The 134,836-nt window shown below is 39.9% G+C and overlaps 5 protein-coding genes across 21 annotated transcripts; 2 read left to right on the top strand and 3 right to left on the bottom strand.

Moving 5' to 3' along the window:
- Window positions 1–13,457: 13,457 nt before the first annotated feature.
- CIB2 (calcium and integrin binding family member 2) lies at window positions 13,458–54,320 on the bottom strand. Of its 12 annotated transcripts, none has more exons than XM_042021846.1 (7): window positions 54,033–54,051; window positions 49,770–50,406; window positions 37,770–37,804; window positions 28,381–28,492; window positions 20,488–20,635; window positions 20,194–20,389; window positions 13,458–14,562 (listed from the first exon to the last, which is right to left on the bottom strand). In XM_042021846.1, exons 4-7 carry the CDS (start codon window positions 28,468–28,470, stop codon window positions 14,541–14,543), a joined length of 456 nt encoding a protein of 151 aa, XP_041877780.1. In that variant the 5' UTR covers window positions 28,471–28,492; window positions 37,770–37,804; window positions 49,770–50,406; window positions 54,033–54,051; the 3' UTR covers window positions 13,458–14,540. The 12 variants fall into 12 exon arrangements, with proteins under 12 accessions (XP_041877780.1, XP_041877778.1, XP_041877781.1 ...); XM_042021844.1 differs by having other exon boundaries at window positions 49,770–50,442; window positions 54,033–54,050; XM_042021847.1 differs by lacking the exon at window positions 54,033–54,051 and adding an exon at window positions 37,126–37,356 and having other exon boundaries at window positions 49,770–53,660.
- Window positions 54,321–54,541: 221 nt separating this feature from the next.
- On the top strand, window positions 54,542–68,177 carry IDH3A (isocitrate dehydrogenase (NAD(+)) 3 catalytic subunit alpha). The gene is made up of 11 exons (XM_042021836.1): window positions 54,542–54,655; window positions 56,726–56,788; window positions 58,477–58,560; window positions 59,714–59,828; window positions 60,369–60,556; window positions 60,771–60,904; window positions 61,505–61,607; window positions 61,687–61,751; window positions 63,898–63,982; window positions 64,486–64,638; window positions 66,519–68,177. The coding sequence occupies exons 1-11, from the start codon at window positions 54,629–54,631 to the stop codon at window positions 66,600–66,602; spliced, it is 1,101 nt and encodes a 366-aa protein (XP_041877770.1). The 5' UTR covers window positions 54,542–54,628; the 3' UTR covers window positions 66,603–68,177.
- Window positions 68,178–68,428: 251 nt separating this feature from the next.
- Window positions 68,429–108,502, bottom strand: ACSBG1 (acyl-CoA synthetase bubblegum family member 1). Of its 4 annotated transcripts, XM_042021832.1 has the most exons (15): window positions 108,341–108,502; window positions 107,392–107,496; window positions 92,641–92,723; window positions 83,957–84,174; window positions 83,237–83,325; window positions 82,345–82,465; window positions 80,448–80,528; window positions 77,871–78,020; window positions 75,441–75,617; window positions 74,773–74,954; window positions 73,925–74,158; window positions 73,139–73,356; window positions 71,247–71,386; window positions 70,002–70,248; window positions 68,429–69,378 (listed from the first exon to the last, which is right to left on the bottom strand). In XM_042021832.1, exons 4-15 carry the CDS (start codon window positions 84,086–84,088, stop codon window positions 69,302–69,304), a joined length of 1,848 nt encoding a protein of 615 aa, XP_041877766.1. In that variant the 5' UTR covers window positions 84,089–84,174; window positions 92,641–92,723; window positions 107,392–107,496; window positions 108,341–108,502; the 3' UTR covers window positions 68,429–69,301. The 4 variants fall into 4 exon arrangements, with proteins under 4 accessions (XP_041877766.1, XP_041877763.1, XP_041877764.1 ...); XM_042021829.1 differs by lacking the exons at window positions 107,392–107,496; window positions 108,341–108,502 and adding an exon at window positions 101,576–101,742; XM_042021830.1 differs by lacking the exons at window positions 107,392–107,496; window positions 108,341–108,502 and adding an exon at window positions 101,576–101,742 and having other exon boundaries at window positions 73,925–74,155.
- A 103-nt stretch (window positions 108,503–108,605) lies between these two features.
- Window positions 108,606–114,360, top strand: DNAJA4 (DnaJ heat shock protein family (Hsp40) member A4). 3 transcript variants are annotated; one of them, XM_042021833.1, is made up of 8 exons: window positions 108,606–108,700; window positions 108,788–108,928; window positions 110,583–110,763; window positions 111,663–111,767; window positions 112,474–112,701; window positions 112,781–113,011; window positions 113,573–113,673; window positions 113,756–114,360. In XM_042021833.1, the coding sequence occupies exons 2-8, from the start codon at window positions 108,797–108,799 to the stop codon at window positions 113,972–113,974; spliced, it is 1,197 nt and encodes a 398-aa protein (XP_041877767.1). In that variant the 5' UTR covers window positions 108,606–108,700; window positions 108,788–108,796; the 3' UTR covers window positions 113,975–114,360. The 3 variants fall into 3 exon arrangements, with proteins under 3 accessions (XP_041877767.1, XP_041877769.1, XP_041877768.1); XM_042021834.1 differs by lacking the exons at window positions 108,606–108,700; window positions 108,788–108,928 and adding an exon at window positions 109,013–109,588; XM_042021835.1 differs by lacking the exons at window positions 108,606–108,700; window positions 110,583–110,763.
- WDR61 (WD repeat domain 61) lies at window positions 113,755–122,660 on the bottom strand. The gene is made up of 10 exons (XM_042021838.1): window positions 122,553–122,660; window positions 122,411–122,438; window positions 121,957–122,062; window positions 120,969–121,141; window positions 119,703–119,851; window positions 119,290–119,383; window positions 118,427–118,520; window positions 117,685–117,777; window positions 116,962–117,040; window positions 113,755–115,522 (listed from the first exon to the last, which is right to left on the bottom strand). Exons 1-10 carry the CDS (start codon window positions 122,562–122,564, stop codon window positions 115,433–115,435), a joined length of 918 nt encoding a protein of 305 aa, XP_041877772.1. The 5' UTR covers window positions 122,565–122,660; the 3' UTR covers window positions 113,755–115,432.
- Window positions 122,661–134,836: the final 12,176 nt, after the last annotated feature.

Raw genomic sequence — 134,836 nt, 5'->3', positions numbered from 1 at the left:
CCCCCCAGACTATCTTTCTGTTAATTGCCCATCATTGTCCTGCCGCCTGACTCAGAGATAACTCCCTCCGGACTATTCTCCTGTTAATGAGCCTAATCAACACTTGGCCTCATGACTCGTTACCCCATTGTGAGATGCTCCGCCCAGAGGGAGGAACCAAGCATCCCATCGTGGATATAATCTGAGGCTGAACACCAGAGACACCGGCTTCCCACTGGATTTCCAGAGGACAGGAGCTACACAGCCACCATTGGACTTCCTGAGGAAGAGCAGACTGTTTTACTACAGGATCACCGCTTCAGAGGACTGCAGCCACCATTCTACCAGACTGCTACCACCACCCTGCCTAACAGGGTGTCAGGTTGTACCTTGACTCTGTCAGTTTGACAGTGTTTTCTTTTACCTTTTTTTTCCCCTTTTCTTTAATTTCCATTAAATTGTTATTCTGACTTAGTGCCTCCCACTGGTTTGTTTTCAAACTAGTACATCCACCTTTCCAGCCAACCCCACAGAGCATTGGCTACCATCCATGAATCAGTGTAGAGGTAGAGCTTTGGCCACTTCTCTCTTTCAGCTATGTCCAGAGCTAATTGGACAGCTTTGAGCTCAGCAAATTGGCTCGATCCACCTTCTCCTTCAGTAGCCTGTGCAATTTGTCGTGTGGGGCTCCATACAGCAGCTTTCCATTTCCGGCTAGCGCCTACAATTCGGCAGGAACCATCAGTGAAGAGGGCGTATTGTCTTTCACTCTCTGGTAGCTCATTATATGGTGGGGCTTCTTCGGCACGTGTCACCTGCTCCTCTTCTTCTTCAAAAGATAACCCAAAAGTCTCACCTTCCGGCCAGTTCGTAATTATTTCCAAGATCCCAGGGCGACTTGGGTTTCCAATACGGGCACGCTGTGTGATGAGGGCAATCCATTTGCTCCAAGTAGCGTCGGTGGCGTGATGCGTGGAGGGAACCTTTCCTTTGAACATCCACCCCAGCACCGGTAGTCGGGGTGCCAGGAGGAGTTGTGCCTCTGTGCCGATTACTTCTGAGGCAGCTTGGACTCCTTCATAAGCTGCCAGGATTTCCTTCTCTGTGGGAGTGTAGTTGGCTTCAGATCCTCTGTAGCTTCGGCTCCAGAATCCCAGTGGTCGGCCCCAAGTCTCACCAGGCACCTTCTGCCAGAGGCTCCAGGACAGACCATTGTTCCCGGCTGCAGAGTAGAGCACGTTCTTCACCTCTGGTCCTGTCCTGACTGGGCCAAGGGCTACGGCATGAGCAATTTCCTGTTTGATCTGGGCGAAGGCTTGCTGCTGTTCAGGGCCCCAGTGGAAATCATTCTTCTTGCGGGTAACCAGGTAGAGAGGACTCAAGATCTGGCTGTACTCAGGAATGTGCATCCTCCAGAAACCTATAGCGCCTAGGAAAGCTTGTGTTTCCCTCTTGTTGGTCGGTGGAGACATTGCTGTGATCTTATTGATGACCTCAGTGGGAATCTGACGTCGTCCATCTTGCCACTTTACTCCCAGGAACTGGATCTCTCGGGCAGGTCCCTTGACCTTGCTCTTCTTGATGGCAAAACCAGCTTGCAGGAGAATTTGAATTATTCTCTCTCCTTTCTCAAACACTTCGGTTGCAGTGTTCCCCCACACAATGATGTCATCAATGTACTGCAGATGTTCTGGAGCCTCACCCTTTTCTAGTGCAGTCTGGATCAGTCCATGACAGATGGTGGGACTGTGCTTCCACCCCTGGGGCAGTCGGTTCCAGGTGTACTGCACACCCCTCCAGGTGAAGGCAAACTGAGGCCTGCACTCTGCTGCCAGAGGAATGGAGAAAAAAGCATTGGCAATGTCAATAGTGGCGTACCACTTCGCTGCTTTGGACTCCAGCTCGTACTGGAGCTCCAACATGTCCGGCACGGCAGCGCTCAGCAGTGGAGTCACTTCATTCAGGGCACGATAGTCCACAGTCAATCTCCATTCCTCGTCAGACTTGCGCACAGGCCAGACGGGGCTGTTGAAGGGTGAGTGGGTCTTGCTGACCACCCCTTGGCTCTCCAGCTCGCGGATCATCTTGTGGATGGGGATCACAGCGTCTCGATTTGTCCAATACTGCCGGCGGTGCACTGTCGAGGTGGCAATTGGCACTCGTTGCTCTTCCACTTTCAGGAGCCCAGCTGCAGAAGGATTCTCTGATAGTCCTGGCAGGGTGTTCAATTGCCTAATGCCCTCTGCTTCCACAGCAGCAATCCCAAATGCCCACCTGAGTCCTTTCGGGTCTTTGTAATAGCCATTCCGGAGGAAGTCTATGCCCAGAATACACAGGGCCTCTGGGCCGGTCACAATCGGATGCTTTTGCCACTCCTTCCCAGTCAGGCTCACCTCAGCTTCCAAAAGGGTCAACTGCTGTGATCCCCCAGTCACCCCAGCAATGGATACAGGTCCTGCCCCCACATGTCCCGATAGCATTAAAGTACACTGTGCCCCAGTATCAACCAATGCATCATATTTTTGTGGCTCTGATGTGCCAGGCCATAGGATCCACACCGTCCAGAAAACTCGGTTCTCCCGTGCCTCTTCCTGGCTAGAGGCAGGGCCCCTCTAGCCCTGGTTATCATTCTTTCCCTGGGTGTACATGCTCGAGGTACCTTCAAGGGGATCCGACATATCATCCTCCCTTCTGTAATACCTGGCAGCTCGGTCACGGGAGGCTGAGGCTACCTTCACCTTAGCGGAACCCCCTCGGTTAGTGCCTCCCTCCTTGAGTTCACGCACCCGAGCTGCCAGGGCAGAGGTGGGTTTCCCATCCCACCTTCTCATGTCTTCCCCATGCTCACACAGGAAAAACCACAGCTCAGCTTGTGGGGTGTACCCTCTCTCTCTAGCAGGGGGACGACGGGCTCTGACTTGGGGGCCTGTGACTCGCACTGGTGCCACACTGACCCTCCTCATCTCCTCCCCTCATCTCCTCCCTCATCTCCTCCCTCATCTCCTTCATCTCCTCTTTGAGAGGACTGCTATAACTGTCACTGCTAAGGTAAATACTGGCACCCTGCTATAGCCTGATTATGTACAGTACTTGCATATTGTATCACAGATTATTGTGAATGCTGAGTGGTTTTGGCCTACTATTATTTATTTGGAGGTGGAGATCTTTCCTAAGCTTTTTCTTTAACCAAAAACCAGGCAAAATATTTTTCCAAATGACAGTTCCTGATGCAGTCTGACATGTCATTTGACGTCCCCCTGCCTCTCAGTCACCACAAGGTCCGTGAAGAACATTATAGTATTACATTTCCAGAATATACTCTTTTATTCTCTGCAAACAAGCCAGCCAAAGAATTACATGGTTTGTTTTAACTGCTAGCAATGTTTCATTCTCCAGCATTATCCTTTAAACACTAGATGGTGCTCCTTTCCTCTTGCACATTCACTATCTTTGTTCCCCTCTCAAAATGGAAAAAAGATACAAGCTGTGAATAAGCAGGGAAGTTTAGCTGCAGTTTCTGATTCAGTAGGAAAGATTTTATTTAACTTCAGTTAACTGGCTCATCTAACACCAGTTGAGTATATGACAACATTAATACATTGGCTTTACTGGTTTTTGCTATTGTTGCACTACATTTTGTCAAGAACTCTTCATTGTGAAAAAGCAACAATTATACAATTCAGTGAATGGCAGCATTGATTTCTAGTTGGACATCTGTGATCTGACTTGTGAAGATATCCAGGCAAGTTGGTAGCCATGTAGAGGAGAAAGGGTCAAACTAGACCCCTTATGAATAGAAAAGCAGGAATTACTTAACTGTGGCAAGGAGCTGAGCAATCCATATGCACATAATCTTTGGCCTGACAGGATTCATGTGGATCCCCACTGGCTGGAGAGCTACTACAGGGCTTGGCAGGAATGCTGAAGAGGAAAAGCAGAATTTCAAGTACTGTTGTAGACATTAAATGATTAATGGATAAGAGATATAACCAAAGATAATGATGGAATTAATAAAACACAATTATTTCAGCTGCTTACTGTGTAGCTTACTTCCATTTATATAGACTTTCTTTATATTATTACATAAATGGATATACTTCCATGTCATACTTCATTCCTTTGAAGAACCAAAATATGTATATATATAATGGGGACTTATAGAAGTGTCCAGTAAAAAGAAAGATTCTGTGATCACCTAGATTTACATCTGATTACAACTGCTAAATAGCAGTTATACAGCCCATTAGTGTCTTAAGTTGTGCTTACTTTCAGTACAGCATTTCAGAGGCCCAGCCAGTTTTCTCACCTGTCAATCACACTGTGGCCTTTTCCCTGACTTTCTAACTCATTTCTTAGTACACTGTAGCCTGGCTGACACCTTTCCATTGTATTAACTGCAACCATGAAATTGTATTTCTTCGGTAGCTCCCGAGCTTCCTTCTTTCCATGTACAGTAGCTGTGAATCACTTTCCTCCCTCGATTTAAGCTGTAATAGAAACCTCTTCAAAGACAGAACAGCTCATAACTGAAGCTTAATGCTGATGTCAGATAATTGCAGTCATGGGCATACTGAGAAACCTTCACTGTCTTGTTCCAGTTTTTTTTCCCAGGAATTGCAGGTAGTTACAAGGCCAGACAATGTGTGTGCCTTGGTGGATGGTTCTGTATTATCTTATAGCTACAGTTTACACACAATGCCCAGTGCCACCAGTACCCACGGCTGTAATTCTTATCCACACATGCTCTTCTTATTTCTTACCATTTAATCTTCACTTTGAATGTCCATCTCACAGAAAGCTCGGATTCCTCTCCCCAGTCTTCAGATACTTACGTGAGGCTTAAAGGTGCAGTGGCAAGTTCAGTATAATCCACAGATGGAAAGTATGTTGTGAGTGAGAAATCCATTCCCTCTAGTTTCCATCTAGCATCAATGGGAAAGCAGCAGATAATGATGGAGAGCAAATCATTGCAGTGTTTGAACTTCAGTGGGATGAGTTCCAGCCTAAATGCTTTGGACAGAAATTTTTCTTTTGGTGTGGACCATGAACTGCTTAACATACTTATAGGTATTAGCTAAAAATTACATCAAACAGTCACACCAGCTCTTTGCAAATAAGCTTTTCTCAAACCTTTTAATTTTTGAATTCTTAACTTTATAACAAGTCCATTCATCACTTTTCAATAATAAATATTCCAGTAAAGGGTAACTGTATTTGTCGAACCTGAATGGGATCAAAAAACCCTAGGGATGGTTAACTGAAAGACACTTACGTAGTTTTAAAAAAAGAAAAAAGCTATAACTAGTATAATCTGAACTAAAAATAGGGAGATTTAGCCAGACTACTTGGTCTAGAATCTAGGCTACATTTGTCACATGAAAATTATTTTGCAGGAAATCTCTATTGCTATTTGTTTCCGCTCAAGACAAACATTACCAGGCAGCTTTTCCTGTGGTTTTCTGTTCTGGAGCTCCTGGCTTTGGCTTTGTAGAATGACAGGAAGGACATGGACAACTGAGGAAATACAGATACAAAAGTAAGTCAAAACATTTAAATCTGGAGCCAAACTAACCCCAAGTCCTGTCCAACTGAGGCAGATACTGAATAGTAGTGTTATTTTAAAAAAGGTAAGGAGAAAATTATCCCCTCATATCTAGACAACTGTTCTCCTGTTTCCAATGTTTCTAGAATTATATATGTCAAATTTGCAATTGTACTTGTCATAAAACGCTGTACATGTGTGATCAGTCTGAGGAGTGCCAGCTTACACCAACAGCACTGCATTCTATTGCCTTCTGGGGTACTCTTCACAAAGTGAGGGAATAGATACCCTACTCAAAGCCATTAACAGCTCTTGAAATCACTTTTGTTTGGAATCTTCTGTAGGCTTCACTGAGTTAACCTCAAACATTTACCAGAACAGCTACCCAGTCACAAGACTGCTGTGTACTGACATAACCCAGTTATTTCCTGCATGCAACATCTACACACAGAAGCAGGGCCTTTGGTGAGAAAAGGAGTATCTCAAGTAATGTATTCTGCAAAGGAAGCAGAAAAGAGAGAGTGCTGACAGAAGGGTGTTGGGAGAAGGCTGATGGAAGAACTGAGAATAAGTAAGGGGCAATGAGGACAATTAAGATGGCTTATTTACTGTCAGTGCATTGAGTGTCAATCCAGGTTCTTCAGTCCCAAATGAGGCACAGTTCCTGAAGGACACGGAAGCAGAACCAGCTCTGGCTGGCTACTTCTGATACAATGTTTTGGCAGGGTAATTGTGTACCTAAATACAGGGTTGTGCTGCTGTGGCTGTACTGCCGGGATTGAGGATACCCTCAGCACCAAGGCTTTCTGGTAGTATTTTACACCACGGTATGGTTTGATAGTTGTTATTTCTCTGTTCAAACATCCTCAAGGTACTGTTAGACATTGCAGTTACTGCTGAATAAACAAGCCTAAGTAAAAAAACAGAAATGAGCCCCCAAAAATACCATTTTTGGGGACAAACTTAATTACAGTAATTACACTTATTTACACTAATCTTAAAGCAGAAAAAATGATAGTACTTAAAGTGGAATAGCTTTTTTAACCAAGAAAAGACTCTTTCTCATAGTATCTGGACACTCTCCTGTGCTTTTTGGCTGACTCTGGATACAAACTATACATCTTGTTCCTAGTTCAGTGATGGACAAAATACAACCCTCCAGAATAAAAACCTCTGCAAACACACACCCATGAAAAAAAATAGTTGGTGACACAGCAGTTTGGGCTCATCTTCCATAATCTATCTAAAATTTTGACCAAAATATCTTGTATCTTCTTGTGAACTTTGGAAAAGCTCTATTGAAAAAATCTACTAGTACTCTGCTTTTGCATTTCAACTGGATTGAAGACACAAATACAAAGAAGAGGAATTTCTATCCTCCAGATCCCAAAGTATTCCAGAAGCACATGTAGCTATTTCCATTCTGTTCATTTGCTTTCACTGACCATGTGCATTCAAAGAAGCATCAGGCCGAAATTCCATTCTCAGTGGTACTAGCATTTGAATACAATTTTTTTTTTGTTTAAACAAATTGTTTTTAGCAGCTCATTATGCTCATAGATAAAAGATGCAAACCAGTCAAATCATAAATCCCTGCTATGCATCACAGACAATTATAAATCAAAGCTGACACAAACCCCCAAACTTCTATTGTGAGCTAACAAAAATCATTAAAGAAAGGATAAAAATTGCTTCATGAGTTAAAAAAAAAAAAAAAAAAAAAATATATATATATATATAAAACAGGCAGCCAGCAACACTACTCCAGTGTCACAGTAGAAACATTGAAAAGAAGGATGGTCTTAAATAGAAACCACATCCCATTCACAAAAATGAGATCACCTATGAATCTTGATTTAAAATTATTGCCATGATTGTCTTTTCCTCCTGTCCCTGTAATGGCCTTCTAAGATAAAAAAGTTTAGAAATTGGCTGCCTCAGCAGTTGTGGAGGTGATTGAAGGTCCTGCTTGGGGGCAGGATAAATCATTAGATGTCCAGGGAAGTGACCTTGAATCACTTTCCTTTGGCATACCCTTCATTTCCCCCTTTTTTAGTGAAATATAAAAAGAAAGAAAGGCCATGAAGAATCACATTTGTATGTTATTGGATCTGACATCAATTAAATAATTCCACCTGCTTTATATCTTAGGTAAATAGGATAAGGAAAGGTAGGAGATTTTGTAGGGTTCCAAATTCAGGGCACTGAATCAAGCTTCCTGGGTTTCATCAGCATTCATAACCCCCTCAGTTTCATTTTACTCAGCCAAGGTTTTTGCTAGGCTCTTCTCAGATAATAGGCTCAAATTTCCCTGCCCTGATATTCTCCAGGTGAATACAACAGAGGAACTGCAGAAACACTGGGTGTTCTATCTGATCTCTGCTGAAGATACAAATAAGAGTAAACCTTCAAAGGACACACTGATATTTTCAGAGGGATATAACAAATCTCAGGTTTCTTCCCAGAAGGAGTTTGAGCAAGTATTTCCTCTGGCTTTACCAGAATTTGTTTTGTCAAATGCTTACTCATAATGCCGAGGGCAGTGGCGTTAGTGGGAAGCCTGCAGCCTCTTTGTGTACACAATGTCCTCATTTCAAGCAAGCAAATAAGAGGGAATGTTAGCTGAGTTCTGTACAGTTCTACAGGAAATAAAAATAGAGTGAGAACTCTGATGCCTGTGTTCTTTATGAGAACTCCAATGTTCTTTGTTTAGTGTAGTAAAGCACAGACTTTCAAACAAAATGTGTCAGGTACAGATGAAATGGCTAAGGAAGTTTTTTTGCATTTTTCAGTAGTCTCAGATTAGCTATTCATGTTTCAATAAGCTCTTCAAAACCAAAGGGACATACCAGAGATAATTACCAGTTCCCAATTCCCCTTCACTTATCTGTCATGCAAAGTTTTAAGGTTTCCTTCCATTTTATGTACAGTCTCATAAAGAATGAGAATTTACCTGCAGTAAATCTGTTTTCCATCTCTGCCTGTGTATTAACATTTCTTCAGAAACAGAATAATTTATTAACTGCAGGTTTTGATTTTTTGTTTATGCATTCCATGCTTGAATAAAGTTAAATATTATTTAAGGACCTGATCTGATCTCAGCCTGCCTACTGAAGTGAGTAGGAGTCTTCCTGTGGAGATCCAGCCCCCATGGATATCTGCCTACTACAGAATTATCACAGTGAGAAAAGAACCTCCTCTAAGCAAATCAGGCCAAGCTTATGGCATTAATAACTCCCTGTTTAACTTGGTGAATTCCTTGGAAAGAAAGTAACTCAAAACACATTACCTTCTCTGGACACCAATTATTCTCTTCGCTTTTTCAGTTAGAGGAGATAACTGGAAATGGAAAAAATACTGAGAATTAGTCACATGAGACTAAGTCAGTCCACTAGGAATATTCGCTAGCAAATTCCACAGAAAACCAAAGTTTGAAGATGTGTAGTAAGAGGGATTTGTGAATGCAAATTCGAATGCTATTGTCATCATGAAGATATGGGAAATTACAATAGAGAATTTTTCTATACTTCCTTATCATATTTGGTTATATCATTAGAAAAACAATAATCACTAAAATCACCATAGAAGAGACGAAAAGTTTTAAACATATGAAAGCCCTCACTGAACTTCCTGGAACTGAATTTATTTCTGTGAATATACACATCAATTAACCTATTTGTTTAGGCAGAACAAAAACAGTCTTTCTGTTTCAAACTTCTAGAGGGAATTGTCTCTGAATCTACAGCTTTTTGTATGAACTTTATATCTGTATGAAGAAAAAGAAAGCATCATCATTTTCAGAAAACCCAAAATACCATTTTGGTTAAATTATCAATAATCATTTTCTTCTCAGGTCCTACTAGTCCACAGTGACAAAGTGGTCACAGTACCAAACCTGACAAACTTGAAGAGTTTGGACAACACTCTCAGGCACCTGGTGTGACTTTTGGGGTGCCCTGTGCAGAGCCAGGAGCTGGACTCGGTGATCCTGATAGGTCCCTTCTAACTCAGCATAATCTGCAATTCTCTGATTCTATAAGCTGATGTCTAAGTAGGAGGTAATTTCCTTTCAGCTGGGATGGGGGGAAATGTGGTGAATATCAATTTATTTCTAAGTGCCATTGAAGTAACCCTGAATGTTAGATTGCTAAAAAAAGGTAACTAATGATCAGCATGAATTCACTATCAGTGCTGCCTCTGGGGTGATGTGAGGCATAGCCCACAATCACTGGGGATGAGAGGCCTATGAAAAAGCTGGATCCAGCTTCTGGACAGATGTATACCTTCCCAGACTGAACTGAAAACCATTTCCATCAAGTAAACAGAGACACCTTGTACCTGCTTTCTCAGAGCTCTACATGAGGGACCCGACCAAAGTCTACCATTTAACCAGCAGCTACCAATTCCCAGAGCTTGTCAGCGTGCAGAGCACAGGGCAAGCTTGATCCCCGTTGAATTGCCCAAGCTGTGATTAAGCCCACAGCAATGAATTGCCTTGCTCCTGGCAGGCTGCCACATCCACTGATTTCAGTGGAGAAAAGTTACAGTTAGAAAAGGAGGAGGCTGGCCTGGTGCCCACAACCCTCTTCAGCAGAGTTAAACCACTCTGCCCTACATTTGCAGGCACATCCGGCCCCAATCTGCCTGTGCAGGAACTGGAGAGCAGGGTACAAATGATGCCTTGTGCTGCAGGGCACGTGAGCTTGCACTCAACAGCCACTGATCCTGTACCTGCAGAATGGATACAACAGGAGTCAGGGATTTATGCAGAGAAACATGTGGCTCTGAGCAGATCCTGACTGAGAAAGAGCAGAGGGAAGGACTCATCTACATTGCAACTGCAAAGCACCCAGGGCTGACACACGTGGGCTCATCACTGCTCTTGCCAATGTGAGACAGTCATAGGGAAAGAGCAGTGGGGAATTTCACTTGGAGTTAAGATCGTAAAATGTCTTGCAGACAAGAATGGCAGAACTTACAGTTAAATAAAGGCACTTTTATCTGAAATGATGATGCTCTTTGAGTTCAACCAAGAACAGACTCCTCTTTTCCCCCGCCAATGAGAATTTGATAGTCACTCGGTGTCACTGACATCTCTATAAGACACCCAAAACTGCAAAATGATACAGAGAAAAGAGGAGAACATCTGTTCACTGTGTCCTGTATTTCTGTCTCAGACACACATCTTCCTAAGGACATGAACAATTACAATTCTATTATCTTTAATGTCTTCCTCATCGAATTTCACTCCATTGTCTGTCCCAGATGAGGTGTAGTGGGCAATAACATTATAAACTCTTCTTAATCCTGATGTTATTTCAGCCCAAATTGATTTACTGGGGATTCTGAGCTGACAAGCGTTAATATTTCCCATCAACAACTAAAACTCTACCTTACTTTATATTCTGTTATTTTAGAATATAATCTTAACCTATCCAAGTGTCTAGAGTATGAGTTTTTACAGTTTCAGCAAGAAAATCCCTTTTTAACTTCTAATGTACATTTCAATTTTCAGGTACTTTATTAAAACATATTTTTATTAATATGCTGTTAAAAAAAAAGCTTTCTCTGTAATTATGTACAGGTTTAAAATCAGTAATTAATCACAGTTTCATATTTTTGTTTGTGGCATCATAGATTCTGTTCAGTATCGTGTATTTCAGGGATACTGAAACAGTTAAATGAAATGATGAAGTCATGACTTGCTATGGTGGTGTGGTGCCACCTTGTGAGGTTTCACCGTAAGTGCCTCTAACATGTAGAAGGAGGTAAGAATTAGCCCTGGGGAGAAAAGGAGACTGTTCCTCTGTGACTGCAAGAAATTGCAAGAGATTCCAACAGTGAGCCTGTTGACAAAGAGGAGCATGTGGTTATTGGTTAAGAAAAGAGCATTCAGCATTTTAAGTTTACATTAAAAGGGCATGAGAGGGCACAAAGAACTGCAGCAAAACCTCAAGTACTTTCCCCAACACAGATCAAATTACAGACATGAGTTAATTCCACTGAAGTCAGCAGTTACTGGAGATTAATGTGGAAGTAATGCAGATCAGATTTTGGCCTGAAGGCTGTTGCAAATCTTGCCTTACAGTATTTCCTTAAAAGAACAATTAAAATAAACAAGTTGTTTCTTACTTTTTGATACTGTTTTAGTTACTTTCACAACTCATTTTGTCCCCGAGATGCTTTAACTGTATATAAAGGAGAGATAACACACAGCTAGAGCTACTTTAATAGAGGCTTTAGGTAATGGTTTTCATTTTTCTTTGTCCATTTTTGAAGGAATATAGTAATGTCTCTTCACATTTAACACTTTTCTGCAATTCAAAATGCTTTTTGGCCAAATCCAAAACTGTTTTAAATCTATATCTCCTTTACTGGTTCAGTTTCTTTTCATGTGGCCGGATAGTTCTTTTAGAGGAAGGCTGGTTGAAGACACACTTGCTAGAGAATCTGTTAGATTGTGCCAGTAATACAATTGCCGAAAGCCAGCTGGTTTGGTACCTCCTGACAGGATTAAATTTGCATCATGCTGAACTACTCATTCAACAGTCTTGCTGTAAGAAAACTTTCAGTCACAAGACATCCAGCTACAGACAACTAAGAAAGTGCAAATACAAAGCTCTTCAGAAATCTATCCCTTACCTTTGCCATCAGCTGCCGTAACTGCTCACCCACCACTAGGCAATGCTGAAGTATTTAGTGCACGGACGGGGACACACAATGTTGCTCTGGTTTTTGTTACAGGACATGAACGTAAGTCAAAAAAATAAAGGCAGTTAGGACAGCTGCACACATTTGTGCCTGCAGTATTCTGCAAGAACTCGTCTCTATGGACAGGAACATTTCTTCACAATGTGCTCCTAATTTCTTTTTCTCTTTGTTTCTCAGCTCAGGTGGATGACTTCGAGGTCAAACATCTGGCTGTGAGCTCAAGTGTCTCTTAACTGCTTTGTGACATTTAGGTCAGGGAGGACACAGGAAAACAACACAGTGAGCACATTCCAAGGCAACTCTTCCTTTTAGAGGGGAGTATGATGCAACCAAGGAATGACACACAGTGCCAGGAAAACAGGAATTTTAACTAATAACAATCTTAAAACACAAAAGAAGGTCGATGTAAAAAAGAACTGACCTATGTCATCAGCACCAGATCCTTTTTGTCTGGATAATCTGATTCAGAATCTTGCAACTTGGTATTTTACAATATATCCTAATCGCATCCTCCTACACACCTCACAATACTTCCAGGATTAAATGTCTCTCTTGAAATAAATTTAATAAAAATTAGGTTGATACTTCAATTAATAGGAAGTTATTTTAACATAATCTCCCTTAATACCAATGTCCTGCAGATAGTTTGAATCAGCCAATATATCTAACAATCTGCTCAAAATGAAAAAGAGGCTTGAATCTCTTTTTACTCAATCAGAAATTAATAGTAGAATTGATTTCTGTTAATTTTAACTTGGGTGAGGGAATTCAGTTTTTAATTCCTTTATCCAAACAGAAATCAGTAGGAGGAAGCATTAAAATGCCATAAACATCACTGAACATGATTGGTCCAAGATACATATTAAAAATAAATGTTATTACTAACATGCAAGTGTCATTTTCACTGTGCTGTATACCTTGAATATCCAAAATTTCCATTGAAACTTTTACTGTACAATCATAGAGCTAGAGAAATATTTCTTCTTTATTCATAGTGTGTAATCTGAACAGCAAACTGCCCTGCAAGCTCACCACACAGAAGAGTTTCCAAGGTAGATAAGCATCTCCATCCCTACAGAAATAATAAAAGGGTTAGGTTCTCTACTTTAACAACTTTCTGTATAACACATTTCATCCTTTGAAAGATTTAACTTTATAGTAATTGGAAAAATGATCAGAAAGGAAATTAGTTTGTGGTCAGCCTAAAAATTCTCAAAGCACAACAGAATGCTTCAAAAGTTTTAATTGTGATGACTTTGATACAGAAGCCATGTAAGTGACAGAGCCCTTCCGTTGACTGTTAGAACAGTAATTAATACACATATGATTGTCTTCAGGCCCCAGTACCTAAACAATACTGGAAGTAAAAAAAAACAAACAAAATGATCTAGCTGATTTCCAGCTGGAGGGAAAAGAGAAACATAGAACTGCATTCATGCATTTTATGGGAGAGATTGCATAGCTTGTTTAGAAAGAAAATGTCTTTTCATGTCCTTAATAGTAGTTCTGTGCTTCTTCAACTTCTTCATGAGTTACAGATGACTCTGTTCCTCCATTCAACATTATCAGCCCATAGAATGGTAAAATGCAGGAGCCTCTTGGAGAATAAGGACACAATTTAAACATTTATCTTGGGAAGAAATGAATCACATATGCAGTTATCATATACAAAAGGCAAATATTTCAAGTTTTATAAGGACACAACAATCCATAAAATATTGGTTGAAGGTAAGCACCAAACCCAGCAGTTGCCATTTCGGTGGCTGAAAGGCAAACCTGGGCTGTGGTTGTCTTCAACACCAGGAGCTTGATCTTGACTGCAGTTCTTTCACCTCAGATATTTTCCATGCAAGATCCCCAGCTGTATGACACAGTGATAGAGGCATCTCATTATTTAAGGCCCATGCTTTCTTTCAAATACTCTTGGAAAACACACCAAAGCTAATCTTTCTCTCAATCTTTTTTTGGTTTTTTTTGCACTTTTAAGAGCAGTATTAAATATTCATAAATATAAAAACTACGTGGAAATACCTTTAATAATATTCTGATTCTCACTGTAAAAAAAAGGGGGGGGGGGGGGAAGAAAAACCACAATCCAACAACCAACCATCTTTGCCAGAGTGCTTGGCCAGCAGTGAAGATAAAAATGTGACTGTTCCAAATATCCATTAGATCACATGATGCTTCTGTCTCTTTGCGGACCAGAATTATTTCAGTACTTTCTGCTAAGTTCTAAGAAGCCCTCATTAGAGGACCAAAGGCCCTGGAGTGCCTGAGATTCAGAAAGGCTGGACTGGCAGAAACATCTTCAGATTCTTATGTGGAAAGTACTGCAAAAGAAAGAAAAATATTAAGACATACAAACACATCTGTCACTATGCACAACATTTTCCTTTAAGTACACAAAGGAAGGTGTTGTGTAAAAAAATTTTACTTTCTTCTTTCACACTTTGAGAAGATTTAAATTTCATGCGAGAAAATTTCATCTTCTGAAAATTTTAGCTCAGGGGCCAAGCTCAATACCGGATTAAATCAGGTGTAAATTGCCCAATTTATTGGATGTCAAGTAAAGCTAAATGTTTCCCAATGGTACTTTTGCTATGGCACAGCTCTTGGGTTCTAAACAAGACAAATTAGGCAGGTAAAGTTTTTTCTCTTGTTGGGACAAAGAGATCCTGATTGTTATCCTCTATTTGCTCTGTGATACAGGCAAGCAGAATGTCTTACATCTGCCACAAGTCTTCAGAAGAGTTCCTGAGCATCTCAGAAGGACAGGGAGAGACAATTTAAAGAGGGTGTGCTGAAACCTCACTGCCTATAGGCAGCAAGCTCTGTTCTCTGTCATGACAGTATCAACTGTAAGTTTCTTTCCTGAGTGACTAAAATGAGAAGAGACTATTATGTATTTTTGTATGTAAATTCTGCAATCTTGTTGCCTACTCTGAAAGAAAACCTTTTTGGAACATTCGAGAGGCTGAAGGGTTCTGGATGCACACTTTTTGGATTTTGTTTTACCAAAAGAATACTCTAACTTAATTACAGCTATTAGATTTGAATCAGAAATTCACTAAAGGACACTTGTGGTGTGTATTTGGAGGACATAAAATTTCATATTCACCATAGGGACCTTTGTCTCCAGGAATTTATTCAATCTGGGTGACAGTAAAAGATATGCTGTATAGCAGCCTGGCACACCAGCCTAAGTACTGTGAGAGAAAGCAGATAGTGATGCAAATAGTTTACTAGCACTAAGGTTTTTTAAATAAAAGAATTATAAATATCTTGTTCACAATTCAAGAAATGTTTAGGGACTATATTAATCCAAGCTCTTAAAAAAATAACACCCATACAGGTAATATCTAGGAGCTAAAAATCCATAACATTGTATGTGAAAATATTTGAGGCATGACTCCTCAAAAAAATCCATCAAAATCCACCTAACTGGAAATCTATTTCTATTTTGAATAGCCAAAATTTCCGTTGAAACTTTTAGTGTACAACCGTACAGATAGAAAAATATTTCTCCTTTATTCATAGTGTCTAATCTGAACAGCAAGCTGTTCAGATTAAAAAATTCTATTTTTTTATCAGAGTGTCACTTTGGCCTTTGAAGATTCAGCTTTTTACTAAGAAGCAGCTGAAATACTCTGTGAAAAATACTGACAAAAATTATTTCCTTCCACTGTTTCATTGCTAAGCATCTCTTGCCAGTTAGTCGCCAGTTCTACTATTAGTCCTTAAGAACTAATTAATCTGTATGTTGGGACAGTCTCATGAGATGCACATTCCCTATAAGGGACCTTCCTTTACTTCAGCATTTGGTAGGATTGGAGTCACAACATGAACTGGTGTATGGGCCAAGGCCCACAAAGGTTTCAGAAATGCTGCATTTCCAATGCCATCATCTTGTTTAATGTGTTGTTTCCCTGTCTAGTTCTGGCAGCTCCCAGGTATTACTGATGCCATATTCCTCTCAAACCCCATTACATACTGTTACAGCATGCTTCACCCTCAGGCATTCAAATAAGCTGAAACTTGGATGATTTATAAAACAATTTCCTGTGCAAAACGTAACCAGTCTTGTAGAACAGAACACTCAGCTAATGCCAGCTCAAACTGCCAGTGCTTCCATTAAACTACAAGCAGCTTCTTAATGATAACAATTTTGAGTGAAATAAAACTACTGGGATCAAATTTTCTGAACTAGTAACTGTCATTATCATTTACAGCTTAGTCCAGCTTCTGGGATAACAGCCAGCTGCATAGATCTTCCCTGGTTAATGATTAACAGTGTTTTCTTCTAGTCTGGAAAAAATTCCTCAACGACAGCAGTGCAAATCAAGCAACAGACTTTACTGCATCTTCATTTGCCTGACAGCAGCACAAAACTGGCAAAGGATGTCTGTAGGAGATTAAACCTACACAGGGTCATTAAGTAAAGGTTTGAGAAAGGAGCGATGAGATAAGAAAAATCAGTCAATGTAGAGTGGATGAATTTCAGCTCATACCAGGTCAAAGTCTGGATCATGGTGCCAAAGTTAACGCCTGCTGTGTATGTTAAGTAGGCATGATAATTTGACAGCTTAAAAGAACCCCAATGTGTGTAAAAAAAAGTGCTTTAAAACCTGAGTACACATTGCTATAAGAATCTGGCCTTCAAAGGTTTTCCACAGAGTAAAGAAGGTATTCCTCCTCAGCAACTTCCAATCTCATGTTAATGATGATGATGATAATTTACAGCTGGATGAAAGCTCTCACTGTTTGTCACAAGCTGGGTGAGCACCGGTCCTATGTAAGGGAGGAGAGAGAACAAAGCATTCTATGGCTTTGTACAGATCACCTGCTCAAGCAATGGCAGAGCCAGGGATAAAACTTAACTGCCTGTAATCCTACATTTCCTCCTTTTACAATATGAAGAGGTGGCTTTGGTGGGGAGAAAAGGGAAAAAACAGAGTAAGAAATCCTTTACTACAGAAAAAAATCATCCAGGGCCTTGTAAGTTATTCAGCATTTTCAAAGGGCTCACATACCAGCTGACAGGAGGGTATTCTGGGATCAGATATTCAGAAATATTGACTGTCCAAGGCTTCACAGCAAAATCCCTGCAAACTGCAATTACTCAGCATCTCCAATTGCTTACTGGCAATCATTTTCAATGTGGCTATTGCTTTGGTTCCTAGGTGTTCTATTTTAACAGCTGCTAAGCGGCTGGAAGTGTAAATCATTAGACTCCTGTGCTTCCTTGAATTTAAATTCTGGAGTGCATTCAACTGAGCACAAAAAGTGGAGATATGCAAAAACAAATGAAATTGTGACTGTTTCTGGACACTGCTGGGTTGGTATTTCTTCCACATGTCTGCTTAAGATTTCAAGTGGACAATTTATTGTAGGTGAAAACATGTTTTTATATATTTTTGCAATAGTAAGAAGCTAGTTCAGTTTACCACTGACATATAGGGTTGGTGACAGGTCTGCTATTAAGACACTTCCTGTGCTTTGCATGCTCTGTATTAGATTACGCAGTGAAGCTGCACAGCCCTGCCTGCCCTTTGGCTGCACACAGCCCTAGACTATCACTTAAGACAACCATTACAGCTGAAGACTCAGAAGAGAAGAACATGAGAGGCCAGGAATAGAGCTGGAGATTAATTCACAAAGATATAAGAAAGCATTGTTTCAGTAACTGAATAGGTAACGTGTCCGAGACTGTTATGGCACAATTGAACTTCATGAACAGGAACTGGGTTTTTTGTAGTGAGAGATCAGCTACAGGAATTGCACTCTTGTCCCATGTCACAAAGTCTGTCACATGCTGGCAGGCACTGGCTATTGCCACAGAGTGCTTGTTTAGGTTCAGTCCCAGTCAGACTTTGGTGTACCTATTGTGGCAATAAACTTCTATGAATCCATTCTAAAAGTCAAATCACTCTCTCTCTTTAGAGTGCAACATTTACACAGTATTTTAAAAATTAGAATAAGTTCCTCAGAACATGAAGTTCAGTACTAACAAATATGTCAGTCTGTGATGCACTGCATACAGGAAAAATAGGACTAAAAATGTCCTAAAAAAATAAAATACCTTTACAGGCAAAATGAACAGTAAACCACAGTAAGGCAGAGGTATCAAATCTTCCATATAGATCGGTTTGGATAAAAGTAGTCTCATGATCCTGTCACTTTCTTTTCCTGCAGCTGTTAACTGTTTAAAACAGAAACCAAACTAGAGAACCTACACGTTCTCTTCTCAACTCTGAGACTTTTTTTCATTACACTCTCATTTTCCAATATAGCTTCAAAGACACATGTTGCTGAACCATGAGAAGCATCAGATTCTTCAGAGATTCTAATATTTTCTTTACATATATTTCCAGCTAAGAAATGGTTTTCTTTGTACTGTTATCCCCATAGAAGCTGCTGTTATATAGAAGCTGCCTGGTCAGAGGCTCTAAACCAGTATTTTGGTTAGGAGGTGGAAGGAGACCCTTTTTTATGTCATTAGGAGCTCTTAGGCCTGAGGACTTCAGAGATGAATTCCATGACCCAGCTAAACTCCTGAACCTGAAAAGAGGGAGAAGATTTCTCTTGAAGCCAGGGATGCAAAACATCTGCCTTAAACATGCACATTGCCATCTCAGACATGCTTCTTGTCACAAGCATGGGTCCAAGTATGTGTGTTTAAACTGAGCAACTGGATGCTCAGTCTTCCAACCCTTGGCAGCCTCATCCTTTGATTTCGTTGGTACTTTCCACTTTCTCTTACCTAATCTATAGTACTTCACATCTCAGTTCATCCCACTTTTTACTCATCATGTTGCCCTGATGAATACCCAGATCAGTGGCTAAATCAGTGGGAAAACACTCATTTTCACTCATTTCCTCATCTTCTCAAAACATCACAAAACTGGAAAAGAAGAAAAATTGTGACAGTCATTCCACTGGCAAACATTCCTCTCTGCAACTTTCTCAGGAAATGACTGGACTGCATAGCATCCTCAGCTTGGAATTCTCAGTCAGCAGTTTGCAAGCCTCTACAACACAGCAGTAAAGTCAGTCATGGCACAGGAAACTTCTGAAATTGCAGCTTCTGCTGAATCTTCAGATCTGCCTTCAATTCTTCACATTTGATCACTGTTCTCTACTGGATTTGTAGGTGCAGCAGAGCCTTTTGATTGATTAAAGGAAACCCTACCTGACCCCAGCAGCTTCTACACAAATAGCAGTATAAAGGAAATGTTTTCTTAGCTGGAAATATCTGTAAACAAAATACTAGAATACCTACTGAGCTGAGCCTCACCATAATGATGATGTGTATCTTGTTCTGAAAGGGTTTCCATTGATACACTTGATTAGTCAAGGAACACCTGAAATGTATAAAAGACTTTCACATTAACTTTGAGCGTCTCCTTTCCAGAAGCTGATGTTTCTCAAGGTTCACAGGAATCATGGGCTCCTGGCTTTGTTGTCAAACCCTTTAACGTCTTTTCTCAGAAACTTAATTCATGAAAGAAATACTATTCTGTGTTCTGCAGGACACTTTAAAGTTCTTCAAAAATCACTCTCACTCTCTCAGATCAAACAGATCAATGTGTTTCCATGTATATTTGTAACATGTATACAATATTTACACACATTCCTATGCAGACAGCTGGGATCCTTGCTATGGGCTTAAGAAAAAAACGAATTTGAGCTGATAACAGATCAAAATATTTTCCTGAACCACAGCAACAGGGATGGAGGGGCAGGGAAGGTGATAACTAAAAGTCATTGAATTCTGAGTCTTAAATTAGGAGAGAACTGGAATATGCCCTATAAAAGTAAACTGAGTTAGGTAAGACGTCATCCCCTAGTCAGATCTCTAGTAAAATACTTATGTCTGACACTTCTTGTATTAGACTGCACAGTGATATCCTAGAAAAATACCTGGAAGTATGCAAGAGACTCGCTTTTTCTTAAAATAATACCTGAGAAAGTCCGGTGCCTTGGAAATCATGTTTTCAAAATCTGCAAATCCTAATTTCCCATCACCATCCATGTCAGCTTCTTCTATCACTTTCTCGCAAACCAGAGTGATTTCCTCTGCTGTCAGCTCTTCCCGGGTCAGCTTATTGAGGGTTTTTTCCAAGTCTGCTTTACAAATGAAGTTATCTGTGTTAAAATCTAAACAACAGAAGAACCAAAGATCACCAAGAGTCCTACTTGTTTTACTCCAAACACAAAAAGCACAAAAAGCACACCAGAGCACCCCCATACAGTACCATAGATCTTAAAGGCATAGATTGCTTTAAGCTCTCGGGGAGCCATTTCACTGAGCACGGAGAACATATCCACAAAGTCATTGAAGCTCAGGCTCCCCTCTCCATCTTCTGAGAAAGACTCCACAATCCTTTCTTTGAAGGGATTCTCCTGTGAAAGACATATATAGATGGGTATTTGGAAGATAAAAAAACCTGCAGACTTCCTGATAATGAATATTTAATTGCATGGTTGGCTCTTTGAAGACAACTTTTTCTTTTTTTTCCCAAAAATGCATCAAAAAATTTACATTTGTATGCTTTGGCAGGAAGTTTCAGCAGTCCTTGCTACTGCATAGTAGCACTTCTGGCCTTTTATTTTCTCTGGTACACGTCAATGTCCAACCTGTGGTTGGACTATTAAAAATCCCAGAGATTTAAATGAAATTTAATCTCCACAGGAGATGATCCTGAGATCATTTCTAGCACCCTAGAATACAACAATATTCTAAAACAACAAACACACAAGCAAGCATAAGAAAAGCTGCTTTATTACGCCGAAAGCCAAACCAAATGTTTTTATAGTAAAAACCCAACATCTTTCTCACAGCTATGTAAAAAGCCTAACACTAATTTGTAACTGTATCTATAAAACTCTGAAAATCAATTCAATTCAGTTGAATAGGAACAGAACACAAACATCACTTGGGCTGTGAGCAGCATCTCATCAAAGCTGTGCTACAGATCTTATCTGAAGCCAAGACACTGATTAACATATTGATCCATAAATATAAGCAGCTGTTGTGGTGCATATCAAGTTCACTATTTTTAATATGCATACAGCATTTTGTTTGGCTTTAAAATGAGAAGTACTGTGAAAGCTCAGAAGTTCAATCATATATCCATTTAATTTCCTTTTTTTTCCTGTAAATTTAATTACCCAACAGGTATTCATAAACCATCCAATTATTTTAAGTGAAATTTCAAAAACCAGCTGTATTTGAGAGACAAATGACCAGAAAATGTTATTTTTCAGTTTACTTGAATTCTTTCTTGATAATTCACACATAGAACAAAAGCATCTATAGAATACATTTTTGGCATAACTGTGGAGACTGAAAAAATAATGGCCAGGAGCAAGACTGTTTTAATGGACAGGTGAAGTAGGGACCACGGAACCGTAGGCTCAAATGACAGCCCATTAAAGTAGTCAATACTAAATACAAATTCTCCTGCAGGGTTTGATGACTGAAGAAATTCCATGATAGGGAACAGGCGTACAGATTTCAAAGGACAGGAGATTAATAAGTTCACTGTTCAGATGAAGACAAAACCAGGCCAGATAAAACAAAAATAGAATAGAAAAGAGGGGTTCCTGAAAATAAAAAGACAGCTGCCTCAAAAACCAGCAGGGGCACATCTCTCCAGAGCCTCAGAATGAAAAACAACACCCCAGAACCAGGCAGATGGCTGAGAGAACCTCACTGTAAAAGGATATGCAGTGATCACTCATGTCTCGTGAATGATGTGTAGGTACAGCAGGTGTGCATCTGTGGGTACTGCTCTGGTTAAAGTATCTCACTTAAATGCCTGGAAATGTGCCTGGAAATGTTTGTGGAATATACATTTACCTGTTTGTAGGATACACGTGTACCTGTTTGTGAGATACACACACAGAGACATGCAGACAAGAACAATTGGTTCTATTGTTTCAAACTGCCAGTTTAAAAATAAGCCAAAGTAAGATTCATTTGGGTTGAAATATATGAAAAGGCCCATTTTCTTCCTAAAAGCACACAGAAATGGTGTGTTATATGTTTAATATTTGAGAATGCCAAATATCAGAATGGACATCAAAACATGTTAGAAATTTATTTTTCATTTCTAAAATGCTGTATAGCTTTCTTTGGAACAAACCCGATCAGAAGGAGGTGGCATGGTAACAGCAGTAAACTGACATCTTAGAGGCAGCATTGGGTAACCAACCAGGTGCACACAGATGCAAATATCCCTATCAGCAGTGAATATCAAGCCCAGGACTTTGTGCATTAGAAAGGCAGGATCTCACTGACTCAATAAGCATATTGCAGTTGCAAAAGATGAGTTACTTATTTGGCATGTCAGAGATCTTGAAAATACAGATGAAAATTAAGAATGAATTAAATGGACCTAAGCATACTTCTTAAGTAACTCTTTGCCAAATGGATCTCTAAAACCAAAATGAAAAATAAAATCTTTCCTCATATTGATTTCTTTCCTTTAACTTTCTCATATTATGTGTCTTCAGGCAGTATATCTGTGGCTTACACAATGGAAAGTATTAGCTTACCTTCACAGATACTTTTCACATCCTTTCTGTAATTTCATTACCTCTACTCTAAAGAGCACAGATTAGGGTTCCATCATATTTAAAGGAAGAGCCATGGGGGAAGGGAGCAAAGGAGAAAATGATATTGTTCTTTCCTAGATTGCTTTCCCATAAGCACTAATTGTTGAAAAAAGAATCCTTTTAAAACTAGAAACTTACACTTGTCTTAGAAATCTTTTACTGTACTTTCATGATAAAAATGAGAGAGGAGACAGAAACAATAAAGAATTGCTGTAGATACAAAAATGCTGCTAGCAAGGATTTTCTTGCTATTTTCTAAGCCCGTGAGAGACTTTTCTCTCTCACAGAAGAGGTAGCAGAGTATGTAAACAACCAAACACCTGCAGCCTTGAAAATTCTTGTTTATGGTACAGTAGAAAAATATTTTGACAATGGATGTTTTAGGATTTTAGCCAATCACCCCAAGGGGTGGCTGATCCTTTGTCCAATTAGACTATGAAGAAAAAAGTCTATAAAAGAGTTTGTAAAATAATTAAATAAATCAATCTTGCTGCACAATTCCTGCCTGCTGGATCTTCTCTCCTCCTCCTACGGCTGTGAGACATGGTGATATACCCTAGGGTTGCAATAATAAATTGCTATAACTGAAAAACAACTCTGCTGTTTTGCAGATTGATGTTGTGCCATCCATCTTTGTAAGGAATACTTCTTTTACTCAGATAGTTGTGTTTCTGTGCATTTTTAAATCTCACACAGCATCTATTCCAACATATAGACTTATAACACCTTACAAGAAAACACAACCATTTGTTTTCTAACAAACTATTACAGAGTTTATTCCTGAGATTGCAGCTAAATCACCTGTTATATTCCCCTGTCCTCTAGTTTCCATCCCAGACTCTAGGAAAGCACTTCAGTGGCCTTTTGCCTTATCTGTTTTGTAGCTTCAGGAAATAATTTCAAGCATCCAGTCCTATTCCCACAAGCTGACTGCATTTTGGAAATAAAAGGTTTCAAGTGAAGTTTGAAGATAGGCCAAAATAATTAGGTTGGAGATATGGAGAGTCATTACAAAATGCTACTTAATTCTCATATCCACAGAAACACAATGATGATACTCTCTTTTGTATTTGAATGTAAGTCCCCACTGACTTTAGAGAACATATCTCAAAGCACAAAGCAGTCTGTTTTGCAGACTACTGAAAGTCTGAATCCTTTTGGATGCTTTAATCAGGACTTTTTCAGCAACAGTAAAAAGCTAACCTTTCTCAAATTTCAGGAGTTATTAAAAAAACCCCAAAACATTAACTGCTATTAGACAAACATTAATATAAAAATGGCTAAATTGTTCATTACCAAAGCTCCATAGGAAAGACTGGTGCTTTAGAAGGGAAGTATAATAAATCCAATAGCAAATTGTTCCTGGAGCAAATAAAAGCAAGTTTCTTTGCAGGGTTTTTTTCTTAATTTTCTTCTTCCTCAAAATCAATAACTTGGGTTTTATGTGTCTGTGATTATATTAACGTCATCAAACTTCTCTGCAGTGCCTGCAGGGTACTGTTTAAGAAACTCCTGCAGAAACTAAGGCTAAGATAGAGCTAAATTGATATGTTAATGTCTTAAGAGCAAAGACCATTTCGTTCTGTCAGAAGACAGAAGCACAAGCTCAGCAGTGACTCTTTACTGAAGTCAAAACAGCCAAATAATGAACGATTCTGGCTGTGTACAGAATTGCTTGAATATTACAGAACTTAACAGTACGTCATGGGACGATAAGGCATTGTGACAAGAACTGATTCCTAACTGTGTCAGGGAACTGCACAGACAATGCTGCAGATTCTCAGGGAGGTGCAGGTCTGGGGTTTGACAGAGAGAAAACAGCCCTCACTTATGACACCTGGAGCACACACAGTTGAGATGCTTGGGTAAAAAGGGACTTCACAGAAGCAAGGAGAGTGGTCTGAAGGGAGTAAAACATCCCATCATAACTAGAAATAGCTAACAGAATGCAGCCAAGGATGTTAAGATGAGCTAGAGGCAAAGATTGGCCAGAGTAGGGCTGGGGCTTGGGAAGAATAGCACCCTGCTCTCTCAGGTGTCATTTCCCATTACATGGAAAGCTTTGAACCTGAAGACTCACTGAAATCACTTCTAAAACCTCATCCTATTAACACTGTAGGAAGTAGTTTTATTTTGAAGCAACTTGCATGCATTCATGTTTAACCTTACTAAAAATAGGGTGCTAACATTAGTTCTGAAATGTGCAATGGAGTCACTGTTCCCTTTGTGTCCTTCCCGTCTCCTGTCTGATTCCTGTGCCTGCTGCCCATCGCATTTCAGCAGTGGATTTATGAACTACCTCCCTCACTCCCCAGCTAATGACAAGGCCTGCGAGGATCAATGAAGTTCCTGTGTGAGCCAAAACCCAGAAAGCAACAGACTGTAAAGGGAGTGAAACAAAAATGGTTCCCCTCCAGGAGCCCTTTGCTGCCCAATTCCTGAGAGAAGGATTGCTCAGCGCTGCAATACCCACAGACAGCCCACACTCTGGGGGAAGAGGCAGACAATTTGAGATGTGGGTATGGACACCCACCCACTGCTACCAGTCACAGGGGTCTCTGGCACCAGGTTATATTGCCACCTGCAGCTCTGTGGAAATGACAGGCATAATGTGACTGAAATCAGTTTTAATTTGAAAAAAATATCACTTTTGCTTTCTCACTGATCCCACACTGAACAGCCAATATCATGGCTACAGTTTTGCAATATTAATTACTGCAATCTCACAGGTGTCCAGATGCCCCAAAGTTAATTTATTAGACTGGTGCCTGTGTAACCAAGATTGTCCAAATTAGAGAACAGAGACTGCAATGAAACTGATGGACTAAAGTAGCTCTGTTAACTTCAGTGTAATGGTAGACCTAATCAACTTAAAGTACCTTTCCCTTCTTTACTTATTTATTTCTTGTCCCGACTTTCAACTTCTAAGAATCAGGAGTTAGTGAATAATTCATTACCAATTAAAGTGAATGACCATCAGCATTTTTTTTCCTTGAAACACAAAAAACCTGGCTCAAAACATTAATGCATGAGGTAAAGACCTTTCTTTATTGTAGCAGAATCTAATTTAGAAAAGTGCATTATTGATTCTATCCGTTTGTCAGAACCTGCAGTGGTATTGAGCTCAACATTGCCAGTAACTAGAAATGTAATGTGTATATGAAAAAAACCAGGTGCATTGAAATTAGCACTAATTTTATTAGAATTCAATAGACATTCAGGTCATTTATTTCTATTTTAAGATGTAAATGTTGGCTTTGTCTTCACCTTGATGAAAATTTACCGAAGAAACGAAACACCATAATGATTTTTTAGGCAGTCTGGTCAAGTTGCAAAGGTTAAATATTTTCTTTTTCTTGGTATATGAGCTGGAGTTAGTACGTAGCTCATATAAAAAAAAAAAAAAACTCTTCCCCCTCACCCCCATCTGCACAGGTGCACACAAGATGCTTCATGACCAAGATGGACCCCAGTTTATAACAAAGATCCCAGGCATTTTAGTATCTTTTAGTGTCAATGCTTTGAAAGAGTTACGGAATAAGACCTAGTCTCCTCTTACTGTGATTTTACTGAGAACAAGCTCAGTAGCTATTGAAAGCCCTTTTCTCTGTGAGCTCCTAGAATTCCTGAAATAAATTGAGTGGTTTGACACCAATATTTCTAAGGTTCTTCTACAGGCTTATGAGACCTGAGAGAGGATCTGTATAAAATTCAACACTAAATTTGTCCTGTTATTTTCATAAAGTCAAGTTCCATTACCCTGGAGACATCTTCTAAAGCAGTGTCAGAAAGGCTCATAGACTTGTGGTGCGAGAAGATAGATTATGATCCACTTCATGTATGGAAGTCTCTTAGGAAGTCTATCATTACCACCTAAATTTGCTAAGCTAGCAAGATATGCTCCTGTATCTCAATCTAAATATGATCCTGTATAAAATTTCTGGTTTGTACATCAGCTTAAGTACCAGACCTTCCATCTCTAAAGTTCTCATAGAATGAACTGTTCCTTAAGTGTTCAGTCCTGTATCACTGAAGCCAGAAAGACTCTGTATGATCATAATTTCTCACTTCCTTTTCTAAGCTTAGCCTTGATTTGTCACAAAGCAAATCTCTGCCATCTGGCAGTTAAACTCCGAGGAATCAAAGAACTGTGCCAAAGGATTTCATATTGTGCTATCAAGATCCCATAGATGATAATGTAAACCCTAAGGAATACCAATGCCATTAGAAAAAGCATATTTTGCTGAAGAAGCCCGTGCTTACTGTGAAAAAGAATTCTAAATTATTTCTCAGCTTCTTCAGAAACATAAGCTGTCCATAGGCATCTGCTGAATCAGAGTTTGAAGAATAACTGAAGGATAAAACTTTTCCAAGGTTTTCTATTGAATTAAATGCTTGTATGTGTTTAATGTTTCCATTTATATGAAATGCTGGTCAAGCACTTTTTAACAAACATAAATCAACAAAATGTGCTTCTTGTTCAATGAATTATGTTGTCCCAGAATCAAACACACAACAAGTGTGGTATTAAAGGAACAAGGAGTTCCGTGAACTTCAACTTGAAATCTAATTTAAATGTTTTTCATTTCATGTTGACTTAGCGTCCTCCACAACTGAATTTCTAAAGCACTGTTTCTGCTTGTAAAATATCAGATATTTGAAAAAAAAATACAACACTAAGGAAGAATGTCTAGATCATTAAAATTATGTGACCTTGTATCAATTGCAAGGTTTTTATCGCATTGTTCTTAAAAAGCTTAATAATTCTTCACGCAGCTATCAGATTGAACACATAGTTGTTTCCACATAATAGTAATTTATAGCTATCAATTGATTAGCATACATAAAAAATAGACTGTGACAAAACACAATTCAATGAACTGTTTAAAAAATAAATGCTAAAAATCCACATTTGTCCTGTTAAAACCATATTAAATTGTTGAATTGAGAATAAAAATAAATATTGTCTCAATTTTTTTTGCACTGATTGCTTTATACCTACTGCTTCTCTCATTTGCAGTTACATGGACTGTTTCTCCACTTCCTATCATGTAATGTCTCCATGAAAATGAAAACTCCTGATAATTAAGAAAAATAATATTAATTGTGCTTAGGTAGCTGAGAAAAAAGGGGAAAACCTTTACTTTTTATTAGCAATATTCTGCATGCTGCTAGCAAATTTCCTATGAACACACTGAGATAAGAACTTCGGATTTCTAACCAGTTCGTCACACAGAGATCCCTGGGGAGGATGTGGCTTCTATGGGGGATATACACAAAGGGCAACGATAGCTAAATTTAATTCTGTTTCCTATTCATTTCCTTTAACATCTACCCCAACTATCTCTGCAAGAAAGACATTCACCTAAATATTTTCCAGTTTCTGGGTTTGGTTTTGCCCTTGAACAGTAGCAGGAAGGGGAAGACCTCAGCATGCCAGAGTGCTTCTGGATATCAATCTTGGCAAAAAGTCTGGCAGACGAGCTACAGAAGTTAATATACCGTTTGTAAGCAGTCAGAAGTGATACCTTTAGCTCAGGCATGTTTATTATAAGCTGCATAGGTAGTTTAACATCTGGGTCCTTTGTATAGTCCATGGGCACAACGTTTGGTGCCATTTCATGGTATCGGCCGTGCAACCTGTAAACAAGCAGAAACAAACAGCCAATAACCAATTTTAAATAACCAATTCCATTCAGACAGTAATCAGATACAAATTTGTCTTGCAGCTCTAATTGTTGTTTTCAGTGCACAAGTATGAGCCCACCAAATTCCCATCTTTTTGAAAAGAAGAGGGCTTTGATGCAGTATCCAGCATAACTGCTACCAACAGCCATGTGTTCCCTGAGGTGTGTAACTGAGCAGTGTTTCACACTATGTGTATGTAACGTTTAGGCACTGCCTAGGCATGTGCACAGAAGGCCTGAACCAAGGCATGTACTATAAAATGCAATTCTTATCATATGTGGAAGCTTAGCCTTACACCTAAATCATAAACTGCTTAGGGCAGAAAGTGGTTCCTTTGTCGTGTCCTATGTATTAACAGAGTGTATTCTGATCTCTCAGTAGGTCACATGTACTACTTGTATATATTAAAAAGATGTATTTTGTGACTTCTTTTCCTTTTAACAAAAAATCCTGCCTGCTCACTAGGCATACTAATGATTAGATATAGAGATTACCATGTTGTGACAGCAGAACATAAAGAAAGCAGTAATACAGAAAGCAATGCCTCAGCAACCCCTTCATTTTCCAGCTTTAGATGCAGCAGCCCCACAGCCAGCCCCACACTCAACTACTTCAGATTCCTGTGTGTAAATAAACTCAAAAGCTATGAGAAAATAATCTACAGGCATCTATTTTCTCATTATTATGGTGTGCCACAAAGAACACATGAAATGAAACACAGAAACACATTTTTTCTGCATCGTAGGAAACTGATGTCTTCTCCCTGCACAGCAATATTTTGTGCCATACCGGAAACTGGATATCCACTGATCTAAGCACATTTCAGCTGCTCACCACAGCTCACCCTGACATTTCATAAATACTGTGTAATTCAAGATGCAATAGCCATTTCCCTCGCTAGCAACTGATTTCTCCATTGTAAGTAACAGCTACAAAGATGCTTCTAAATACAACAGAAAAAGCAGCTTAAAAGCATTTAAAAGAAAGCAAACCTTTCAAGTCAAATATCCATCTAAGGGCTACCTTCTTTTTTAAAATCTAGAATACTGAAATGGTGTTCTAGTCTTCAACAAAATTAAGCACTCATTATTGGCAAAACTTGATCGTTGTGGACAACACTTCGAAATTCAGGAGCTGACAATCCCTGCTTATTTTAACCACCAAGATTTGCTTCTATACTTTATCTAATATTAGATTTGTCTCTTTATAACATGCAATATCAACACAAAGTACACCTGTCACTTCTTGCTGACAGAATTCACTATCTTGTCAATCTGTTTATACTGAAGTTCTGCCATACCCTTCAGCAGCTGAAAGAAGGATACTGTTTCCAACTCTAGACTAGACTCCGCTAGAGTTGTCTGGGAGACAGGCACTGGACACAGAAACGTGAAGGTAATTAACTGCAGATTTGAGGGCAGCTCTCATATCCTGTTTTCCTCCCAGCTAACTCTGCCATTAATTCACCAAATAAGTCAAAGATCTGTAGATGTAAGACCTTTCCACCTGAGTGGATTTCACACTAAAGCATCCAAATGAGTCTGTGGGAAGTGGCTCTGATCTAACTCTTGCAAACTAAATTACAGCAATAAAATACATCTTTCACATGCTTTTATCTGCAAGGATCCAGCAACTCTATTTGTAATAGCCTTATCACATGGCATGATTAACATTTATGACAGTGTAAAGGGCCATAAGATTTCTCTATACCCAACATATAGTATGTTGCACTTGCTCCATCATCCTTTGAAATAAAAAAAAACTCTAACCAACCGAACAACCACAAAATACAGTAACATCTCTTCCCACTGGAAGATCGTTGTGCTGAAAGTTTCTTCAGGGACACTATGTACTGTTTTATAATAAACCGGATTGCCAATATCAAATGCTGGACTTTGTAGAAAAAATAACAGACCTGCTTCAGCCTCTTAAACGGATGCCAAGAAAACCACCCATCACAAGGAACACAGTCCTTTGTGCAGGAATTCCACCAACACTCCCATTTGGTTGAATAACTTATGTTACATTTTGGCAAGGAAACAGTGCATGTCTGATCAATTACTCTGTAAGACAATGTAAAGCTCAGTAGACATTTGGGTTATTTACACCCATAATCCTCCTGCCTGTATGCAATACCTCACTACACCTTGTAGTGTTGTGCACTATGACAAATCCTGTGAGTCAGACTCAGTTACCAGTTCCCAAATGCTGCTCTCATTACTGACTGTTCTCTCACATCTCTCAATAACATTAATTACTAACTGCAAATAGAAAAGAAACAAAGCTCTGGTAAAGGCTCTGATACTTCTCCTGTTTTTGTAGAAGCAGAAGGCTCTTCAGGTGACCTGAACATATCAGAGCTGTTGTGACTTAGAGGAAAGGCTTCTTGTCATTTTACTCAGCATGCCCTTCACAAGAAGGATATCTGAAGACAACCTAAAGCTGCTTTCTCTATCTGTTCTAGACACAGAAACATTTATTTCTTGTCAGTCCTGTCTGAACACACGCAGATTTGGAAAAGTTGCCATTATCATACAGAGACCATCATGTATATTCAGAAGCCCAAGACCAACCTTACTGTCTTTGCAGCAGTAACTACTACAGATCCTGCAGCTGTATTTCCTTTAAAAGATTCTTCTGGATGCATGCAGAAGCATTTTCCCATTCCTGGATGTGCTCTCTTTGTCAGCAGGATTCCTTATTTACTTTGCATGGAAGTAGGAAAGGAAAAATTGGCAGCGTCTTCCCCGCCACAAACGAGAGTGGGAGGGAATGTGGTGATAAATTCAATGGCAAATTTCATTTACTTATGATGCTCTGTCCCCACAGGTGCTGGTATATGTTTATGCATCATGTACAACATTCAAGGATTAAGGCTGTGATTCTGTATCACTTTAATCCAGTCTAAACCCAGACTGCTGATCTGCCCTTGCAGAAATTTGAAACCCACCAGGCACTCATGCCCCTTGTATAAGCACTAACACTTAAGAATGTGCAGTGAAGTTCGGGGATCTGATGTGTTTGAAAATATAGAAGTTTTCACAGTCAGCTCCTTGAGCTTACTGAAGCAGTTGCAACAGCAGTGGAAGAAAATGAGGGTTTAATTTTCTATTAAATTAATCAATAAAGTAAAGGCAGAACAAGACTTACCCCTGTAGAGAGCAGTAGTTTTAAAATCAACTCAGCTGCCCATCAACCAGTGAAAACAAAAAAAGCTGTGTTCAGAAAAAAAATCCTCAAAACAGTTTTCTCCCCACAGCCTACTTTTGATTGATGCTAACTTTCATTCTACCACTTTTTACATGGCAAAAAAGGTGGGTCAGAGTCTGTTCTCACTTCTCAAGGGTGAAGCATCCTGGAGTCAGCGAGGGTGACACTGTGGGTATTTGCTGGACACAGTTTGGGATGTCGCCAAACTTACAACAGAGCCTCCAGCTCTACCTGAATAGATCTGAAAAAAGATATTTCTAAGCTTACACCCTGCAGCAACCATTTAAGTTCACTATTGAGCTTTGGGAAGAAGTCAGACTGTACCCAAGGTCACCAGTGTGTGTGTTAAAACAAAACAGCTCTTCCTTGGCTTGGTGTGCATTCATCTCCACCATTAAATGTAGTGACAACACATTATATAGCTGGCTGGGCTGCCTTTTTAACAGGCACACTGCTGAAAACAAAAGATAAAAGCTTGCAATGGCTCACTGATTAGAAATAAGTAAAGGCTTTAAAGTGGCCTTTAGAAATGAATAAACATCTCCCCAGTTCTGGTCCCACAGCCAACAGTCACTTGATTTATGATGCAAGGGGAAAACATTTTTATTCAGCAATATATATCCTATTTATTCCTAAATAAAAGGGATGTATTCAAAGACTTGTACATTACAATCAAGACCACCTCAAAGAGTAAATTCTAGATTGCTCAGAATTGTTCTGCATGCTCAGAAAAGAAATAAAAAATGGCTTAACTAGAGCAGTGAAACCAGACAGTGAGTGCTGATGGACAGTCGCACTAGGGGTTCACAGCAGCTGTGGTATGATCTGACCACACACAGGACGGAATAACCTGTGCCAGCAGCAGGACCAGAAGTGCCCAGCTGCTGTTCAGCTGCAGTTCAGCTGCACTTTTGGTTATTCACCATAATCAGAGCTATAGGCTCCGGTCCAGATGCCAGAGCTGAACAGAACAGCTGGAGAAGGACTTTCTATAATACACAGAGAAGAATTCACCACTCCAGAGACAAGCAGGAAAACTGACAAGTCAACCCAAAGCCCTGGAAAGAGGCAGGTCTCAACAATCAGCCTGTCCAACCACCTGGAGACTGAGATGGCTAGAAGTAAAAGAAGCAACAACATTGAAGATGGGATTGCATGGAATGCAGGACAGAATGCACAAATGGGAACTGATTTACAATCCTTGCTACAGAGGCTGTAGCACTGTACTGATGCAAATCAGTGAACTGCACATGCTCTCTTGTCCTGCAGTGCTTTAATGGACAGATGGGGAACAGGGCCAGACAGACCAAAATCTACAAGTCTGCCACACAGGGAGAAAAAGCTGCTATAGCTCAAAGAGAAGGAGGTTCTTTAATCTGGGCCTGAAAACCTGAGGAAGGAAGGGCCTTTGGGGCTGTCAGCAACTGATAAAGTACTTTCAGGGTCTCAGATTTATGCCATACTTGCACAAACTGTTTTTGCAAGAACAAATGTAAAATGTTGCACATGATAACTGAGGCATAAATCTCTGTACTGCACCAATTCCTTAGTGAATTATTGCTTTCAAGGATTGCAAGAGGTTAGAATAGTCTATTAGAGAAGGGGGGTCTACCATGTGAAGCAAAATGACAGGAAACATGATACAAGGAAATACAGACAGAAACTGAAACCACAACTCACTAAATCGCCACAGTTCAACAAACAGATAAAGAACAGAGAGCAATGAGAAACACAAGCAGGAAGAGTTGAAAGCTGAAGGAATTCTGTTACTGATATGCCTTGTCCCTTTTATGTTTTCCACTTAAGTTATTTTCATTGTATCAATAAAATACAATAACTGGACACAGAAATCAGATTTATAAAAAGGCAGCATAAGATGAGAAAAAGTGGATAGATGAGTCTTTTGCTAGTTTTTAGTTAGCATGTAAAATATTTATTCATCTTTGCAATTCAAAATGAAGCAGCACAAATTAATTCAAAAATAATTCAAAAGAATACTAGATAAATATCCTCCCAAATCATCTGCAGTAAAATTTAAAAGAAATTGCAATAAATGCTTTTGGCAGACAATTTATAATACATTTATTCTAAGTCTAGTCATAGTTAGGAAACCTCTGACTTTCAGTACATGTACTCTACTGTTCCCAGAATTATGTGATGCATACTAAGTATAGATAAAAACACTTTATAATGTTTTCCCTTCCTTGAAGCAGCACTCAAAGCCCTGCTCACGGGCCTCTTTTCTGCTGGGGATTCAAAGAATCACAGAAGGACTGAGGTTGCAAGGAACTCCTGGAGATGATCGGGTCCAACCTGCTGCCCAGCAAGGGCACCTGGAGCAGGCTGCCACATGCAGATGGGTTTTGAGTATCTCCAAGGCTGGAGACTCCACAACCTCTCTGGGCAGCCTGTTCAGCGCTTGGTCACCCTCACAGTGTTTCCGTATGTTCAAACAGAACTTCCTGTGTTTCTGTCTGTACCCACCACCCCTTTTCCTGGCACAAGCATCTGTCTCCTTTGCACCCTCCTGATCTCAGCTCTCTCAGCCTTTCCTCACATGAGAGAGTCCTCAGTCCTTTATGGCCTCAGTCCTCTCAATGGCCCTTTGCCAGACCCTGGAGCAGCTCCTTATTTCTCCTGTACTGGGGAGCCCAGAACGGGACACAGTACACCAGCACTCCAGACAGATCAACGCTGGCAGGGATCCTGTCCTCTCAGAAGCCTTAGCAAAACAGGTACAATCTGACTAAAATATAATATAGGAAAAGTTTATCAAACAGAAATGCAGGAACTGCCTATAAGTCTTTTTTTTTTTTCATTCACAGAGGATGCAGAAACATTTTTAACAACAAGAATAGTAACATAATTAACAAGATCAATAGTCGCTTCAGGATATACATTCTTCGTGTATGTAGTTTCTTGCCTAAAACTCAGGAAAATTCCCAAGGGTATAGAGTTCCCCTCAACTTCATTCTTTTGGCTGGTGTTTTTTCCCACAAAGCTGACATAGGGCAAGTCCCCGTTTCTGCATACAAAACTTCAAACTCTTTAAAAGAAAAAAAGAGGAGCTGTGTTCTAACTCCTCCTTCCATTTATGTAGCAAGTTGCTCTACAGGCAGCTGCATCCCAAGCAGTTTGCTGCATTTGTGCCCTTATAAGGAAGCTTTGCAGACACTCGAAGGAAACCACTGCTTAATTCTCTGGCAGATTTCAGATTTAAAATCCAGCATTTGGGTGGATTAGCTACAAGGGCTCCTCTCACCTCACCTTTCATCCATCAAGAACAAGCCAAGGAACAGACAGAGAAGAGAAGGCAACAGAAGAATTAATTTTCTTCTACAAAAAGGTTCAAAGGTTTGCTGACATCCCAGCCAGTGTCCAGCTTGATCATTTAGTGCCATACTCCTCTGGCAGTTGTCTAACTAGGTTAAGTCCATTTCAAGTAATACTTTGTGCTTTTTGGCTAGGACAGATATCCAGGAACACCTGCGTTTGAATGCTTGTTTGGGTGCCAAACAGTACCAGTCTACTGAGAGAAGCAGAAACAGATGGGCTGGTGAGCCGATAAGCATTATTGCTGAAGTAAAAGCTTGTCTGCCAGAAAATCAGATTTGTAACACTGAGTAAGAGAAATAATGCCTTATAAGAGACAACCTAGCCATTTACAATCACAAGAGAGGCACATTATACAAACAGATTCATTGCTATGACTAAAGTGGTTTTCCAACTTTTCTTCATGTCATTTTTTTCTTTTTATTCCTGTTCCTCTCTACAGGATGTTTTCCAGGATAACAAATCTTTTTTGAATGGTCATGCCCAAAACTGGACAGTCTACTCCTACTGAGGTCCCAGTACAGCTGACTGGAATTCTCCCATTTTATAAACACTGCTGATGCTAATGCATCATAGAAATTAATTTCCCTTTTTTGCAAGAGCATTGCGGGGGTGGTGTTGTTAAAATTATGCTCACTTTGCTTAGATCACTAACCCCCAGCCCATTTTTTTTAATACATTGCATTCTGCACTTGCAAATTTTTCCTCAGTTCTTAGGACTTGAGTGTGTGAATTTCCTTTTATTCACTTTGACTCTAGTAATTTCTCTAACGTACTGAGTACTGCTGAAAAAGCTAATCTTGATCTTCATAGCATCTGCAACTCTCTTCTCCTCAATACTTCTTACCATTCTCACCAATCTTCTATGTTCAGGAGTACCTTGACCAAGAGGTCAGTGCACTTACACAAGTAGAAAAGGACTAACACAAACTGGAATATGCAAAAGCCTTTACCAAAATAAAGATATGTTGCAGCTGCTTCTTTTTCTGGTTTACAAAAGCAGACACTCACAGGAAGATTTGCTTTTAACAAATCCACAGTGGCTGCCTCTGAGCATGTATTAACTTACAGTCTGATTGTCTACCAGTGTGTTCTGGCATCTTTCCACACAGAAAAGTTGTGTCCTGAAGCTGCACACACTGGTGTCATTTCCACACTCTCCTTAAGAAAACCAGGGCATGTTTTCAAAGGCCTAACACCACCAAAGCAATCAGTAACAGCTCTAAAAATTTGTCAGCTGTCCTATGAGTATTTTAGATAATGTTTTGAGTCAGTGATAACGTAAGTATGTCTACAATAGCCAGCATTCTTGAATATGTTCTTGCCCTGGGCCCATGACTAAATGCTTGCAGCTGTGATCGGCACTTCCCAAAATTAACCATCTTTAATAAATACTTAGGAATGTGTTTAGGTTTTCTGGTGATAAACAGCTATCAAACACCAATAGTGAGCTATGGTTTCTATTTTTCTCTTTTACCAGGCACTCTTGCCTCTGGCGCAGTCTTACTTTATATTTTTTCCTAGATCCATTTTCAGCATTTTGTGAAATTTTTCTCTTCACTTTAAATTAAGAAGTTATATTATTTTCTAATAATTTGCAAATTATCCACACTCAGATTACTAATCAAAAGAATGTGTCCTCAATCCCTCTGACCACAGCCTGCATTTATGTTGACTTAAGCTGATGCTGACACTAAAGCCTTGCACAGTGTGTAAGTCAATCTAAGACCTTACTGGTAGGGAAACGCTAAGTCTTGCTCTCCTCTCCTTTCCTCATTTTCAGTTGCATTTTCTTGCTCTGGCTCTTATGCCAGCTTTGGAACTCATCTGATCCTTCAGAGAGCTGATTCAGCTTATTAAACCAGCAAAAAATAGATTTACTGTTGTTTGGGGTTTTGATGGGCTACTTTCCCTGTAGGGACAGATAAAAACACTTAGCTTATTTCACCTAATTGCAATCTCATGCTGGTTTACATCAGTTTATAGCAATTTAAATTGAAGCTGCCATATTAATCCCTTCATTCCCATCCACACAACAGTACCTCTTCCTCACTAACGGTCATTAACAGTCATGCAAATGGATGGTGAGCCAGACAGGGCTTTCTTTTTTTCTTTTCGTAAGGTTGCTCCTTGCTGGATCATCTCACTGAACTCAGCAGCTGCACAAGAAATTCAGTTGAGCCTAAAAAAGGACTGGACGTGCACTTCTTCCATCTCACCCCTGTGAGTATCTTGCAGTGCATAAATAAGTGCCCAGCAGTACCTGGCTGCCCCTTCAATGAGACAGAGAGATTCTAAATCAGTAAGTGCTAATTAACCAGGGGGTCATAACCCATTTTATTCCTGCTCAGTAAAATTTCACCTCAGATATGTAGAAACACCTCTGGATTCTACACTGACTGTAGGACGTGCCCTCACTGGTATCACTGAGCAGAAAAGCAGCAAATCCCTTTCATACAAGTCACTGGCTCAACCCTAAAAAAGTCTATGATATTCACCTTAAGCTAATCACCACCATCAATCTCCTTATGACAATTACACATTATAAGTGTATCTTAAGTCGAATCCTACTCTCATTGGTTCCTACAGAATAACTGGCTTTATCTGGTTTCCTCACATGCCAGATAAAAAGATTTAGCCTCTTCCACATGGATCACAAATGAGAAGTTTAAAACAATTTACTTACCGAAGGATTTCCTTCCGAGTGAAGAACGTGCAATCCTGTTAAAGAAACAAAATGTGTCATTGTACTGCAGAAATATCAAAAACAATTGCAAAGAATTATTTCTCAAGCTTTTGGAAGGAAACTCAGATCTGACAGAGAAACGTTAAAGATGCCATTTGGGTGCCATCTACTTTTCACTCAGAAAGCAATATACACTATAAAATAACAGAAATATTCCAAGGACAGGCCTATCAGTGAAAAAGAAGATATTGGCAATGTGATAGCTCAGGAGGAAAAAAAAAACAGGTTGCTGAGACACTTCTCCAATGTGGAATAACCAGACCAGAAACAAAATTAAATCCAAAAAATAAGGTATATGCCAAAAGTATTCAATAAATGAATATGGAAAACTATAAACAACAAATAGATGACAAAAACCGTCTTCTAACTTGAAGTATCCCCCTACTAGAGAAAACTGGTTTAATAATAAAATTATGTGGTTATTTTTTAGTTATTAACTCTTTTTGCTAACTATCAGTTTGCACTATGGTCACTTTGGTGAAGGCCGCAAACTCCTCTATATTAGGAGCAGGGATAAACAGACAGCCCCTGCTCTGAACAGCAAAAAACTATACAGCTCTCTCTGTGCTGTCACAGAGTTAGAAATAACTTACTAAAATGCAAAGTAGAGCTTGCTGAACATGAGAGAAGAGCATACAAGCACTTGCATTCTAAATGGCTCTGTGATGTGATTGAATGTACACTGGTTTAATTCACTTCATGAACAGCTGTGTCATACTAGAATTCAAATACTTCACCAAAGAACCAGAACATGAGCAGTGGAAGAGTTTGCATTTCATGCATTTCTACATCAGTCACAAAAAAAGTAATGATTTCAGGGGCTGTGAGGAAACATAATAATCAGTCCTATCCCATTCAAAAATAATCCCCTAACCTCCACTATCTTACCTAGCATGCACTTAATGGAAATTCTGCCCTTCATCCAAGACTAGGAACACTAGTAGTAATGAAATATTTGATAATCAGTTGAGAACATATTCATCAATTTAGAGAATATGCAACTTGATCTCAGAGCCAGCTCGTGAGAGTATATATATAGGGAACAACCACCAACACAGAAAATTCTTCCTGATTATGTGATGTGATGTGGCAAGGCATTTGCCTAACAATTCAGCTCTGTAGTTTTCCTCCTTTAATGTAAAGATACTTAGAATATATCATCTTTGAAAATCAGCTTGTGACAAGATGACAATATCACACTTGGTAAGTCATACTTAAAGGGTACAAACAACTACTTTGACTCTCCCAGTCCTGCTCTTCAAACAGTGAAAAGTATTTATTTCCCAAGCTGAGACTCATTTGGGCTAAATGCCTGCTTCTTCCAAGGAGGGGAGAAGCAAAGGATCCCAGCTGGCTGAAGCAAACAGCCCGTCTCAGGTGTCCAGGAACACTATCAGTCCCACAGGGTATCAATTATTGAGCTGACTTGCTCTCCTCCATCCAAAGTGGCAGGAGCAGCAGCTCTTCCTTCAGTGGATTGTGCAGTTACAGAACCCAGGAGGAAGCACCTTGGGAGCTGCTGACATTGATGTCACATTGTCTGGAACTGCACAAAGTGACACTGGAGCCAGGTGCTCAAGTCTTCCTTAATTCCACACAATCAACACAGTCAAACTGTCACTTAAGGATACTTCATTTACTAAGAAAGGGCAGGTGTAATCTCGCAAATAATTGTAATGCTCTCAGCAGCAACCATGTGTCACTATACAGGCTGGGGAAAACAGCCAGCCACTTAACTAGAAGGGTGACAGGGAAGCGATACACAAATGGAGACAAAGATTAAAAAGAAAAGTTACCCTTTGCCTTGTAGAAGTCCTGCAAAATGCTATGGAAGACAAATTAGGAGGTCAAATAATTAACCATTTTTGCTGACAGTCCACACATTTTTTTATATTTTATTCTGAGTTGCTTCATGACATTGACAACACTGCTGCCTGCCTGTTTTTTAATCAACAAAATTTTTACTACTATAATCTAAACCCCAATAATATTGAAAACCTCTACAGCAGAAGTAGTTGCAACTATCTGCCTGACCACTGTTACTGACAGCACTATTCCAAGCACGCCTGCCAATTGCATGGAATTGTCAGGGATGAGGGACGTCAAAAAAAAATTTAAGAGTGGTCTCACTCTTAAGAGAGATCTTAAAGCTACTCAGGGTCAAAGTACCACAAATTCATTGTGACCTGGCCTCTACTTCTGATCAAGCCAGATGATACCACTTATGAAAGGATTTACCATTAAAAAGCCTGTCTGGTGGCAAATGGCAAATGCAAAAGCCACAGCTCCACGTGACCTCTGATAGGGAAGTCCAGCCATCCCTCTTGCTCCTCCCACCTTCTTATTCCTGCCTTTTCCTTTATGCAGACTTCACCTTGATGAACAGAATAACTGCATCAGAGAACGCTGAAGGAAGGAACTAATGTGTTTGTAAATGAAATAATGGATGTCTTTCCAGCTTGGATCATTTCCTTTTAGTGACTTAGAATATAGTGCTGGCAGTGCTGGTACAAGAGATGAAGGTGAATCAAGTATCGATCAATGGCAGGAAAGAGGGTGCAGAACTGACTTTTTTCCCTTTTTTTTTTTTTTTTTTGGAAAGCACAGCCCTCATTTGGATTAAAATCATGATGGAAAAGAGGTCTAAATAACATAACTACATTTTATAGTTGCTGCAACTTCAGCAATTTAATTCCAATTTAATTAAAGACTTTTGACCAAAGAAACATGGAGGTGAATTGTCGGAAAGGAAAAAAAAGTCTGACAACTCCGGCGAGAGGAGAAATTGCAGTCCAAAACCAATGTGGTTGATAAGAGCAAACTCTGTTTATTAGCAATCCAGAGGCACTTATATAGTATACCAGCTTGTTAACTCTTAAGTGGCTTAAAACTTATCAAAGCACATTTCTACTTCTACATAATTGGACTTACATTGGCAAGCTTCTACAGTTATGTTATGATTAAAAGAATTCAGAGTTCACCTCCCCTTCTCCAGGTCTTATCTACACAGCCGTAAATCTTCAAAACTCCCTTTTTGTTCCCAGCCCTGTTTTTTTCACACAGGGATTTTCTCATGGAGAGATTTTCTCACACACAGGCCTTTTGCTTGCAGGCCTATTGCTTGTATAGTTCTTTTATTGATCCCATAATTCTATCAGTGATCCATGCCCCTGATCCTCTAACCGAATGCCAACAGTGAATCATCCAATTTTCTTCTGGCTACTTCATTCATACAGAAAATACACAACGAAGGACAGTAAATAGTAAATTAACATGTTAAATTCACTCTCTCATAAGGAAAGGTGAAGTGGGCTCTGGAATGCATTTGTCATTTATGCACACAACTTTCATTTTCCTGCAAGCCAGAGGTATCATGGAACATATTTGTTATTTTGTGGACTGTATTTGGGTTTGCTATGAACCCAAAAAGCAACTTGTCTGGTCTGTTTGGACACTAAAGCAACTGGGAGTCCCCCTAGAAAAGCACAAACTAAATACTGAACAAATAAACATTACCAGAGTTTTCATAATTCTTATTAGTTCAACAGTTCTGGCAAGAATTGATCCTGGGAATCATTGCCTTTATTTCTAGTGGGATACACAGGCCTGTGAAAGGCTTCTGCTAACAGCAGGGCCCCAGGGATTTTAGCCTGTTTAGAACAGAGGCTCTGCCTTGACAGGTCACCTATTCCAGCCCCTGAGAACATACATGCCCCTTTTCCAAGATCAACTGTCCCACTCGGTCTATCCTTGTGCCCTTAATAACCAAGTTCATTAGAAGTCCAACGTGGGATCACTGATGGCTGTTTGGAGGTAAGATACTAAAATCTGCAATTATCTACTTAACGTCTTATAGCAAAGTGAATAAAATCAAGTATACAGAAAATAAATTTCCCGTTGATTTTCATGAGATCATGACCTTGTATAATCAGACCTGATTCTCAAATTTAGCGTTTAGATAGCTTAACTGCTTCTTAAAGTACTTGGAAGAGAGAAGAGGCAGACAGCTGGTGTATTTAGGTTCCATGGGTAGCTTGGCTCATGGCTGGTATTGGGGCTTTCTGCAAGTCACTCAGCATTGCTTGTAAAGCACAGTTAACGATCTCTGCTCTTAAAACTCATTTTTATAGAAGAGCAGCACGCACATGCTGTTAGTTTTATTCTTTTATTTCCTATGTCAGATGAATGAACAGACTGAAATATGGTGGTCCGCCACCTTCTCCACTTGTCTGTAGGACTTTACTGCAAACTCCCAGGTTGGTTCTGCTTCACATTGATTTCTACAGTGATTAGAACAAAAATAGGGAGAGACAGAGAACTGCGCTGACAATGCTGCTGCTTAACTCACTGTAGTGTCCATACCCAGCAGGAGGTGTGGCTCCACCCTCTGCCCACACGTCAGCTCTTCTGGGGGATGGATTGCCAATTCCCGAGGGCAGCACACAGCTTATGAATGGCAGCAGAGCCCAGTGAATGGGAGGTGACCAATCACCACTTCCAGAAACAAGTATTGTGCATAAAGCACAGCTCTGAAATAAAGCTAATTTCATGGGGGTATGCAAAACACTTCACTACAGAACAAAAACTGGAGAAATGAACAAAGGAATGAAAGAATAGAAATATTCAAGTATGCTGTGAAACAGTATTTCTTAAAGCCATTAAATGCATATTTCTCTTCTAAGGCAATACATATATATTCTGCTTTATATATGTATAGTTTCATAAGGTCAGGTTTATTCTGATCCTGCAACAGCTTCATTGGAAAGTTTTATAAATAAGAAAATAATATAAATCAGTCTTACACAATCAGTGCAAATTTAAAAAAAAAGTCTCAAACAAAAGCCAGCAAACTACAGATAATGCAGACAACTGTAAACCTTATAGCTATCTGAGAGACCAGCTCTTAAAAAATATTAACTACTGGATGCTGCAGCACTTTAAAATGTAATATTTCAAGCAAATTACTTCTGAGGTTTCATTTTGAAAATCACAAATGATGTTTTGTACTGTGCCAAAGTACAAAATACGTGTAAGAGCATTTAATTAAAACACCATTAAAACATCATCCTGTGAAGCAACCAAGAATCTGGTACCAGACAGAAGCAAATGAACTTTCATTTAAGATCTATTATTAACTCTATTCTGGTAGTGTTTTACAAATGCAATACTTTTATTCTACATTCCATACAACTAAGACTGGCATAGAATTGTGCAAGACTGAGTCAGACAGATTTTTACATATTTTCATCACTGTGAGTGTATGAAGAGTTAACAGAGTTAATGAATTAAAAATGCTGTTTGCATCAGACCACCAATGAAAAATTTACCATACAGATCATGTTTATTTGTCATCATATATACCTTACAATTACCCCCAGCCAACCAAAACACCCACTGAGTTTCAGAAGGAAAAAATCTGCAGCTGTAAGAAGCAGTCTATATATTCATACTGCAACAGGGAAGTAAAAACAAGTCAGACTTCAGCAAGGACTAAGAAGCAAACTGCCAACTAAAGTAATTTCACTCAATCTATATATCCACCAAATGGTAACGTGAAACCAGAACCTGACCAAAGGATATTTTCACAAAAAACTTGCTCCATTATTATGCTACTTTTACTTGCATAGTAACAGCAATACTCTATCAAGTGGAAAATACTTTTTGCAGAAGATCCTGGGGAATCTGCGAATGCACTTTTTGTATTCTTGCAAAGGGTTAATTTTCCAAGACCATGGATGAAGTCAAGCATGGCTTTTTAAAAGAGAGCTTGATGAACTTGTTTTACTTTACAAATGGTGTTTCTTGACAGATCATAACATAACTTGTTTCATCTGGTTTTGCATAATTCTCATGAAATACAGTTGAATTGCACTTTGGCTTCAATTTTGATAAAAGGAAAAAAGTGAGCTCTGTAATGGAGAAATTCTTGTGTAAAAGAAGCCAGTCATTATTTCATTACAGTACATATAGTACTGTATTGTATTGCAATATTGCCTATAAGACTGCCAGGGTAAACATCAGTTTTGAGACTGCATTAAATAATGCAAAGTAAATAATACCACTAATGAACAAATACAAATGACTAGCAATAAAATCAGTAATATGCCCTATAATCTCTAGGTTCCATAAGGGAAAAAAACCCTAAACAAACAAGAAAGAAGAACCACTGAATTTGTATCCAATTCAGATCCCTTATTCAAGTAATCCCAGAAAAGGGAATGAGATTGACTGAACAGTGCAGGAGTTTGTCCATAGCCCAAGTGCAGTTTCCTGCTCAATACAATCTGCATTTCCTACTCAATACAATCGTTTTTCAGTTAGAAATGCTGTGCATTGAGGTGAATATATGGCTCTGATGTTGCTTTACTGCATACCTGTATTTTCCATTGCTTCAAGCATCTCTACACAGCATCACTCAAGACCCCCTAAAATTTCAGTTCATTTTCTTTTCTCAATATGAGACTTGACCAAAATCTGTAGGCAACTTTTAAAACCTTTATTTTAAAATGTTCATTTATTACAATGAAATCCATCTTTCTTGCCTATCAATACTCACCTTTTCCCTCACCAGATCTTGGTTAGATTTCACATTTTCTGTATAAAAAAACCTCAACAAACAACCAAAACCCCCATGCACAAAACACCCAAAAAACCACAACCAGAACTCTAAGGGCATAAGAATCATCAATGCCCAGTAAAATTCCTTTTCTTACAAGGCCAGCACTTTAAATGACGTGAATCTCTATGAGCAAACCAGTGCTAGCAAAAGCCTAATTTGCAGAACAATTCACTAATCTTATGAAAATGTAAAGAGGTGCCAACTAGAACACTATCGTAATAACAGGTGATATGATCTTAACAGCAGATGCTACGGCAAGGTGTTAGACTGGAAAGCTGCAAATCTCCTTTCTTTAATTTGCCTCTACCTACTTTGATTTTAAAGAAAAGCTGAAAGGTTTAGTATTATCAAGTTCTGTTAGAGGTCTCTTTTACAGTTTCAACTGGCTACCCATCACGAGTCTTAATAAAGAGCACTTAAAAAATTTGTCCACCGACAATACTGAGGTCATCCCTGTGGGTGACCAGATTTACAACTCTTTAATTTAAATTTAAAGGTACTGCTAAAAAGTGGCTCTTCAATATCACATTTACAGGCAAAAAAGGTGCATACACATGCTTTTCAGAAAGCTTTAGATAAATCAAACATATTTATTTTATTTCATTAATATCATACTAATGATCTGAGATTTATGTATGCTAGTTCTTCAAGCAGGTGATTTTTCTGCAGCTTAATCTCCACACTCTAAAGTCAAAGCCACTTGCACAGGTTTTACCATACTTTAAGCCCATAAAGTCCTCACTTTTCCATCTCATAGTGTTTTCTATGGAACAAGCACGTAAAACATAATGAATTTTTTAAAAATTATAAAAATCTTCCTCCTGAAACAATATTTAGCTGTTATAAGCACAAAGCAATTTGTGCTAAAGACAGAAATAGCAGAAGTTACAACTGGATAATACAATGTCCAGAAATATATTTCAGTAAAGAAATTATAGGTCTAACCATGAGGTGAGTGAGGTTTTGAACAGTCTTCCAACAGGAACTGGGAGGAAGTAAAAAACCAAGATATATTTCACAAGAAAGACTGACTCTTTTTCTTCTGCATGCTGATACTATGAACACTGTACCCTGGACTACTACTGTAAGGAGTACAGTACTAACTCACAGACACATAAATTCACAAGAAACTGTTTAAGGGGGGAAAAAAAAAAAATCCATTTATAAAAGCAATTTATATGTAGAACCCTTCCTGGTCACTGGGGTACAGATGTGAACAACAGACTGTTGCAAAGTGGACTGGTACACAGTGTTTTACTTTGGCCCAGGGTTTAGAGGCCCTGGTAACTTAGTGCTGGCCCAAGACATGAAAAACCTGCATTAAAAAAATTATGGAAACATTGCCGCATTCTTCTCTTTTCTATTCTGGAGAAATTCCACGAATGAGAAACAGGCAGGTAAGATGGCAAACTCCAAATCAAATAGCTCCACTTGTGTTATACAAACCGCCTTCTCCGCCAGGATGCAGTGGAGATGCAAGAGCTCTCTGTGTGGGTGGCTCCAGCAGTCAGCCCAGGATCTTTTTGTTTAAAAGACTCAAGAGGGATGCAGAACTAATGGATCAGAGGCAAATCACCATCAAAATGACACCTTTGTCTGATTCTTCGGAGCATGAGGCTAACGTTCCTTCCTAACAAATTCAGCAGGTCAGTTATTGTCCTGAAACCTGTTATTTTATGGTACTTTCCAAATATAACAAGTGCTATTACCAGGCAAAAATTAGCTCTGCACTAATGAACTGCAAGTCTGCCTGTAACAGAGAAATCCCAAAGACGACTCAATCCACTGGGCCCAACTCCTGCCAGGCTTCGAGATCAATTACCCAGCATTATGAAAGGCAGGGGCTGCAGAAGCCATTAGAGAGAGGCAATTTCTACATGAAGAGCACTGAATTAGGGATGACATTTCAGCTCTTGCATTTGCCAGTTTATGTCAAGAAGATAACATTAATTACATTTGGATTTTGTTTTGCTGCAGTTGTGCTCTGTTCTGTGTTCACTTTTATTGTTAGTAGGAAGACAGACACTGGTGCTTTACAGATCTTTGATTTCTCTCTTGCCTATCCAGCAGGAATGTGAAAAAGCTTTTTTGGATCTTGGACTGTTAAGTCTAAGACCATTAGCTTAGATTAATACATTACAGACTGCTGGTGAGAAGCATGACAAAGTGGTAATTAAAGAAGGTCCATTGTCACGTTTCCTACAATGACAAAAAAAGACTAGGTATTTATAAAATCATTTAATTTGTGCCTTATTTTCAGCATGGGATAATGGTTCAAGGCATTTTAGCATATACACCTGGCCTCACTCTGTGGCTCAATATTTACACCTGTGACAAGTCCATGCTAGAAGCAACTTGAAATAAAATTAGTAACTAAATTTATAGTTTCTATCTCAATGGCTTTCATCAAAGATCACAAGGGTAAAATGTTATTAAGTTACCCAGTCCCTTGAGGGTCTGCGTCTGTCCATTGGTTATCACAAGATAAACTAAATCTTGATCTCCTGTGCTGCTAACTCAATGCTTGTCACTTCATGTAGGAGAACAGAGCAATGCAGCCAGCCTGGCTGCCTCTCTTAAGTAGTCAGCTGCCTCCTTCTTTGGCACACTTCTACTCAATGCTTTGCCTCACTGTATTTTCAGAAACTTGTTCAAGATGCCCACTGTGCACAGAACTTCCTGCAATCCATTTCAGTGAGATTTGCAGTGTGCTGAAACATGACTAAAACCTGGCAATTCTTTTTTTTTTTTTCCCCCTATTTAAAAGCAGTTGATTCAATGTTAAGTAAATAAAGAAGTACCAAGTTACTCCTGACATAAATGCACACTTACTTATGTTCAGGTAAGAAACTGCTTTCCAGGAGTGGATGCAAGCATAACGACACCTATCCTGGGATTACGTTAAGCCTATTTCTGTGACTTATCCTTAGAAGTGAATTTAGACGAGATCTCTTTTTTTCCTTTCTACTCTATTGTCAGCAAAGGCATCAGGGAGAGAAGGTGCTACACTTTTGTCAAGCTAGTCACAATCTTTATTCTGCTTCCTAGTTCAGACATTGAGGATGTGACTCTTCTCCCTCTATATAGAGAGGGAATTAAATGAGTATATTCAACAACCCAGCCTTAGAATATTATTACAGCTGCTGGAAGGAGCAGTAGAATATATGCATGTAGGTTACAAAGGAAGCTTTCAATTATATTAGAAAAAAACACTCCCCAAACCAAACAAAAACCCAAATCATAAACATATGTAGATTACTCCCTTCCATCCCCTAAGGCAAACCAAGATATCTTACCTGATAGGCATCTAGCTGTTCATCAGTAAATATCGTTTGCTTATTACCCATCTTAAATGAGCAATTCTTCCTCTCTGCAAATGCATCCCATTAGAAGTAGCTGGATTCCTCTGTATTGTAGGCATTTAGAGCACGTATACTCCGTGAGTGTGCTGAAAAAATCCCAGAGCCTGCATTGAACTGGTTTTGACTGTACCTGCCCAGTGAAGAAGGCCAAAGTCTGGGAAATCTTTGTAAAGGCTTGACTGGAGCGTGCCAGGAAAGAAAGTGTTAAAATCACAGGCGGGTGTCGTGCAAAAACAGGGATACCAATCTGCCCCTTTTCAGATGCTTTTCTAAGAGGCATACGGAGCTTTTATAACCCAAACCCCAAGCAGCCGCTCCAAGCAGAACGCAGCTCTCTCTTGCCTCGGGGTCCCACTCAGGGCGCTCCTCACGGCACCTCCAGGTTTTGGAGCAGCTCTGCGTCAGCCGGTGGCGCTGGGCAGCGCAGCCGTATTGCCAGGCACCCACAGCCAGCCTGGGAACTGGGGAGTGCAGGGGCACCGCACACAGACCCCAGCCAGCTCTGCGAGCTGCCCTTGCCCCAGGCTGCCAGGAGACGCGAGGCCGGGTGCAGCCTCACGGTGTCCCGAGCGGCCCCACTCCAGCGCCAGGTGCCGCGGGGGCTCCGCAGTAAACGCTCATGTCTGCACTGTGCCTATCGAGGATGTGAGTTCACTACCAGAGGTACCAAACTCCCGGGTACAGCAGTGAACGCAAGGACTCCTTCGCACAGTAACTAAATTTTTTTAAAAGTCAGCAAGATTAAAGCAGTTTAACAGACGCTAACCTGACTCCTTAGGCTCTAGCAAGAACAGCTGGGAAGGAAAAAACGCTACCACAGCCTAAGGCGAAAGCAGAAAGGGCCAGTAGAGGGCTCACGGGGTGTTTTAGCGCACCACAACCCTACCGACGGGAAAATAAAAAAAATTAAAGAGAATCTATGAGAAGCAGACAGACAAAATTATATTATCTAACATCTGCAGAAGGATAAGCTCTTATAACAACAGCAGGAAGAAGTCTAAGTGAGAAAGGATGGCAACGGGGAAGAAGGACCCGTTATAAGTTCACTTTCCATTCATGCACATAGGAACAGGAGAGGGTAAAATTCCTAACTTCTTTATTTACAGTCTACCAATGGTCATTATTTCCTCATCAAGATAGCAAGTTTAAAAAAAACACTTGGAGAATTATCTTGTGCTTTTCCCTACAGCTTCTAATGATCCTGGCCTGATAGCAGGGTTGGATAATAGGAGTTCACTTTACTTTGGCATATAACAACAAAGAACAACCATTTAAAAGTAATAGTGAAAGCAAATATATTGTATACATAGTAAAAATATCCTATGAAGTGTGTTGGATATATAGTAAAAACATTCTACAAAGTGCTGAACCACAGACTGTTGTAAGAGATGGCTTATTCAAATTATAACATTTAGAAATGCAGGTTTGATTAGCTGCAAACCAGCACTGCCCTGAGCTACAAAAATTACAAGGTATATCACATACACAAAATAAATGCCTTGGGATGAGAATGTAGGCAACAAGGTTTATTAGTAATAAGCAAACATCAGAATTGTAACATCAAAGAAGTGGATTCTAGCAATAGAGCATATTGCAGCACAGTTTCAGAATAAGAAGGAAGAAGCTACAGTAGTAAGGAAAATACAAACTGAATTATTTACCATCAAATCAAGAGTGCAAGACGCACCTGTTCAAATATCATACAGTTGTACTGACCATTACATGGTCAAACTGATCTCTGTTGTCCCAGCCACCAGTGGGTTTTTTTCTTTTCCCTGTTGTGTAGTGGCATTGGATTCTTATTATGTTCCAAAAAGCTCGCAATAGGTAAGTCAGAACATTAAAAACAATTGTAAAAAATCCACAAAATACAGTATTTAAATTTCTTTTAAACCAGAAAACAACAATCTATAAAGGCCCCTTGAAATTAAGAACTTGCACAGTTCTGAAAGTTCTTACCTGTCCTCAACTGTGAATGAGCTCCATCGCTGGCTTTAGTGGCTATATGTATAATGAAGCATGGTTAATATTTCTGATCTGGTGCTACTGAAACACAAAAGATAACAGCTGTCCTCAATCAGACCAGACCAATATTTAGGCAAGTGATTTGCATGAAATAGCATTCCATTCACAGCTACCTACTTCAAGCTGCCCATCTATGCAAATCAGATTAAATATAAATGGCCAAATTACCTCTAATGTCATTATACAGAAGTTAATTGACAGCAGGACTTGGCTCCGTATCTTTTAATCTTGTGATTCTGTACACTTAATGGGACTCCTACAGTGAAAAGCTGATAGCACATCTCTTCGTTTTTCACCCTGCTTTTATGTCCCTGGCTGCTTGGTCCCACTGTACCCCAGATGACACACACATCAGGAAGTCTCTATCTTTTGAATCAGAATAACAGCAGAAAAACAGCAGCAGAGCTTAATGGAAAGCATTAACCAGGTAAGGCGTACTTGTGGTTACACTGTAGGCCAGAGGTAGAGTTCCTGAGGTTCACAGATGTACTCCTGTTTCTTCCTTTGGGCCTGGCTTTCCACCCTGCCACCTCCAGTTTCTCTTGTGTATTAGGAATGCCTTGGGTTTATTCTGTTGTAGAGAAAGTATGCAGGGAAACCTGTATGGCTGAAGGAGTTAATTGCTTTAAAAGAAAGACTCAGCTTACCAAGGGAACAGCATCCTCTGAGTATATGGACTGAAAAGAAACAGTTTCTCAAATTCTTCTTGCCATACTCTGAAGAGTATTTTTTTTTTAGTAAATAGAATTAAAGTACACATTTTAAAAAAGACAATTCAGATTTAACTGTTGAGGCTTACACTACACCAGCTAGCTCTTCTCAAGCATATCATAGTTAGTGGTAACTATATTTCAATGCATAATTATCTTGCTATACTAATTGGGTAAAATTTAAAGGCAGTATAATGCACAAAGTCTTCTTCACTCCTATTTGTTTGTACATGTCAAAGTTCAGATGATCTTCCAGTTTACTCTTCTGCACTTCTTCTATCTGTTCATATTTACCAAAGATTAGTTGTATTTGCCAGTTGGGTGTTAAGCAAACTTACTCCCAGCATGTTGCAGCAACAAATCAATACTTTTCAATGTGCACAACAAGAACTGACCTTAAATACTACCAGCACCACCACATTTCACTGCGTTTCAGTTTTTAAAAACTGTTTACCAAACCAAGTGGTTTTAAGCTATTAGGAATACATAACATACATCTTGCAATCAGTTGCAGATAAAGTTTAGTAAGGAGAACAGTATATATAGAATAGTCTTGCCATTTCACTGCCCATTATACTAGAGACAATAGTCAAATAGCAACTGCTCATCTGTTCTAGAAGCTTAAATCCCAGAGCAGAAAACACAGTTACTCACACCCCCCAATTTAGTATTTGATAGCAAGATGGCTGTCAGCTGCAATGGCCTCACCTGACCACAGCTGCAGGAGTTTGTTTCCACAGCCACAGCTCAAGGGAGTGGGACACACCAGACTGGCAGCTCCAGACAGCCTTTGGTGCAAGTTTCTCTGCTCTGAAGTGTTGCAAGCCCTGGCTGCTACAGCAGGTGACTGCTCTGATTTATTAGGAGAGGTGTAAGTTTAACGACCTCCAACAGCCAGGTCAGAGTACCTTAAATTGCCTCTGTAAATTATGCAGTGAGAATGCAACGGTGGTTTAAGTATGAAAACTCTTCCTCCTCAGCAAAGGAAGATCAAGCTACTCAGAACAGATCACTTTACCTGTTCATGAGAGGATCCACACAGAGTTTTAACAATCATGCCACACATCTGCTGCCTTCACGTGCTGGTTTGCTACAGCTTTTAATAGGGGAGAAAAGAATCTAAGAAATTTCATACCCATTATACCAAGTATTCCAACAACTTCCCTCTCACACAGAGGTGTCCTTGCAGAATAACTGTTCATAAAGAGTTACTCTGTTAGCAAAACAAACGGTTTTGATTCAGAGGGGCTGCCTGTACATTTATTCTGTTGTAACCTTTTATGAGTCCTTAGGGCCCACTGCTACTGCAGGTGTGAGTAACAGTGATCGCTACTTGCAATGGGAGAAGTTCTATCCTCCACTGGTGCTGTAGAAATTCCCCCTGGTATTTGGGACTTGTTTTATTTACTGGAAAGCTATTCACAAATCTGTTTGCATACAGATAAACAAGGAATAATAACATTCACCTACTACAGCTACTGTGGAGCTAAAAAAAAAGTTCCTTAAAGATGCTACAGAGCTACAAAACATTACAATTGCAATATGCTACACTGACTGTTATAACTTGCCCCCTATTTAATACTTATTGTGAGCTCTAAATAAAAAATGAACTGTAAATACACAGTTATGAAAAGGTAAAATATATGGAAAATGACAGTTTTTGCTACTTCAACGGGTTAAAAAGTTGCTTTTCCAACACATGGTGGATGGGAGGATGCTCAGACCCCACTAAATTTGTCTGGAAGTGCTATCCTGTGAGAGAAGGCTTCATGGGTCTGAGCCCTGCTCAAGGAATGAATAAACAGCTTGAGAAAGATGCAAGACTCATGTCTCTCAAACCAGGAAATGCTGCCAACTGTGTGACTAAATTGCATTCGCTATGAGGAGCAGGAATTTTCTAGGGAGTTGTATTGCTAAAGAAAATAAACAGAAAGGAAAACCTTGTGTGAAAAATTGTTGGTTTCATGATCTTATCTATCTAGCTTAAAAAATACACTATCTTAGAAAAGGGTGATTTCTGACTGCATTTCATTAAGCCTAATTTATCCATAATAAATTAAATAGAAATTACCTTTTTTTTTTCTTAAGATGTTTTACACAAGACAGTGTCCAGCCTCAGGGACAAAATAATCATAAAAAAATAAGTAATGGTTGTCTAAGCAGACTAAACGTCATATAATGAATTTCCCTGTAGGGAGTCTCAGTATAGTGATCACTAGGGGAAAGACACTGCTGCTGTCTCCATACAGGCATCGTTCTCTTAGGCAAAATAACTGCTCATGGGTTATTACTGTGTTGTTCAGCCCTTCTCAGAACAGATCCAAACCAGCCACTGTTAACACCTTATTACTGTAGCATTATTATGGTAACACCCACAAGACATGGACAAATGGGTGTTGAAAATGTGTAAAAAAATTCTCCACAATATCTCCCCTCAATTTACAATCCAAGAGTGACCCAACAACGTAGATGCAGATATAGTCACAACACAAGAAAGCAACATGAATATATCTGTTAACTATGTATATAGTTACCAGAAGAAAATCAGTATTAAGAGAATTCAGCACATCTGCCATTACAGATATCTGAATAACAATTCTCAATTCAAAGCAACATCAAAACCAAGATAAAACACCAATAGAGGAAATGTTGTAAGTACCTCTTGTGTCCTGTCACAAAAAAAAAAAAAAAAAAGCAATGATTCTCAGAAAATAGAGGCTACTAGTGCTGTATATAATCAAATATCAATTCTAAGAATTTCTACTCACACATTTAAGATAATAGGAAACTAAACACACAGTCTTAGTCCTCAGCTTTCAAGCACGCCCAGGACTGAGCTAAGTAACTGGAAAGGCTGCAAGTAATCTGATAACTCTATCACCAAAAACTGGTACGAAATTACTCTGAGACAAACCCCAAATTTTAATGTTGCCAAGTGTAAGAAAGATAGGAAAAGTTTTTTAAAGCGGTCATTCCCAGAGGTATGAGCTCAAACTGCCTTAGTTCTAGTTTGGTGCTTTACCCCGCGGAACACGCCAGGCTCTCCGGCCACCCTTCAGCGCGAGCGATCCGTACGAGCGAGCTGCCCTGGGCAGGACTTTCGAACAGCTCCGTGGTCCGGCCCTCAGCCGGCGCTGCTTGGGAAGGGGCACTGCGCCCTCAGGGCCTCCCACGGCCTCCGCCGCTCCTCGAACTGATACGGCAGCAGGTTTTAAAAATAATGAGACAAGTACCTCAGAAATGAAGGCAAATAGAAGTCTTAAATTGTCCCGATTTCAACAGCTTTAACACTTTAAGCTACATAGGCTTATATGAGGCTTCTTATCTACTTCAACAAAAGTCTGACGTCTTTCTTAACAAGAACTATTTTTTTCCCATAAACAACCCAGTTCTAGAGGCTGAGATTTTACAAAACCATCGAACGCTTCAAAACTGGGGCGTCTTTGAGAACTGCTTGGTTGTCTCCACACAGATGCCACAACGGTACCTCCTCAGACACCACACCTGGAGCTCCCGCGTCCTCCGGCGGCAACCGGGCCGTCCACCCCGGCACCTCCCGCACCGCCGCGAGCGAGGTCTCCCCGGTATCACCCTCGCCGGGCGGACGGATGAGGGTTGAGGGCCGGGGGAGGAGGCTCGGAGCACCTCAGGCAGCCGCGGACGGGAGCTGAGGGGCCAAGGGATGAGGGCCGGGAGAGGAGGCTCGGACCGCCTCAGGCAGCGGCGGACGGCAGCTGCGGGGCCATGGGCTGAGGGCCGGGAAAGGAGGCTCGGACCGCCTCAGGCAGCGGCGGACGGCAGCTGCGGGGCCATGGGCTGAGGGCCGGGGGAGGAGGCTCGGAGCACCTCAGGCAGCGGCGGACAGGAGCTACGGGCGCGCGGGATGAGGGCCAGGGGAGGAGGCTCGCACCGCCTCAGGCAGCGGCGGACGGCAGCTGCGGGGCCGCGGGCACTGCCGCAGCGGCGGTCCCGGGGCGGGGCCTCGCGAGGCGGGGCGGGGCCGCCGCTCCCCGCGCGCCGGTTCCGGTTTAGCGGCGGGCGCGGAGCTCTCGGGCCTCGGCAGCCGCGGTGCCCAGGCGCATCATGGCTGCGACCGCGTGGATGCCCACGGTAGGCAGGGGGACGGTCCGGACTCTGCCCCGCGGCGCCCGGGACGCGCCCCGGAGCTTGGTGGCGCCTGAGGCGCGGCCGCCTGGCCGCAAGGTCGCGGTGCCGCCGGGCCCTGGCAGCGCTCCGAGGGTGAAGGGCCGCGGGGCTCGAGCTGAATGGCGGCTCCGCAGCGCTCGCGGGTTCTCTCTCTTCCTCCTCCCCGGGGCGGCGGCGGGAAGGGGCCGTGGGGGCCGTTACTCGAGCGGGCCGGGCCGGGCCGGGGGGGCGCCGCGCCATCCCTCGGAGCGGCCTGCGGGGAGGTCGCGCCGTAGAGGTCACAGCAGCGGCGGGACCACCGCGGCTGCGGGCAGCTCCCGATGCGCGGCTGACAGACAGCGCAGCCTGGAAACGCCATTCCCGCGGTACTAGGCACTGCAGATCCGGATGGGGAGAACTGCTACCGGGCTCTGGCTGGCGGCTTTCTAGCCCCCACACCTGTCCTCTGGGATTTACTGCTCTTGAACCATTCGGAAATGCAGGCCTTATCCCGGGGCTGTCACGGAGATGCTGCTTTTTGCTTTGAGTAAATGAAATTTCTTTTGCACCTTTAAATAACAGCCTGCTAGAGGCAAAGTCATTGAGGCCGCCCCATTTAACCTATCTGCTAAAAAAGGAAGAACTGTCAAGAGCTAATCACAACACATGACTTTAAGGTCAGAATGGATCAGTTTTCCTTAGGTGGATTCTTCGTTGGTGTTACCAGTGTTGAACTGTATAACGTACTAGGCCCATGATTTCTGACAAGACAGACTGTGCCCTTTCCAGGGTTACCCTGAAATGTGAATCCTGATTCTGTATGCAGGAACTGTACCATGAGAACACTTGCACTCTACAGTCCACTTCACGTTTCCGTTTGATTGCTCTGCCTTTATCCTCAACCATATGGCTTGCTTTGGTAAACACTGCTTGCCTGTTGCAGTGACCTTGTACATCTCATGTGGGGCTACAAGTAAAAATAGATCTATCTTAGATTACTCCTCCCCCAGCGTTCATTACAATATACATGAGAATTATATTGTTTCTAGTTGTTTCTGTTGGTGCCAACATAGTTTGTTCCTTTTGCCATACACCATACCCATCAGTAAACATAAGAAATAACAAATACAAGTGGGACAGGAGAGGAATACAAATTGTCAAAGTCATTTCTAGCCTGATAGCTGCAGACAGCCTGCATATGTGAGTATGGCAGAATTGAAGTAGTGTAAGTCTCTGCAGTTAGAAGTCTTCTGGCTCTTAAGTCACAGAGGCATCAATATTCCTAGAGAGGAGGGTAAGATTGGGAGGCTGTGATTTTTCTGCAGATTAGGGATTTTGTCCATGGTGCTCAGTTGGGCAAGAGCCCAGGCTTAAATAACATCCCAGTTTTGAAGCTTAATGCCAGTTCAGAATACTCATAAAATGTAATTCTTTGACTATGCTGTGTAAACTTGTTGCTATGGTGAATTTCGTCTTTAATGTGCATTTCAGTTCCACTTTTAAAAAACCGTCAGGCAAGCAGAAGGCAACAGTACAACACCTACAGATATAAAAGGTAGAAGAATAAAATCCACCACAGTTTGAATGGAAGAAGTAACACTAATGTAGTTTTGGAAACATTACCTAAAATGTGTAAAGATACTGTCCACCCAACTGCTACCAACAAAGCATTTAATTTTTCACTTTGCTTTCCACAAATCTTCATCTGTAGTGTATCATGTATTTAGTTAGAGTTCCTGCAGCCTGGCTTCCAACATGTTGTGTGTGAGGACTTCAGGTAGGGTGCAGTGACCCCCAGGCAGGAGGGGAACGAGGCGCAGGGCAAAGTGTGGCTGTCCCAGGCTCACCTTGTGCTAAGAATACCCACGAGGCAATGCTGCACTGCAACTTGGCAAAGCACTGGGTACTCTGGTTTCACTTGGACTTTTATACTAGTTTGAGATAGGAGATTTAAAGCAGTATGACTTTAAAAGGCAGATTTGTTGCAACATTGTTAAACTTTTAAAATCCCATTTGTGCAGTAAAACAGGATCTTTTTGGTTTGTACTTTTGCAGGTTTCTCGATTGCTAGGTGCTTTCAAAAACCAAAAAAAGGTGACCAGAAGTTTTGGTAATGCTGTGAGTATAATAGTCCCATTTTTTTCTTTTAAGAAGTTTCTCAATAAACGGGTTTGGAAATTTATAAGATCACTGTTGTTATTCTTATGTTCCCAAAAAATAAGGGCCAAACAAGTGAACATGCATGCTCTTAATGCCATCCTGGATTTATATCAGTTAATCACTGTCATTGGCAATTGCATATCAATGTGGGAATACAAAAGGCTCTAGCAAAAGATAGAAGTGGCATGGAAAGTTTTCACAAAATATGGACATAAGCCAGTCTTCTGAAATTCATCTGGGAATGGGCAAATATTGGGCAAAGTAGAAAAATTGTTGAGAACCTTCTCATTTTCTTTCTTTTGCAGACTTCCCTCTAAGCACTAGATTTACTTTACTGCTGCTTGTAGAATTCCTTGCATCTAAAATTCTGCCTTTTCAAGGTCCTCTTTAAACTATCTTAGACATTGATTGTGTATTTCCCTGTAGATGTTTTACCTTCTTTATGTGTATGTGTTTGAAGTGCCCATGGGCCTTCTTTTCAATGAGGGCAGAAGCAGGGCTCAGCACCCCTAAGCAGGACTTAAAGAGGAACCGTGGCTTTTCAATTTTAAGTTTTGTAGAACAGCAGGTACAACAGTTAGAAAAGAAACTGAAGGGTCACTTATACAGTATAAAAATCAGAAGGTGAGGCACCCCTGGTTCTGTTTATAACACAACTGTTTCACACTCAGGTGGAGCCCTGCAGTGCTGTCAGACAGCACAAAACTACTCTGGAGGCATTCCGTCAGTGACAGCTTGCTCAGCAGCAGTATTCTTTTATCTGAAGCTCTGGTTTTTTGTTGTGCACAGTGAATTTCTTTGGCTCAAAAGTTAAAAAATCAGTCAATATATATTGAAATTCTGCCTTGTGAGTTGGTTCTATTGGGGGTTTTTCAAATAATGTACGTGAGCTGCTTTTTTTGTAGGTAATAATGAGCCCTTAAAAACTGTTGGAACTCTTTAAATAAAACAAAATGAGCTGGAGCACATATCCTTAAAGCAGTGATCATATTTTTTTTTTCTTCAAAGCAGAATACATTCTTCCCCTGCTATTCATTGAGCCTGGGCTGTGCATTTTTTTTTACCTGTTTGATGATGATAAAACAAACAAGACCAAGGACATTATGAGAGGAAAATAAGTTGGTATTGTTAAAAATGTGTCTGAGATTTTTAGGAGGTCACTTGAGAAGTTTAGCTTGGCATGACCTTTTTTTTTAAGGTGAATGTAGCTTTTCATACATGTAATCATTTCTAGCATGTGCCAGTGTTATGCGGCATGTTGATAATATTGTAGACATATGTGGAACGGAGCCATAACTAGGTAATGGAACTTTCTCTCCAGATTTCCAGAGGAAAGGATGCTAAGTTCATTAATTTCAAGGAGTACTGAGCAGGAATCTGCCTTTCACATTCAGCCTCTGTTTTGAAATAGGAATAGGTAGTAGGCAAATTTTTAAACAATTCTCTCAAAACATTTGCACACTCCTTTGGAAAGCAAGCTAGTCCTTCTCACTTCTGTCCAGGATGCTGTTCTTCATAGTGAATATTTGGAAAAGGAAATTTTTTTTTGTTTTCCAATAGTTACTTTGTTCCTACAACACATGAAAATGTTTTCTATGTAGAAAACAAACATTCATTTGTTGTACTACTGATATTTCTTCATCTAGGTACAAACAGTAACTTTAATCCCAGGAGATGGCATAGGACCTGAGATTTCTGCTGCTGTCATGAAGATCTTTGATGCTGCCAAAGTAAGTCGTATTTGTCTTGCTATAAGCATTGTAAATTTAACTGCAAGAAGAAATATTAATTAGGCGTATTAAGAAAAGCTTTATCTTTAGCTTCCAAGAGATTAAGTCATATTTAAACTATTAAAACTTCTTTCCAGTAGAAAGAGTTTGAAGCTTCAGCTAATAAAAGACAGGAATGTGATACCAAGGCAGGGCTTGAAACTGTTGGCTGACAGAAGAGTAGAGACTTGAGAGCAAATGCTGTGTTTAATTTTTGGAAATATGAACTCAATGTCATGTGAGATCATCTTGTTGATGTAGTAATCCTGAGCAACTGATAGAGGATGTTCTTTCATTCATTATGACTTCCAGTGCAGGTCAGAAGTGTGTGTGAAAGGACTGGCTCATTTTAGCAATCCAGCTGCTGTGCTGCCAAACACGTTAACTTCAGTGATATGAAAACTGACTGTACCCAAGAACAGTTCTCTTACCTATCTGAGAAACTTCACCAGAACTTGTCAAGTTTCCTGGAAAGGAAATACAGCTCTTCAGGCAAGATGCCTGTTAAATTGTTCCACATTATTAACAGCACCCAGGCATCTTCCCTTTTTATTACAACTATCCAACTTGGATTTGAAAATGTGAAGTTCTCTTTAATTATGTTATATCTTTTCCTTTATGATCATTCCTGATGAAATGAATGGGTAGCAGTCTCCACTTAGATTCCTGTGGTGAATGCAAATTCAGAAAGCATTGTGGAGCATGTGCTGATAACAGATACATATCTATGTCATGTACTGTCTTCCAGGCAGTAGGGATGATGAGTTTTCAATGAATACAGCTTTAAAATGTTGTATCTTGTATACAAGGAGCTCAACAGCTCTAAAATCTTGAAAGAAATAGGGCATGTGTTGCAATTCTAACAAATTCTGTGTGTATGACATCTAGGGTAGCATTCAAGTTTATGATAATTTGCTGCTCACACTATTTCATTTTCACTTAATTACACTTTTTAAAAATTACTTTAATTCAAACATCTCATGCTTACCCTTACTCACCAGAGAAAATCCAGGAAGGCCTGAACAAAATTCCTTACACGCCTTTTTGTGGAAAGAAGGTTAAAACTTGAAGCAAAACCATTACGTTTAAGTTAACATAGAGTGTGTATGTTTAGGCACCTATTCAGTGGGAAGAGAGGAATGTTACGGCTATCCAAGGACCAGGAGGGAAGTGGATGATACCTCCAGATGCCAAAGAATCCATGGATAAAAACAAAATGGGATTAAAAGGTATTTTAGGGGTTAATACAGAGATATTAAATACTGTTGTGTTTATTATGAGTCTGATGTAAGGCCAAAGTTCTTCATCCGTAGCACAATAAAATGGGTAATTATAGGGGACAGCCTGTCAGGTAGTTGTCTGTAATCTTGAAACAGTCTTTCATTTCCAAGCCATAAGTTTGATAGTTTTTGTAGTTGAAGGTGAGTACATACCAACCTTTGGACTCTCTGCAGAAGGCATTTCTAAGGTACACAATAGTATGCAATAACTATATTCCTATAATGAGTAGTATCTTTATATGTGTTTAATGAAAACATTTTGTAAAATCTCTTCCAGGTAAGGGTTGCAATTTGGCCTTTAACCAGCTGATTAATGTGCCTGTGCAGTATTTGACAGCACGGAGAATTCCCATGGTATTCCAGCATAAGGGTTAAACAGGAATTTGGAGATCTTCTGTAGGAATCCCACTTGACCTAGAGTTTCAGCTCTCAGATCCATGGAGGGGTTTATCTTCTTGTTCATCCTTGTGTATATTTTTTTTTCTTTAGGGCCTTTGAAGACTCCAATTGCTGCAGGGCACCCGTCGATGAATCTGCTGCTGCGTAGAACCTTTGACCTTTATGCCAACGTGCGTCCCTGTGTGTCCATCGAGGGCTACAAAACCCCCTACACAGACGTGAACATCGTCACCATCCGCGAGAACACCGAGGGCGAGTACAGCGGCATCGAGCACGTGGTAGGTTCCTCAGCTGCTGCCTTCCTGCTGCCTTTTCTGCTTCAGCACTGCTAACTTTGCCTATCTTACTGGGGTTCAGTGGGATTTTTACATTTGGCACCCATAAAAAAGTTCCTTTGTTGTGAAATGCATTCTGCCTCACTCAGAATTCTGCTGCTTGGTTCCAAATGGGAAGAATTACACTTACACTGTTGATGCAACTCCTCTCTTTCAGATTGTTGATGGGGTTGTGCAAAGCATCAAGCTGATCACAGAGGAAGCCAGCAAGCGCATTGCAGAGTTTGCTTTTGAATATGCCAGAAACAATCAGAGAAGCCATGTGACTGCTGTGCACAAGGCAAATATTATGTATGTTGACACTTCTTTTGAGAAAAACAAAACAAAACAAAAATCCCCAAACATTTAATTACAAATAACTTCTTAAGTCTTACTCAAATGTGAAACTTCTGTTGATGGCACCAGGAGTCAGTAAAATGGGAAAAAAGTCAAGTAAATGCCTCCTAAGTAGAATGGGCAGTACTGACCTGGTATTGACAGGGCTGAGATAATTATGTACCAATGTTCTTACTAGCAAGTTGGTAGTAATTCTTCCTTCCAAAGCTCTTATTTTAGAAGCTTTTACATAAGGAGAATGAATTTTAAAACTGAGGATGAAAGTGGCTGGTGTCTTTTGCAGTTTCCATACCACTTTATATGAACTGAGTCCTAACATGTGTGATCCTATGTGACACCACCTTCACAAATTCAGTAAACCTCTCATAAATGAATAGAAGTCATTCTGAGAATTATTGTATGCCTGTTAAACCACTGATACAGAAATATTTTAAGAGGGATAAATGGTCACAATTAAGTTTCTGAACTCTAATTAAACCTCTGTTGCATGCAGTTTTATCTTTGGTACTGCTTCCTTACAATAACTGCAATATTCTCTTGCTTATCTAATTGCAGGAGAATGTCTGATGGGCTTTTCTTAAGAAAATGCAGAGAGGCAGCAGAAAACTGTAAAGATATTAAATTTAATGAAATGTATCTGGATACTGTATGTCTGAATGTGAGTATTTACATGTTTTAGTTGTGGGGTTTTTTTTAATTTAAATTTTTAACCTTAACGAAAATATACTTCCTTCTAGATGGTTCAAGATCCATCTCAATTTGATGTGCTTGTTATGCCAAACTTGTACGGTGACATCCTCAGGTATGGAGATTTTCATTTAAACTCCCAACATATAAAATACTAATACTTTCCCAACAATCACTGAGGTCATATGCAAGCCAGATGGGTGATCATCTTATGCATTCAGACTTCTTAAAACTGCATAAATCAGACACTAACTGGGCAGAAAGGATGGCATTATTACGCTTCAATTATTAATATACTGATGGGAGGGGCTGTATAATGATAATGTACTTATTATTGAAAAAAATCTGTTTCTGCCTATGGAGGCTATGAATATTGTTCAGATGGGGCAGAAGAGAAATTTCTCCAAATGTGTGAAGAATATAATGGCTTACATTGTAATAGAGAATGAATTCCTGGTTAGATATTAGAGAAAAACTTTCTCATCCTCAGCACTAAAATAGATTGTGTAGGGTGACTGTGGGACCATGATGAACACAGGGAGCTCATCATCCAGTTAAATGAGTCTGCATAGTCACTGAAGAATTAAATATGTGGCCTCGTAATATTCTGCTAGCTCTTGGTTTATGTATTACTTTTCCTTACCTTCAAATTAAATTTTATATTTGAATAACATTAATACTAGAGGTACTTTATGTCTTGAAGGCAAAACCCATCAACACGCATTTTCTATTCTGTAAAATTATTAGGTAGAGTGTAAATTCCATTAAACACTTGTAAAATGAAGTGTTTTGATGCAAACTCATATGTGTAAAATGTAACGTAGTTTCTCCTCACATCTCTAAGGAGAGATTGAGAAAAGAGCCTGAATCGGAATTTTTATTTAAATGTTCAACTATTTACTTCTTAGAATCCATCTCCTGGTTTTGTACAGATAATAAATTTAAAGGTAACTTATATATAAGAAGAAATGGTTCTTAAGCTTCTTTTAAAACAGCACTCTCTCTGTGATAAGGCTGTCTATCCACTCTAAGAAAAATCAGATTCTAACTGATGTTTCTTGCTTTAAGAATTGGTAAAGGAGTGAATAGGGCCCTCATAGCAGCTCATACATGGTTAACTGAAAGAGGTGAAATCAGAGGAGTCTCATCATCAATACCATTTCACTGAGTTCATTATCACCCATTTTAAAGTTCTCATAGAAATTCCGTAAAAAATTTCATCATTCTAAAACTTTTCAACAAATTTGATTCTGTTCTTCAAGAGGGCACTGTCACCACTGGATGAGGTCTCACCTGTTGGTCTAGAAGTATGAACAAAATGCCAAGCAGGTTCCTTAGACTGTATAGGTCTGAATAGGCAGAAGACAATCTCTTTAAGCATTAAATACCTAGAGTGACAAATGCAGACTGTATGCAGTTTTTCCCCAGGCTCTATGCAACTTAAGATAATTGGTTTATTTTAGCTTAAAATATTATTCTGCAAAGTCATCCAAACTTTTCTCATTGGTAGTCCTAAGCTAAGGATTAACTTAGCTTAGTATGAGCTAAGTTGTGGGCAATAATTATGGATGGATGTGAAAATACCAGAGTTTTGAATATACCAGCTTTGTTCATCAATGTGTTCAGCTCTGAGGGGACAATATGATGGTAATTTTGGTGGAAACCAAATGCAGATTACTTATATCTGATGATCTGCTAATGTCAGATTTGTGACCTGAAGGCTGTTGAGTAAAGAGAGGGGGAAAAAGCTAGTCTAGTGTCACTTGGGAAGTGTTCCTTAAGGTGCACACAATACACTACAAAACCACCAGTAACTTACCTACCTGAGCAAAATTCTTCCACATTTTTAAGAAGGACTTTACATAGGAAAAGTTGTTCTGGACCCCTTCAGAAGAAGTAAGATTTTTGTATAGTTACAGAGAACTGTACATAACAATTAGTTTTTGAGACTTCTACACATATTCTGTGCTTCTAGTACTTCTCGTTGTGCCTATGTCTTATCAGGTTTATTCTAGTATTTGGAATTTCCTTTTAATTTTCCTTTATTACATTGTCTTCTGCTAGTAGTTCTAAGAATTTTCCAATGTTCTGATGGGGTACAGGTGGCCAACAGCATCTGTTCTTTCTCCATATTATTCTCAGACTGTGCAGGTGTATAAATTTAGTTGCAATTGATTAAAATATTTTAATACCTTGCAGAGAGGCAACTGTATATGGACAAACTTGTGGGGTTTTTTATTTGATGGTTGGGTTTTTTTCAGTGATTTGTGTGCTGGACTCATTGGGGGTCTTGGAGTAACACCCAGTGGAAACATTGGTGCCAATGGAGTGGCCATTTTTGAATCGGTAAGTCTTGTTACACAAGGCAGAGCAGTAATAACTTTGTCTCAACTTGAGAATCTAAAACTTTTCCGTGCCATACAATGTGGCTGACATTTATCTAACAGAGTTCTTTGTAGAACTCTTTTTTACTGGGAAGATACTCAAGCTTTAGCCTGAGAGACCGGTTAAAGTAAATATTACACGTAGGTTTTTCGCATGTCCTTTTTTTGACAGATACTTTATTTTCCCACTTTTTCATAAGATAAATACTCCCCATGAAATAGAACCTGAGGGGCACAATTTAAATTATTAAGTGATCTAGTTTTCCCTTTCTGATGTCTTTGAACTGAATTGTTTTGGTCCTTGGTATCTTCTTTCCACTGACTGTATCACAGCAAAGCCAGTCCTGTTTTAACATGCTGCTGCATGAAGACCTATGGCTCAGGTTACTTGCACACATTGAACTGCCTAAGACATTTTAATCAACCTAATGACATTATAACAGATGGGTTAATTCTCATTTCTAGGTTCACGGAACAGCACCAGACATTGCAGGAAAAGACATGGCAAATCCAACTGCCCTCCTTCTGAGTGCTGTGATGATGCTGCGCCACATGGGACTACACAAACATGCCACAAAAATTGAGTCAGCTTGCTTCGATACAATTAAAGATGGAAAGGTAACATGAGGGTGTGCAAAGAAACGCAGTGAATTAAAATCATTGTATCAACGCAAGAATTAACTTGGAAGAGTCACACCAGAGCGAGGGATGGCCTGCTGAGCTGGCCTGTTGCATGAGCAGTGTCACTGTCCTTCTCTGATAGTAGTTATATTATCTTTGATGATATTAAATCTGCCCAGCTCAGTAATAAGGGGATAGGCTGTAGCATTCCTTTTGTCTCAGCAATGCTCATCTTACATTTCCACAGCTTTATGAACTCCAAAATAGTGAACTGGATGGCTGTTTTTCAGGAAGGGAATGAGAGTTTTAAGTAACTTATGAAGTTTATAAAACATACAAAGCATATATAATGAAATCTGGATCCTGAAGGACACTCATTTGCCTTTCACAAGCTAAATCATCCACTTTGCTCATAGCATTTCAGTCCTGACTGTAATACTTCTGTTTCTGTTTTTTCAGCTCAATTATCTTCTTTTTTTAATTCTTAACTGCTTTCACTCTTTTTTGACTACAAAAGAACAGTTTTTATCCAGTATTAACTTTTTCTCTTAAGATTATATATGTTTCCTTTTGGAAGTGAGTGTCTTCAGATTCATGACTCAAATGGGATATTGGAGGGAGGGGGGCTTATGCTCTGTAATTTGACAAATTTGTGGTCTTACCATTATTGGTTCACTCCTCTACATTGATGTCCATCTCTTGAAAACATAGTTGGAAAGATCCTGAAGATTGCAGTTAAAGAGGATTAGCAGCCAGTCATGCTGTTTCAGTTATGTTAGGCAGGACCATGAGAGGCTGCTTTGTAATTAAAAGTAACAAGAATGCTGAAACCAAAAGTTGTTATCATTTTGTAAGTTTGCAGCTATCTTGCTGTGTATAGGGGCCAGTTAAAAAAAATCTAAACTTACAACTGAATAAAGAGGTGCTCCAGTAAAGTTCCCATTTACTGCTCTGGAAATGAAATCCTCCATCTGCAGGTCAGTAGTTCCTTGGAAGATAACGGTGCAAGTTTTGTGACATGGCTACTTGTTTACTAGTTACTTATAATGTCATATGCTCACAATGGAGAGAATCTTTTTAATTGAAAATACCCCATAATGCAATTTAAATTACAAGATCCTAAAATAGTGACCTTGATCGCTTGCTATTCCTCCCTTCCCCATAAGCAGTAATTAAGATCTGTGTGAGTGCCATGTAGGTGGGGAAACTAATGATTTTAATTATCTCCTAGAGCGCTTTAATCTAGATAGGTTGCACAAGCAATGTTGCCCACTTTTTAATTTTTATTTTACTGTCTTCATGATGCCAGACAGTTGTACTTGATGACAGAGACTTTTAACTCTACATTTTCTATCTATTAACTAAACTAAGCAAACTTTGAGAATTGTTAACATGTAGCATTAAGAGTTATGTGTGCTTGTTCTGTGTGGGTTTCTTTTAAAAAAGACCCAATCTTTCTGAATGACTCTCATTAGTTGTCCTTGTGCTGAGCCTTCATATATGAATTTTACCTCCGAAGGACAAACTTCTTACTGAAGATGTAAATACTTAACCATTAATTACACCATTAAAGGACTTTGTAGAGCTTTGACCACACACTTTCTTCCTGTAGTTAAGATAAAATCATGTTCAAATCATGTTCAAATCTGATAACATTAGAAGTACTTCATGTATACTCAGGTCCTCTCTACCTGCACAGTCCTTATTGATGAAGTCTGTATGGGATGCAGAACTCAAACTTGATGTATTCTTGCTCACCTTATTTACTATCCATACACAACATACCACGAGATCATCTAGAACTGTTCAGAGACAAGACTGGCCCCATAATACAGTTCAGTAATATTATTTTTTCTTTCTTTCTTTCTTTCTTTCAGGTCTTGACAAAAGACTTGGGAGGCAATGCCAAGTGTTCAGAATTCACAGAGGAGATCTGCCGCCGAGTACGGGACAAAGACTAAACTTCCTTCATACTCCTGCTGATAACTCTGGAAGGACACATCACACAGAGTACAATATATGTAACCTGATATCTACATGCATATAGTTTGCTTATCTCTTCAGAGCAAACTTTTTAGCTGAGGCCTCTCCATTAATAAATCTAGTCCAAATGGCTACAAATGATGCTTGTGCCTGCTTTCGGTGGACTTTTCCAAGTGCTTTGTCTTATTTATTTTTTTTCTATCTGGTGAACATTTTTATGTAAGTGAATTCTTTTATTGGCACTGTAACTGTCTAATCTTTTTTATTTCAGTTAGAGGGTTTTACTTTCCAAATAGAAAAATTATGCAAACAAACCAGTAACAGAATTAGTGAAATATAAAAGCACCTTAATGTTTGAAAAGATAGGTTTTCAGCCTAAGAGTAGCACAAGACGATCTTCATAAACAGAGACGGGTATAAAATAACTTAAAATAGCAATTTTGTGTTAGAAGCAACGAGAAAACCATTTTAGATACTCTGGTGATTCATGAAATACAGCCCTGCCCACCAAAGGCATGAATTAAGAAATACAAAATTCTAGAGATTTACTCTATTTCTGTATGTTAAAAAACCTACAACCATTAACAAGGGGTGAGAATTAATGCTAAAGTGAAGTTATTTTTCAAATCTATATACCAAAATAATTCTTACCAGTTTTCCTCTCTGAAACACACTTTACAATAGAGTTCTAATGAGGGCAAACTATACAAAATTACTTCTGCCATTCCCCCCCCATGTGAGGGGGAATTACATTCTGCAAAATTCCCCCCCCATGTGAGGGGAAAGTATTAACTTTGCAAATTTATACTAAATATTTCATTACTTCTGCTAGAATGCTTTTTGTGTTGTAGTTTTCTGCACAGTCTGTTGAGCGTGTCTTCCTGTATTGACTAGTAATTTTATTCTAGAAACTCTGAATCTAAGGGACTAGTCCTAAATGGATTAAGACAGATCAGCGGTTTGGCTCTGGTGCCTGTGTTCCAGAAATACATTTCATCCCTATTCAAGGGGATCTGAATCTATTTTCTCCTTGCTTACTAAGCTTAATGGGTGCAAAAGCAACTCTTTGCCCTCCCCTCCCCATCAGATGCAGATCATCACTCGAGTTGCTCTGATCTGTAGGTATCAAGGTATTGCTTCCATTCCTGCACCTGACAAGAAAAGATATATTTTCAAACTCGTTAGTATAGCACAGGATTATCCCTACTGCCAGGAGCAGGCTTCTTACAGCTTAGTTCTATTCATAGACAGTAACTAAGTGGAGTAATATCTATTAAGACTGTTTTGGGCTGGCTGTTTCAGAAGTGAAACAACTTTGGAGTAACGACTTCTTGCGTCACTCTAAAGTAAGCACCCCAGCTTTTTTATACAGTCTAACAACATGCTGGAGGAGCTTTATTCCTCCCACACTCTGCTTTTGGTGAATAGGGCAACATTTCTTTCCGTGTTTTACAAGCTGCTGCTTCCTTGTTTCCATCAGATTAATATTGTTAAAGAAATTCTGAATTACCATTGCGCACAAAATGGGGAAGAATAAACTTTTCAAAGTCCTATTGCTTGTTTTGTTTTTATAATCCTAGGCTGCTGCTTTGTCTTTTGTGTTGAGCTGATTATTGGTACTTGCAACAAATTTTAAGTCTGTAAGATGTGTGAGACTGGTAATGTAACTTTTATGGAAACCTTACCCTGTTCCGCATAATTTCTTTTGTCTCAATAACAGTGGCTGTGGCCTGCCTGCGTGTGTGAGCTACTAGAGCTGTCTGCCAAAGATCAGCACACCCTTTAGACAACTTTGTGCCAAGCATTTCCTTCACATAATGTGATTTATTTTGCATATGGGTAAGAAGAAATGCAGTCCACATTTGTCAGAATTAGTGCAATGTGAATACTGAAACATGCAGATACACACTGACAAACACTGCTCAAAGAAAAGCACTATAAACCATTTAAAAGAAATTTCTGTAGTAGCATTTTCATGTGAGAGCTCCTGTGGTTACTGCTTTGTGTTTTTCAGTCTTAGGGAGCTGTTCCCCTGCTTTTTCTGATTATTTGTTTTTAGGAGAAGTAGTAACGCTTATTCCAACATGGACTTAAGAAACGAACTGCTGTTTTCCCAGAAGTCTGAATTCTAGGCACTACAAAAATAGGAGAGGAGTGTCTTCACGTTCTCAAATATATTAGTGAACAAGAAAGTTGTTCTCTGGGAGGGGAAAAAAATCCCAGCCCTTTTGATTTTTATATATTTTTAAAATAATTATCACTGGAGTGGTATGGCAGTTGCACTAAGCAGTGCTGCTATCTACCAAAATATATCATGAGCTACAGGAAACATCCTGTAGAACAAAAGGAAAAAAAAAAAAACGAAGAGCACTGTATAAAAATTTTATGTTTCAGTCTAGAGGAATTAGTTATATCTGCTTTATACAACACAGAAGGATTTTTTTAGTCATTTAGGTCATAAAATAAAAGCATTAGAGAACGGACATACTGTAGATGCTTCTGTAAAAAGAGGACAAATGATCAGGTGAGTATCAGGAACAACTAAACTGGCAGCTGCTTTCTAGTGGTTTGGTTCAATAGACTACAAACTCAAAGCATAAATCCTCATTAACGCTTTTGATTAGAAAGCATTTCCTTTTGCTCACAGATCTTTCTTAATGCTTGGAGGAAACACTTCTTATTCTTCGTAGAAGGAGTCTACTTCATTTCGGTATTTCTCAAGCACGGTGAGCCGCTTCAGCTTCATTGTGGGACCTTAAAAGAGGGAGAGTCAGTTCCAGAAATTGGAACAAAAATTCCTACTCAGTTTGAGCTTTGGAGCCTAAGTTTTTTATTGAAGAGCCTGTTGGGAAGAACATGCCCCACTCTAAGCACAGATAAATGCTAAAAGTGAGAAGCAAGCGTGGTATGTGAGGTTGCCTCCACATAAGCATGAGGACTTCAAAGTGAGCTGCACATAAGAGCGTGGTAACTGGCTAGTATTTTTTCATAAAATATGTTTTTGAAAGCTTTTAAACAATTCCCAGTTTATTCAAAGAGCCTGGTAATGTACTTTGTGCTCCATTACCAGGCTTTCACTCTCTTGCTGTGTCTGGGTTTTTTTTTAAAGAGAAACTTTCAGTATTATTACTGGAAGTTATTAATACTATAATGCACAAGGAATTAACCAAAATTGATTAATTACCCAAAGCAATCTGAAATTTATGAGCTCTACTTGCAAATGAGCACAGATTCATAAATGTGTGCACAGCTATAAGTCCAATTTTTGTATTCATTACCACACACTGCATAAGCATTTTTCCTTTCCCTGTACTGAATATTCTTAGATCAGCAGCCTCTTAACTTTGTGTACCTCAAGATAAATCAGTAAGTCTTACCTAGTTCTCCCCCAGAAATGGAAAAATCTCTCGGCAGGACTATCCATTTTTGAATGCAATGAACCCTGTTGGTAGCATTGCTGTTGACTCTGTTGATTCCCTCCTGGATGGCCCTGTAGATTGCCGGGTCTCTCGTAGCTACAATCTCGGACACTTTTGTGGCTTTACTGCCACTCCTCTGGCAGAAGTCTCTAGCTTGCTCTGTGAGAATGTCAGTGGGATCAGATGTATCTGGGTCCACCACACTCTAAAATATCAAATGAAGTGAATCATCAAACGCTCACTCCTAAAAGGCATTAACAAGTTCTCTGACCAGGCCCTCCCCCTTACAGGATAAATACGCAAACATTCTGTAAGCCTTAAAAAGCAGAAATACCTACAGATCATAAAGGGCTTTTCTTTCCACTTGGCTACCAAATGCAAATATTTTTGGCTTATATGCAGATGTCATGAACAGACTTAAAACGTGTGAATGAATTACGCAGTAGAGTCCATCTCTGACCTTGAATTTCTGCCATATTTTCCAAATGACTCCATTGTTACGGGGAAGCATTTAGCTCATCATTCAATGGAATTACTATGGTGTAACGTGAACAGCTTGAGATAGAAGTGTTCCTTAGACTTCTTAAATTAGTATTTCTATTCTACCTGAATATAAGGGAGTATCAGTCATAGAGACAAACAACTTAAAAACACCTGAAGTGGCATTCTCTTGGTGTGTACACAGAACTGAAGCGCAAATGTTTTAGGAAAACAGTGATTTCTCAATTGAAGCTTATACCACAGCAAGGCTATTAATTATTTTGTTCCACAGTCATCCTTCTTGTGTAATAAAAATAACAAATTGTAAAGAAATGTTTCTGTTAGAAAGTTTCTGGGTTTGCCCATAACAGAAACATTTATTGGTTTTGCTCATCTGTAAGCATGAAAGCTTTTGTTGTTCTGTTACAGAGACTTCTCAATATTCCAGCATTTCTTATATAAAAATTTGCATTTAAATAGAAAATACTTCTTATTGTATATGTAGGAGAAACAGCAGTAAATACATGGATGGTTAGCAGAGCAGGTAACCCTGAGTTTAGACCCAGCAGGATTTGGTCTGTAGTTGCTATACGTTTTTTCCCTCTGCTAACAAAACATCCTCCTATCTAATTTTAGGTCTTTTTACAAATGGTTCAAAATTATTCTTCTTTTTTTAGGTGCACGTGTATAACTTCACTGAAGGCGATATTAAAACTGGTTTACCTTTAGGGTCAGGAACATTGACAAAAACTTCTTTTTATCTCCAATCACCATAGCATTACTAACAATTGGGAGTTCTTTTTTAACAGCATCTTCGATTGGAATTGGAGGCACGTTTTCACCTCCAGCTGTAATAATCAAATCTAGGCAAAAAAAGAAAGGTAAATAAATTCCAAATAAATTCCAAAAATCGGGTTAATGTCTGGCTCAACCTGCTTTTCTTAGTCTGACATAAAAAATAAGAGATTTTTTTTCCAAGATAATCCTATTAATTATCTTCAAAATAAAAATGCTACTATTTTTCAAACGTACTCAAGTTCTCAGATCTCCTTCAGTATATCTGCTCCAGGTATTTTTTACATAATCCAGTGACAGGTTAACCTCAAGGGACTGTTACGTAACTGGAATTTTTCTGTGAGAGATCATCTCTTCCAAATTAGCAAAGGATTCACCCTGTATTCTATTGTTGCTATCTCACCAAAAAGCAAGTTCATTGTTAACATCATGAGTAAAACCAATTCTTAAATCTACCAAGAGGGGTCAGACAAAAATAAGTTAATACTGCAGGAAGCCTCCATAAAAGCAACATTTGTTCTGAAGTGTAATACATATATTCAATGAAATTATTACAAACTTGAGTATTCTCTAAGTAAATTCCAGTTCTTTGCTTTTGTTGCATTGGTGACTTCTCATTGTCCTTAAATAATTGTCTTTGCAGCATTTCAGAACATGCTTCAACAAATAACACAGACATACTTTCCTTGGTCTAACTTTCCCTTTCATTCCACCCTCCTTTTGCAATAGTCCTGTCTTTGTCTCAGATCCTCTACCAATCTCTCTGGCCCTTAGTTTTTCATTGTCCTTATTTGGACTTGAATTTAAAACTTCAATGATATTGGACATATGGTCATTTTATCCCAGATTGTCTACCTTTCCTGTAATTTAGGGTAATTCCTATTAGTTCAGCAATCAAGACAGATATAAGAGAAACACAAATGTTCAGATGGATTGAGACAAGGGGTTGTTACTGCTGTACTAAAGGAAAATGAATCAGACAAGAAAACAAGTTAAAAGCAAGACAGCTGCATTTGGTGCAGGCTATTAATAGTACCAACTTCAGTCCGGACTCCCAGCAGGACATGATGCCACCTGTGACAAATTCACTCCTCTGTGTTATCTCCCTAGTAATTCGTCTTACGTTCTAAGATATTTACTCAGTTCTTAAATCTTCCTCAGTTACATCTTGCCTGTGACCAATCCCACTGTCTGAATAACTATCATGAAAAAAGCCTCCAAGTAAACAAGTGACCAGTCTCAGTCTTGTGAGACTTTACCCAATGTCCTGTAATAACACCTAAGTTCACGGCTTTAGCTTTAGCTTTCCCTTCTGCTCTCAAGCTTCAGCTCTGGTCTCTGCAAACACTTCACCTAAGGCACCAGAGGAACCTACCTCTGACCTACAGCAACAATGTCTGTATAACAGAGGATGCCTCTCCTTACTGTCTAAACATTCTAAAGTGCAATTAAGACAATCTGACAAGATTCAGAGGGAGACTGGACAGCTTAATGGTATCATTCAAATCAAACAAGACACATTAAACCTGTGTTAGTAGTTTATACTGCTAATTGTAATTGATACTGAGTAACGGTCTGGGAGATAAAAGGCCTCATTGTAGAAACTGAATCATCTCCATCTATTGCAGACTAGAGGGAAACCTTCCCTGAACACAGAGCACGCTGTGGTTTTCTCATAGGAAAGTTTATTTTACCTTTCTGTTAAGGCAATACTGCTGGCATTAGAGGAAAGACACTTCATTTAGATGGACCACATCTGAGACATGACTGAATAGTGCTGAACATTTACCATAAACATACAGCAAGATTTTGCCTATTACCTTTAATTCTTCCAGTGACATAGAGAAAGCCATCCTTGTCTAGCTTTCCTAAATCTCCAGAATGCAGCCACCCCTCCTCATCAAAGGCTTCTTTTGTTCTGTCTTCCATATTTAAATAACCCATGAAAACAGTCCTTCCCCAGAAACAGATTTCTCCATTGCCTTCTGCATCTTTGTCCACCAGTTTCACTCTGCATCCAGGTGCTGGTTTACCACAGCTACCGGAGAAGAGCAGAAAAACCCCACAGGATCACAGAAACATCAAACATAGTACTGATAAGTTGGCCAACGTGCCAGATCCCTGAAACTGTCAAAGTATCCGTGACTGCAAATATCACTGTGCTGTAGCGGTCCCACAGCTATGGAATATTCGCTCACTAGGGCAGATTTGTCAGGGTGTCTGAGTACTTTCTGGCAGTCTGTCTTGCCCTGTGCTTGCTGCTTGTTTCCCCCCTGTATCTTCAGGCATAAAACTACTGTTGTCTTTGAGGTCTTGCATTCCTCCCCTGGGCCAGGGCTAGGGTATATGTCAGATGTAGTCACCGTGTTTGCCTAGAATGTCGTAGCTCAGTTTCAGTGCTCCTGGCATGGTGTGCTACGGAGTCAACGTGTTCAAATTCTGACCTGGAAATTATTCTGACTCCCAAAGTCACAACAGAGTGGCAGTGCACTCAGAGAAAATAAAATAAGTTGTAATATCTTTGCTGACCTTAGTAAATACTCTTTTCATAGATAAAATGGAACAGATCATATTAAAAAAATAGCAATAAAAAAGAGCAAAATTACCTGTGCTGCCTGTAAATATAAGGCCCAGACAGGCAATGTGGGCCTGTGGTCTCACTCATCCCATAGGCCTCATACAGGGTGATGTTCAGACCCAGGAAGAAATACAGTGTTTCTGTATTGAGAGGAGCAGCACCAGAAAAGTGCTTCTGACAGGAAGAAAACCCCAGTGCATTGCGTATTTTTGCAAGCACTAAGTAGTCTGCTAATCTTGTCCAGAGCTGCTTTAGATCACTGCTGAGTACAAAATACACAAGTAAGTCAGAGCAACCTAGGAAGTTTTCAAAACAAAATCAGGCACAGATTTTGCTTAGAGATGTATTTGTCATTTGGTTTTGGGTGTTGACAGAAGTTTGAACATAAGTAAGGTGATACATTCATCCTTTCTTCATTTATTCAGTTTCTTTCATTTCTCCAGCTTTCCTATCTCCAACTCTTGAGGTATCTGAATTCAACAAATAATAAAGAATCTATAAAAACATATTGCATACAACATGGCTCTTGTATTCCTGATTTTTTATCAGTTAAATGTGACTTTGAGAACTTACATCATTGAAATCTGAAATTTGCAAGATCTATCTGAGAAGCTGAATGATCAGACAAGCAAAGCAGTATCATGGAATGATCTTTTGGAATACCATTCTGCATAAGAAATTTTTACACTTCATTGTGAAATAAGTGACATCAATAATAATTGACAACTACCCCCTCCCCCTTGCACTATATTTGCTGTGTCGCCAAGCCAAACTTTACCCACTTATACAAAGAGTCTCACTGAGGCTTCACAGCTTATTACAGTAGCAAATTGCTACTTCCAGGTTGCTGGAAATCTCACTCATTGTACTACATACCTGCTTGAGCTGTTCAGGTTCGTCCCTAAGCTAAGAGACATAGCCCATGACAGCATTTTCTTCTTCATAAATCCTGACTGAGCAGAAGCATCCTTTAATTTCTCCATGATTTTCTCCCATACTCGGGGAACTCCCATGTGAGATGTTGGCTGCACTTCTTTCAGTGTGTTAATCAAGCTGCCCTGTAATAATCATAAAATAATTTCAACAAAAGGCACACAGCAGAGATAAAGAAGTTTGGTGAAGTAAAACCTGCATCTTTAGTGATGTAGAATATCACTAAATATGTAAGATACACAGAAGGGCTGCTAAGCCCACTTGAGTCAGCCATATGCACTAACATGTGTCAGGTCTGACACTTCAGGGGAGGTATGTACACAAGGAGGAAAAACACACATGGTTTAGTTCCTCCTGCATCCCTTTCCTCCAAAAACTGCTTATATTTTTTTTTGCCTTAAAAGAACCTTACAGATATGAATTATATATTTTAATTGGAATCTAGAGCACTGGATCACAAATATAATGAACTTTATTTTTCCATAACTCTTACAATAATGGACTCTCATTCTTCATCCTCTACAACTTTTCAAATATCATATTGTCTCATTGGGATGTTTTCTAAGAGAAAGAAGTGCAATCTTAATTAGATGTAATGCAAGACAAGGTACCTTTAGAGCATCTGGTTCAGCAAAGTAAACTTGCTCTCCCCATTTGATTCCAGTCCACAGGTCATAGATCTGTGCAGCTATGTGGCTGAGTGGGAGATAACTGACTATAGACTCCTGTTGGACCTCTGCAGGTTGCATATCTCCTGCTCTGCTGCAATGGGCTGATGTCCAAGTTATCTGTTTAAATAAATAATTAAATGCATTAGGTATGGTGGGGATTTTGGTTTGGGATTTTTTTCCTTTTTTCCTCTTGACACAAACTAAGGATCCTCTTGCTATGTTAATGAAACTGAAAAATCTGTGCTCACAGAAATTGCTGAAGACACTGCAATATTGGCAACACACCAGACTGTCAGTTCCCTGGGGACACTCTGCCAAAAGCCAGATGACCTTTGCAGCAATACAGAAGTGCAGGTAACATAAGTAAATAACAGCATTTGGGCTGCCTGACTGGGCTATGAATGCTAGCAGCTCCCCATGCCCTAGTGACACGCTGAGCTGGGCAGCCATGGGCTGGATGGACAAGCAACAAATTGATCTGTCCCTTCCTTTGCAACTCTCCTGCTCTGCACGCTTTCTATTAAACTGGCACCTTGCACCAGTGCTGTATCTACAAGTTGGAAAAAGAACAATAAATATTCAGTGATCAGTGAGCTCAAAGGACAATTTAGTATCAGCCACAAGCTCATTGCCTTGTACTGATCATCCCCTGGCTAAGCACTAAGGAGGAAGATATGAGCTGGAAGCCTCTGGGATATTCACTGCAGTGGTTCCCGATTGACACATACACACACCCCCTCATGAGAGGTAGCACATATATGAATAGTTTTGAAGTTGTGTTGCTTGACTTCTTAGTGAAGCTGGATGATGTTCCCCCTTCCTTCTTCCCATTTCCCACTTTATCTCAGAAGATGCAGTTCAAGGATGTTAAATATGCATAGCTTCATTATCAGAACACAGCATAGGGAAGACCCATAAATATATGTGATGGTGTGAGAGGTGATAGAAAAGATATATGTGCACAAAAATAAAAACCAAAACAAACAACACCTCCCAAAAAAACCCCAACCTACAAAAAGAAACAGCTCTTTCTCAGAGGAGTCTGTAATCTAAACTGGTAGTGCAGGATACAGAAATGAGAGTATTCAAGATGGCAGAGCACGGACACAAATCACATGTATTCCTGTTATCACACTATGTTCCTGCCAGCTCCTTTGTAATAAATTAGAAGGTGCAAGTGTAGGCTTGGTCTAAGGAAACAGAGATTCTCAAGAGAGGGTTTTAAGGAGCAGCGTGCTGCCAGGCCAGACCACCCCAAGTTTAGATGGCAGCATTGGACAAGTGGCTATGGGAGATGTACACAGTAGTAAGAATGGGATGTGTTTAAGATGTGTCTGTATTCATTGCTTGTACTCTAGGCCTCACAGCACACAGGCACACTCACAGCAGATCTGCCTGGGTCATATAGGACTGATTCAGCACTGGTTTTGCATATGAACAGTGGCAAACATCTTTGACTAAACAAGGCAGCAGCAGAGCTACAGGCATGGCATGCTTTCCACTGTTTGTCAACATAAAAATAGCCTGTTTGTGATCAGCAGCCAAGAATAGTTTGGCAGCTGGCATGGAAATGACACCAGACTTCTTTGAGATAGAAGGGCATAGATTTGAACATCAGATCAGTCTTTTTGTCTCCCAAGTTCATTATGTTCTGCTTTCAGGTACCACTGCACTAATTCCCTACATTTGGGTGAATTGCTGTTCACAGTGTGCATGTCTGCAATAATTTCTGCTTTATTTTAAGGGGTGAGGCCTCAACTTAGACCATCCCATTCACAGATTCTCTGTGTTTTCAGAAAGGCTCCCTACCACCTTCCACTCCTGCTCAGCCGCCAACCACATATCTTTCCTAGCAAACCTCTCGGGAAGTCCTTTTAGCAAACAACTTTGCTTTTCTCTATAACTGAAAATTTTCTGTTTGCAGCAATGCAGGTAGGGCTACTGTAAGTACCAGCACTGAGCACTGGAGCTGTATTATCCTCCAGGGACAGATGCAGAAAACTGCATACAAGTCCAGGAACAAAAACCACCACAGTAAATAACCCACACATCCACCCTCAATTTTAATAAAATCTGCAAAAGCAGTCCATTGGGCTGCTTTGATAGCAGCTCGCTGATGTGTATGATTTGTTCATAACGAACTGTTCAACTTTGTGAAGTGCTGTTTGAATGGAGTTTCATTCTTTACCTTGCTTGTACTTTACCACAAGCAGCTGACTGCACTTGGACATTGCTTTGCAGTACAGCATCCATGCTGTAAAAGCAAAAGCATTTCAGGGCTCTAGGATGTACCAGCCATTTCAAATCACAGGAATAAATACCCTGACACTTTGCTGTTTCTCTGCTACAGGAAGAACCTGAAGTACCTACATTGTCGTGACTCAGCATGGCTCCTTTTGGCTTCCCAGTTGTTCCGGAGGTGTATATCAGAACACAGCACTGATTTGGCTTTTGGGAGTTAATAATGTCATCCAAAGTAATGTCAGAGACGTCACCTCCCAGCTCCAGAAACTCTTCCATCTAGAGCACGGAACAGAAAATTCAGGATATCAAATGGCTTCTTACAAATTGACTCAGTACTGCATCTTTCCTGTCTCAAAAATGTTAGAACATTTCCGTGCCTTGTTCTGAACATGTATCCAAGGCAAGTTTCCCCAGACCTTGGCTATGTAAGAAATATGGTAAGTCTATCTTAGAGCTTAATGTGAGAATTGCAAACAGACTATCTAAAATTGTGCTGCCAAGAGTCTTTTCAGTGTCTAAGAAGGGAATAGTAATAGTAATATCCTCCAACGTGGATACTATGGGTAAGTCATGGAGGCTAAAATTCTGTTACCATCTCACACTTTAAGAATGATTTTGTGTCTGCTTAAAGGAATCTGGATGCATCATTTTTAAGAGTACACTTGTGACAGCCCATCTATAATTCATCGTACACTATATAAATATAAAGCAATTGGATGAATGCTCCTTTGCAAAAGCATCATTATCTAGATGTGTGAATGTTTGCCCAAAACATGTGCTATTTTATAGGGAACAGCATATGATGCTGGTCACAACTTTCATTCAAATTTGTCTCATTCTAGAGATAAAACTTTTATGACACCGGACTTTTGTGCCACATAAATTGGCCCAGAAGAATCCTGAACCTGATTCTCTGTATTATATTGTTGCTCCCAGATACTTCTGTTGCACACCCCTGATATGCCGCCAAGTGTACCATTGATTTCAATGCTAACTGGAAGAAAATTGATAACCAAACTGTCAGTTTCCCATTGCAATCATGTGATTTATACTGTGCTATAGAACTGTCTTGTTTAAATGCAAGGTGCAGCACCTTCATTTTTCAGTGATTTCTTGGGGCTGTATCTAGGACCATAAAGCACTAACGGGCATGATGAGAAAGACAGAGGTAAAAAAGGAGAGTCTCTGCTTGAGGGTAGTTCATTGCTTCTTTTAGACCTCTGGCATTGCCACTTGGCTACTAAGATTACAATAGTCAGCCTCTGGGCCACCTTAACTTCCTTTTCTTGGGTGGCAAGGCTGTCCTAAGGATTATTCATCAGTTTTACGCTTTCTTCCAACAAACCACACCTCTGAAAAGAAAGGCACTGCACAGCTCTGTAGCAAGTAGAGGATTTGTCACATTGTATCCCTTCCCACAGAATGTGGCTGCATCAATTTCACAAGCTCCGGGAAAGCCTGAGGTGTCAAGGATGTAGTTGTTTGTATGTCACTAAGCAGTCATTCCTGTTTTCCTGACCTTTACTGTATTCACACAGTGGAATGCATTGATCACTGAGAATCTGTTGCCCAGGCCTTGTTTACTGAACAGCACCTGCAACAGATGGTGTTGGCCTTCCAGCGACTGTGGAAGGTACAGAACAGTCACACCACACTCCTGACTTTGCATTTGCCTTCTGGAAACACACACTGCTCAGACAGCTCTGCCCCTGCAGCCGCTCATTACATGGCACAAATCCCTTTTATCAAACACCATGTGGGCTGGTGGTTTGCTCTACATCACACCTTACCAACAATCATTTCTGCCTTTGCTGATCTTATCTCTAATTTTTTCTTTACATGACAAACTGTGGCAACTGTCAGACGCTCAACAGCTACCCTGCTCCTTTGAGAAAATGTCCAACATGACACCTGAACACCGAACCAGTGTTTAAAAATATTGCAATTCTCAGACATTTAGATTACAGCAACTGCAGGTTGTTCAAGAATTAAATGCTAGCACTTAATCTTTTTAAATAGTAAGATCATCTTTGTATTAACGTTTTTATTGTACAAGATGCAAGGCATGCTCTATACCAATATGTACAGTATCAGAACAGTAATGGTTTATTATTAAGTTATATGCATGATATGAAAAAAAACCACCGAAAACCTTTTTCTTATCAGATTATCAAAATTGCAAGTATTTTAAAATATTTCTATGCTGTTCACTCCTCCTTCATTATATTTTTATATACTGAATACATTATACTTCTCTTCAATATATTTTTTCCGCAGTTGAAGTTTTTCAGCCTAAAATCTGATAATCTGTAGTCCAGTTAAAATACTGGATTTAAAAAAAAGTTACCGAATTCACGGGCATCAGGGGACAACTTTTATTTTTAACTATTTGAGAGTACACATTCCCACCTAAAACCTACAGGTGTTTTAATAACCCAGTCAAGTTAGAGATCAGGAAGACACAAGACAAACAGTTAAGCAAGGTAGCTCTTTTTTTAAATGTGAAGAATCAAAGGTAAATTAAAAAAAAAAAATCTGATGAAACTTTTAAACATGTTTGCTGGAACACAGCAATGCCTTCTAAATGGTAGATACTCACAGTAGAAATTTATCAAATAAATAATACCCCACGTATTAACTGGTAATACAAGGGCATAACTCCATGTATTATTTGGTTATGCCTCTGTTCTAGTATTCACTCACCGTGTACATATTTGGATGCTTCTCTGCAATGGAGTCCTTATATAGCACCACAGCCTTCAAGTGTGGCAAACGATTCCAGATCTGTTGGATTTTTTAAAGCAAAATTATGATTTATTACTCATACCTTGTGTGGGCTTTTATCCATTCAAATGCTGCCAAAACTGTAATGGCTTGACAGGCACAAAAATCCTCCCATTTCCCTCCACCCCCAAATATTTTCCCCTAAACTCATCACCACCTAGCTCAACTAGAGGAGGTGGGAAGAAGGAGGGAACTACACAATCTACACAGACTGCTCTAGGAAATCTGGTTTCAGTCAAAAGTTTAAAAAAAATGAAAAATACACCAGAAATGGCTCCTCAGCATCCTTTCTCATAATGCACAAAAGGGCACATCAAGGAACAGTGCAGGTCAAGCTAGAAGCTGACCCTGGCTGTGATTACCAATAGAGATAAAGTCCCTCAGCAAAAACTGCCATTCAAGTGCTAAAAAAAGCTCTACTTCCTTAAGGAAAAAAGAACAGGAAGCTGTATGCACATTGTAAGGATAAATAAAAATATAAAGCTGCAGGCTTACAGGCAGACAGCAGTGGCTGCTGCTTTCAGCAACTCTTTGTGTGCTTTGCATGGCCTGCAGAAAGCATTGATTTCACTGAATACTGGGGGACCCGGTGCCTCACAGACGCCTTTCAATTGATCACATTTTGAACTGAATTTTGCCAATACAAAAGCAGTGGCTTGATGGTAGCCACTATGTACATATTATTAGAAGGACAGCAATTGAAATGTTATGTTATTATTTCAGTCTTGGGTCCCAGAAAAAAAAGTTTCAAAAAATCCTCTGCTGGATAAACCAGTGCTGGCCAGAGCTCTCTTTTTCTACATAGTTGAGTATGAACCAAACCCCTCGAGTTCCTCCATTTGGATTCTTCTCTCCATGTTCACAACAGCATAGCCTGCTATTGTGTCAATGACCCTGTAAGAAGGCTTGTCTGATTGTGTGTTTTTATAGAATACTTAAAAAAACCCCCTCTTCCTCCGTATTGCATGTAAAACAAAACTACAGAATACAAAGTAATTAATGAACAGCTTATATGAAATATATTTGAAAAAAACCACTGCGTATTTTCTCTCTGGCAGGTACATGGTTTTGGCAGAAAACTCCATCATGGAGGCCCCTCTTGCTTCAGCAAAGAGTGCTATTTGGTGCAAGTTTGGTGAGGCCACAGGTGTCCCTCGATATCTGACAGACAGACAAGCCCTTCCCAAGGAGCTGCCTGTGCCCCTCTCCCAAGTCATCTTTCCATCTAATTGGTCTTTCCATCTGGCACTATTGCTGAAAGGCAGTCCCAGCTGCCCAAGAGTTTTGTCAAAATTGTGGCTGCTCACTTCAGGAGGCTCCTCCTTTCTCACTAAGGTCTATCTGACGTTAACAATCATGCTATCAAAGTGCAGTAAACTCAAGAGCCTTAATGGCTGATATTACACGCAGGAAAAGATAATACCTTGGAAAGAGGAAATTCTGAACACTGACATCCTTAATATTTTAATAGCAGACCTTTCCAAACCTGCATCAGCATAATCTCTTCCATTCAAGTGGACTGTGCTTTTCCAAACAGAATCATGTGGTGACAGTAAAAACATGGGATTAAAATGTGGGGTTTTTTCAGGTAAGCCTGCAGCGAACCATCCAGTGAGCTCTCTGCTGGAGCCACAGACACTGTAGGTCAGAGCCACCCACAAGCTTTAACACCAGATACCAGATTTCTGAGTAACAACACACACCTCACAAAGAAAGTTTTTGTGATACAGGGAGTGTACATGGTATTTGGGACCAATACAGCATTGAGAAATGAAAAAATTGTGGCTTTTCAGTAACCATTCAGCCACCTCATTACCTGCATTATCTTGTCCAGCTGTTTTTGATTTTCCACGACCATGATATCAGTCTTGCTGTCATGAGCAATGTAGTGACAGGCCTCTGGAGAATTGGTTGTATATATTCCTGTGACAATTCCTCTGCATCAGAAAATTTATATATATAAGAACATATATTTACATACATACACACACATACACATGCACGTAGTATCAAAAGAGAATAATAATCAAAGATCAGATGAAATCTGAAGGGGTATGAAGATGTGGAAACAAACAGCAGGACAGCTCTAATGTTTGTTTCACATATTCAGATATACACGAATCTCTGATTTATGCACATTGCAAAAACTAATCTTTGAACTATTCATCAAAAGATGCTGTAGGCTAGGACACAGCGTTTTAACCCACTTAAGGCTACACAGGAGTTAGCTCAGGAAGTGGTAAAAAAATCCCCACTTAGGTCCTTTTTTTGTTCAAGCTGTACACAGATACTAATTTGGATTTCATTGGTACAAAACAGCTTAAGAACTAAAATCCAAATTAACAGGTATCAGAACAGAAGAAATCAGGGTAGCTAGTATTCATATGTTACTTCATCTGCTCACTGTAGACAAGTATCATTAATATAAAACTGTGATTCTCATCTGTTTCCCACATCCTCCATGGATCAGATCCTGAACAACAGCCTCTCTGTAACTGTCACGGTTAAGCCCATAGCAAACAGGATCCATTTATAAATGCCTGGACTATTTGGGATATGAGACTCCAGAAGGTTGCTGAATATGTTAATCAGTAGCAACACAACTTCCAAGATATGACACATAATACTGATCTGCTACATTTCCAGACCTAGCAAAACAGAAATCCCCAAATCCCCTTTGAAAATTAACCCCCCCCAAAATGTCTTACCCAGCAAAAACAGCTCCAACAGCTGAGATGAACCATTCTGGAGAATTAAATCCAAGGATTGCTACACTATGGAATCGCTCAAGACCAAGCTTAAAAATAATATACATAAGGTTATATAATACAGGCACACTGGAGAGAAACATACACACAAATATAAACCATGGAAACCTTTGATTTATTATTACAGTATTGACAAGGCATGTGAAGGCACATTTTGGTATCCATAACAAACATGGTATTTATCAGCAATTAACAGGATGTGAATTTTCTACTACCTTCTCCTGTCTGGTTGAACTCTGCTGTCCAGAAAGGCCTAAAACCCAGAATATTTCATATGAATAAGAGCCTAATGAGTACTAATATCACCCTATGTTTAGAATGTTTTAAAGATTGTCTTTATCTCACCAAATTCATGATAGTAGTTTTCCCCTATTTTTCTCAAGGCCTCAAGCTGAGCTCTGCACCTATGTCCCACCGAGAAAGTGGAACACAGCAGCTCCTCACTTGCAGTCAAGGTTCCCTGAGAGCAGTGTTACCTCTGACCAAAACTCACTTTCATCACTATCATTTCAATAAAGAACATGACTACTGATCTTCAAGTAATGCAAAAAGCCTCTTACATTGTGGGTTTTGAGGTTGGGGTTTTTTTGTTTATTTGTTTTTTGGGTTTTTGAAGGAGACAAAAGGATTCAAGGAATTGGTTTTGTTTCCTGTACCTACCTTCAAGAAGCTCTTGGCCGCTTTCCTAGAGAGGGAATAATATTCTGAAAAAGTTATTTTCTCCCATTTTCCATTCTTTTTGCTGGCCAAAGCATTAAGGGATCCATATTTTTCCAGGCTCTCCTTGAACATCTGATGAACTGTTACGGGAGTCTGCGGACATGAGTTATCTATTCTCAGTCTGACTCTGCCATCAGCAAACGAAGTCCACAGGGACTCTGGAAGGTAAAGCACCGTTGTCAAGGTAATCTATAATTGAAAATTACCGGACTGCATACCAGACAACAAGAGGATTGAATAAAGACCACAGGACTAAGCACAACTCTGGCACTTCCCAGCTCTTGAGAGAAGGGCTTTCCAATTTTATATTATCAAATAGACCATGTAGAAAGACAAATCTTTATTTCCTATTCTTTGTTCTGCATAAAAGTGCCATACAGAATTATGCTGATGATTCTGTGTGTTACAGGCACACCACCAGTTCCAGAAGAATCTGTTTGCCTGTACTCAGCTCTGCACTCCCCCTCGTGCCAATGGAGTAGCTGGTGAATCAGGAGGCTAAAGAGATCCAAAAGACATGAAACCTCTGCCCCTGCTCAATATCCAAGCTCCTTTTGCTTGTTATAACTCTTCCCTCCCTCCTGTCCCTCCAGCTGTTCTCCTTCATCCTGTCCCTGTTCCTCACTACTTCCCACAGATTTCCCTCGTTCTAATGTGTCCATTCCACTCACTCCTGTCTCACCCTGGTTCCATGTCTCCATTTTTCATCTTCTGCTCTTGTCTTCCTCACCCTGTCTTTATACCACCCACTTTTTTCTCCTTGTATTTTTTCTCCCCTTCCTTGACAGGACAAAGACGCAGAGCACCAACAAATGTCACTTGGCTCTCACCACTGGTGCCAAGGACTGGGACAGTCCCTGGCATTCACAAGAAATATGTGTCTCAAAGACTCTCCTTGGTTCTTGCAAACCTGCAAGAGGCTGAGTATGAATACATTCCTTAGAGAACCTAGGGGTTATCAAGTTGGCAAAATTCAGGCGAATTCTCACATGCAAAGCACAAACATTCCCATAACTCCCTGGTCAAACAGTTCGTATACTTATGAACAGAATAGTATAAGAACATTTTAACAACATTTTTTTCCTTAGATTTACTTCCATAAACGAAGCAATATTTCTAGCATAGACATAAAAAAATATATACTCTACAGTGAGCTGATGAAAAAATTTTAGACCAAAGTGCTTGGGTTTGTCAGAATTAAGAGCAACAGAAAACAGCACTTTTTGAAGTTCCTAATACAAGTTAATAAGCATAACTGTCTTTTACTACACTTACAGAAAGCAAAAGTTGTAAAGCAAGCTCAGTTAGTATCTGTGCTGTTTCCTGCCACCTCAGTGGCTGAAAAAGAGCAGTTTTGGAGTGTTAAAAGTACAACATGGATCACATCCCTCTCCAATGCTATTCTAGTTGCTTCAGAAGTCTGGGAACTGCCTCTCTGAGCACTTCTGACAATATATGAATACATCAGCCATAGCTGGAGCCACACCAGTGCTTTAGAACACACTTGCAGCCTCCCTCAAGTCAGGCTAGCAATCTGCACCAAGAGCCAGAGGCACAGCAAGATGTTGTAAGCTCATAAACATTTCATTCCATTCCTGCTCCTGGCTGGCAGATTTGCCAAATAGAAGGTGCTAATGACAACAATAAGTACAAATAAAGCTGCTTCATCTCCACGTGCCTTCATTTTCTCATGTGTAAATTGCACATAGTGATTTTCAAAACAGGTGGAGCTGTGCTGAGGTCAGTGGAGAAAGGGCATCATAAATCCAGACAGTTTAGAAAACAAATAGCTCTGAAGGATATTAGGTAATAGACTTTATCAAAGTGTAAGCAGTAGCACCCAATAAATACTTTATGAGTTGAGAAGGCAAAGCAGGTGTTTGCGCACTTAACCCCAATGCAGGTGTGAAAAGGTTGAAAGGTAAGACCGGTCAGACACAGAATCTATTGTTAATCCAAAGGTTTACTGTCTGCAGTGACACACCAAAGCCCAGATGAAAAACTCTACATAGAGATGTTCTGGCTTCTAAAACAACAAAAGTGTCAGGGATTGCAGGCGTGCTTGGACACAGGTGGGTGACTGTTCTGTTCAAAACAAAATCATACCATACAGAACTAAAATACAACATTCTGGTCCATGTACTAAAAATGCTCCTGAATAAAGGGTACCTCTCTTGAAGGAAACAGAAAATATTAGCAACATTCCTACAATAACATTACAGAAATTGCATTAATAGTGATTTTCATCTCAGATGTGCAGCAGATAACTGCACAGTTCCCAGAGAAGAATGAAAATCAATCAAATGCCTGAAATATACATAGAAACCAAAAATGTACTTGAAAACTGGGTTTCCTTTTGTTTTCCTTATTCAGGTTTTTCCAGCATTAAAAAGGCATATTTGATTCATATAAAAGACAAAGAACAGAATTGGTTTCAGAGACTGTGTGCACCACCTTAATAATACTCAAGATACAGTGCAAATAAATATAAATTTGAATGCCCATTCAGCGTCCACTTTTGCATGTTTTTGCAGGTAGAACTTAAATCTCAAAAACTGTTGTGAAATCTCAATAAGCCAAATAATTCTAAAAATCTAATTAGTCTGTCCCCAGAGCTAGTAAAAACAACATGAACAATATATTCCTCTGTCAGTTTGCAGAGGGATTTTGAGCAGAGGGCTCATTCTTTGCAGAAAGTGCCTGGGAAGGAATGCCTGGCTAAATACTAAATGCATCAATTATAAATGTTGGGAGAAGCAAAACAGGTGCTCTGCCTCAGTAGTGTCTGAAAGTTAAACTGCAACGTCCAGGCTGGAAATCAACTCAGTACCTCCTGAAACCAAAGTGGAAATCAGAATAAGACCCCTCTAAATACACTATTATCATTGGTTCATTATACAACTGTAGCTTCACAGAGTACAAGGAAAAAAACCAGCATTCCAGCTCAAAGCACTCAATGCCACTGAAAGTTTTCTGTATGCATGAAAGTTGTTCCTTTCCTCTTTCTTCCACTAACTCCTGCTACCTGCATTATACTTCAGACCCCAAATACTTCTCCATCCACTACTATGTGACCTTGGCTCATGTCCTTCATGTGAATTCTGAAGGGCAGGTATGTTGCAAAAAGATTTCTGCTTAAAGAAGGCTATATTGTAAGGTAAAACAAAAAGAGCAGAGATTTTATCCAGGTAATAAAATCTTGACTGTCACTGTTTGAGACCCTTGAAGTACACTTTTTTCCCCATGTCGTTCTCCTCCAAGGCCAAAAACTCCACGATCCAACTGCATTTTACATGTTTCACTGTCTTCACTACTAAAGGAAGAGATGGCTTGGGGTAGTCTCACACATAAGTTATATCAGGATGATTGTACTGCAACTTGTCTTGGGAACTGTTCTAAATACCTGGGATTTCAGGTGGGCAGTTTTCCCCCTAAGGTGAAAACTTAGGCATAAATTTTCAACAAGGAACTTTACAGGAGAAAAAAAATAGTTAAGAACCACTTGAAAGATACACTTGCAGTTTTCAACTGATCTTTTACAATACAATCCTAAAATTAGGAACCATTTACATGTGAATACTGACTTACAAAAGTACATTTGTTACTCAGACATTTTCTACCAAGTTTGAAATGATACACAACATAAAACACATTTTGTATTTTTAACAGCCAGTTTATTCCTTCCACCATGTACAATGGGAAGTTTTGACATGGTACAAGCTCAGATATCAAAAATTACTTTAAACAAATAAAGGAATTGTTATTTGTTTGGTTTTTGGGGGTTTTTGTTCGTTTGTTTGGGTTTTTGTTTGGTTTTTTGTTTGTTAGTTTTGGGGGTTTTGGGGGTTTTTTTCATGAATACTCAGTCTGGCTGAAACTGCTGGGCCTCTGGGATATATGAAGGAGACTCTGTAGTAGTTAAAAAACAAAGACAAGAGAAATACACTAATCTACAGCTTAAAGCTAATATAATTAGTGAAACCTTTTCTCTGTTCACTACCTGACCCACAAGTATTCTGGTGACTGCCAAAAAGGATTTGAGAATGTAAATGAATTCAGATGTTTATGGAGGAACAGTTTTCAGAGTCATATAAAAAGCAAAAGACCCAAGGTCACCTTTCAGACAGATAAACAAACAGACAGGCTGATTGTGGAATGGCCCTGCTGCATGACCTGAGCCACTCCAAGTGATATTCCATAGATGTGCCCTGCGAAGCAAGAACTAAACCAGTAATTTAACTTCTGCTTGAAAATGAATCAGATTTAACTCACAAAACAGTGTCTTGATTATATGCCAGATGCTGCAAAACAACACTCTGCCCTAATGATGAGAGAAGGAATTCAGCTTTTTGCTGGAGGCATTCCTGACAGACGGTCATCATGCAAGATTCCACAGCTATGATGTCATCACATTCTGCTGACAACAGAAATACATAATTCCTCCTCTCACCCACTATTTTTTACTTTTCTTCAAGATGTTTGGGACCCTGAAAGATTAACTTCTTTTTAGTAGAAGCTCTAGCTGAGTATACACTGCTTAGAGTCTGAAAGCTTAGTATCTGTGTCAAACTTCTCCTTGTGCCAAGAAACAGATTAAACAAAACTACAGAACTTTGCAATTTCAAGTGAACCTGAAAGTCTCAGCCAGCCTAAACACATGGTGATTCTTCCAATAAAATACATAAACCAGCTCCTGTGGCTTGCCTTTCAACAGCTTGGGGGAGGAAAAGGGTTTTCTTCTATATTACCAGTTTTCCACAATAAACATGTAATTTTACCCTCTGTAACAGAAAAGACAATAAATAGAGGAAATCTTTTTAAATTAGCCAAAACACACAAAAATATTTCACTTAATGGAAACTTATACTTTTTCCACTGGAGGAAAAGGGAACAATTATTAATTGCAATAAAATACTCTGCTCTTCACATCACTGAAAACCCCTACCAGTGTGGATCAGAGAAATAAGATATGGTCCAAAGAATGCCTTCACAAGCTGACGTGGAGGGAGTGGTGCACCACGACAAGTACAAAATAAGCTTCATAACAATACGGACGCTTCTAAAACTGATTACGATGCACCAAAATGAAAGTGTGTAGAGGGTGTAATCAGGAGGAAACATCACTACAGAAACATTGCCCAGGCATGCAGGAATAGAAAATCAAAACTTAGAATTGAAATTGGTGAGTAATGTGACAAAGCACAAGAAGGGCTTCTACAGGTACAGTGACAGCCAAAAGGATAACCAGTGATACTGCGGGCAACTCACTGGCACAGGACATGCAAAGGGCTGATGCTCTCAGTGCCTTTTTCACCTTGGTATTTACTGGCAAGGTCAGGCTTCCTGAGTTTCCATGCCTAGTGGCATGTGAGACACATACAAAAGAGTTGATGGGACCACATGGGATCCTTCAGAGTGGACACTAAGAAACCAGGTCAAAGCCATCGCAAGGCTGTTCTCTGTCATCTTTGAGAAAGCACAGCAATCTGCTAAGGTTCCCATCACAAGAAAAAAGGCAAATGTCACACCTGTCTTCAAAAAGCAGAAGAAAAGAGGATTCAGACAACTAAGGGCCAATCAGCCTCACCTCAGTCCATGGAAATGCTATAGGACTCTCCTATAAATCATTTTGAGCCATAAAATGGTGACTGACAACAGCCAGAATGGACCGACCTGACTTGGCCCTGGTAAATCTAGCTCACCTGGCTTACATCATGGCTCTGACACTGTGAGAGCAGTGGAACATTGCTTACTTTACCTTTAACAAGGTCTTTGACAAGGTCTATATTGCTCAGCATTCTTGGAAGTTTTGAACCAGCTGGAATTGGAGGAACAGGTGGATAAAAAATTGACTGGATAAGTAGTCTTTGAGAACAGTGATCAACAACTCTAAGTCTAATTAGCAGTCAATTCCAAGTGACATTCATCAGGGGTTACTTGTGAGAATGACACTGTTCAACGATGGCACTGTTGTCCTGGACAATAGAATGCAACCTCACCAGCTTCAATGACGACACCAAACTTGAGGAAGTGACTGACAGGACAAAAGGCAGGGCAGCCATCCAGATGGACCTCAGCACACTGGAAGAATGGGCTGGTATGACCTGAAAGCTCGACAAACTTGCAGTCAAGTCTTGCACTCTGGGGAGGATAACCCCATGGCCCAGCATGGGCTGGATGCCAGCTGGCTCAGCAGAAAAGCCCATGAGGTTTGTGGTGGACAGGTTGGCTGCGAGTCAGCTGTATGCCCCAATGGGGGCTAACTACACCCCTGGCTGCATTGGCAAGATCATAGCCAGCAGACCAAGGAAAGTGATTATTTGCCCCTACTCAGTGCTCCTGAGACTGCACCTGAAGCAGTGTGCAGCTTTGGCAGCCCCAGTGCAAGAGAGAGATCCTGACAAACAAACTGGCACAAGCCCAAAAGAGGGACTCCCAGGCAGTCAGGGGCCCAGTGCACACCACGTACGAGAAGCCCATGCAGGTCTGGAGGAGACGAAGTATGAATCTACCTGCAGTTTGCCAAAGACTAAAGCAGGTGTTACAAGGAAAACAAATTCTTCTCAGAGGCACACATCAGAAGAACAAGAGGCCATGGACATGAGCTGCAGCAAGGAAAATTCTTGCTGGATCAAGAATTTCACAATGTAGGTGACTCAGCCTAAGAAGAGGGACTGAGAGACTGTACAATATCCATCCCTGGAGGTTTTCAAAACTCAGCTGAACAAAGCCACAAGGCTTCCTATGAGCAGAAAGATGTCCTAGTTGCCCTCCACTGGTCTTTTCCAACATAAATTATTTTGTTGATTCCATCAGTATAAAACCAGCATGGATGAGTTCTCTTCTAACCTCACACTGGTTTTAAGTCAATGTAATCCTTGCTGCCAACAGTAAGGATACTCTGGATTTACATATCCATTAGAAACCACAAAATCTGGCCTGCTTCCACAGGAATGAGCTTCTATACATTGGTGGAAAGGAATGAGGAAAAAATTCCAGAACAACCTGTGGTCTTCATTAGAAAAATTTACTCCTGAGGTTGCAGAATGAACCAATTATAAAGTGAGGAAGACAGTTCCGCACAACTACAAAATACCAGAATCTCCTTCTTTATTCTTTATATACAATGTAGACCCCCTGCAACCAGACACTGAACTTCCTTCTCATAGAGTATTTTTTGAGAGGAGTTTTTGAAATTCAGCCCTCACTTCACCACACAGCATCTGCATAGCAGTGTGATGTTTTCAAGTTAAACACTGCTTCTCATTTAAATGGATAACAAGTAGTGCCACAGATTCCCAAAGCCAAATAGAAGACAAAGTCTAACAAATTGTAAGCTCCTGATTCATCAACTTAGAAACATACCTAAACACCAATAAAGGAACTGCTTAATTAAAATGGATGAGGTGTGACTTGTGTTTGCAGGAAAATTATGATGGAACAGCTGGAATGGCTTCTACCCTTAGCTGTTCACCTCACCTTTGTGGCAGAGGCTGTGGTCACCTCTGTAGGAGTGGCTGAATGGCATGTGCATTCCTTCCAGAGCACTGCTTTACAACCCAGCTTACTTCTCTAAACTGCAGCCAGCAGCAACCTCTGGGAGAGAAGCAGGTAGGCAGCTGACAGCATTAACCACTGTCCCAGATAAATTCTTAGAAAAATAGGTCAGAGCCTTCACAAGCACACAAGCAAGTACTCTGCAGAATCACAGCCTCAGTGATAATCTACATATAGAACGTGTGGCTCAAATAGTTCAATAAGATACCCTGAAAATTTGAAAACAGGCATTTGTTATCACCTTTATTCATTTATATCCACATTTATTTCCTGCTCACTGAAAGCATACAGCTAGCAGTTCACTTCTTGGAAAGAACCCAACTGTGTATCAAAGAACTGCCTTTTGAAAAGCAACTATATAGCCACACAGATAGATTTATACACATGTATAAAGTCTGCATGCAAGACTCCTACATAGATCTGATATCTGTGTACTCATTGCTTCAGTTTTCTCCTAGAACAAATATTCTGTTTCAATGAGCATATTTAGATAAAAGTAACAGCCTCACCAAGGCAACAGGGAGCTCCCTTAGGGCTGCAAACCTTCCAAAGAACCTCAGAAAGTTCTGCGAGCAAACCTCTTTTAAGCCACATGATAGCACATTCAGGCAAGTCATTCACCGCTGCAGTTGGATTAAATGACACCGCTATGCACATGCTCCAACGCAACACAGAACTGACCAAAGCACAGATATTCCTTTAAAGCCTCCAGTCATTACACTGCACACCAAATCCTCCCCAGTTGACAGCTGGTGAGTAGGCTGTGATGCCAAAGGTAACCCAACAATTTGCATGATTCCCAATGGGATCAAGCTATTTTTCATTTTTATCTAGTCATCATCTCAAATACAGACAAACACTGGCAGAAACTATTAAATCCATGCAAATTTACAGACAACTCCTGAAATTTTTTCAGCTGCCCTGACTCACTTCAGTTTTATTTTAATTTTGTCTTACATTATCTGAGAAATTGTCAGTCATAACCTGTTAGAATAGACACAAAAATTACATTAAAAAAAATTCTAAGAAGAGCTCGAATTTCCAAGGATCACCTTTTACATGCTTACCTGCTGGCTCTATGCCTTCACCCTGGGCCTCCTCCAAATGAGGCAGCAGATCTCTGCAGACAGTCTGTGCATCTACAAAGGTTCTAAAAGCAAACAGAGCTATTAAGATGTTATCCAGGAGTAGGAGCTACTACAATCAACATACAATATGCAATATAAGTATCAAAAGGGAAACAAAAACACAGCTTGCAAGCACTTTGAAATTCAAGCAGGTGGAACCAGAAAGCTCAGAGCTATCAAATACATTTTGACTCTGTTGCAAACTCCACTACAACCCAGTTAAATGGAAATGTCTTCACTCTAAGGATGAAATTCTTTATTTCACACTTTTGGTTTTAACATCATGGGATATACCAGATGAAGACACTAACTTTGAACCTCCACAAAGAGGCCGTGAACAATACAAGTATGAAAAATGAGTTACCAATCTTAAACCTGATCACACTCCCACTACTAATATCACAACACCTTGTAAATTGCCACTGTTAATACCTGTTGAAGCTCTGAAGTCAGGGGGGGTTATTCTAGGCCAGGAAGAGAAGGCAATTTAATTAATAATAATAATAACAATAACAATAATAATGAAGTTTCTCAAAAATTTCACCAGCACAACAAATTATCATTAACACATGGATGAAATTAACTTTTCCTGGCTAAAAGTAAACAAACCAAGTTTAAAGCACAAAAACAAATTCCAACCCAGAAAGTCTGTAAGGTGACAGACTGCAAAGAATTCCATCAGCAAAATACCTAACAATCAGCATTTAGAAATGACTGCATATAGCAATGCACTGCAGATTATTAATGAATAGCAGCATAAAGATTTTTTAATTTAATTAATTCCATTTCATAGAACAAGTGGGAATCAGCAGCCTTTAGAGGCTAAGAAGTTAAGATTTCCTTCATTCCATCTCCATAGGTACAACAGAAGAGTCCTGAGTGAAGCTCAGGAAGTCCTTCCCCTCCACAGTGCAATAAATTAACTCAAAACATAGAAAAAGAAAGCTGAAACAATGCTCTTCACAGCTCAAATAAATAACAACCTCAAAAGCAGTTTTTTACACAGTGGTGACGGGGAGCAAATGGCAGGACCAAACACTACAACAGACGTTATCACCTATTTCATATTAACAGCTACACTTGTAAAATACTCATATGTGGGACACTCCTAGAATTTATTATTGTTAGTCACAATGAAATAAAACTGCAAAAAAGCCCTAACCAATTTGTATCCCTTTTACAAGAATGCAGCAGACTGCGTAACTCTTCACCCCTCAGAAGTGACAACCACAGTTCTTTTCCTGCCTTGCTCCTGTCCTCTCGGAGGAGGGCACAGGTCACAAAAGCAGCTGAAGGAAAACAAGGAGTCATCACTAATGTCGCCTGTGAGGATATTTCCTCTCTTGCTAATGGCATAATAGGACAAAACATGAAAGGGCTTGTCTGATAAGCAAAATGAGGCTCTGAAAATAGTTACTGGCTTGGTGAAGGCAGATGCTGATGAGAAACTGAGTAATTTAAATATAGAAGGGGATTATCCTGCACTTTGAAAGGTAAGCCTGTGTTTGATATGTGGAAGAAATGGTGACTTAATGAAGTGGGATTGCAAAGACAGAATGAAAGACCAGGAAGACTTATTTGGCAATAAAACCAAAACAAAACATCTGAAATAACCTAAAAAAAATGTGTTTGTCTGCCATCTCAAAGCACTTGATATAATTATTGATTCTTTTCCTATTTTAAAGAAAACCTACATTTGATGTTTAGTAATCCAGTGGAATCTTTTCCTTTAAATATCTTGGGAATAATAAAGCTTTTTAAATTTTACTATTTTACAAAACAAATAAGCCGAAGTCTTGGTCTAAAGATAACTGAACATCCCTTTTGATGAAAACAAAAAGCAGAAAAGCCTTCAGAATAAAACAACTCTGATTAATAATGTATCAGAAGAGCCTCATTTGAAGATACTCAAAACTTTAATAAACATCATTAATGTCTTTTCCCAGATTATTACCTCTTTAGTTTGCTTTAGTCTTATCTGTTATAGGATACTGGTTCAGCTTACATTATGTTCCCTTTATAGAAAACCAGCCAACCAACACCTGAACTTCTGAACTTCCTCTGGTAATGCTTCAATGTGCAGAACTTCCGTGAAGAGTCCTACATGTTCAGTATCTTCATGAACGTTAAAGCTGGTAACACTCCATGCAATAAAGTTGCTACCTGTCCCCATGAATTAAGCAGCTTGTTTGAGAGTGAAGTTTTTTGCCCTGAAAGTACAATTAAGAAATTTTCTCTTCCAACAACAATTCCTGTGTATATTCAGAACCATCGTTTCTGACTGAAAGAATGTGGTTTTGATGTCCTTACTTTTACCTCCTATTAGGACTTGTTCTTTAAAAATTAAGTAAATATCCAAGAATGGTTATGGTATCTGGAATTGTTCAAGACTGAACTGAGCAGAATTTGGTGGGGCTGCCTGATCAAGAGCTTACTGAACATATACTGCAGCAAGGAGGAAAGGCACTGCAGAACCACGGCGTGGTGCCAAGATGCCCCAGCAAAACCAAAATGCTTTGGAGATCTGGACTTTGGCTCTTAAATTTTTTATTAAGACTGAGGTTCTGCATAAATTATTCAGTGTTATTAGTGCAGGGCCAGCATCTTCCAAAATCCAACTACCAGTTTAAAAGTTGATTTTCTATGTCTGATTCCTGCAAGTTTATAGTTCCAAAGATAATATGCAAAAACCTCTACGAATCACACAGAGCAAGAATTTAACAGTAGAGGTCACTTCAACAAGTCAATTAGACCAAAATGAGATCATGTTACAAAACATTGACCAGCTAGAATATCCAAAGCATATTTCTGTATAACTCCATTAGCATGGGTGATTTTTGAATGACAGCATTTCCTGATGTAATTTGGACTTTAATTTCAAGGTACCATTCTAGCAAACACGACCTCATCTGCTGCCTGAATTCAACACACTGCCCTCACCTGAGACAGAAGCACAGCTTAGGCTGACCAGCTTATCCAAAGGTCTGGGACAAAGCCCAACCCACCCGCAGCTCCCACCACTCCCCTGTGCCCCTTGGATGCTATTTCACACTGAAGCTGTTCTCACACACCAGGCCAACCTGAAAAGCAAGAATCTGAATGCTCTCTATACTGGATTAACAAAGGGACAGCTTCCTTTCCGTCTGTCTTTCCATGATTGTAACAGCTCTAGTGAGATTTATCTTTGCAACCCCGTGGAAGCAATGTGTGTGTGAGGTAAAATAATGACTGATGTAACTGACAGCCCTTCCTGCTGGGTGTGAGTCACCAGAGGAGAAGCATCCAATCTGGATTTGCTGGCATAGCAATTACTGGTTTTATCTGAGTGTATTTGATAGCAACCACTGAATACAGTATCATTTCTTATTGTAGCTACAGAAACTGAATGCCACAGCTAAATCTCTCTGCTTTTATCATTGCAAAATGACAGTGCTCTTTTGCTAATTGCACACTAGAAAAACTGTTTGTTCTGTTACCATAATGATGCTTAGTGCTTTATGGCACTACTTACTGCGATACTAATTTCCATAATTTTTTGTTGTTGTTTTAAGGGACTTCGGAATTAGCCTTTTCCTTCCACAGGCTCTGTTTCCTGGTCTGGCAATTAGAATTTCTGCTTACACCTCATACTCTAGGCCAAATACAGTCAGATATTTGCTGTCCTCTAAATTATTTCCTCATAGTAAAATCTGGTGAAAATACAAACAATAAAACTGAAGAGAATCTATGAAGTCAGTCTTTAATATGACAATAAACCATTTCTTCTATGGGGAAAACATTTTACAGAAATTCTCACTCAAATAAGTCCTACAGGACACGCTGATTGTCCTGTATAATTAGGTTAGCAGCTTTTCTCTCAAATTTAAAAACTATGAAATTTATGTTCTAGGATACATTTTGGCCTTGTTTCTGCAGAGGGATTTCTACTATCACAAACTGGACCAAACGAACACTGTTATGCAGCCATCATATTAATATGAAATTTAAGGGGAACCTATTCATTAAACAGATTATGTATGGGAACAAGTAAAAAGACATCTCATTCTTTTGGTATTCCTATTCCTGATCACTGTTGTTCAATTCTTGTAACCTTGTCAATATAAAGTTTTTACCACTTGGCTCTCTACAGGGATTATTAAAAATTTTAAAAGATCAACCTTCCTATAGAAAGAGAGACTTTCTGTAAAGTTGCAAAAATAAGCTGTTTAACAAATAATTACATACATAAACTGTTAGTACATTATTCAGCACAAGGTGTTCCTTTAGACTTCAGGATATTTACTGATAACCCTCTACACACATATAGCAAGTCAAAGTACTTTGAAGTCTGGAAATCACATTCACGACTGCTCATGAAGAAGACTCAAATAAACATTTTTTTGCCATGAAACCAGTAGGTAGTCCAGACTACACATTCACCCAGAGCCATATTCTGAGCTTCCAGACCTGTGCTGTCAGATTCACAATGAAGATACCATCTTCTCCTCCCTTTCTTGGTATTCCTGTTGCAGAGGCTTCTCCATTACACAGTTTCTCCACTCCCACCCTGCTCCTGGATACTGTTGTACCACATATGTGAGATTACCATACAGCAAAATTATTTTTATTAATTAATTATTTCTATTCTGGTTTAATGTATGAGACATATGCACTTTTGAAGATAGTGCATTCATAATATACATTATTAGATAAGATGAGGTTTATGTGATGCCTAATTTTAGAAGAACAGTATGTTCAAGGTGCAAAGCTCTGGCTGTGGTCAACCATGTTACTGCAGTTCAGGTCCACTTAAAATTCCAAAGCTTTTAATATAAAACTATTGCATGATTTTTCTGCTTTCATCCTTTCAAAAAAAATTATCTTGCAGAATGTCTGCAACAGAGAACACAGCCAATAAGGAGGGAATGCTCAGTTACAGTGTCTGCTGAGTGCATACAATTTCTCTGTCACTTACATGGTTTTTCCAAAAAGCAATCCCATTTAGCTGCTCCTGGGAGTGCTCTCATGGCACTGCTTCCAGACTCAGTGGCTCTCAGGAAGGCTCACTGGTGTTCTGCCCTCACTGTGATGATCCAAAGCAGTGCAGCTCCTTCCTCTGACTTGCTGTTCCTCCGAGCATATCACCTACAAGCTCACCCACCACCAGGCTGCATTCATGTGGCAGTAGGCATGTTACTTCATACTTCTTACAACACAGTCCCCACCTTTTAATTAAACTCCTTTCTCTGCTTGCCTTGCCTAAAGAAATATTTTGTAAGTCACAGGTGTTTATCTTAGGGAGCAACGTGTGCAGATCCCCATATGCACAAGTATTTTTTTTCCCAAACACTTCTTTGTTGAACGGGCTTTCCTAACTATTAAATATTAATCCTATTTAATATACACAAAAAAATAGACTGAAGTGGAAAATATGCATTTTTCCAACACAGAACTTTTTCATAAATTTTGTTTTTATTTTTCACTACTTGCTTCTCATGAGGACAACTTAACTAATTCCTTCTCTAAACTCCTCCATCTTGGTGGTTTGATTATTTATGGAATCCATTATAAAGTGGATGATAAAACATTCTTCTTCCAATCAAGTGTCCATCTTTTGCTGTCTTAGTCTTGGTGACAAGCATCCTAAATATTGATCTCTGTTCCAACACTGAGAAATTCCCCCCTCCAAGCTTTTGTTGCATGTTCTCCAGGCTATATACATTCCAACAGCATTACTCTCCATTAGAGCTGCTTTGGGTCTACATCTGCACATTCTTAAAAACTTTTCATTGGGTGTCAGACATTTTCAACAGCTCATTGTGGCATTTGAATTCAAGATGAAACCATTAAGTATCCATCCGACAACTCTTCTGGCAGCAAAAAGCAATGGCTTAAATTACCTAGAGGTAACCTTCGAAAACTGTAATGATTCTGGCATTTTGCCTAGAAACTTTAGAAACTAAATATCATCATCTGGATCCCATTCATTTGAAATCCTTTCCCAAATCCCCATGTATCCTGCAAGAGTCAAATCCAGTATGTTAAAACAGAACTCTGGGGACAGATTGTAGGAATGAGCACAAGACAATAAATTTAGAATCACAAATATATCCTAGAATTCTAGACAAAGACAATAAAGTCACTCTGATTTAAGTCAATATAGCACTGCAACTTTGATAGCTCAGCAGCTAAATAGAAACGTGTGACTGGCACAGAAATAGCCAAGCAAATACTGCATCTCCAGACTCTGAGGTGCTGTCAACTGTTACCTAAGACATTCTGAAGATGTTTTCTCATTTTTTATGACATAATAGAAAAAAAACACACAGTAATGATGCACCACATTAGTTCTATAAATCCACATTTTCTGTCATGCAATATTTTTCCTATAGTGAGTAGAGTCACAGGAGTTCCCCATGGCCCTTTAGACATTGCTGTCTACTATGACTGGTCATCTTATTTCCTAATTACTCCTCTATTCAAATGAGGGCAATATTATAATACATTCCTTATTGATTCTATTTAAAAGTTCCCATTTGTCCCTGAAGAACGAGTTAGATTTAGCTGTTAATTGGTTTCCATGCCCTCATGAGACTTAAAAACAGGGCCACGGATCAGCCCAGATATGTTCCTACTCTTGCAAAAAGGCCCAGCTGATTCAACAATTCCTTTGCTTTTCACAGTGCACAAGAAACCACTCTTTGTCAAATTACTCATACAACTTCTTCTCTCACAAAGATATATTTAAAAGCTAAAAAAATGCTTTAATAAATAAAAAAGAACAAATTACTAGTGATAAAGTTAACAGCTAAGATCTATTTTACCATATAACACAGTTGGCATACACCTTGTAGCAAAACCTATCTCTTTACTTGCAAAAAATAGATCTGAAGTCTTTTTTTCTCTTGTTAAGAATAAATATTCTCAAAAATCAGGTCATTTATTTTGGTGAGCAGACCGGTTTTATGGATAGCTGAGAACTACATGGTTGAATGGGAAGAATTGAACAATGTAACGAGCCTTTTTTATTCTCCCCCCAAAAAGGCTCTATTCAGCAGTTGGGAGCAAACTACAACCCTGCCCTGACCTTGGTACAGATTTTCTGGCTCTGTTCTCCCCTGCACAGCAAAAACCTAGACCTGAAGCAGAAATATTCCAGTAGCTGGCTCTGTATGGCTATTTGCAGGGAAAGCAGCAAAGTTAGGTCACACAGAACTCATTATTTCATCTCTTCCTCATTTTTTAGGTCACACAGATTCAATTTCAGCCTTATAAAAGGTCTTTTTTTCCTATTTCCATTTGATACAATTTTTTTTTCTTTGTCTAGTCCTTTCCACCTGGAATCCTACTTCCAGCATACTAAAAAAGGTATGATAAAGTTTGTTACCTAACTTCAAATCACTACCAGGTAAACAACAGCATTTAACAGGACAACATGCACTGGCTACTTCAAAAAACACAAACAAAACACACAAGTTTTATGCCAAGGACTTTGAATGCATCAAAAGTATTTAGAGTTCTAGGGTCTGATATTCTTTCATTAGAAATACAGAAAAAAAACAAATTCAGAAAAAACATCTTTCTAATACAGCAAGTTTAAGCTTAAACTTCCTGTTTGCAGTGGACCCAAACCACTGTACTTTTAAATTCTCCTATAACTTTTCTCTTTAATGAAGAAAACACAGGAACTTTTTTTTTTTTTACTTAAGCATGTCACAAATAGAAGCATACATGGACTAAAAGAGAGGCATTATTACTAACTTAGCAAAACCTAACTTTCAAGAGTCAGAGTGTACATATACCTATATTGACCATAAATCAAATATGTGTTTTATGATCTTTGGACAGATTAAACCAAAAAGTGACAATTCTACTACCAACTACATTAGGATTCCAGAAGTAACAACAATATATTCAAAAGTTTTCAAAGATTTCTTAAACTTCTTCCTGTTCTGAAAACCTTAAGTCTTTGGATTGCTCCTCATGATTCTTATCCAGGATTACAAAGCCCAGAACAGAAGAAACCATTATGGCAGAAATTATCCCAACCAAACCTTTACCTGAAGGGATCAAGCAAATCTTTCAAGAGACTAACATGCAAGTTGTTCCCTAAACAAATGTGAAGTTAGATGTAACAGAAGACTAAATATCATACAATAGTTCAGTCCCTGGAAATGTATATTAGTACTTAGCAAAACTGACAAACTTCTAACAATCAGAAGCTAAAATATTTCCTGTGAGATGTCTTGTTCTAATCTTAAGTACTTCCAAAAACTCTAGAGATGGGAAGATTTCTCTATCAGAAGATAGCATTCCAGTGACAGATCAACAGGTAGAAGAAATAATGCCTTCTTTTTGTGCTGCCTGGGGCACAAAGGAGAGAGCAGCCAGTGGGATTATTTTACATGTAAAATGTAACATAAACATTAAAATACACTCTTCTAAAATTCACTTCCCCACTTCTGTCTCTAAGAAATGAGTTACCTGGTAAAGTTCTGTTGCCTTTGACAGGAAGAAGATGGTCTATCATAAGGATCAATTATTATCTAAGGATTACTCCCCCAAATCCAGAAGAGGCTAAATAGCCTCTGTGCTATAAAATAAACACTATACAGATATATCCTCTATGCCAATAGGATACAAGCAACATAGTCCAGACTCAATGATGGCTATTAGGTTTAGTGTCAAAGCAGAATTTAGCATAGGAGAATAAACCTATTTAGAATCTTCATCAACAATTTTCTCTCATTCTAGCCTCAAAAGATACACCTTATTCTTCATTAGATAGTAGACACCAGACAAAATTCTTGTGCATCTGCACAGTAGTACAAGACAAACTTAAGCTATGAAAAACTGGTAGATCAGTTTGTTAAAATAAATGCTCAAGCTACTTTACCCATTTTCACAGCTTCCTGAAACATTCCTTGCATTTTCATCCTGCAATTGTTTTGTGAGAGTCTCTCCACTGTTAGGCATGCTGACAAACCCTCCAAAACTGGTCACAAATATGCTAAAGAACTGTGCAGGTCAGGCATAAATGAGCTACTTGGAGAACCAAAGAAACCAACAGTAACTTGTTATTTGTTAGAAAAAACAACACGTAATACAAGAGGAGGAGACTACTGCTACAAAAGCTATTTCTTTCTGATTTTAACATGCTTGAAATGTCGCAGTGCTTGTGAGCTGCTTACTGTTAAACTTTCCTTTTAATTCACTTTTCTTTAATTATCCATGAGAAGAATTTTAATGAGTTTACAACGCTTTAAGATGCAAATCTTTTCTTTTGCCAAGATTTCAACAAACTTGTTCACACAAGTTGAAGCAATTCTAACTTTACTAAGTCTGGTTTCAAAAAAGAACATTCAATGAAGCTATTTTCTTAAGGAAAACACAGATTAATTACATTAGGAAATGCCTTCAAGTCAATTATACCTATAAAACCCAGTACTGCAGCAGCCAAGCACCTCCTCCAGCACCACAACTACAGCAGCACTTCCTGCACCTCATCAGAGCAGGCCTATGGTGTAATGTGAAAGTTTCTACACACAACTGAACAAATTACTTCCCAGGATGTAAGAGAGTCCAGTTCAGCTACTTAGGCTACTTCTGTACTGGTAAACAATCCAGAGAATGGCTCAAGCCACTCACTGTGAGCACCTTCCCTGGCATGGTTTTGATCTGTATGAACAGGCATTTCCCTGGGACAACCCAGGCCAGAGGCTGTCACTGGAGATGATATTAATGACTACCCTGTCTGGAAGAGGAAGACAGATGCAAGCCATGCCATGTCATAGACTTCAGAGCCAGAGAACATCATCTAAAATGTTTTGCTTACTGGTACAAAGACAGCCATAGTGATCAGGAGGAGCATGTAAGATCAGCAAATATTAACTTTATAGAAAGTGTGGATTTTATTCCAGAGTGTCTTACACCATAGATAAATGTGTAATTGTAGACAATGCAATCTGAAATGAAAGAAAACTTCGAAGTGAGATTCTAAGGGATCTATTCTCAACACCAGAAACTTGATTTGAAAATATCTGAACACATAATGGAGGATATTTCAATCGTAAAAATAGGTCCTCATATGCAGCAAAACTCCATATTTGTCAGGATTTATTTAGCTCCTTCATTTTGGGATAATTCTCCAAACTCTTTGTTCCAAAGATTCTTTGCAGAAAGCTACAAGGTCTCTTCCTTGCAACCAACTTTCCAGTAATAGAATAAAGAAAACTCTGCTGCAAGAAAACTCTTATTTTTCTTCTTCAGGTCATCTAAAGTGTTTTAGGTGCTATATGAAAGAATCCAATTAGAGAACTGCTAATTACTTTGCTTGAGTTGCTTCTTGGGTGTTTAGTGGCTGGATAATAGGCTGGTCTCACAGAAGGAAATGGCTGCTCACTCTCTAAGACTTGTACTTACAGTAAATAAACAGAAAACCTCAAATATATGTGTCTTCTATACACACTGTGTTTATGAAGGGGTTTTTGTTTTGTTTTTCCTATAATTTTCTTTAAACTTACTGATGGTTAGCAAATTTTTTGACACAATCAAGCATTCTCCAATGATAAATCGCTCCCCCAGTAACAAGGGCAGCTGCAGGGAAGCCAGGCTGTGAAGCAAGGGGAATTTATCAGGGGGAGTTGGTGGAGAAGAGTTGCTTTTGGACTCTTTATTGTATGACTGTAACAGAAAACTCACATGATTGTGATAAACTGTGTTTCCTGCAACTGTCAGCTACAGTCTTGCCACTTTAACAGTAGGCTCATGAATGTCAAGCTGTAATAGTTCTATGCAGACCTTGCCTTTGTAGTTCTAGTTCTACACAGAACCCGCCTTTGCAGTTCTAGTACATTTCTAGGTTGTCTTCAAGTTTCAAGAAATAAATCCTATTAAACGAGGCCAGCAACTTATATAGAGTTCAGCAGAAAAGACCTTCATCTTGAAATGATTTTTACATTCTGCACCTTACAAGATGCTATGATCCTTTTCTTTTATGCCTAGATCTACCTGCATGCAAGTTGCACAACACTGTACTAGACTCAGACTGTATTTTTGTGGTGGGATGGGCTGCTTTTTGCAGCTACAAGTTAAGATTTCTGGGTGTTGACAGGCTTACAAAGCTATGAAGGAACAGAAAAGCCAAATAAAGCTCACATACTACTCACATCCTTTGCTCTGCAATTAGGACTGGTATCTTTCAGAAATTTGCAACTGATACCTCAGAGTTGAAGACACTGTCACTATAAATTTGCACTGTCACAAGATCCCAAACAGAAATATCAGAGAGGTTAAAACAAAGCCGTGTTGTTACTACGGTCATTAACCAATAGAACCACAAGGCAGACCAGCCTCGGCGTGGGTGGAGCATGTTTGGGACAGAATGTTTCAGGTTTAATTTACAATAACATTATGGCAAAATGAAACAACCCAGGGCTGTGCTGCGCTCCCCCATCTTTTTATGTGTAAGGCAAGAAAGTGAATGTTTCACCACAAAACTTCTATTTACTTAAAATGAATGGATGAGTGTACTAATTCTGGATGCTCCTTGCTACTCATCCCAATTAGTTTAAGCAACTGTATGATAGGTTCCCTTTTTTCTTTTTTTAGTTACGTAACTGGTAACAAATAGTGTAAAACAATACTTTCTGGTACAAACATGACATTAAACTGGTAGTCCTATTGTTATCCCTATCTTTCAGCACTGAGTCTAAACCAAAACAAAAAAAGCCTTACCCCACAACAACCATCAGCCAAACATCTAATAACCTTTATGTTTCCTATTTCAAAGGCTTTGTTACATGTCTTTACATAAATGGCACTACTTCTAATCTTTCTTTCATTATTTCAAATCAGTGTTCTTGTCAACTTTTCAACTTGCTACTAATTGCAGCCCTCTGCCTGCTATGTTCTGTTAACTGCATTTACTGTGATTATATATAGCTCTCTTTTTCCCACTTTCTCATAAAAGACTTCACTTGGTGTCTAAAACATTTTCGCTAAAGTAAAAAAAAAAAATTAAACTCCACAGATACTACTAAATGAGAGTAGGCTTCCGGGTTTATGCAAAATTCTAAATCCAAACATATCTTCAAACATTGCTGTGGCAAAGCCTCCATTAAGTCTTACTAAACAAGTGAGTCTCAACACATACCTTAAGGATCAACCAATTTATGCTACCTTGGGCCAAGGAGATGATGCTGAGGGCAGATTCCAGAATTAAAAGCTCCAGACAAGCAATAACTTTTTAAATTCACATATGCTTTTTATACTAATTCATTTCTGTTGAAGGAATTCAAGTTAGAGAAAGCTGTGACTGCTACTCACTCACTATACACTACCCTAAAACAGCTCAAAACAAATGCCATCATTTAAATTTTCTTGCAGATACAGACCTTTTACTTTCTATCTGTAGCAAAAAGATTTTCCTAAGAGCTCGTTTCTGTACGAAATATCTTTTTCGTATATCAATTATGGGCCCAGGACCATTAAAGGTTCATTAAATTAAACTGTCATACTTTACTGTTTAACATATATTTTTAAAAAGACTAAAAATCATAGCCTAAAAATATTATTTAAAAGGTATTTTCCTAAGAGGTTTGTAGAAATTGTGATAACTTTTGAGGCCTGGATGCTTGAGAGAATCCACCTCAGCACCAAGGAAAGTCTGCTGTAATTCTAACTTCACCTTATACAGGAACTACTGAAGCTCTTTATGCAAATTTAGTGTGACTGAAAAGAAACACAAGTTTCAATCCCGCAGATTCCTGACTTTTTTTTCCAGTGTTTGTAATAAAAGTTACTCTTGATACTTCTTTACAAAAATCAAGGGTGCTGCAAGAAGATGCAGCTGCAGCTCAGCAGATTGTACTCTTACCTGTGTCTCCAGTATGCTGCTTTCAACAAGAATGAGCAATAGTAATATAAAAGAGAGAAATGCAAACAAGGAGATTCTAACAGTGGTTTATATAACGGGATTAAAAGATACATGCATAATTCTTGTAGCATATAAAGATACTGCATGGTCCCAAGGTCAGGGGGAAGCAGTTTTAACTCTTGTTTTGTGCTAACAGTGCAATGCCTGTTTCAGAACCAGAGTCCTCTGGTGGTTAAATGAAACGGGCACCAGATCCAATTACTCCCCATTCCCAGTCCAGTCCTGCCTCCTTGCAGAGAACAGAAATTCTCTGCTTGTTTTCCTGTTGACACCCACACGCAAGTTTGATACTGTGCAAGTAAAAAGTGACAAGGTGATTCATGTTACATGTAGCAGGAGGGAAGAGAGGAAAAAAACATTAGAAGAAATTAGCTGTTCATCTCAAAAATGCGTAAGCAACTGCTGGTTAGCAACAACCACAGATTTAAGGAGGCAAGGTGTGCACCAAAAGAAACAGAGTTGGGCATATACACCCTTGATCACCAGGCTGGTTGAGTACAGGAACCACCACTGTAGTTGCTGAGAAATATGGCTGCATGTGTAAAGGCTGTATGACATTTATTACTAATTATGACAAAATCAGCTGCTGAGGATTCAAACTCTGTTCCATAAATACAGTATTGATAAATATGAAATGTTTTGCTTCAGACACCTATAGGACTGTATTCCTCTCAGGTATCAGAATGAGTGCATCACTCAGGCTAGAGTGATGTAGGAGATGTGCATGATGATGCAAATCATATACGCAGCCTGGTATCTCTCCTGTTTTTCTAATCCCAAGCACCAACCCTTACTACTTGTCCCACTAATTCTTTGAATAAACAAGGACTTTGATTGGACCAACTGGAACCAAAGATGGAGAAAACAAATACTGCATATTAAAGTCAATATAACCTGATAGGTCTCCCTAATAAAATAAAAGTAAATGAAGCAGGAGGCTCAATCCTCTTAAGCAAAGATCCATACCAACCAAATTTTTGGCTGTTACTACTAGTAACAAATGTTAACAGTAAGAAACCACCCACCAGTGTGAGTTCTTATTATATATTTACCAATATCTACACACACCTACATGAGGATTTCTACTCACAGAAATTATATACTCTTTTTATGACATACTAAAAATTGAACTCTAAAATTCATTATGTGCTTCAAAAGCTTCTCATCTGTTGAAACATTCAGCTGCTACAAAGCTATAAGCAGATTTATTGCTTCTTCTTAAATGGAAATATTATGTTCAGAACTACAGATTATAGCTCATCTATCTTTAAGGTGAAGACCATTATGAGAATAAACCTTTTTTTGCCTTAAAAAGGGGATATTTAGTTCTTGGCCTACAAGTTTACAGAGTAACTTACCATAGTTATTTTTAGAAAATAGTTTCTGTATTTACTTGTCAATGTAATTTCACAATTGCAAAACACAGATTTACATGTTCAGCTGCTGATAATTATGCTTAGAGAAAGTAATAGTTACCAACACTGATTTCTTTCTTGGGGTTTTGAACTGTTCCTTTCATTGATATTTTCTATTGATTTCCTAGCTCCCCCTCCTTCAGTAAGTTTACATGCTTAATATAAGCAGATTGTATTAATTTAATCTTCTAATAGTATTTACCTGAAATACAGTAGGAAGTTCATTATAACAGAGCTCTAAAAAACGAAAATTTTTCATTCAAATCCCACACTGCTGCTTTTCCTTCCCCTTTTTCCCCATTTCCCACTGTTAAACAACACAATAGGGCCCTCTCCTTCAGAGTCATCCCGACTCCTTACCTGGGCTGTGGTTGGCAGCATAGGACACTGGAACCTTTGGGTTATCATAACCACAGGAGATGCTCTGGTTTCATAAAACTATTTCTAGGGATAAGGAACTGATTCCTGGAATTAAAAAGCAGCTTGTAAGCATTTCTACTCAACTTAAGTTTGAACAAAATCTGTTCACAGTTCACGCAGCTTTTCTGTATTTTTCACTTAAGATTTTTCAGCATTAGTTGCCATCTTCTATGAAAATATGCTTTTGGTCAGGTCCACACCAGTACCAGTTATCTCCTTTCCCCTAAGCAGTAAATAATTAATTGAGAACCTTTGGTTACCTGGAGAAAGATGAAAACTAGCCCAGCTTCCAAGTCTGCTCCAGGCAGGCCGGCTTGAGGAAAGGGCAAATACCAAACAGGGAGAGCAGGGGCACAGCATTAGCCCAATTGATTTAAAAGGCTCAAAATACTGAGGAATAAGGCATCAAGAAAGCCACCTATTAATTAACCAGAACAAGATCTAACACACAGCGTGGGGCAGGTCGTACCAGGGTGCTTGCCAGGTGAATTAATTGATTTCACAGAGCAGGGAGAGAAACCGGCGCCAGTGAGGGGGCCCCCTCAGGCTAAACCCCGGTACCTCGGCAGGGACCCCTCAGGAGGGACCCCTCAGCCCAGCCAGGCCCACGTTATTTTAGATTAGTCTAAAGCTGACATAGGTAGAAGCTTTCTAAATTAGGCTGAAAATACTGTTTCTACAATACAAAGGTATAAAATATGGGGTGGTTTTGATGTATTTTTAGCCCCACAGAATAGTCGCATTTTAACCCTAATGGAAAGCACATCTAAAGCTTCCCTATAATAAACTACTGAGAAATGGTATTACATATAAGTCTAAAAGCAATAAAGAAGAGGTAAGAATAGACCTGCCTGACCACATTAGCATAGATAACCATTTTTCAGCTCACATTCAATGCCAACTCCACTGCCCGAGTACCGATTTGTGCGAGCTGTACTCAGGGAATGCCAGGCACGACCCCTGGGGAACCTCAGCTGTACGGACTGTGGGCTTAAAGACAATCAAGACACTCGGCCGTAAAACCCCAAATTAAACACCAAGCGCAAGCCCCGGGCCCGGCCCGAGGCTCCTCCCCCCGCGCGCACCGGCGGTGACGTCACGCGCCGCAGTTCTAGACCGTTCCAGCCCCGTGACGTCACGCGCGGCGTCATTCCAGAAGATTCGGCCGGGGCCCGTATAAAGCCCGCGGAAGAGGCGGGGCTGCCGGGATCGGTGAGCGGGCAGTGGCAGCACCGGAGGGACCGCGGCGGTGAGCGCGGCCGGCGGGGCGCCGGGCGGGGTAACGCGGGGGTAACCCAAGGATAACGCGGCGCTAACGCGGTGCGTTCTCTCACAGGCACCCACCATGGTGAAGGAGACGGAGTACTACGACATCCTGCAGGTGAAGCCCAATGCCTCCTCCGAAGAGATCAAGCGGGCCTACCGCAAGCTGGCGCTGAAGTACCACCCCGACAAGAACCCCAGCGAGGGCGAGCGGGTACGCGGGGCTGGGGGCCGGGGCTGGGCCGGGGCCCCTGGGCCGCCCACCCTCCGTGAGGTGGCCGCGCACCCAGTGGCACCTGCGGCCCCTGCGCGGCGCAGGCCCTGTCTGGCCCTTCTGGCGGGCCGGGGCTGAGCCAGGCTCACTGCAGGCGCTGCTGGGCCGCGGGATGGGCGGCCCTGCAGGGAGAACCGGGAACTGGCACAGGGCCGCCCACGAGGGGCACCGCGGATCCCCCATAGATAGGCTGTTGTTATATCCGGCGTGCACGCAATTGTAGTTTAAATTCTGCTTTGCCCTTCCTGCGGCGTAGTGCCAGTATGTGAAGGCTCCCCTACTTCCAGATCTCTATTCAGACCTGTGAGCCTGGCAGCAGGCCTGACGGCCCAGCTGTGGCAAAGGGGATGCGGCATTTCTTGTTTTTGGATGTAGTGCTTACCAGTTTCCCTGTAGTTGCAGTAGAAAAATCGTCCTTAAAGGTGCTGGTTAAAACAGGCAAAGCTGGAAGGATTTCTAGTGCTCCAGTGGCCATTGTGCTGTCAGATGTTGAAAAGGCTGGTAGTCGATCCAGCTGCCAGCGTTGTTGTGCTGGAGGGATTTGTGTTCCTGAACTGGATGGGTTTTCTTCAGAGAAAAATGCTAATGCAGATGTCCGAGGTAACTATCCCTAGGGAATCACTGGGCTGCACATGGGTGGACTGCTTACAACAGAACTATTTTACAAGCTATCAGCACAGACCTGCTCTGCTCCCTGTGTTGGCTTGGATCATAAACGAGCACCGCAATTGGAGAACTATGGAAAACATGAATGATGGGATTGTTTATCTAAAAGCTGGTCTGCTAAATACCTTAATATAGGAATAGAAGACCCATATTTATGTCTCTAGAATACTAATTTACAGAACTCAAGACAAACAGTAGCCTAGTCAAAGGTAACCTTTCCTGCTTTTATTTTGGGCCTGCTTTTTTTGCTTACACCACTTTACATGGCCATGAGTAAATTAAGTTTAAAATGGAAGTGGTCATTCCAGCAATAGCAAATTATGTTTAAAAATTGAGTTGGTAATCTTAGTAATAGGAAATTCTTTATAGCTATTTAAGAAAATTCCTTAATTGTTTTTTTAAAGTATGTGTTTTGATTTGTATCTAAGTCCTTGTGTTTGTGATGAGTAAGCAACACCAGTGTCTGGTCACATAAATTTCTGTTGTAGCTGGATGTACCAGCTCAGCAGGCATGGAGGATCCCTGTGTAGCTCTAGGCTGACTAGCACTGCTGTGGCCATGAGCAATTGGGGACTTCAGGGATAGTACCATATTCCTTTCTAAATGGATTTGTTAGAGGTTATAATGGTTGTTGCAACTACCACAATCAACAAAATGCAGTTGGCATATACTTGTAAGGTGGATGTGACTCTGAATTAAGCCCACTTAAAACATGGGAGGAGGGGGGAGAGGGAGGAAAGGGGTGGTTTTCCTGGACAAAAGTGTACTGTTATAGTCGGTTACCCATTTGTTTAGGGAGTTTCCTTTTGGAAACAGACAAATACTTCAAGAGGGTGCTGTAGTGGCTCGATCTGCAGATGGAGTTGTATATGAGAGGGCTACTTTTCCTCTTGGTCATAGTTGTTCAGAGCTTCTTTTTTCTTTTTAGTTTAAACTTATATCCCAGGCATATGAAGTTCTGTCGGACCCAAAGAAAAGGGACCTCTATGACCAGGGTGGGGAGCAGGCTATTAAAGAAGGAGGCCTGAGTGGCGGCAGCTTCTCTTCACCCATGGACATCTTTGACATGTTCTTTGGTGGTGGAGGCCGAATGAATAGAGAGAGAAGAGGTACACAGTTCTAAACAAGTTCTAGAAACTCTAACCATGCACTTAAGCATAAAACACCTGTGCTATGGTACTGCTGTTCTGCTAAGTGCACATAGTGTGGATATTACTTGTTGCAACAATAGAATAAGTAAACTATGATTTTTCTAGTTACTCTAGCATTAAGATTCTAATAAAGTAGATAACATGACTTAGCCATAGCCATCTTTCTGCTAAGTTCTGTTTATTTTTTGTTGAAGGGGGACTGGGTAGCCTGTAGGGGAGGGGGAAACGTTAGTAAGTCAGCAGTTGAATTAGACCTGTTTAAGTTACCTGTTTTCCAAATCTGTGCCTCACTTGCTCATACGCTTTTGGGCAACTTGCTTCAAAGGACACCATCAACTTAAACTTCAATAATGTTAAATCTCATGAAAATATTTGGGAGAAATAATGTGAAACTGAGTGCAGTGTGCTGCCAAAGCACAGTATGATTTTTGTCTTTTCCATGCCCAGTGCCTGTTAAAGGAGCAAATAGTAACTTGCTGTAAAGTCATTGAAATTATAATATGAAGTGGCATGGAAATTCATACGCAGGCATAATAGCAACTTCTGAATCAACAGAGCTGAAGCTGGTAGTGTCCTTGTATCTTGCTGTTTCAGTTAAGCTTATAAAATTAGGAGTAGGAGCAGGGACAGGGTGGCTTTAATGATGCTTTGCCTAATTACAGCTCAACTTTTATGTTTGGACATAAATGGGTGGAGCTTAGTGGAAGCTGATGGAACTGCATATTCTTTTAAGGGGGCTGAGTTGTGTTCAAAGTTTGGAATGAACTCTGCATTTCTTCATTGAGACTGTGCATGAACATTTGTCTTCACAACAGCTGAACAAGTACTAATATTTCCCTTTTGTTTTTTTTTTTAAGGCAAAAATGTTGTGCACCAGTTAGGTGTATCTCTTGAAGACCTATATAATGGTATTACAAGGAAACTGGCACTGCAAAAGAATGTCATTTGTGGAAAGTGTGAAGGTAAAAAACAAGTAGTGGTTTCAAACCCCTCTTCAAGTTTTTTGTGTGTGTTTGTGTGGATTGTCTGGGCTGAGAAAAAAGTCTGAAGGCTTTCTTACTTTTCTCTCTCCTTTTTCTTTGCCTGATTCCTGAAAGTCTGCCAGGGTTATTTAGTTCTACTTAACACTTGTCCAAGAATAAGTCTCTCGACCACAATGTTACAAAGTGATTGTTCTAATGGCAGACTAAAACTCACTGTGAGTTACTGTTAGGGGTACCTAAATTAAAACTATCTTCACCCAGAACTTGGATGTAAATGTCTATTCTGTAAAACTTTTTAAATTGCTGTGGGTGGAAGTCTAGCTTGTGTTATGTTACTAATTTTACAGTTATTAAGTATTCCCTAATGAATTTACTTATTCGAGGTAAATTTTAATAAAGTCTTGTATCTTAGTACTCTGTTAAATATTTAGTAAGCAGATTCTTTTCCAAGTATTAATGGAATGTTTATGTCTTGAATCTGGTATGCTGACAGTTCCTTGGAAACCAGGATTTACTGGGGGGTGGGGCAGAGGCTAATACAACAAGCTGTATAAACATTTTGTTTGTAGAAACATCCAGCTTGTGGGGCATGTTTTGTGATGGCAACTAAATTCCATTACTGAACTTCCAGCCTGACTACTGTAATTTTTTGAGACTGAGATCCAACTTAACTCTTTTGTCATAGGTTATGGCGGAAAGAGAGGGGCAGTAGAAAAATGTCCTGTGTGTAAAGGAAGAGGGATGCAAGTTATAGTTCAGCAGATTGGACCTGGCATGGTGCAGCAAATCCAAACTGTGTGTCCAGAATGCAAAGGCCAAGGTGAAAGAATAAATCCAAAGGACAGATGTGACAACTGCAATGGCTGTAAGGTTGTAAGAGAGAAAAAGATCATAGAAGTTCATGTTGATAAAGGTAAGAACTGTATATTTGTACTGGTTCCCTAGTAAAAGTCTATAGTTCTGTAGAGAATAAATGGGTTTCTTTTCTTCAGGTATGAAAGATGGTCAGAAGATAGTATTTCATGGAGAAGGTGACCAGGAGCCTGATTTGGAGCCTGGTGATGTTATAATTGTGCTTGATCAAAAGGATCACAGTGTTTTTCAGAGACGAGGGCATGACTTAATCACAAAAATGAGAATTCAACTCTCGGAGGCTTTATGTGGTTTCAGAAAGACAATTGAAACGCTGGACAACAGAGTTCTTGTCATATCTACTAGGCCAGGTAGGTCTTAAAGAATTCTAATACTGTGTAGACTGTATCAACTACTTGCCTGGACTGGCATTTTTGGGGGAGATTGTTCTGTTTGGGGGTTTTTTTCCTAACTACAGATACAACAGATTATCTAACTATGATACAACATATCTAACTATGATACAACAGATTCACGAGGTAGTCACTTAATTTAATTGGTTCTTTGTTGTTGTTATTCTTTCTAAAACATGCAGAGTTACAGTTAAAGCTGTCAAATATGTCTTAATAAACCTCAGCCCCAGCTGGTGGATAGCCAGGAAAATAAATTTAGGAGGCAAGAATCTAAAATTCTACTAAATTATCTGTTCATTCAGCCTGAAGGCTGTGCCAAGAAAAGCTGATTTCTCTTATAGCAGGGGAAATAGTCTAAATGACCTTAGTTCTGTACAGCTTGGGTTTAGCTCTTTTCTATGAATTGGTTACAATCTCCCTGAGGTGCCATGGGAACACTCCTTGTGTACAGCCGTGCCTTGTGGGGCGCTGAATGCCTGTCACATCACATCAGCTTACTTACAGCTCTTGCCTCCATAGGTGAAGTGATAAAACATGGTGACCTAAAGTGTATCTGCAATGAAGGGATGCCTGTCTACAAATCTCCAATGGACAAAGGCAGCCTGATTATACAATTTTTGGTAAGCTGCATGCTTTTCTGTAGCCAATATACTTGTGTTTGCACATGAATAAATATTCATTAAAAAATGTGTAAAATTGTAGGTCCAGTTTCCAGAGCACTACTGGCTCCCAAGGGAGAAACTGTCTCTGCTGGAGGCTCTGCTTCCTTCACGAGAAGATGTTATGGTTACAGATGAGATGGATCAGGTAGACCTTGAAGATTTTGATCCAAATGAGCAAACCTACCGTAACAGTGTGGGAGAAGCCTATGAAGAAGATGATGAGGGTCCAAGAACAGGAGTACAATGTCAGACATCTTAAAGCAAGGGGGAGTGGATGTCATCTAAGATGTAAATTTTCACAATGAAAACTGCATGGCTGTAATAGCCACTGCTTGTGGTTTTTGTGTTCAGCAAATTGAGTTGCTGCGCTGTCAGTATCACCTTTTTGTAACTAATTTATATTGTGTTCTTGTAGTCTTTCTATATAAACCAAATGTCATACAGCTGAGAACCAACTGAGTTGGTATACATTTTTCTTGCTGTGAAGGTTCTCAATTTATTTCACCTATGCTCTTTCTATAAGACTTTGGCAATATTGATAGAGGCTAAGTGGAGTGTCTTATGTAAATACTTTCATACTGGAAAATTAATTTCATAGAATAAAACATAGCAGAATAACTTCTAATAAATAGTACTTCACCTTTACTCATGCTTCTCTTGTACTTTGTAAGCCACTCTGGAACCCTCTTTATTTAAATAAGTTTTTCTAAGCTCAGACTCATCTTACCTAGTCAAGATTATTCTCAATATCAACTTTGTGTTAGTTGCACCACTACTACCTGTCTTCATTTTGTATTTCAGAAGCATTTTGTGCATGCCCCCCTCTGCCTCATAGCCCTCTTCCTGTGTTCTGTGGATTTACAGTAGCATTCCTTCAGCTGCTTCTCTGTGTAAGTGTGACTTAAGGTTACAAGCTGTCCTCTAATGTGTTACCAACAGGCAAATACTTCCAAATAAAAGTTTGACCTTTCAGAAGCTCAAGCTTTGTATTTCAGCCGTCCCTAGAAAGGGTTTTTACTTCCTGCTAGGCATTGTATACTTGTGCCTTAACTAAAATGAATAAACCAAAATCACATGCATTGGCTATGCTGCTGCTGTTTTATAAACACACGTGATACCACACAGATACCATTAAAGCTTTTTTCACTTTTACCTATTTTCTTGTAGTGTTTGTATTAAGTCAGGCTTAGAAACAACTGGTCCCCTTTAGTGAAATTAAACCATGATGCATGATCTCCATGTACCACACAATTGTTGAAACAGGTGTTCAGCTTATGCACTCACTCCTCATGCTCCTCATGCACTCACTGGGCTCACATCAAGACAAGGCCAGGCTGTCATTTCCCACGTTTATAACAGCCTCAGTCACTTTCCTTCTGCTAAAATAAGCTGCTGTGAGCTTTGGCCTGTGCTTTCTAGCTCTGCTCTATTTACGGTTAAAGGCAGGGGCGATTAACTGAGCAGTTACTTCAACCCCTGACTACATATTTCAAAAAATACTTTTTTCCAAGAATTAGACACAAGGACTTGCAGCTGTAGCTTTTATTTTAAAAAAGTAAGGCTTTCTCTCATGCTAAACAAAATCAAAATTAGATATAAACATATCTGCTTTTGCAGCTCAGTATGAAATGCTTTTTTCATACTAAAAAATTACATAGGGCAGTAGTAGTCCTTGCAACTGCCACAAGAGTTTAGTGAACCATTGGAATCAAGACATTTAAACTGGACAGTCATAAATATGAATTTCTTGGTCATCACCAACGGACACAATTTTGGACCCACTTCCATTGTATTTCACTCCCCAAACCTGTAAATAAGACATACGCAAGCTTACCAAGAGAGGACAAAGTAAAAGGAGCTTTGTAGCAGTCATATTTATTACAAGGAGAAGAGGAAGGAGTATTTTAAAGGTCACCTGATTAGAGCTGGTGCAATATGGCTTCTGCTTTTACAGCAGCTAAGGCTGCTGAACCAGAGCAGGACACTGCCATCTAGGAGCTTGACGACTTCCTACACCCACTCCCACTGACAGGATTATACAAGCCAGAGATACTTGGTAAGGGCTGAAAAGTACTCGCCCCAATTTGCATAAATCAACCCAAGCATTTTCACTCTTACCCATCCTGCAGCCCTTTCTGAAAATAGTATTTTACAGTGCAGGAAAGCAAGAGAGGAGGTATTTGTCATGCAGACTGACACATCATGACAGACTGAAGAATGATCTGGTTTATCCTTGAGCTCTTTCAGAGAGCCATTTCCGTACCAGTGCAAAGCTTACTTAGAAAAATTCAGGTCAGTCCTCTGATTTACAACAGTTACACAAGCTCTTAAGTGACACCCTTCTCCATCAGAATGACATCAGGAAGGGTGAAGGCTACCCCGCAGCACATTAATGTGAAATGCAGAATGGGTATATTAACAACAGTATGTTTTGGGCATTCTTGTATTATTAATATTTTGCATTAATACCAAAACCCAGCATTCCCAATAACTGATACATCTCTGTTTGCCACAGACTTAATGAGATTATAGGTAACAGCTAAAACAACAGGGGAAATCAAATCCCACTTGGTACTTCAGTATTAAAACCCTCATACCCGTAGGTAACTGAAAAGAAGGTTACCAGCAAAACAGTACTACAGAAGAAAGAGTTCAAATAAAATCTAGAAGAATAGCCTTTGTTTCTTACTCAGTGATCCATTAAAATATAATATTGTTCTATTTATCACCTGATGTTTGGACAAAGAGTAAATAGGTAGAAACCTAACTCCTTCCCTCACAAGTAGCTAGCACTCAGCAATAAATACAAAAACCACAGTATTACAGACAGTAGAGGAGGAAAAAGTCCCAAGTTTCAAGGCTGCTTTCAAGCATCTGTTTAGGTAATTCCATCCTTTTAGATAAGTATTTCCACCCTTACACATGCATATGCTGTGTAAGTGACAGAAATAAGTAAGACCAGAGACAAAGCTAACAGAGTCTGGTAAGATTTTGGCAACTCAGGCTTGCCTTTATTTGAGCCTGAAAAATGTTAATTACTTGGAAGAGATCAGCATATACACTTGGGAATACTAGTTCAATATTAAGTGCCAAATAACCACAAACAACTTCTAAAATGTCATTACAGCAAGCTAAAGTTACTGCATTACTGCAAGGCTGGAGCTGCAGCGCCAAGGTGACACACAAATGTGCACAACTACACAAGCTCTCCTGGGAACATGGTGACTTAGGGAATAGCAGCCATACCTGATCTTGGTGGTCAAAGAAGGTATGGACACAGGTTCTCGTTCCAGCATCCCAAACTTTTACACTTTTATCAGATGAACTGGAAGAAAAATAATACTGATCAATGTTTAAATTAATAGATTAACTAAAGTTTAATGCAAACACTAAAAGGTCTCATATGGTAGACACAAGAAACCTTCTTTCACCCATCAAATACAGGGATGAAGTAGCAAAGGACTGCATCTTCTGCCAGGTTCCATTACCTTTAAAAGAAATTTACTGTTCCAACATCTGCAATGTGAAAATGAAGACCCACATTTTGGCCAAAAAATTCTTTCGGGCAAGTTCTTTGGATAAGGAAATTCCTGTTACATATACTTGGTCCCCCAACTGCCTCAGCTGTTTTAAGAATAAATACTAAAGTTCAAGTAGATTAATGTACTACTAGATTAGGTTGTACTTCTTGATTCAACAGCAATTTTTCAGCTATTTAGAATCAAACTGCCCTTCTCTTAGGTGTTTTTCACTTGTCAGGAACTACAGTGCAGTGAGATGACTTACTCTGTAGAATGCTCTCACTACAGCTGGTATCACATCACAGATTGGCTCTTGAGCTTTAAATTTTATGTTATTTCATTATAGATCCCACTGCAATTAATTTGTACACATTTAATTTTTATGATCCATCTTCCCTTATAATTTTTTTTTCTTCAGTAATCACAAACAATTAAAAATCCTCAATACCTGGAAACAAAATGGGTATCATCAGGACAAAATGCTACGTTTAAAACCCAGGATCCATGACCACTTAATGTGCCAGCCAAGTTTGCATGTTGCCTGTGGAAAGAATGCATGTTAACATTTGCTTTGTGAATTCCAGGGAAAAAGCAACAGGAGTATACTCTAGCTAGTGCAATCAAGAATGATTCAATGGAAGGTGACTTCTGGACATTTGTTCACCCAACCTGAACTGGTCTTACAGCAGATTATGTTTTTTCCATTTCAAATAGTTAACATAAGAATAAGTCACTAAGAAGATACACTGAAGGACAAAATAGTTTCACCAAAGTCAAAACAATGCAGGTTTAGGGGAGGGAAGACCATTGAAGCAGGGCCTTTTCCTCCCCAGGGTCTTCCAAGGTATTGCAAGATGCAACAGAAATAGGTCATAAATATAATTTCTTATGTACAGAACAGATGTTTAGGAAGGGTGAACACAAGCTCACAGGAAAGATACACAGAACAATTAGCTTGTTGCTTACAGGCAAATATGAGGAAAGTAATTTGTTTTCAAGTTGCAGCTGTCTTCTACCTATACACTTTAAAAAACTATCTAAGGATGTAGTATTTTATGATTTATTATATAAAAAGTCACCAAAAGCTGAAAGGAATTCTAGAGAGCAGAGGGTCTGATCTATTTTTAACAGTATCAGCCTCTCTAAACAGGTGTTCTCCTGCCAGCATGGCTGGCAGAGTCCCCACTCACACGTCGTAGATTTTGATGTAGCCGTCATCGGACGCGGTGACGAGTAATTGGGAGTCTGGGGAGAACGTCAGCGAGCGGATGGGCATCGCATGGCCTGCAAGGCACAGGGACACAGATTAGGACGTGCTATTACTCTGGCTAATGCCAGTGTTTGGCAAGCTATACCACAACAGCACTCCCTGCTCAAAGAGAGCAGCCTCTGAAGCCTCTTCCTCTCTAGAGGCTTCTTCCCACAACAGAAAATGGAAACGGACAGCAATTCTCAATTTTGAATGTTAAGACATGTCTGCAACACAAAGAGTATCGTATTTTTTTCAGCTGTGGATCTTTATTAGAAATTATGTCCTATTTTATAGTATGATTGCATATTTAAGTTGTTGGGGTTTTGGTTACAATTGGGCAGAAACTGCAAGAGCATTAAAAGCCCATGTATCTGTTAGGAAAATGCATGCGTTCTACAACATAAAATGTTCAGTTATTTTTTAAAACAGCAATAAATTGCTATAGAACAGATACCATAAGAAAAAGAAAAACCATATGCATGGCAGCCCACATTTGGTTTAGCTTCATTCCCTTGTACTTTCTGCAATACATGGAACTACTATTTAAGAATTTAGTTAAGCATTACTGACTGGATCTTTTGAAAAAAGGCATTTATGATGCAAGCCTGAGTTTACGGTTTGCCTCTAATATTTTAAGTGGTTTAGGTTAGAGCACACTAAATAACTAAACACTGTCTAATGGACAAAAATGTCAACTCACTGATGCCAGGGCTGTTGTAGCTTATTCTGACTTGCATTATATCCTTTGATTTTGTCAGAAATGAGGCCAGAATTTGGGTGTTGCAAATAACCAAACCATACCTTCTAGCGTATGCAGAAGTTTTCCAGTTGCAATATCAAAAATATTGATAATGCCATCTATTGCTCCACTGGCCAAGTATTTTCCATCTGGACTCTGTAATAAAACACAAAAAGTGTGATTCAACATCTGTGTGCATTTATGCTGTGTAACCCCTGACATTCCCTTGCCAACTTTTCACAAGTAATGATCTATGCAAGATACCTGGACTCCAAAAATCCTGAAGACTATAAGCAAGATTAAAATGTATTTTCCAGATGTGCATGGGGGAAACGTCACACAATTTGTATTTGGACCTACAGCTGTCACTTAGTATTATTGTAGAGATAAACTGATAGATGGAAACAAAAATACCTATTTACAACATTACAGCAGTAGCAATTTCTCATAAGAAATTATCAATTGTGCTTCTTACATATGCAATGCTAAGGATGAACTTTCCTCTGGTGTCCAGAGAATATTCTTTCTTTCCAGTTTCAACACCAAAAATATTTACTTTCCCCACATGACTTCCTGTTGCAAGGTACTGGGAATCAGGTGAAAAAGCCAGGGACCAAGCATCAACTGTATTAAAAAGAAAAAACCAGTTAGCTGGATCCTGTTTCTAGTTCTTATTCAACAGTGTCAGTTCTGTATGCATCTGTTCAGACATTTAACCCTCTAAGACTGTACAAGCTTATCACATTACCCCTTCTATGTAATTAATGGAGCATATCTTGAGCCATTTACTTACACTTAGTAAAAGATTACATTTTCTAGTAAGACCTTGATCTTATGAGGCCCTCCTGTAACAATAAATTTAGAATTTAAGACTGCATCAGTTAAGCCTAAATTCTTACTTTTCTCCTAGTACCAAAAGATTGAAACTACTGAAAAAAGCAACACATAGCAAAGCATAGAAGATGCAGGAGAAATGCAGATATACAAACATAACACAGATAACATTCCCGCAACTGAATGTAAAAACCCACTGTTTTTTATAGCAGTGCAATGTATTTATCTGGCAGGATGTAATTCACAGGTTTTTTTCTATACGCTTAATATTAATTGCTTAAAACACTGCAAGACTGTTCTTAAATTTGTGACTTCCAATGTACTCATGAAATATTTGGAATAAGACCTTAGGCCCTTGGAGCCTAATTCCATCTTGGAAAACATTAGCATTGTTAACATTGATAACTGTTTTAACTTGCTCACTCAGGATTGGATGTGCTGGATAAAAAAGGATCACATGCATGACTCAAATTCATTGCAGTGTGATGAAGAATGTTCAGTTTCTTTGTAAATCAATCTGAATAAGCACCTGAATTCTTTCTTCCAAATATCCTTTTATCAATACATGTGTAAGAGCAAGCTGGTTTCCATTCTGCTTTATGCATACAGCAAAAAGCCAATCTATGTGTACCTGAGAAAGCACAAGTAGCGTGTAAAAATAAATGCAAAATTGTCTGATGCTGCTTTGTCTTGAGTTCATAAAACCACTATGATTTCTGCAAATAGAGAAAGATTAAACGCCCCAAACACCTTAATCCCCAACCACTATGATTTCTGCAAATAGAGAAAGATTAAAGCCCCCAAACACCTTAATCCCCTCATATACCCCACTCCCCCACTGTTCAGTATTTGCCAGGAAGAGTAAGCATTGTTCTCATGCAGAGCCAGCTCAACACTGGTATCTTACCAGGACCAGCATCTATGGACTTGATCTGTTTGCCAGTCTCTAAATCCCAGAGGCGAATGTGGGCGTCCAGGGAGCTGGATGCTGCAATGGCGCCCGTGTGGCTGATGTCCACAGACACCACCCCCAGCTGGTGACCCTCCAAAGTCCACTGCAGATCCAGCTTTTCATCATTCCTTTGGTGCAAGAGAAAGAAAAGCCTCATTAGGAACAGCTGGGGGTACTGAACCATCCTCAACCTCACACAAAACAAACAATCCACATTCCTCCACTTGATCAACACAAGGCAATCCAAGTCCACCCTTGAAATGTGAAGGGCTACACACAAACTCTCTGTACTCAAAGAACTGACAAATCAATCATTTACCATATTCCTGCAAAGCAGGTACTTCATCCCACCAAAAAACGTCCATCACACACCAGTCTATGGGTGCTCACAGAGCTGATGTTCACCTGTGAGCTCAGCACAAAGTGCCATGATTGACATTTTCACAGCCACCACAGCCAAGCTAACCTGTCACTGAAGTGATGCACATCCTTCACACTGCTTTGCCTAAGAGACAGAATAACTTCTTTGCAAAAGCACACTTCCGTAAGAATTATCAGGATTTTTCTTTTTCAATAAAAAAGGAAGATGTCTTTTCTTCTTTTCCACTATTCCCATTACTGCTTTCACAATACACATCTCCAAGGGCATTGTGTCATCAAAAGATGCATTTCTCATTCTTTGGTTTAGAAATACATCAAGTATTCTCTGACATGCATTTTCAAAAGGATTCTCATTCTTTGGAAATGAAAGCACACCAGAATGCCACCACTCCAAGAGAAAGCACACACCACTGGAGATAAGCTTGCTCAAAGAAGCACCTCTGTGTGCCAGGCTACCCCTCCCGTGAGGCAACTTCTAACATCCCTGCAGATGGTGGAAATTCAAGACTGCTCCACACTGACTACTTCCAAGGCCTAAAACAGGTTAACATGGAACACTTACCACTTCCAGACCTTCACCAGATCATCCAAAGAACCAGAGATCACTGTTTCAGAACCATCATTTTTATTTTTTCCCCAGGCAACTGACCAAATGGCATCATCGTGAGCTAAAAGAGAATATAAGCACAGGAATTAAATATTTTCTTTTGATAGAAGACCACAATCAGTTTTGGTAATGCTGAAATGGCTAACTGCAATGCTGGCAATAGACCCCCCTGCTCCTCGGTTCTATTGAGTGCTTCGAGAGCCTTGTCACTGTTTTCTTTGCTCCAAAACATGCAATGTGTTGTGTGACCAACGTCACTGCTGAAAAAGCAGCACAGCTACCTCTGAGTTACTCAGATTTATGCCTAATATAAACATAATCAGGTCTCCTCACACGGATACCTGCCATTATCAAATTTACATCATCCCAGAACACCGACATTGCTCAATACCCGTTAGCGTTTGCTCACCTTGCTCTTGCTTGAAGAGAATACCGTACTAAAAAGAAAAAATAATAAATATTACACATCAGCACCCTATAGATATATATACATATATATATATATATACCTCAAGCCAGCAGTTAGCCTAGCTAACGCTGTTTTTAATTACCTGTGTGGTCATGTCTTTCTGAAAACGATCCCGACGGGAGCGCTCTGGAAAAAGCCGGACACAGCTCCTGCCGCCGTCGCGCCTTGATGACCTCAGTGACCACCGAGAGCGCCACTCCCCAGTGCCCGCCGGCTCCGGCGCCCTCTACCGCCGCCCTGTGGCCGGGAGGCCCAGGCGGACACATCCCGCCGGCGGGAACGGCGCGCGCCGCCTGCAGCGCCCTCAGGGACAGCGGGGCTGAGTCCCCGGCCTCGCGTCCTGACCCTCAGCGCCCTCAGGGACAGCGGGGCTGAGTCCCCCGGCCTCGCGTCCTGACCCTCAGCGCCCTCAGGGACAGCGGGGCTGAGTCCCCGGCCCCGCGTCCCGCAGTTGTGTCCCACAGCTTACATCTTCATCGCCGCCTCTCACTCATCCGTCCCGCTCACCCACAGGAGCCCCAGGCGCGGGGCTGGCGCCGCCGCTGTCAGAAGCCCTCAGCGTCTTCGCTGTGTGATACCATTGCCAGTGATGCCCTGCGGTGCTGCGATGGCAGGGATGGTGTAAGCTGTGGGACACACCAAGGACTGAGGGGTGCGTTCAAGTCCGCCTGCCCAGCCGTGTAGGAAGCTCCTGACGGAAGGCTGAGCTGGCTGCCTGTTGTCTGAGGTGTGGAGGGGGCAAGGGGCAGGCTGAGCACAGCACGGACCGACCCCACGCTCCTGGGGCTGCAGCACTGCCCATGGCTCTCACCACGGCACAGAAGGCTTTAACTTCACATAATCACAGAATCATTAAGGTTGGAAAGGACCTCCAAGATCATAAAGCCCAACCTTAGTTCACCGCCTTGTCAACTAAGCCAGACCACAAAGTGCCACATCCAGTCATTTCTTGAACACTTCAGGGATAGTGACTCCATGACCTCCCTAGGCAGCTCATTTCAATGCCTGACCACCCTTTCTGTGAATAAATTCTTCCTGATGTCCAGCCTGTGCCTCCCTTGACGCAACTTGAGGCTGTTTCCTCTGGTCCTGTCACTTGTTTATGGGAGAAGAGCCTGATCCCCACCTGGCTACGCCCTCCTGTCAGGGAGTTATAGAGAGTGAGAAGGTCCCCCCTGAGCATCCTCCAGGCTGAGTCCCCACAGGTCCCTCAGCCACTCCTTGTGCTCCAGAAAGGAAGTTTCCCTACTGATCATCTGTGTCAGACCAGGAAAAAAGGTATGACTTTTGTTTTGGAAGCTGAATTTTTTCAAGTTGCTGCCTCTGCTTGAGTTAGAAGTGGAAAAAATGTCAGAATTAAAGTTCAGGAGAATAAATCAGATTCCCTGAGGCTTAAAATTAAAGACAAAGGATCAGTGGTCTTTCACAGCTCTTAATCAGTTTTTATGTGTACACAAAGCTCTTTGAGATCAATAGAACTCGTCTGAGTAAGCAGAGTAACAACCAAAACAGGAATTCTGAATGTGTCTTAACACAGTTCTGCAGTCAAGAATGAAAATCTGGGTAAAACTCTTAGACATAATTACAGACTTTTACATATAATTACAGAATCCTTAGTTCTCTGATTAGGTTGAGTTTTGAGAAGATTTTAAGGCATATGGCTTTAATGTCTTGAATTTCAGAAATCCTTATTTTCTCGTTACTAATGACACAACGGTAAACATTTTCCACAATAAAAGACGTTGTTCTATTTCTGTTTCTTGCCAGTATTCTTCTAAGAATTCTTCCATTTAAATTTGCACTTAAAATGTAATACTTTCACCTTATGTTCAAATAATCAAGCTTTGTTTTGCAGTTCTTTATAGAGTGCTGCAGTATTGTAACATAGTCTTTGACAGACAAAGTGTTTCTAATCCCTCCAGAGGTTTTGTATCATGCAAAGTTCTCTCTGTGCACTGGTATTTACTCTGTACACTGATCACCTTAGGCTTTCATGGCAAAAGATTGTTATTGTTCTCCTGTGAGAGCGCAGAGTGAGATTGTGGGTTATTTCCTACATTACTTATGACACACATCTGTATTTGTTAGAGTGAAAGCTGATTAGATGCTGTTTTGGTGCATCAAGAGGACAATCTGAAGCAAAGTGTGCCACATGTTTGATTTACAGATAAATTGCCTCTGTGGAATAGTAACTGAGAGCAGGTTTCTGTATGTCTGTCCTTGTTCTGGAGCACTGTGTCTGTATGGATATTTCAGCCCTAATGACAACAATGCCGTAGGAGTGTCTCTGGGTTCAAATGACAGTTTTTAAAACAATGTTGCAGGGAAGAAACCTGACGTATTAAAACCCATTATGATCACCCTCATTTTGTGCTTACACATAGAAGTGAATTAGGTCAAGGCTTTGGATGCCACATAAACATCGCAAAAGGCATTTCCCAGCCCAAAGTTCAGTTGCAGAGAACACATTGAGAGAAAGACAATTTAAAAACACAGGCTGAGTGCCATTGTGGCCCGTTACTACAATCCCAGTTCAGATTACTACAATCCCAGTTCAGATCAGCATTCACAGTTTAACACCAGCCTCGCACACAAGACGAATGCCAAGTAAGCCTGGATTTGTTAAGGTCTTGAAGACGCATGAACTTCCATAAAACAGGAAGGCTAGATAATTAACTGGGAGCTCCAGGTCTGCAGGTACATGAACACTGCAGCATTCAAATGCCAGACATGTTAACTCCTCTCCCTGCTCCACACCAAATAATTCATTTACTTGTGGGTTTGAGGAAGATGAGAATTATACTTAAGTTATGTGGTGGTGTTTGCCAAAGTGGATAATACAGGAATATGTATTTTTGTGGTTACTAATGTCGGGCCATGACAGTTTAGAAAAGGGACTGTGTAATACAACTGTACCTGCAGAGAGCTGGATTCAATTCCAGGCTCCATTCAGGACTGATCCATCAATTTTGGGTTTGTTTTTCCATCTTGGGGTTCAGTGTAGGATCAGTCACCCACAGGTGCTGCAGAAACAAAGGGCGACTTGTGACAGAGCACAGAGCCTGTGTGCAGATTTACACATATGTGTGTATATATATATATGTAAGTATATACCATCTGCCATTGTGGGGCAGCAGCAGCAAGAGCATCTCCATCCTCTTTCCAGGAGGTTGGCATTCATAATGAAAAATTGATCATTTCACTTCCTTCTGTGTCTGGGGACTCTGAACAGTTGTGGCAGGAGCAAAGAATCCTCTGCTTATGTTGCGTAGTGTGTCTCTAGGAAATCATTAAGGGACTGTGTTCCTGGGAGTGAATTGGAATGGCGTTTGCAGTGTTTGCTCATGCATTTCAGATCTCTGTCTACTCCATCAAGTCACTCAGAGTACCTACACCTTTTTTGTATAGCATGTGTCAGCATTGTAGTGCATTAGCATTGGGGCAGTGTGGAAGGTATCTTTTCAGCTTTTATACCAGCTAGCGCTTGTATTTCAATGCCTTAGAAAGCCTCGAGCAGCCTTGAGAGGTAGCAAGGGCGATCTAGCACTTTAGTAGCTCTAAAATCGGTACCTGAATCAGCTGCAGAGCAAATACCATCAGCAGAAGCAAAGAGGGAGAAATATAGCTCCCTGCTCGCTCAATTCCCTGCAGTTAGAAGCTTTCAAAATGAGACAGACGACCAGAGACGTTTACAGGAAAGGAGCTGAGCTGAGAGAGGGCGTTTGCCTCCCCTCGACCATCTTTATTAGGAGAAGGGGAAAGGGGAGGACTGGGGGCGGCCCCGGGGGAGCGGCCAATCAGACACCGCTGAAGAGTCTGAGTTACATTTGGCTTTGCCCGCGCTTGGAACAAAGGAGCTCAGAGCACATGTCTTTGGGAGGGGGGAGGGGAAGATCAGAACAGGCAGCAACAGGGCAGTTGAGGCAAAAGACAAGAGCCACAGAAAATCAAATCCTAATACAGCCTTCAGTTCCACTTTTGAAATAACTCCGGTTCCTTGCATGCAGATTTGATGAACTTTCAGCTTTTGTTGGTTTTCCTCTGCTCATTTATTTCTTTGTTATATCTTTTTGTCAGCTACTGTCCCCTTCCCTTTTCTTGCAACTTCATATGCTTTTTCACTGATAAGCTTCTTTTTGATGGTTCCAAGCAGATAATTTGGGATTTGGAGTCGAGTATAAACCTTCCTGAAGTTTGAAGAGTTTCAAATCAAAGCTTTGCTTTAAAAAAGCTCCTGTCTTATTTCCAAAAACATCCTTTGTAAAGGCATTGCATATTGCAAGTGATGGCACCAAACCCAGTCACCACACTTTATAGGATACAGAATTGGAACTACAGTCACATCTGTAGTCCAAGGGCTGGCCAAAACAGGGAAATGATATAATGGAAAATCTCTTCTTCAAGAATCAAGAAGCCAAGTCCAAATATTAATGACATTCTTGCCCTATGAGTTAAGAAAGGATCATTATCCCATTTCACAGATGAGTGAAATCTGAAGTAAGGTGATGAATTTAGTCAGTGGTAGATGGAAGAATGGAACCAGTTTCTCAGCCTCTTGCTATGTGCTCTAGCTCAGTGTGTACCTACACAATGACATTGCTTCAAGTTTACACTTAAATACTAAATTGTTTTGCTAACAAGAAAGGAAGTATTTCAATGTATTCATTCAACAAGCAAGGAAAAGTACTTGGGACAGACAAAAATGGAAAGGAAAATCAAAACTTCCAGAGACTTGGCCTAACAGGAATGAAAATAATACTTAGCACTTGCAGAAGGAAATCTTTCTCTGGCTGACCGTATGCAGTTCCAGCTCAAGGTGTCCTGGTAGGGTTCTAGTCAGGGGAAAGCTTGGCCTGGAGAGTACTTTCCTTCAGAATGGATCAGGTTCCTTTGGAATGGATAAGGTGGGCAGTGAGATTGGAGTGAATGAGCAGCTGCTTCTAGGAAGAAAAGAAGAAAATGAAACAGTTAATTAAACAAATAAATCCTAAAAGCTAGGCTTGCTTCCCCATGGAAGGAACCTCATCCCCAGTGTCACCTGCAGAGAAGCCAGAATGGTTAGATGTAATTACAGACCTTTTAACCTCCTCCTAATGGCATGTATAGGTCAAAGAGAACCTTTCAGAGCACTGTTGTTTTGAAAGAAATAAAAAAATAAGCAAAAAACCAGCAAAAGTCATTGTTCTTCATGAGAGATTTTCTAACAATTGGTCTTGATGATAAATGAACCCAGACATTATTTTCTACCTATCTTCTCTTTCTCTTTGTGAAAAACTTCAGTTCTTCCTTCATTTATTAACTTAATCAGAATTATCATATTTTATTCTTTATTTTATTCTCCCTCACAGCTTTCTTTTTTTTTAAGGAGCAAGAGGTGGATCAGAGAGAATTTCTCAGACCTTAACATGAGCCTAAAATGTTGAATGACCATATAGAATGCAACTATGATAAAATAAACGTCTGGTGCTCATTCATCAGGGTTGAAACAAGGACCTTTAAAACATCATGCATGTAGTTGGGACTGACTTACAGAAAGCACAAGTTTCAACCCATACATCAAGTCTAGCAGTAAAACTTTTCTCTCCAGGATGATGAATTTTACATGTTTTACCAAAATTAATGTATGTCCCGTGCTATTGTGGCTTCAGATATATGAGACAGCTGGGGATGACCTGATGACCTTATGCACCAAAACTGAACTACCTGAGCTCTAGGAAAACACTTTTGGCTGTCAATTAATAATTGGCTGTTTAGTTCTGAGCAACTAAGTATTCACCACCTAATCTAAGGCACTCTTCTAAGCCTGATTGTGTTCTTTTTATTTTGGTATCCATACATAATGTGTAATGGAAGGCTCTTCTGTGCCAACCCTCAGCCAACGGCTGTTCAATCTTCAAGTGCCAGTGAATGTCTGCAGTCACTGCCTGTGCAGAGTGAGATGCTGTTCTCACAAAGCAGGAGGAGGAAGGCATCAAGGATCCCCTGCACTTTACGCAGAATGCTGGCTCTACTTGCATCTCAGGCATGTGAGGTTATGATGAGTGGTAGTAAAGAAGACAAGAGAGAGCACCTTTTTTTTTCCTTTTTCTGATCCATACAGACAAAGACTTGAATAGGTTGCTGAACTGGGAGACAGACAGGAGGGAAGGGGTTTTCCTTCACCTGCTATGGGACATTCTCTGCCTGACCAAACTATTTACAATTCACTAAGGATGCACTGAAAGCACTGTAGATCCAGTCTCTGGATATGTTATTTGCTCTACTGTAAAACATTATTAAGTTTGTTCTTTTTAGGGACTCTCTTTATAAATTGATAATCCACTTAGCTGCTAAAACTGGCCTGTCAATATGGCACCTTTGTAACATCCAGACTCTTTTTTATATTAAAAACTTTTAGAGGATCAAATGTAGAGGACACAACTCTAGCTTTTTAGAATAATTAGTAAGAAAACCCATGAAGAAAGCTCTTCGTTCATTTGCAGTAGATGCAAAGAATGTTCATAATAATTAGCTCAGATACTCTCAAAAACTTGTAGTTGTGTTTACTAACTATTTGCTCCTATGTATTTTTGTGTCACCATTTGGAATATACTTACATAAATACGTACTTAGGTCTTCTGGTGTCCATTTGCATGGGTTGCTGGCAGACGGACTGTATGGATACACTTGGCTCAAGCAGACAATTACTTTGCCACTTATCTTCATGTCACTGCCCTGCTTTGTTATTGCAGCCTTCAATGCCTCTTCTGTCTTCATCAACACTGTCTCATTCATGCTGTTTGCTTTGATGACTTTGCTGAGCAACCTCTTTCGTGTTCTTGTCTCCTTGTGAGAGAGGCTTTTTCTTCTTCTTCAGTTTGCCTGTCTGGCTCACAGACCCCTGTGAATCAAATTGATGGTATTAACCTTACACAGAGGAGTTGTGCTGGAGGATAAATGCCAGTGCTCTGCAAGCTCTGGCTCCCATGGAAGTCAGAGGGAGGAGGACTAAGTATGGCACATCATAAAACATTATGTTCAGCTACCTCTGGATGGGATGCTTGACTCAAACCATACAAGTTGGTTAAATCACTGTGTCGTTGCTGGCTGTGAAAGCCCATTTTACAGTGGTGATTCAACATCCTATTTCTGCACAGCAAGACCATGTGTTCATGTCTCATAGATTTTACTAGGTCCTGAACACATGTTCAAGTCTCTACTGAGTTGGTTCCATAAATACCTCATATAAAATGCTGGACACTTTCTTGAGTTCCCATCATAAGTACTTCATTCACATTTGACATTGTATCAGTGATGGGTGTTTCATATAATGAAAAAAAAGTCAGATGTGTGATGAGGTGATTGTTTGACTGCTTTGGTCCACCTATGTTTAGTGATGTGTTACTGACATTAGCGGAAGCATGGCATGAGGAAATAAGAGATTTTGTATGTAAGGTAATTGTCTTCTGGGTTTCAAGCTTTCTAAGTCAGACACAGAACCAAAAAAAAAAAAAAAAGAAGAGGAAGAAAACTCCTGATTTCAGTGAACTTCAGATCAACTGCTGTGACTGGAGGATTGTTGCTGAGATCACATAACGCTGTACTGGAATTTGGATGCTGTAATACCAGGAAATCTTCAGTTCTTTGTGTTTTCTGTGGCAAGAAAACCTTTCCTTTGACACTTTTGATATTTGAGTTAATTTATGAAGTGACGCCTGGAACCCTGTGCTTTTTGATTTTTCCAGTTTGGTGGTTTTGAAATGCTGTTTAAAATGCAAGCGTCCCTTCCACACTGAAGTGCAAATTCTCAAAAAACATGTTGGGAAACTCTTGTGGGAAGGTTTGCTTGCAGAGATTGATGCATTGAAAATACTGAGAGTGGAATTTTCGTTGTGGTGTCTTGGCCCTTGAGGGTAGATTCAGAGGTACTAAGGGTGAGGAACCCTAAACGTGTTCATCGTATGATGTTTGACAAGTGCTAGTGAAGAGGCTTTTGTAGTGCACAGGAGTCAGTGCTTTCTGCGCTCAGCTGAAAGAGAACAATGAGTTTAAGCAGCTGCACTGAGCTCTATTTGCATCTGTGACCCACTTAGCTACAGCTCTTGATGCTGCCTAATGGAGGGAAGTCATGCACATCTCTGTAATGACACCTAGGCCAGAGCTGATCCTGCATGAAAACAATTACTCACTGACCCCTAAACTTCTGAGGTCAGGAAGAGAGTGATCTTTTACGCCCTTGCAAGGCAGCACCAGATTCCATGAAGGGCAGTCACTAGCTCTCGTTTATTAGTCTTAGTTAGCATGTTGTTTAATGGCAGAGATTTAGCAGGTAATTGTTTGAAGTGCTACAGTCATCATAAAAATAACTGGGATATTTTCAATTTGAGTGCCACCACTGGATGTTCCTGTGACATTCAGTGATCACAGATGGACTGTATGGGAGTGGTACAAGTCCCTAACTGGCAGTTTAACAGCAAAAGCTGTATCATAGGGGTTTGAGCACCAAGTAAGGTGGTAGTAAAAGTATGTGAGTGTTGGCCAGCACAGCATTCACTAGTCTAGTGCAAACAGACAATACAAACACAGTCTTAGAAAGCAGAGAACTAGAGTTTTGGCCCAGTAGATCAGTATTGGATAAGAGAAGGGACAGCAGTAGTCCTGTCTGGACTGACATTATAAACAGGGATTTTATGAGAGTGCTCAGAAAGTGGAGGGATTTTTCTGGCTCTTTTGCACTGATAAACTGGGTACACAGAAGTGTGCTCAAGTCCTGATCCAGCACGGTATTTAAGCATACACTAAGTGTTTTAGCATTGAAATACAAGTATTTGGAATCATGATGTTTAAGTATTTTGCTGGTTCTCAGTCCTAATTACAGGAGACAAAGGTAATAAAAGCCTTCTCCCATCTCCTCAGAGAAGATTGTCTCAGTGAAAATTGTTGCCCAAATCATGAAGAATCAGTTTTAAGGAGATATTTTAGACAGATGTTTTGCCTAGGTCAGATATGTCAGTTCCTGAGATGGGATTGCTCCTAGTAGAGTCTCCATACATTTTGACAAAATATGTGTGGGCTATGGGGCCCTCTCTGAGAAGAGTCACTTTTTGATATAAAAGGTGCTCTATCAAACATCAGAAAAGAAAATGGGAAATTCAGCTTCACAGCTGGTGGTCTAAATATTGGCACATGATCCTTTGCAGCAGTTTTAGATTTTGAAAAGCAGCTTTTCCAGCACGTGTTTAGAATTGGAATAATTTACAATGTGAAGAAAAAACAAATTACAGATTTCTAGTGTAAGTATGAAGGACCAGTCGTCTCTTGTTTCCATATGCTGCTTCCTGTGCCAGGTTTTGTCTTCTGAGAAACCAAGCAAGGCCCAGGAAAAGGCCTCTTCTGGGAGAGGAATGCACAAAAGCTAAAGGACACTCAGTAATGTGAGCTGGAATCTGATATCCTTTGGAGCCCTAAGCCCTGCATAGCTAGGATCATCCTCCTGAGCCTGTGTGTGGAAGAGTGGTAAACCTGGCTGGCTGTTTATTCCCAGTGCGATGGCAGCTGTGGCCAGTTATGTTGCATTGCGTATCCACCTGTTCTTCTGTGCAAATCACAGCAATAACGGCCTCTTTTCCAGAGATGGGAAGTTCTTGGGTTTATCACGTGTGGTAATAGAAATATGTTATAGTAACTGCTGATAAGGTGCTGATTTAAAGACATGTAGACTGTACGTCATGGGTCTCAGTGGACAGTTTTACCTTAGAGAGACTGAATAAAAGCAAAAGGGTTTTTGACTGCCTTGAGTAATGATCATCTTAAATTTGAGAGCTAGATTTCTGCCAAATGCAAGTGGACAAAACTCAGTTTTTAACATAGCGAGCTTGCCTGTGAGGAATTACGTTGTCTAGCTCCTTCAAGAAAATATCAGCTTGCTAAGTAAACACAATCCCTTTTGTTTTGCCATCTCTGCATTGCTATCTGCACAAATTCTTTTTGTTATTGCTGGTCTGCTGATTTTTTTTCTTTTTGTATGAATTGGGTCACTTTCCGGTCTCCTTGCATTAGAGTATGGTAACAAAATCCAATGTGACAGTTCCCCAAATGTTTCAATGTTTTCAAGAGGGAGGTGTGAGGCAGCAAAGGAAGGCTCTGCCCTTGGAGGAATTTAATCTACTGGAAAACAGTCTCAAGTCCTTCCAGGCTCTTCATTGACTGACTTTTCAGCAAACTGCTGGAAACCTAATTGGACTATGTTTCAATTGGTAAAACAGATCTGGGAGGCAGTCCATAAGCAAAGGGGAAAACAACCAGGGAAATCTGAGATACACAGTGAGTTAGCATGGAAATGACCATCCGGTCAGGCTCATCTGAACTTTCCCAGACTGCTGCATTGTGCAAGAAGGCAGGCAACACGCTTGTCTACTGCTTGTTTCTTTACCTGCTTCTCTGTGGTGAAATCCAGCTAGTGCAAGCCACGTAAATCTCCTTGCTGAGGCAAGAGGAGACAAACTGGACAGTATGGGCAGATACTGGGCTCCAGGGAGCTAGAACTTCACCACATTTGTGGTGGAGAGGAGGGTTGGAGGGAAAGGCAGAGGTGATGCTCTCTGCTACCCATGATGTTGCTGCTTCTTGCTCTCCATGAACTGATGGTGCTGCATACATGGTGCTGGAGAACATGTTTACCCTTTTTCCAGAGTTTCCTTCATCCCCTTCTACTCTTTCAGGTAATTACTTGCAAAAGATGAGAAATCCCAGTGTTTGCTAGAGGGTTCTGCCCCAATGCAATCCAATCAAGACAGCAATTTTTTTTATATCATGCCAAACTCCTCTCAGGAACAGCTATAATCTTTCCTTTTTAGAGTGGATATATTTTGTTGTCATCTCTGATGAAACCAGTCTCCATGACCTATGTTCTGAAACATACACCATGTACTGAATTCTGATCAGACATGTTTTATCCCGTCATTGCAGTGCATTCAAGGCGAACACACATGCTCAGAAATATTATTGCTGTAGGCACAGTACTTGTGGTTTAGGTGTATATTTTCTTGCAAAATTGTTGTAATTAAAAACACTGATATGAGAGGTCCAGGAATGTGGAACTGGCGTCCCTTTGGATCCTATGTGAGTCTTGTACATGATAAAGGATTCATGTGGAATGTAAATAAAGTCTGCACCACAAGACAATAAGCATTGCAGAAAAGAGAACTCTAAACATATCCGTGAAAAAGAGAAGGAGGAACAAACTTGAGGATTGAGAATGAATCCAAGGACTCCACTGTAGTAGGTGACTGCAGACTTCTTCCGGAGATCTCTGTAAAGGTGAATGTCCCCTTGATGTTTCTGATTCCCCACTATTTCAAAGGAAATACATCCTGTGTGTAGCTCTAGTTGTTTAGTTGTATTTGTAGGTAGAAGTGACCTTGTAAAATGAGTGTAAAATTAGTAACAGCTTGTAATTATCAAAGCATATTTGTTGAAGTAAATCTCTTCTCTTACACATCTCTGAGTAATGTAGTTTTCCCACATAATTTCAGTTGGAATCACTGTACTTGTTTCTGCCTTTTTTCGTTAAGGCCTCACAACTAGCTGAGGTTCAAGCTAGCCAAAAAGAGCTCATTATCTCCCCTATGTCTTTCCCAGTCACTGAGGAAAACATAGTAATTCAGAGTATTTCTCAGGTTTGTTTCTCAGACTTGAACTTCACTTTTGACTTTCCTCTTTCCTGTGTTTTTATCTGCCCATCTCTAAAGCCTTTAGAGTTCTTCCTCGTAAAATCTCTATGATAATGACAGCCACACGGCAGCTAAACTTTCATCCTGGGACTTGAGTCTCTGCTGCTGTAGTATTCTATTCTTTGTCCTGATGATTTGGATTGTTCTGTCTACAATTCTGCTATCACAATTCTGACTCATCTGCAAAGACTCACTTGTTTTTGTAACTATATCTTGCTAGGCATAAGCTACTTGTCGTCATTCTCAAGATTATTCCTAGCTACAAATCACCCGGCACTCAGTACAATAGGTTCTGCAATAATCTTGTAACAATGGGCTGGAGTCTGCTTCTCTTTTTCACAGGCAACAGTATATTACTCCTGGAGCAGCCTCTTTGGTTTCATTGGGCACGCTTGAGAGATTGCAGACAGCCCAGCCTGAGTCTGTAGGCCAGGAAAATCTGTTCTGAATTATTATTATATAATAAATAATCTCCAGATGAAATAATTGGATCGATGTCAAAATCAGTATCCTTTGAAACAGTCAAGTAACAAGAACAGATGTATCATAATGTTAGCATGCATTAGAAATGAAGTAAATAGATGCCTGTGCATGAATGCCCTGACTCTTGTAACATCCATCAGCTCATGGTTTGTAACAACCAGGGCAAGAAAAC

This window comes from Corvus kubaryi, unplaced genomic scaffold (genome assembly GCF_017639235.1).
Source record: "Corvus kubaryi isolate FWS band 111438036 unplaced genomic scaffold, C.kubaryi_AGA036_p1.0 37172, whole genome shotgun sequence".
Lineage (NCBI taxonomy): Eukaryota > Metazoa > Chordata > Aves > Passeriformes > Corvidae > Corvus > Corvus kubaryi.
The sequence above is the reverse complement of the archived record's forward strand: the minus strand, read 5'-3'. Positions and strand labels throughout refer to the sequence as shown.

Coding starts and splice junctions, on each gene's coding strand:
- CIB2 (XM_042021839.1), bottom strand. CDS start 47,795: ATGGGTAATAAGCAAACGATATTTACTGATGAACAGCTAGATGCCTAT. Junction 28,493..37,769: donor ACTCGGAAGGAAATCCTTCG/GTAAGTAAATTG, acceptor GCTTGTTTACAG/GTTGCACGGCCGATACCATG. Junction 20,390..20,487: donor CTATGCCTTTAAGATCTATG/GTACTGTATGGG, acceptor TCTGTTGTTTAG/ATTTTAACACAGATAACTTC.
- IDH3A (XM_042021836.1), top strand. CDS start 54,629: ATGGCTGCGACCGCGTGGATGCCCACG. Junction 54,656..56,725: donor CGACCGCGTGGATGCCCACG/GTAGGCAGGGGG, acceptor GTACTTTTGCAG/GTTTCTCGATTGCTAGGTGC. Junction 63,983..64,485: donor GAGTGGCCATTTTTGAATCG/GTAAGTCTTGTT, acceptor TCTCATTTCTAG/GTTCACGGAACAGCACCAGA.
- WDR61 (XM_042021838.1), bottom strand. Junction 119,852..120,968: donor GTCCATAGATGCTGGTCCTG/GTAAGATACCAG, acceptor TTTTTAATACAG/TTGATGCTTGGTCCCTGGCT. Junction 115,523..116,961: donor TCTTTGACCACCAAGATCAG/GTATGGCTGCTA, acceptor TCTTATTTACAG/GTTTGGGGAGTGAAATACAA.
- ACSBG1 (XM_042021829.1), bottom strand. CDS start 101,655: ATGCCTAACAGTGGAGAGACTCTCACAAAACAATTGCAGGATGAAAAT. Junction 82,466..83,236: donor GTTGGAGCTGTTTTTGCTGG/GTAAGACATTTT, acceptor TTTCTGATGCAG/AGGAATTGTCACAGGAATAT. Junction 73,357..73,924: donor TATATTTACAGGCAGCACAG/GTAATTTTGCTC, acceptor CTTCTCCGGTAG/CTGTGGTAAACCAGCACCTG.
- DNAJA4 (XM_042021833.1), top strand. CDS start 108,797: ATGGTGAAGGAGACGGAGTACTACGACATCCTGCAGGTGAAGCCCAAT. Junction 110,764..111,662: donor AATGAATAGAGAGAGAAGAG/GTACACAGTTCT, acceptor TTTTTTTTTAAG/GCAAAAATGTTGTGCACCAG. Junction 113,674..113,755: donor GCCTGATTATACAATTTTTG/GTAAGCTGCATG, acceptor GTAAAATTGTAG/GTCCAGTTTCCAGAGCACTA.